Source organism: Salvelinus alpinus, chromosome 7 (genome assembly GCF_045679555.1).
Source record: "Salvelinus alpinus chromosome 7, SLU_Salpinus.1, whole genome shotgun sequence".
In the NCBI taxonomy this organism is placed as follows: domain Eukaryota; kingdom Metazoa; phylum Chordata; class Actinopteri; order Salmoniformes; family Salmonidae; genus Salvelinus; species Salvelinus alpinus.
The window spans coordinates 68378563-68490990 of NC_092092.1; the positions used below are offsets into that span (position 1 = coordinate 68378563).

The window sequence follows — 112428 nt, forward strand, 5'->3', positions numbered from 1 at the left end:
CTTCTTGCTCACCCCACTTTGGTGGCACCTCTGGTGCGGGGACCCTCGTCGCCGACCCCGGACTGGGGACCCTCGTCGCCGACCCCGGACTGGGGACCCTCGTTGCGGGCCCCGGACTGGGGACCCTCGCAGCTGGCCCCGGACTGGGCACCCTCGCCGCGGGCCCCGGACTGGGCACCCTCGCCGCGGGCCCCGGACTGGGGACCCTCGCCGCTGGCCCCGGACTGGGCACCCTTGCTGCGGGCCCCGGACTGGAGACCGTCGCTGAAGGCTCCGGACTGGAGACCGTCGCTGGAGGCTCCGGACTGGAGACCGTCGCTAGAGGCTCCGGACTGGAGGCCGTCGTTGGAGGCTTCGTGCCATGACTCCTCACTGGAGGCTTCGTGCCATGGATCATCACTGGAGGCTTCTTGCCATGGATCATTACTGGAGGCTTCGTGCCATGGATCATCACTGGAGGCTTCTGCCATGGATCATCACTGGAGGCTTCGTGCCATGGATCGTCACTGGAGGCTTCTTGCCATGCATCGTCACTGGAGGCTTCGTGCCATGGATCATCACTGGAGGCTTCTGCCATGGATCATCACTGGAGGCTTCGTGCCATGGATCGTCACTGGAGGCTTCTTGCCATGCATCATCACTGGAGGCTTCGTGCCATGGATCATCACTGGAGGCTTCGTGCCATGGATCATCACTGGAGGCTTCGTGCCATGGATCATCACTGGAGGCTTCTTGCCATGGATCCTCACTGGAGGCTTCGTGCCATGGATCATCACTGGAGGCTTCGTGCCATGGATCATCAATGGAGGCTTCTTGCCAACGATCATCACTGGAGGCTTCTTGCCATGGATCATCACTGGAGTGAGGAGACGTATGGGCAGCCTGGTGCGTGGAGCTGCCACAGAGCTCACCAGGCTGGGGAGACATACAGGAGGCCTGGTTCTGGCAGCAAGCACAGGACTCACCAGGCTGGGGAGACAGCCAGGACGGATGGTGCCGGCTCAGCGGAGGCTTGGTTCTTGGCGGAGGCACCGGATACACTGGGCCGTGGAGGTGCACTGGAGGTCTCCAGCGTAGAGCCTGCACAACCCGTCCTGGCTGGATGGTTATCTTTGCCCTGCAAATGCGGGGCGCTGGCACAGGACGCACTGGGCTGTGCAGATGCACCGGAGACACAGTGCCAGAGCCGGCGCAGGATATCCTGGGCCGAAGAGACGCACTGGAGACCAGGCACGCTGAGCCGGCACCATCCGTCCTGGCTGGATGCTCACCCTAGCCCGGCAGATGCGGGGAGCTGGGATGTAGCGCACCGGGCTGTGAACGCGCACTGGAGACACCGTGGGGTTTCAAGTTATCTGTATCAAGGTGCTGTTGTAGCAGTAGAGGAATGGTCCTTATCATGAGGTTTCAAGTTATCTGTATCAAGGTGCTGTTGTAGCAGTAGAGGAATGGTCCTTATCATGGGGTTTCAAGTTATCTGTATCAAGGTGCTGTTGTAGCAGTAGAGGAATGGTCCTTATCATGAGGTTTCAAGTTATCTGTATCAAGGTGCTGTTGTAGCAGTAGAGGAATGGTCCTTATCATGGGGTTTCAAGTTATCTGTATCAAGGTGCTGTTGTAGCAGTAGAGGAATGGTCCTTATCATGGGGTTTCAAGTTATCTGTATCAAGGTGCTGTTGTAGCAGTAGAGGAATGGTCCTTATCATGGAGTTTCAAGTTATCTGTATCAAGGTGCTGTTGTAGCAGTAGAGGAATGGTCCTTATCATGAGGTTTCAAGTTATCTGTATCAAGGTGCTGTTGTAGCAGTAGAGGAATGGTCCTTATCATGGAGTTTCAAGTTATCTGTATCAAGGTGCTGTTGTAGCAGTAGAGGAATGGTCCTTATCATGGAGTTTCAAGTTATCTGTATCAAGGTGCTGTTGTAGCAGTAGAGGAATGGTCCTTATCATGGAGTTTCAAGTTATCTGTATCAAGGTGCTGTTGTAGCAGTAGAGGAATGGTCTTTATCATGGGGTTTCAAGTTATCTGTTTCAAGGTGCTGTTATAGATACAGTGGGGCAAAAAAGTATTTAGTCAGCCACCAATTGTGCAAGTTCTCCCACTTAAAAAGATGAGAGAGGCCTGTAATTTTCATCATAGGTACACTTCATCTATGACAGACAAAATGAGAAGAAAAATCCAGAAAATCACATTGTAGGATTTTTTATGAATTTATTTGCAAATTATGGTGGAAAATAAGTATTTGGTCAATAACAAAAGTTTCTCAATACTTTATTATATACCCTTTGTTGGCAATGACAGAGGTCAAACGTTTTCTGTAAGTCTTCACAAGGTTTTCACACACTGTTGCTGGTATTTTGGCCCATTCCTCCATGCAGATCTCCTCTAGAGCAGTGATGTTTTGGGGCTGTTGCTGGGCAACACGGACTTTCAACTCCCTCCAAAGATTTTCTATGGGGTTGAGATCTAGAGACTGGCTAGGCCACTTCAGGACCTTGAAATGCTTCTTACGAAGCCACTCCTTCGTTGCCCGGGCGGTGTGTTTGGGATCATTGTCATGCTGAAAGACCCAGCCACGTTTCATCCTCAATGCCCTTGCTGATGGAAGGAGGTTTTAACTCAAAATCTCACGATACATGGCCCAATTCATTCTTTCCTTTACACAGATCAGTCGTCCTGGTCCCTTTGCAGAAAACAGCCCCAAAGCATGACGTTTCCACCCCAATGCTTCACAGTAGGTATGGTGTTCTTTGGATGCAACTCAGCATTCTTTGTCCTCCAAACACGACGTGTTGAGTTTTTAGCAAAAAGTTATATTTTGGTTTCATCTGACCATATGACATTCTCCCAATCTTCTTCTGGGTCATCCAAATGCTCTCTAGCAAACTTCAGACGGGCCTGGACATGTACTGGCTTAAGCAGGGGGACACGTCTGGCACTGCAGGATTTGAGTCCCTGGCGGCGTAGTGTGTTACTGATGGTAGGCTTTGTTACTTTTGTCCTAGCTCTCTGCAGGTCATTCACTAGGTCCCCCCGTGTGGTTCTGGGATTTTTGCTCACCGTTCTTGTGATCATTTTGACCCCACGGGGTGAGATCTTGCGTGGAGCCCCAGATCGAGGGAGATTATCAGTGGTCTTGTATGTCTTCCATTTCCTAATAATTGCTCCCACAGTTGATTCCTTCAACCAAGCTGCTTACCTCTTGCAGATTCAGTCTTCCCAGCCTGGTGCAGGTCTACAATTTTGTTTCTGGTGTCCTTTGACAGCTCTTTGGTCTTTGCCATAGTGGAGTTTGGAGTGTGACTGTTTGAGGTTGTGGACAGGTGTCTTTTATACTGATAACAAGTTCAAACAGGTGCCATTAATACAGGTAACGAGTGGAGGACAGAGGAGCCTCTTAAAGAAGAAGTTACAGGTCTGTGAGAGCCAGAAATCTTGCTTGTTTGTAGGTGACCAAATACTTATTTTCCACCATAATTTGCAAATAAATTCATTAAAAATCCTACAATGTGATTTTCTGGATTTTTTTTCTCTCATTTTGTCTGTCATAGTTGAAGTGTACCTATGATGAAAATTACAGGCCTCTCATCTTTTGATGAGGGTTGGGATGTGGAACTGGAGACATGTGGGAGTGGAGTTGCTGGACAGAGGATAGAATAACAGAAAGATAAAAGTCAAAATAAACAAAGAAAGAGTTTGAATGACACTGAGGTGCAACACACTTACATTTAATGCCGTGCAGGTGTTTGTTCACGTGTAAACATGCATATACACACACCTGTATTCAAACGCACATGGACGCACACACACATACACGGATGTAAATAGTGCCACACATGCACTCAAACGTATACAGTTGGCCTTTGTTGTCCTTGATGTCTTTTGTTTTTACATTGTTGTTTTCCTTTGTTTCTCTCTTGTTCGTTTTGTTGGTTGTTGTTGCATTGGGAGAGGTTTTTTTTGGGGGGGGGGGTCTCGTATGGTTGAGGGGCAGCTCTCGGGGAACTGTGGAAGGGGATCTTGGATGGTTGTTGGCCTGGCAGTTAGGCGCTTGGGTCAGTGGCCGATAGGTCGATGGTTCAGGTTGGAGATCTATCAACACGCCCTTGGGCGGGGCGCTTGACCCTGATTGCTCCTGTGGGTCGCTCTGGATGGGAGTCTGTTAGTTGACTGAATGTAATGTAAATGTTGAGCGGCTTCACTACAGGTAAATTGTATGTTTTAATATTCAATATTCAACAAAAAAAATGTGGTATTAAAATGTTGTTCTGTTGGATTCTGGCTCATACAGGAGTTAATGGAAATAATATAGTAGATATAATAGCAAAAAGAGCTGAGAAAAATAATATTGTGGATATACAGGTGGAGTTGGGTTAGATTTCTGGCAGCGACAATGGGATGAAAGTAGTAAGGGCAGACATTTTTATAGTACTAGGAAATCTGTATGGGAGATAATGTCATATAATGGGAACAGAAGGGAGGAAGTTATGTTGTGTAGGATGAGATTAGGGCATACAGAATTGAATTCCTCTTTGAAATTGATAGGGAAACATGGTACTGGAATCTGTAATGGCTGTTTGGTAGAGGAAACGGTTGAACATTTATTATTATTTTGTGAAATGTATGATGTGGAACGGTAGAGGTTGTTTGACAGGGTCAGAGAAGTTGGACAGGAATGGTGAGTGGATGGGAGTAGTGAGGTTTGTAGGGAATGCTTTTATTCAATTAGAAATTCTGGGTTAGTTAAGAGAATATAGAGGTATAGATAGGTTGTGACCGGCCTCACACTCCAGTACAGTAGGTGGTGTATGCAACAGTCATTTGGTTGTGATTCGCCCAAAAAACGTAAAGAAGAAGAAGTGAAGCCCCAGTGGGGTGCAGAAGGAGCAGGCGGCCGTGGGAGCAGGTCGAAAATGGAGGCGAGTAGTGCGGACTAAATGGACAAAATGGAGAAAAAGTTGGTGAAGCAACAGCTGTGCTGGAATGAGAACAATATGGGTGTCAGTTCTGATGGTATGGAGCGGGAGAACGAGGGTCAATGACCGGAATGGTCAGTAGTGGAAAGACGTAGGAAGAAGAGAGATCATGAGACAGAAAGCAGTGGAGCGTCTAGTAAAGAAAGCATAAAGAGGGCCAAGGTAAGAAGCAGGAGTGGTGATGTGTTGGAGTGGAAAGTGGTGAAAGTGTTTGATGAGACCACAGGGCCTCACTTACACCCTATCCAACTAACTAATGCTTTAGAGAAAGAGGTAGGTGAAGTGAAATTAGCTCGGTTCATTGGAAATGGTAGATTGTTAATATTGTGTGGTAGCCAGGCTCAGCAAGGGAAGATTTTGAAAATGGAAAAACTTAATGGGAAGAAGATTAAAAGCCATGTACCTGGTGCTTATGCTAGATTGAGGGGAGTCATCACCGGGGTCCCAATATCTATGTCCATAGATGATATTAAAGAAAATGTGAAGGGAGGCAGAGTGATTGAGGCCAAAAGGTTGATCAGTAGGAAAGAGGATCAAAGAAGTGAAAGCTTATCAGTGATGGAGAGGTTTGAGAAAGTCTTGCCGGAAAAAGAACAGAAATGATTCCTTAATTTCAATGTTAGAGAATTTGTCCCATATGCACTGCAGTGTTTTAAATGGCAAAGAATGGGACATGTAGCTGCTCAGTGTAAAGGAAAGAAAAGTGTGGAGGTGCACATGATTACGGTGGTTGTGGGAGCAATGTCAAGGTTAAGTGCTGTAATTGTGGGGGAGAACACAGTGCTGCATTTGGTGAATTTCAGGTACAGAGAGAGGTTAGAGATATAGGATCAGTCATAATTTATCATATGCAGAGGCCGTAAAACAGATTGGTAGAACTACAGTGCGGGCTGATGGAGCGTACATAAATGTACCTGTAAGTGGACCTACTGTCAGGGTTGGTGCTTCTGATGGTCCTGGCATGGTTTCGAGGCCTGTTCAGAAATCTTGTGCTCAAGGTTATCAATAAGACTCGGGTTGAAGGTTATTGTGGAGACGGCAAAAGAGATATTGGGGGTAACATATGTTACTGTTGAAACGGTTGTTGACATGCTGAACAATCCTAAGGGTGGAGTGTTTCAGCGTGATATAGAGCAAGTTTAATGGGGTAGGGGGGTTGGGGAGGGGTTTTGGGGGAGGGGTTAGGGAGGGGTTTTGCGGGAAGGTGAGGGGGATGGTGTGGTACAAGTTAGTAGGGATTTCTTTGGGTTTTATTTTATGTTCATGGTAGTAAAGAATTGGGCAGATCACGATTGATCGTACATTCAGCACAGTAGGTGGCGGCATGCACTTAAACGATTGTTTGCGGACCGCCATGATATCATAGAAGAAGAAGAAAAAAAAGAAGAAAAGAAGAAGCCCAGAGCTGGGCATGCTGGACTGGGACACGTTTTAATACAATAAAAGCCTCTCATTTTACAGTGGGACTGCCGTGGTTCTGTGTAGCCTAGTTATGCTAATATATTTGAGACCAGTGTATTGCAGTTCATTTCATATTTTACTTAATAAGTCAAATATATTGCAGTAGTAAACAGGAAAACAACTAGTCCCAGACAGTTCTCAATAGAACATACCAGAGGGGCATCGTTTACTAGGCTATCTAAATTATTGGGATCATAGGTTACCACAAGTCTTGGAATACATTGAGTTTGTTGACATAACAGACCATGGGACGCCTTTTCACACGGATATTTATTTGTCAAAGGTCCGTGGTGGGTCTGTGTAAATAAACTATGCGATTATATTGGAGACAGGTTTATTGCGGTGAATGTCATCTGTTAATTTACTGTTATAGTATTTCTAAGTAACAGCCATATCAGCCAGGGAAAATAATGGTTCTCACTATATGATAGAACATTCAGATGTTCTCCCTGACTGTGGCGCTCTTTACCTGAATTGTTAGGATTTTCTTGTGATCACAACAAAATACTTATTTTGCTCAAATAGAGATAATTAGTTTTCTTTGAAAAGATGGTCCTGATTGAGAATCTAACATTTCGTTTTCTGCCTGAATGTGGCGCTGTTTGCCATAATTCTCTGGATTATTTTGTGACCAGAACAAATCTTCTTATTTTACTCAACTACAGATTTAATTAAATGGTGTTTCTTTGAAAAGGTGGGCCTGGCTGACATGAAAATACATTAAGGGGTCTCCTGAGGGGCACAGCGTTCTAAGGCACTGCATCGCAGTGCTTGAGGCGTCACTACAGACCTGGGTTCGATCCCAGGCTGTGTCACAACCGGCCGTGACCGGGTGTCCCATAGGGTGGCGCACAGTTGGTCCAGCATCGCCGGGTTAGGGGAGGCTTTGGCCGGGGGGCTTTATTTGACTCATCGTGCTCTAGCACCTCCTTGTGGCAGGCCGGGCACCTGCAGGCTGACCTCAGTCGTCAGTTGAACAGTGTTTCCTCCAACACATTGGTGCGGCTGGCTTCCGGGTTAAGCGGGTTTGGCGGGTCATGTTTCCGAGGACACGATCTTCACCTCTCCCAAGCCCATTGGGGAGTTGCAGTGATGAGACAAGATTGTAATTGGATTGCAATTGGATATCACTAAATTGGGGAGAAAAGCGGGTAAAACACATATATATATACGTATATATATTTTTAAAGACATTAAGGGGAAAGGATCCAGAGTCTTATTATCATTCTGCACATCTCTTTATTTACAATGCTGGCTGCCATGGTTAACACAAACGCAGGACATTGAATGCTACCTGAATTGACTCAACAAGGTCAAACAGGTGTGTGTCTGTGTTAGTCAGATTATCCAGTGTCCATAGCAACACTATTGATTATTCTCTACCCCCAGTGTATGTAGTGTACTATGGTGTTAGTCATGTTCTCACTAACCGTCATCTATAATCTTTCTCTGTCTCCCCTTCCGGAGGGCCTGAGGCTCTTGGACCGCGACTGAGGACACCCTGGCCTGACACCTGGACGTGCCTGGCCCTATCCCACCTGGCCCCGCTCTACCTGCCTGTTACTTTAAAGTCCATAATTAACATGTACAGATCTGGATCCATTGTCTTACCTAGTACTGCAACATCTTGTGTCAATCATTTGACCTTTTATAGAATATTATTTTTTACTAATGACTCCAAGGTGTGTGACTATCAACATTGGCTGCATATCCATTGTCCTTCTTCCAAAGTGTGGACTTGCACATTTCTTCTCATCTCAGGGATTTAACAATGATGTAAAGTAGCTGAAGCTAATGTTTACACCTATCCAATGCTTGGATATCCATGAGGAGAGGGATGGACAATTGGTATGCAGCCATTGATTTCAGGTGGCTTCATCAACAGATGGGATGTGTACCAAATGGCACCCTATTCTGTATATGCAGTGCATTCGGAATGTATTCAGATCCTTTCCCTTTTTTCACATTTAGTTACGTTACCGCCTTGTTTTAAAATGGATTAAATACATTTCCTCATCAATCTACACATAATACCAAATAATGACAAAGCGAAAACAGTTTTTAGAATAAAAAATATATATATACCTTATTTAAATAAGTATTCAGACCCTTTGCTATGAGACTCGAAATTGAACTCAGGTGCAGCGACGCTCCCCATCTGTCAGGTTAAATCCTCGTGGATTGATGAGGAATTGAAAAATTGTATGGTTGAGAGGGATAAGGCAAAAGGAATGGCAAATAAGTCTGGCTGCCCAACTGATTGGCAAACATCCTGCAAATTGACAAATCATGTGACTAAACTGAATAAAAAGAAGAAGAAACTACACTATGAAACAAAGATAAATTACATAAAGAATGAAAGTAAAAAGCCTTGGAGCACCTTAAATTACATTTTGGGCAAAAAGGCAAACATCTCCATCGTTCAATGAATCAGATGGCTCATTCATCACAAAACCCACTGATATTGGCAACTACTTTAATGATTGTTTCATTGGCAACATTAGCCAATTTAGGCATGATATGCCAGCAATAAACGCTGACACTACACATCCAAGTATATCTGACCAAATTATGAAAGACAAGCATTGTCATTTTGAATTCCGTAAAGTGAGTGTGGAAGAGGTGAAATAAATATTGCTGTCTATCAACAATGACAAGCCACCAGGGTCTGACAACTTGGATGGAAAATTACTGAGGATAATAGACGACGATATTATCACTCCTATTTGCCATATCTTCAATTTAAGCCTACTAGAAAGTGTGTGCCCTCGGGCCTGGAGGGAAGAAAAAGTAATTCAGCTACATAATAGTAAAGCCCACCTTTACTGGCTCAAATAGCCGACCAATCAGCCTGTTACCAACCCTTAGTAAACTTTTAGAAAAAAATTGTGTTTGACCAGATACAATGCTATTTTACAGTAAACAAATTGACAACAGACTTGCAGCACGCTTATAGGGAAAGACATTCCACAAGCACAGCTCTTACACAAATGACTGATGATTGGCTTAGATAAATTGATAATAAAAAGATTGTGGGGACTGTTTTGTTAGACTTCAGTCCGGCTTTTCACATTATTAATCATGGACTGCTGTTTGAAAAATGTATGTGTTATGGCTTTACACCCCCTGCTATATTGTGGATAAAGAGTTACCTGTCTAACAGAACCAGAGGGTGTTCTTTAATGGAAGCCTCTCCAACATAATCCAGGTAGAATCAGGAATTCTCCACGGCAGCTGTCTAGGCCCCTTACTTTTTCAATCTTTACTAACAACATGCCACATGCCAGTGTGTCTATGTACAGTGGGGAGAACAAGTATTTGATACACTGCCGATTTTGCAGGTTTTCCTACTTACAAAGCATGTAGAGGTCTGTCATTTTTATCATAGGTACACTTCAACTGTGAGAGACGGAATCTAAAACAAAAATCCAGAAAATCACATTGTATGATTTTTAAATAATTAATTTGCATTTTATTGCATGACATAAGTATTTGATCACCTACCAACCAGTAAGAATTCCGGCTCTCACAGACCTGTTAGTTTTTCTTTAAGAAGCCCTCCTGTTCTCCACTCATTACCTGTATTAACTGCACCTGTTTGAACTCGTTACCTGTATAAAAGACACCTGTCCACACACTCAATCAAACAGATTCCAACCTCTCCACAATGGCCAAGACCAGAGAGCTGTGTAAGGACATCAGGGATAAAATTGTAGACCTGCACAAGGCTGGGATGGGCTACAGGACAATAGGCAAGCAGCTTGGTGAGAAGGAAACAACTGTTGGCGCAATTATTAGAAAATGGAAGAAGTTCAAGATGACGGTCAATCACACTCGGTCTGGGGCTCCATGCAAGATTTCACCTCGTGGGGCATCAATGATCATGAGGAAGGTGAGGGATCAGCCCAGAACTACACGGCAGGACCTGGTCAATGACCTGAAGAGAGCTGGGACCACAGTCTCAAAGAAAACCATTAGTAACACACTACGCCGTCATGGATTAAAATCCTGCAGCGCACGCAAGGTCCCCCTGCTTAAGCCAGTGCATGTCCAGGCCTGTCTGAAGTTTGCCAATGACCATCTGGATGATCCAGAGGAGGAATGGGAGAAGGTCATGTGGTCTGATGAGACAAAAATAGAGCTTTTTGGTCTAACTCCACTCGCCGTGTTTGGAGGAAGAAGAAGTATGAGTACAACCCCAAGAACACCATCCCAACCGTGAAGCATGGAGGTGGAAACATCATTCTTTGGGGATGCTTTTCTGCAAAGGGGACAGGACGACTGCACCGTATTGAGGGGAGGATGGATGGGGCCATGTATCGCGAGATCTTGGCCAACAACCTCCTTCCCTCCAGTAAGAGCATTGAAGATGGGTCGTGGCTGGGTCTTCCAGCATGACAACGACACGAAACACACAGCCATGGCAACTAAGGAGTGGCTCCGTAAGAAGCATCTCAAGGTCCTGGAGTGGCCTAGCCAGTCTCCAGACCTGAACCCAATAGAAAATCTTTGGAGGGAGCTGAAAGTCCGTATTGCCCAGCGACAGCCCCGAAACCTGAAGGATCTGGAGAAGATCTGTAGGGAGGAGTGGGCCAAAATCCCTGCTGCAGTGTGTGCAAACCTAGTCAAGAACTACAGGAAACGTATGATCTCTGTAATTGCAAACAAAGGTTTCTGTACCAAATATTAAGTTCTGCTTTTCTGATGTATCAAATACTTATGTCATGCAATAAAATGCAAATTAATTACTTAAAAATCATACAATGTGATTTTCTGGATTTTTGTTTTAGATTCCGTCTCTCACAGTTGAAGTGTACCTATGATAAAAATTACAGACCTCTACATGCTTTGTAAGTAGGAAAACCTGCAAAATTGTCAGTGTATCAAATACTTGTTCTCCCCACTGTATGTGGATGACTCAACACTATACATGTCAGCTACGACAGCATGCACCCATTCTCATCGACGGGGCTGTAGTGGAGCAGGTTGAGAGCTTCAAGTTCCTTGGTGTCCACATCACCAACAAACTAACATGGTCCAAGCACACCAAGACAGTCGTGAAGAGGGCACGACAAAACCTATTCCCCCTCAGGAGACTGAAAAGATTTGGCATGGGTCCTCAGATCCTCAAAAGGTTCTACAGCTGCACCATCGAGAGCATCCTGACGGGTTGCATCACTGCCTGGTATGGCAACTGCTTGGCCTCTGACCGCAAGGAACTACAGAGGGTAGTGTGTACGGCCCAGTACATCACTGGGGCAAAGCTTCCGGCCATTCAGGATCTCTATACTAGGCGGTGTCAGAGGAAGGCCCTAAAAATTGTCAAAGACTCCAGCCACCCTAGTCATAGACTGTTCTCACTGCTACCGCATGGCAAGTGGTTGCATTGCGCCCCCCCCCCCCTCTTTTACACTGCTTCTACTCTCTGTTATTATCTATGCATAGTCACTTTAATAACTCTACCTACAGTACATGTACATATTACCTCAAGTACCTCGACTAACCGGTGCCCCAGCACACTGACTCTGTACCGGTACCCCCTGTATATAGCCTCGCTATTGTTATTTTACTGCTGCTCTTTAATTATTTGTTACTTTTATTTCTTATTCTTCTTTTTTAAAGGTATTTGTTAAACTGCATTGTTGGTTAGGACTTGTAAGTAAGCATTTCACTGTAAGGTTTACACCTGTTGTATTCAGCGCATGTGACAAATAAAATTTGATTTGACTATACACGTACACATGGATTTTAGTTGTAGATATGAGGTAGTAAAGTAGGGGCCTGAGGGCACACACTTAATGTGTTGTGAAATGTGTTGTGAATATATTGTAATGTTTTTTAAATTGTTTAACTGCCTTAATTTTGCTGGACTCCGGGAAGAGTAGCTGCTGCCTTGGCAGGAACTAATGGGGATCCATAATAAATACAAATACACCACATGCACTGGGGATAGAGAATAATCAATAGGGTTGCTATGGACACTGGATAATCTGACTAACACAGACACACACCTGTTTGACCTCGCTGAGTCAATTTGGGCAGCATTCAATGTCCTGTGTTTGTGTAAACCATGGCAGCATTGTAAATAAAAAGAGGTGCAAAACGATAATCAGCCTCTGGATACTTTCCCCTTAATGTATTATTCGTGTCAGCCCACCTTTTAAAAGAAACACAATTTCATTAAATCTCTAGCTGAGTAAAATAAGTGGTTTTGTTCTGTTCACTAGACAACCCAGAAAATAACGGTAAACAGCGCCTCAATCAGGCAGAAAACGGAATGTTATATTCTCAGCCAGGCCCATCTTCTCAAAAACACAATGTAATTATATCTCTTATTTGAGCAAAATAAGTATTTTTGTTGTGATCACATGAAAATCCTAACAATTCAGGTAAAGAGCGCCACAGTCAGGCAGAAAATCTGAATGTTCTATCATAAAGTGAGAACCATTATTTTCCCTTGCTGACATGGCTGTTACTTAGAAATGCTATATGAGTAAAGGAATAGATGACATGCACTGCTATAAACCTGTCTCAAATATAATCGTATAGTTTACACAGACCCACCGCGGACCTTTGACAAATACATCTTCGTGAGAAAAAGCGTCCCATGGTCTGTGTTGTCAACTAACTCAATGTATTCCAAACACAAATACTCCAGGTATATCTCTGGTCACCCCCAAAACCAATTCCTCCTTTGGCCGAACTACAAAAATCTCTGAAACTGGAAACACTTATCTCCCTCACTAGCTTTAAGCACCAGCTGTCAGAGCAGCTCACAGATTACTGCACCTGTACATAGTCCATCTATAATTTAGCCCAAACAACTACCTCTTCCCCTACTGTATTTATTTATTTTGCTCCTTTGCACCCCATTATTTCTATTTCTACTTTGCACATTCTTCCACTGCAAATCTACCATTCCAGTGTTTTACTTGCTATATTGTATTTACTTCGCCACCATGGCCTTTTTTTGCCTTTTACCTCCCTTATCTCACCTCATTTGCTCACATTGTATATAGACTTATTTTTCTACTGTATTATTGACTGTATGTTTGTTTTACTCCATGTGTAACTCTGTGTTGTTGTATGTGTCTAACTGCTTTGCTTTATCTTGGCCAGGTCGCAATTGTAAATGAGAACTTGTTCTCAACTTGCCTACCTGGTTAAATAAAGGTGAAATAAAATACAAATAAATTAAAAACTGGTGGTAAACAGATGATCCCAATAATTTAGGTAGCCTAGTAAATGATGCCCCTCTGGTATTTTCTATTGTGAACTGCCTGGGACTCGTTGTTGTTTCCCTGTTTACTACTGAAATATATTTTTACTTAACTCAAAGACGAAATTAAATGCAATACACTGATCTCAACTAGGCTACACATGACCATTGCGGACCCATGGTAAAATGACAAGCTTAAAAAAAACGTGTCCCAATCCAACGTGCCCAGCTCTGCCCACCGGGGCTGCTGCTGCATTTTCTCATTCTATGAAGGGGGGGCGTGTGGATACGATCCGCCAACCCAACCCCAAAGAAGAAGAAGCGTTTCCGGTTGTATTTGGTTAGCAGGCTGCAGGAGAGAGGAAGTTGATTTTCAAAAAGTGATTGAAAAGGTATGTACCCCATTTTAAACCAGGACTATTTATAATTTGATACATCTAGCTGTCACCAGTCACTCACCCAAATGTTGAATGTTTTTGTTAACGTTAGGTAAAGCTGACTCAGGTTGTAAGCCTATTTTACAAGGAGGTAGAGTTTGCATAGGAGCGTGTTAGCGTTACTAGCTAAATTAGCTATCTTTGCTTTGTTCGTTAGCTAAAATGTTAATTCTCGCTACTATAGCTCGTCTTTTCATTATCCACTGCATTTGTGATAACCAGATACTTTAGCTAGTTGTTTAGACACATGTCATGCTTAATAAACCGTGTTAATGACCATGTTCTCGGGATAAGCCTACGCTTGATGAACTGCCCTGCTCAGACCCAACTAATATGCAAGCTAACCTCATTAGCTAGCTAACCAGTGGTTTTTGTTATCACAGCAACTAAACCACACAACAATTGGTTACTTATAATGTTTGTGGATAAACGTAGCTAGTATCTAAACTCACCTTCTTTCTCTAAGCAGAGAAGCACAGAGACTGAGATGGATTGTGGTGCTGTTTGGTTTTATTAGCTAGCTAATGTTAATAGGTTTCTATTTTTCAACAACAACAAAAACTAAATATTGTAAAGGCTCATGCCTAGTGTGTGTTGTGTTTATCAGATGTGACTGCTTGTTTTGTAACGTCATTGGTTTATTTTATTTCCCCAGATTACTCTTAAATTGGTCTCAAGAGCTTGAGTTGGAACAGATGTAGATTTTTCAGCGTGTACTATATTTTACCGATTTTCATCCACACCTTTCCCATCACAACATGAGCAGTACAGTAAGTTCTCACCTTTACATCCCTCTCATTTTTTTAGGCACAGAGAAAATGTCAGTTCTGTTTGTGAAAATTCCTTGCAACTTTCAGTGTGCGTTTACTGTGTACACTGAGGCTGTACCTGCTGAGGCTATTTGATCATAATGTAGGCCTACCAGAGTGGCCTAACGTCAAAAACGACAGAGAAAATGCATCCCATAACATTTTTAACATGTAAATGGCTGTTCTAGCATTCAGCCTACGGTAGCAGGCAATGTGTAGTGTTTGTTGTAGGCCTACATTCCTGCCACATGATAACCCTCCAAAAGTTTCATTTTCACTTAAGCAAAGTGGTCTGGTTACTAAGAAGCAGTACTTTGTCACAGACACAGAGGAAGAGAAGGACTGGAGCCCCTTCAAGTTCCAGACGCACAGCCAAGAGTAGCAGAGTCACCACCACTGTGCCACTTCGTGCAGCAGCCGCTGCTGAGACCATTGCTGTGCTGGAGAGCAGTAGGACTAGCAGTGAGTACCAAATGCTTTATGCCTTTCTCTCTTGTTGATTATGGATATGTTTCAAACCCTTCTTTTGGCTGTGCAGGTGAGGAGGTGGTGGACTTGACATGTGAAGGTTCTGAGTCAACCGTGGTTGACTTGACCAACAATGATTCTGTGGTGGTGAGTTTGGGAGCTCTCTCTATTTAAATAATGATGTATGCATTAGCTGTTTTAAATGTATTGATAACAATAAGCTTTTGTCACTGTTTAAAGACTGAAATGTTGACATTTTATGTTTCTATTTTATTATTTTCCACCACTTTATGATTGCGAATGGGGAGACCAGGTTGTCGATGAAGGTAATTCATTGTTTTCCTTAATCACAGAGATTTATATTTAGATTAACTATACGTTTTGACCCTCAAGTAATCATTCATCACTACATCAGACAAACTCAGTTAGAAAAATGCATGTTTATCTGCTAAATGGCACATCAGGGCTTCGGGGCAGACGTGGACTTGGCGGTGAGAGTTACGTGCTGAGCAGTGATGAGGAGGGGGATGCCAATGGGAGCCTCAGTGCTGACCTCCTATCTTCTCTACAAGCCAGCAGTAGAGCCAGGTACTAACTAACAACCTCTCTGACCATGATAATCTTATCAGGTGACATATAAAATTGTTTTTTTTAAACAATTTTACTAGAATATTTGCATTAGGGCACATAAAAGCATCAATCTCATCCATCCATTTATCCACTCATAATATTGGCATGTGACCACTGAAATCATGACCTTGAGTTGCGGTAGATCCTGATTGTCTGTTGTTCTCCACAGGTCTACGCCAGGTACAGTCAGCTGCCCAGTGTGTATGGACTCCTATGCTGAGGTAAGAGAAACATACTTCATTGTGTGTGTGAAGGTGACTATGCCAAACTGTTTCTGTAATTGCTGTGTAGCTACCAGAATGTGAAGTTGTCTCTTCAACTAAGATCCTGTTTTCCTCTTCCTCTAGATCATTGAAAGTGGCAGACTAGTGGTCTCCACAAAATGTGGTCACCTTTTCTGCAGTCAGTGCCTCCGCGACTCGCTGTCGAGATCCCACACTTGTCCAACCTGCAGAAAGAAACTGACCCACAAGCAATACCACCCCATATACATCTAAAGCCAAACACCCATGACTCATCCACTGGTTTCACCCTCTCCAAACCTGCGACACTTTGAGTCATAGCCGACTATCACTGCTCCCTACTGGACAAGCATACCTTTTCGTTTACATACACATTCAACCGATGTTTCTTCTACAATGACTCACTCTTATGCCAGCAGACATTCACCTACATTTAAAAAAAAAAATGTATTCCATCTATTCTCTTACTGCTGGTCATTCATTTCATAGTAATCAGATCGTTGTGGATCTGCATCACCAGTGACCACAACCAAGAAAAAACTAAGCTCAGAAGCTATATTACCTTTGATCAGATACTGTTTTTATGAAATGCCACATTTTAGAATTTTATTTTCATTTAGCAACTTGCTCTTTTTATTTTTATCTTAAGGTGCCACATGTTGTGTCGATGGCAATAGCACATGTGAATGGCACTTAAGTTTCACTATGCAGAAATCCCGCCACCATTTCCTGGTTGCTAAAACTCTTAATAGTTAGCCTAATATGAGTTTATATAACAAAATAAGCTAGTATAGTGTAGAGAATCATTGTACATCTAAACCATTGAAATCTATTTTCCATAGCCAAACATATTGTTTCAGCTTTTTTAAGCGTGTGTACAAAACTGAACGTAAGACTCAAAAACAAAACTTAAGCATAGAACAGATATACCGCTTCTTAGACTTGCTTTAAAGTAGAATAATAGATCTATAACCCAAATTTCTGTGCGAATTTGGTCGGGTTGCCCAAAAAGTTACATGTTGCCACAGGAGACCCAACTCTAGCTCCAGTAGAAACATCTGATTATTGCTGCGTGGATGTCTGAATGGTGGGTGTTGCTTGAATTTGGTCATCACCGTTGTTGTAAATAATTTTGTGTATGTGTGGATAGAGATAGATAAAGGATACGTTAATTTAAGGTTCAATAAAAATGTTGATTTGAAAGTATTGTTTCAGGTATCTTTGTGACAGAAACTGAGAAGAGACCCCGAGGTAGGAGAGTGCATTGTTGAGCACTCATGCTAACCTGAGTTTGGATGTACCTACTCATTCAATGGTTTTTCTTTATTTTTACTATTTTCTACATTGTAGAATAATAGGGAAGACATCAAAACTATGAAATAACACATATGGCATCATGTAGTAACTGAAAGTGTTAAACATATAATATATATTTTAGATTCTTCAAAGTAGCCACCCTTTGCCTTTATGACAGCTTTGCGTTCTTTCAACCAGCTTCACCTGGAATGCTTTTCCAACAGTCTTGAAGGAGTTCCCACATATGCTGAGCACTTGTTGGCTGCTTTTCCTTCACTCTGGTCCAACTCATCCCAAACCATCTCAATTGGGTTGAGGTCTGGTGATTGTGGAGGCCAAGTCATCTGACGCAGCACTCCATCACTCCTAGGTATAATACTGTGGTAGCCATGCTTGTTAAGGGTGCCTTGAATTCTGAATAAATCACAGACTGTGTCACCAGCAAAGCACCATCACACCTCCACCATACTTCACTGTGGGAACCACACAGGCGGAGTTCATCTGTTCACCTACTCTGCGTCTCACAAAGACACTGGTTGGAACCAAAAATCTCAAATCTCAAAGCAAGTCTCTTCTTATTGGTGTCCTTTAGTAGTGGTTTCTTTGCAGCAATTTGACCATGAAGGCCTGATTCACGCAGTCTCCTCTGAACAGTTGATGTTGAGATGTGTCTGTTACTTGAACTCTGGAGCATTTATTTGGGCTGCAATTTCTGAGGCTGGTAACTCTAATGAACTTATCCTCTGCAGCAGAGGTAACTCTGAGTCTTCCTTTCATGTGTTGTCCTCATGAGAGCCAGTTTCACCATAGCGCTTGATGGATTTTGCAACTGCACTTGAAGAAACTTTTAAAGTTCTTGAAATGTTCCGTATTGACTGACCTTCATGTATAAAAGTAATGGTGGACTGTCATTTCTAAGCCTATTTGAGCTGTTCTTGCCAAAATATGGACTTATTTGGTAAAATACCATCTTCTGTATACCATCCTATACCATGTCACAACATAACTGATTGGCTCAAACACGTTAAGAAGGAAATAAATTCCGCAAATCAACTTTTAACAAGGCACACCTGTTAAGGAATTCTCTGTAGATCTCCGAGACAGGATTGTGGAGAAGTTACTTCGGGATGCTGGCCTAGGCAGAGTTGCAAAGAAAAATCCATATCTCAGACTGGCCAATAAAAGATTAAGATGGGCAAAAGAACACAGACACTGGACAGAGGAACTCTGCCTCGAAGGTCGGCATCCCAGTCGCCTCTTCACTATTGAAGTTGAGACTGGTGTTTTGCGGGTTCTATTTAATGAAGCTGCCAGTTGAGGACTTGTGAGGTGTCTGTTTCTCAAACTAGACACTCTAATGTACTTGTCCTCTTGCTCAGTTATTTACTGGGGCCTCCCACTCTTTCTATTCTGGTTATAGTTGGTTTGAGCTGTTCTGTGAAGGGAGTAGTACACAGCGTTGTACGAGATCTTCAGTTTCTTGGCAATTTCTCGCATGGAATAGCCTTCATTTCTCAGAACAAGAATAGACTGATGAGTTTCAGAAGGAAGTTCTTTGTTTCTGGCCATTTTGAGCCTGTAATCGAAACCACAAATGCTGATGCTCCAGACAATCAACTAGTCTAAAGAAGTTTTATTGCTTCTTTAATTAGCACAACAGTTTCAGCTGTGCTAACATAATTGCACAAGGGTTTTCTTATGATCAATTAGCCTTTTAAAAATATAAACTTGGATTAGCTAACACAACGTGCCATTGGAACACAGGAGTGATGGTTGCTGATAATGGGCCTGTGTAGGCCTATGTAGATATTCCATTAAAAATCTGCCTTTTCCAGCTACAATAGTAATTTACAACATTAACATTGTCTACACTGTATTTCTGATCAATTTCATGTTATTTTAATGGACAAAAAAATGTGCTTTTCTTTCAAAAACAAGGAAATATGTAAGTGACCCCAAACTTTTGAACGGTAATTTGTAACTTTTTAAGTATTTAAATATGTTGTACTACCAGCTACTGTTGGCTGACTCATTTGTGGCATGCATTCCCTCAAATCTCCACTAAGGGTCACTATCTTTTTGCACATGCTCTCAGTTGTCCAAGAATCCATAGGATAAACACAAAAGCAGCCTACCAAGGTCATTAAGACATTTACCTGTTTATGTAATTAAAGCATATAAATAGCATAATATCATTGAATTCTTACCCATTTTATTTATCAGGATTTCTTTTTTATATACAGGCCATTTGGAAAGTATTTAGACCCCCTTGACTTTTTCCACATTTTGTTACGTTACTGCCTCATTCTAAAATGGATGAAATAAAAAATAGCAATTAATCTACACACAATACCCCATAATGACAAAGTAAAAACAGGTTTTTAGAAATTTTGGCAAGTGTATTAATTAAAAAACAGAAATGCCTTATTTACATAAGTATTCAGACCCTTTGCTATGAGACTCGAAATTGAGCTCAGGCGCATCCTGTTTCCATTGATCATCCTTGAGATGTTTCTACAACTTGATGGAGTCAACCTGTGGATAATTCAATTGAATGGAAATTATTTGGAAAGGCACACCTGTCTATATAAGGTTTCACAGTTGACAGTGCGTTTCAGAATAAAACCAAAGCCATGAGGTCGAAGGAATTTTCTGTGGAACTCCGAGACAGGATTGTGTCGAGGCACAGATCTGGGGAAGGGTACCAAAAAAATGTCTGCAGCACTGAAGGTCCCCAAGAACACAGTGGCCTCCATCATTCTTAAATGGAAGAAGTTTGGAACCACCAATACTCTTCCTAGAGCTGGCTGCCCAGCCGAACTGAGCAATCAGGGAGGAAGGGAGGTGGCCAAGAACAAAATGGTCTTTCTGACAGAGCACTAGAGTTCCTCTGTGGAGATGGGAGAACCTTCCAGAAGGACAAACATCTCTGCAGCACTCTACCAATCAGGCCTTTATGGTAGAGTTGCCAGACGGAAGCCGCTTCTCGGTAAAAGGCACATGACAGCCCACTTGGAGTTTGCCAAAAGGCATCTAAAGACTTTCAGACCATGAGAAACAACATTCTCTGTTCTGATGAAACCAAGATTGAACTCTTTGGCCTGAATGCCAAGTGTCACGTCTAGAAGAAACCTGGCACCATCCCTACGGTGAAGCATGGTGGTGGCGGCAGCATGCTGTGGGGATGTTTTACAGTGGCAGGGACTGAGAGACTAGTCCGGATTGAGGGAAAGATGAACGGAGCAAAGTACAGAGATCCTCGATGAAAACCTGGTCCAGAGTGCTCAGGACCTCCGACTGGGGCGAAGGTTCACCTTCCAATAGGACACCGATCCTAAGCACACAGCCAAGACAATGCAGGAGTGGCTTCGGGACAAGTCTCTGAGGTTCCTTGAGTGGCTCAGCCATAGTCGGTCTTGAACCTGATCAATCATCTCTGAGCAGCAATGCTCCATATCCATCCTGACAGAGCTTGAGATGATCTGCAGAGAAGAATGGGAGAAACTCCCCAAATATAGGTGTGCCAAGCTTGTAGCGTCATACCCAAGAAGACTCAAGGCTGTAATCGCTGCCAAAGGTACTTCAACAAAGTACTGAGTAAAGTGTCTGAATACTTAAATGTGATATTTCAGATTTTTATTTTGGATTAAATAACAAAGGTCCACATCTATCTACACACAATACCCCATAATGACAAAGTGAAAACAGGTTTTTTGAAATTTTTGTAAATGTATTAAATAAAAAACAGAAATACCATATTTACATAAGTATTCAGACCCTTTGCTATGAGACTCTAAATTGAGCTCAGTGTCACGCCTTGACCATAGAGAGCTGTTTATTCTCTATGTTGGTTAGGTCGGGGTGTGATTAAGGGTGGGTTATCTAGGGGAATTGTATGTCTATGTTGGCCTGGTGTGGTTCCCAATCAGAGGCAGCTGTTTATCGTTGTCTCTGATTGGGGATCATATTTAGGTAGCCATTTCCCCAGGAACGTGACACTCAGGTGCATCCTGTTTTCATTGATCATCCTTCAGATGTTTCTACAATTAAATAAATTCAATTGAATGGACATGATTGGAAAAAGCACACACCTTTCTATATAAGATCCCACAGTTGACAGTGCATGTCAGAGCAAAAACGAATGTACTTGTCCTCTTGCTCAGTTGCACATTTTGGGGTGTTGTGTGTAGATTGATGGGGGGGAACAATTTAATCAATTTTAGACTAAGGCCGTAACGTAACAAAATGTGGGAAAAATCAGATTATTTTCCGAGTGCACTGTAAGCTTGAGGGCTAAACAATATACAGTATATTATAATATATATTGATAATATAGCAGCTGCTCTATGTCAATGGATTCAACTTTTATTTGAGGGCAACTATTGAACTTTGTCTGTGTAACAATCCCCTTCAGTTGTTTCCTGTGCTTTAAAGTTTGAGAGCAAAGAAGCAAACATTGTTTTGACTACAAGTCCCTTCATTCAAGTAGGATCAATGATAATTGATATATTGGTGACAAGGTCCTCTCCTCCAGTGAGGTTCTCAACCTGGGTGCGATATTTGACAGTCCGCTCTCGTTTGAGGCGTACATCAAAAGTGTGACCAAACTTGAATTTTTCCATCTACAGAACATTGCCAGGTTACGACCTATGCTTTCACAACATGCAGCTGAATGACTCATCCACGTCTGTATCTTGCTCTGCCTGGACTATTGAATAGCTCTGTTTGTTGGTGCGTATGCCATGTGTCTAAACAGGCTACAATATGTCCAGAACTGTGCTGCACGTGTCCTCACCTACACCTCCCTCCGTGAGCACATCACTCCAGTGCTGTTCAACATCCACTGGCTCCCCATATGCTCATGCATTGACTTTAAAATCCTGATTCACACCTACCAAGCTATCCACAACTCTGACCCAAGTACCTGTCTGACATCCTACCATCCTGCAGCCTTCACTCCTCCAGGTCCATCTCCCTTCAGCATCCCGACATCAGACTAAAAACTATGGGTGACAGGGCTGTCAGTTGTGCAGCTCCTCGGCTATGGAACGCACTTCCAGTCACTGTCAGGGCTGCAGAGTCTCTGGCCTCATTTAAGGAACAGCTAAAGACAGAGCTCTTCAGAAAAGCTTTCAAAGACCTCTGTTAATTCAGTTCTCCTGCCCACCGAATCTGACAACACCTGTATATAGCTTTGATTGTTGTCTGCTTACAATCGTCTGTGTTTTGGATTGTTTTTATTATTATTTGTACTACATTTGTTATTTTCTTCAGCACCTTGGGTGTGAGAAGCGCCTTACAAATTAAATTAATTATTGTTATGCAGGTTCATCTAATGTTCCTTCTCAGTGCATCGGTGTGTTACTTGATGAATTTATTAGGAACCACATGGGGCCGATTTCCTGGACGCAGATTTAACCTAGTCCAGGAGTAAATTCTCAATGGAGATTTTACATGGAGCTTGTTTTCATCCAGGATAATGCTTCATCTGGGTCTGATAAAATGACACTGTCATATTACATTTTTTCTTTAAATGACAATTTTCTCTTATGAATGTTTTTGACCAATTTTCTAATGCTAGCCAAGTGTGTATTTTTAACACCCAAACCATACCATTTCATTAATTAATCAATCTGTCTGATTACATAGTGGGAATAGAAATTCAATTGAATATTAACTATCATATGTATTATTATAATGTAGTCCATGTTTTCAGCAGAACTGCCCTAAGTGTAGGCTAATACGAAAGAGTTAATTCTTAAAATTTGTTGAGTAGCTGTGACTAGGGCTACACTGTGATTGGGCAAAAGTTCTGAGCTGGGATGGACCGCCTTTCCCTCGGCTGTTTGTTTGCCTGTGGTCGATTACTGGATGGCAAGGTCTGTTAGCTCAATTATTGCAAAAAGATATTTGGATGCAAATGAAAATTGCGATAAAAAATTAATTAACAGGTTAGGCCTACAGGGTCTCTTCCGAAATTCATAAGGGTAGGAGTTAACTGTAGCCTACCGCGAGCAGAGGACTTTTATTTATTTAGTTTTTACGCACGCGTTCTGTCCGGTGTGGTGGTCTCGCACGAGCGTTATGTGATGACTGTCATTCAAAAAACTAACTAGATTTGATCTCTCGAATGTTTGATATTGACGTTCAATAGTGTTCTTTGTATTGGAGGGTACAATTGTTTTCAATAACTGAGCCACAGGTACTTGAGCGACAGTGCGTGCAGTTCAACATTTAGTGGATATTGATTTGTTGATTATTTGGATTAGATCACCTTTGATGCAAATGTAAAGGCAATAAGAATGATAGACTTGCCGTTAGTGGGAAACCGATTCAATACAAATCATTGCTGCAGGACATTTCAGGTAAGTCACTACTTACTAACTTGTATTATTTTAAGATGTGTTATTGGCCCTGGTTACAATGTGATTATTTTTAAGCAGCTGATTTTAGAAGGATGCATGTTTGTTTTAGAAAATGCATAAGTAGACAACTGTTAATTGCTACTACAGATTATTACTAATGTTTTACTAATAGGGCAGTACACAGCTGTATTGCATAAATCAAAATGTTTGTGTTCATCATACATTATAGTTAGTCTATATTACCTTATAAAAGCTATTATTTGTTGTCCACTTTTGAGTGTAGAATGTTGTCATGCCACTGATTCACCATGTCTCACTGATCTAGAGCGGAATGTAGCCTAGTGGTTCGCGAGTTGGGTCAGTAACCGAAAGGTAGTTCCAAACTTCCGAGTCGACTCTGTGAAAAATCTGTTGAGCAAGGCACTTAACCCTAATTGCTCCAGGGGTGCTGGACAATGATGACCCTGGCCTCGACCCAACTCACATAGGACATGTTTATTTTATGATCTATGTGGATGGTTCATTAGCAGGTAGATTAACTTTAGTTTATACATCAGCATCTATAACCAATTCTAATACAATGAGTTAGGAGGACATGTCTAGTTCCCCAATAGCAGATGCTTTAATATAACAGTCAATGTTATGTTATGTTGATAATTCTTATCAAAGATTACATTCAAAACTCTAAAGGATGTTCATAATTTCAAATGACTTACAATTTGATGTACAAAGTGGCAGAAAGAATAACTCCTCTATCCAGAAACAGAGGGTCATATGAACAGAATAAGAGCTGCTCGTTTGAATGAAGATCATAAATAAAAAGCCTAAATTGCTTTTCCAGAAACACATTTTCTAGTGTTGGGAACAGAAGTCTTGTATTTTCCAGTTAAATGATTAACAACTTGTTTTAATGTCACTAGTTACACGACTGTAAGTCTGTTATATTTACTCAATGCCTTGACTCTCCCACTTCCAAAGAAACGTTTTTGAGATAATATTGTTGTTGTAAAACCGTATCCAGTAGCTTAGAGATGATGTGGATAAAACCAGTATGTGTTGTCGCACCTCGTCTCACTGTGAATTGTCTTGTTTTCTCCTTATCCCAGATTTAAAGTGCTGAAACCTGCGATCCAGAAAGAATGGGGCATTTATGGATTTGCCTGCTCATTTGTGAAATAATCCTGTTGTCGGACTGTGCACGGGGTAAGTAGTAACTTAGTAGGAAGCAACAATAACAACTGAAAGTGTTTTAATTAAAACTTTTTTTGATGGAAAACCAGATGTTTAAGGCTAAGTTATAGTGAGACACCTGAGTTCTGGTCTTCGTTTTGACAGTTCATTGCAAAAGTGATATATTTTGGTCTTTTAGTAGTAAATCTAGCTCTTTCCTCCTAGCGGTTCAACTCTACCATTGAACTTTTGTGATGTAGAGGCACCTTGAGAAGGTTCCTCTACGTCCTCTCAAGGGAGGGGTTCGGTGTGAAATACACTCCCTTCTAGATGTGCTGGGTGGTACCACCTCAAGGGAGGGGTTCAGTATGAAATACACTCCCTTCTAGATGTGCTGGGTGGTACCACCGCAAGGCTTACTATAAAAGCAGGTGACAGCGGGCCTTATTTGCCAATGGTCTTGGTAAGTGGAGTGTGCCAATATATTTTGCACGATGATTCCTTGAATAGACTACTGACGTTACACAACATTCTAAAAGGCAGTAGGGCACATTTCCACATATGACCAAATACAACGTTTTTGCTTACCATTTCATACATATCTATGGGCTTTTACTAAGGAAAAAAAACATGTAAACTATGAGGATTATATGTTTCTATTCGTAGCTACATCCATCGTAACAAGAAATGGATGACAATGGTGGTCGTGTCAACTCATTGTATTTTTTCCTAACCGCTATGACTGGTGGTGCAGGCTGCTAAGACTGTTGGCTCATAGTTCAATGGTTGAGATTTGTAATACCACATGGGGCAGGTATACATTTGTCTTATCCTTTATTGACAACATTCATCTCATGCCGACACACTTTTTAATTCTGAAAAGTGAAAGCATACCTGTGAGAGTAGTCACCCTAGTAGTAGGTTTTTATACAGTACCCAAGACGGATCTATGAGATAATTTGACTATTGGGAAAAAGAGCTACTCCGTAAATACGGCAATGCGGGTTGTATTGAATTGAGCCCCTAATCTTAATTTTCAAGGTGTGTATTACACTTTTCTTTCCAAAACAATACCTCAATAAATGTAAGTCCACGTTTCAAATGTTTTCTTTGCACCCCATGGGGAAAAGAATTTACACTGCAAGTGGTAATAGATAGCAGGAACTCAGCGCCTTACCACTGTACGCTAACTGTCTAGAGCCGTATTTGCTCGCAATGCACATCATTTTATTATCAGAGCTTTCCAGTGGACTTCTGGTAAGTATGCTTTAGTGAAAAAGTGTTGGGATCAGATACAATTAGTTTACAAAAATGAATATTTATGAGCAATTCCCTCTACCCACAACCTTTCACCTGAAGTAGATCTGTAGGCAACAATCTTCAAAAAGTGCCTCACCACAGTGAGGACTGATGATATCTACGGCAAGCAGCTGATTCACAACTTTGTATTTTTCTGTACACAATTGTGGTTGTGTAACTCAAGTTAGTGATATAGTCCATTCGGGCTTAGGGCCTACCCTCCATTTTCTAACGGACCTTGCCTAGATCACACAGCTTTTGGCACCCTCTGTTTTCTAATGGACCCTGCCTAAATCACACCTATTGACTGCAGCGCAGTGTGCAGATAGTGTACTCCTCACCCTCCTGCTGCCCAAACACCTCACCCCTCCTGCTGCCCAAACACCTCACCCCTCCTGCTGCCCAAACACCTCACCCCTCCTGCTGCCCAAACACCTCACCCCTCCTGCTGCCTGCTCTGGCCTGCCTTTCTGTATGTCTGCCTCTCTGTCTGTCTGTTTGTGGGGAAAGCAAGGGGACATGGGGAGCCAAACGCACAGCGCTCAGGCAGATAGGATCAGTGAGTCACACAGCCAAGCAGTCACGGAGACGCTTAAGCAAAAGTCAACAGAGACCCATAGAGAGCAATGCGATTAGATTAGGCAATTTATGTTTGTTTGCTGTGCAATGCCACAGCGTTTCTGATCGTGAATGGAGCAAGGCGGCAAAGATAGCTGTGGGCTTAAAGGTAGAAGAGACAAACTTACTGGTCTTCCTGGTGATGATATCGGAGGGGGTTCCTCACTGGGGTTAGCCTAGTTAGCGTCTCACTGGAGTTAGCCTAGCTAACGCCTCACTGGGGTTAGCCTAGCTAGCGCCTCACTGGGTACACAGAGGGAGAGATAGACGATGGCATGCGGATATTAGAGAAACAAACTTCTTCCTTTCTTCATGAAGTCTGATATGACAGGTTTGATAAGACTGAAACAAGCATGGTGGTTGTACAGAAAACAAAATAGCTCAGAGATACTAAAACCGAATCAGAGATTATTTTCCACGTGATCTGAGATACTTTGCACTCCATTTGACCCAATGCTGGGCTTTGGACATACTGTGGGCGTTCAACAATGACAACTCAACATACAGTAGAACATTTTGAGTCCACATCAAAACATATGCTGACATTCTATAATTATTTTGTGACCTTAGTTTCATACCTTCAGATGGGAACTTCAGGAGTAGAAAAGGAACATACTTTCAAAACTACAGGACACGTAACAACACTTTTCTTAGAGTTCAGGTTGATTGCTATGATGTGGAGTAGGGAATGCATTTTGAAAGGTTGCTGGTTCGAATCCCCAAGACGACTAGGTGAAAAATCTGTCTGTGCACTTGAGCAAGGCCATTAACCCTAATTGCTCCAGGGGTGCTGGACAATGATGACCCTGGCCTCGAGCCAACTCTGGATAAGAGCGTCTGCTAAATGACTAACATGTCATTCCAAAGGAACAACAATAACCCATGACCCCATTTGAGTTCTCCCCTCCTAAATAAGAGTTTGCTGGTCCTGTGTGTCCTTGGTGCACGGGGAATGCAGAACATCACGTCAGATGACAAATATTTTCCGCTACATGCGGAAGCACAGTTTGGGCCCAGCTGCCAGAGAGGCATATGAACTGTATAAGCTTATGCAATGATTCAGGGTCTGCATGGTCGAGAGAGAGACCATTAATGCCGAAATGTGGGTATTAACATCTGTGCCAACTAAATGGGGAAACAAGTAAGTCATGGGATAGTTACCATAACAGTTAAAAAAAACTAAATTATGATCACAAATGAAATTGAACTGCATTCAATTTGGTATCGTTGTCTTGTTTAGTAAAGTCCGACTCATTATGACGTACAGGATCGTGGTGCAGAAAAGGTAGACTAAATACTACCAGCATTGCATTTAGTCAATGGAGACGGGCAGCCATATGGACACGTGGAGATGTGGGGGCTTTTGGAGGTGGAGCTGTTTGGTTTGTAGGGGCCTGCTGTGCTGTTTGTACAAACTAGGACCACCGTGCGGCTACATGCTGGTGTGTCAATGAGAGGCAGACCTCCAGGATTCATGATTGAGCATCTGGACACATCTTTATAGAGTAAACCACCAAATGGGCTGATGCTCTAAACGTATACAATGAACATAAATACAGTCTGCTTATCTAACTATCTTGTATTCCTCTGAGCCTTCTAAAAGTCAATAGAAATATAGATGAGGTTGAGTCCCTCTCTCTCCTTCCATCTCTCCTTCCCTCCCTCCATCTCACCCTCTTTCCGTCCATCTCTCCCTCAGTCCCTCCCTCCATCTCTCCCTTCCCACCTCACACTCCTCCCACTGCAGCAGTTTATGGCTAGCTCTAAGCCAGAGGGAATGTGTGAAGTTAATTTAGAGTGTTGGAGAAACATAGCTGAGCCACTGGGTAGCCTTTGGTCCCTTCACAGCTCTGTAGAATATCCACAGAGCCTGGAGTGTGGGTTAAGCAAACAGTAGTTACATTTAGAATAGGGATTGATGCATATGTCTTGATTAAAGTCAATGTTATTAACAATGACAAAGTGTGTGTATTGAGACAAATGTGTCATAAAATGTAAATACTATATTGCACTGTTATAATAAATTCCTATTGGCATTTCCAGGAAATGATGCACACAAAACCATCAGGCAAAGCTCAGACATAAGCCGTCTTCCAGACATGACAAACAGAGCTGAGTGTGAGTGAGGAATGAGAGATCTGCTCCAGTTCATGTCAATGAGGAGTATAGATCCATAAAGCAAGGCTTCTGTCAGACTACAGGCCATAAAGTGATTATTAGCATGTCAGATGGTGTTTACACAGCAACCATCTTTCTCTCGCTTCTCCTTATTAGCACCGGGCTGCTAATCACATTCCCCAGTAATGAAGCTGTGTTACCCAGGAGGTCGTAAATTGATTTAAGACTGGGAACAGCATGTTGCTGAGTTGAGGATGTGGTGATTAGGAAACAAAGTCTGGCTTCAAAAGGAACTGAATTAAACAGGAGCTATAAAGTCAATGTTAGTTTAGCACGTCTGGTGTTTGTGTTTTAATGTGTCCATCAAGACACCTCAGGGGTAGGTTGATGGTTTTTAAATCCCACAATGGCAGAGGGTGGTATGGGGACACCCTGCACTAGTCCTCCTGGTACAGAATCATGGTGTTCAATGCGACTGGGATAGGTGCCCTGTGTAGGAATGAGGAGAAACAGCTCAATTAGAATAGAGGAGTGAAAGATGGAGAGTTCTCCTGCAGTCCAACTGGCCTACTGTTTTCACCAGTCCTCCCTGCAGTCCTCCAATCTTGTCTGACATGACTTCCATTAGGCTAGCCAGAAGCATCTACCCCAGTCTGCGTCAATCAATGTTGCAAACACATTAGCCACTGAAGGCAACATCTTTATATTGTTGCGGATGTATTGGAATTATGCCACACCCACACTGACATACTTTCCAGCCTGAAATAGCCACAACATAGACAGGCAGACTAGAGGTCTGTTGAGTCTAGGTCAGACACAGCTTTGGCTGGGCAGCAGGAGGGTGAGGAGGCTGGGTGGCAGGAGGGTGAGGAGGCTGGGTAGCAGGAGGGTGAGGAGGCTGGGCAGCACGAGGGTGAGGAGGCTGGGCAGCACATACTCTCACAGACAGTGCATTGTGTCGTACAGTGGTGAAACAATAGTTTATTGTTGGTGGCTGGAGCCTGTGTTTGGTCATTGCTACAGGTCAGAGGGCAGCAGGGAGTGTGCATGCCTGACCTTTCACCAGGGGCTTACAATAACACACCAGTCCTCCTGCAGATTCTGCTTTTTCTCCTCTTTGTGTGCCTTCAGAGAGTATTCACACCCCGGTACTTTTTCCACATTTTGTTGGGTTACAAAGTGGAATTAAAATGGATTTGATTGTCTTTTCTTTGTCAATAATCTGCTCAAAATACTGTCAAATTTGTACTGTCAAATTTGAAGAAAAATTATAAAATTAATTTCAAAAAAAAAAATGAAAAATTGAACACTTTCTTGAATAGATACTGTACAGTGCTGTGAAAAAGTATTTGCACCCTTTCTGATTTTCTTGCTATTATTTTTATACTGAATGTTATCAGATCTTCAACCAAAACCTAAAATTAGATAAAGGGAGCCTGAGTTTACAAATAACGAATAACAATTATACTTATTTATTTAATTAAACAAAGTTATGCAACACCCAATGCCCCTGTGTGAAAAAGTAATTGCCCTCTTACACTCAATAACTGGTTGTACCACCTTTAGCTGCAATGACTCCAACCAAACACTTCCTGTAGTTGTTGATCAGTCTCTCACGTCGCTGTGGAGGAATTGCTTTCACTCAGCAACATTTGGGGGTTTTCAAGCATGAACTGCTTGTCTCAAGTCCTGCAACAACATCCCAATCGGTATTAGGTCTGGACTTTGACTAGGCCATTCCAAAACTTTTTAACCATTTTCATGTAAAGTGCATTCAGAAAGTATTCAGACCCCATGACTTTTTCCACATTTTGTAATGTTCTGCTTTATTCTAAAATGGATTAAATGACATTTTTTGCTCATCAATCTACACACAATACCCCATAATGACAAAGCGAAAACAGGTTTTTAGAAACTTTAGCAAAATTGTTTAATTTTTTAAAAGAATAATAAGTATTCAGACCCTTTGCTATGAGACTCAAAATTGAGCTCTAGGTTCATCCTGTTTCCATTGATCATCTTTGAGATGTTTCTACAACTTGATTGGAGTCCACCTGTGGTAAATTCAATTGAATGGACATGATTTGGAAAGGCACACACCTGTCTATATTAGGTCCCACAGTTGACCGTGCATGTCAAAGCAAAAACGAAGCCATGGGGTCGAAGGAATTGTGCGTAGATCTTCGAGACAGGATTGTGTCGAGGCACAGATCTGGGGAAGGCTTCCAAACAATTTCTTCAGCATTGAATGCCCCCAACAACACATTAGCCTCCGTCATTCTTAAATGGAAGAAGTTTGGAACCACCAAGACTTTTCCTAGAGCTGGCTGCCCGGCCAAACTGAGTATTCAGGGGAGTGTCACTCTGACACTTTTTCAATGGCAGGGACTGGGAGACTAGTCAGGTTTGAAGGGAAGATGAACGGAGCAAAGTACAGAGAGATCCTTGATGAAAACCTGCTCCAGAGCATTCAGGACCTCAGAGTGGGGTGAAGGTTCACCTTCCAACAGGACACCGACCCTAAGCACACAGCCAAGACAGCGCAGGAGTGACTTCGGGACACGTTTCTGAATGTCCTTGAGTGACTCAACCAGAGCCCGGACTTGAACCCGATCGAACATCTCTGGAGAGACCTGAAAATAGCTGTGCAGCGTCGCCCCCCCTTCCGACCTGACAGAGCTTGAGAGGATCTGCAGAGAAGAATGGGAGAAACTCCCCAAATACAGGTGTGCCAAGCTTGTAGCGTCATATCCAAGAAGACTCGAGGCTGTAATTGCTGTCTAAGGTGCTTAAACAAAGCACTGAGTAAAGGGTCTGAATACTTATGTAAATGTGATATTTTTTTTATACATTGGCAAAAATTCCTAAAAAACTGTTTTTGCTTTGTAATTATGGGGTATTGTGTGCGGAAAAAAACAATGTTTTAATCAATTTTAGAATAAGGCTGTAACGTAACAAAACGTGGAAAAAGTCAAGGGGTCTGAATAATTTACGAATGCACTGTAGACTTGATTGTGTGTTTTGGATCATTGTCTTGCTGTATGACCCAGCTGTGCTTCAGCTTCAGCTCACAGACGCATGGTCTGACATTCTCCTGTAGAATTCTCTGATACAGAGCAGAATTCATAGTTCCTTCTATTAAGGCAAGTCATCCAGGTCCTGAAGCAGTAAAGCTTCACCAAAGCATCATATTACCATCACCATGCCTGACCGTTGGAATAAGGTTCTTAATGTGGTATGCAGTGTTTGGTAACATTATGTCTGGCAAAAACAAATGTCATCCAAAAAGTTGACTCAAGTTTTTTTTTAAAGCACCTGGATGATCATCAAGACTCTTCTTTGTGAGGCACTCCCTGGTCTTTGTGGTTGAATTTGTACTTGAAATTGACTACTCTGGGCCTCCCGAGTGGCTCAGAGATCTTAACTTCTTACTGCTGAAATCCCGTTAACGGGATCGTTATGACAACAGCCAGTGAAAGTGCAGGGCTCCAAATTCAAACAACAGAAATCTCATAATTAAAATTCCTCAAACATACAAGTATTATACACCATTTTAAAGATACACTTGTTGTTAATCCCACCACAGTGTCCGATTTCAAAAAGGCTTTACGACAAAAACATACCATAAGATTATGTTAGGTCAGCACCTAGTCACAGAAAAACACATCAATTTTTCCAGCCAAAGAGAGGAGTCACAAAAAGCATAAATAGAGATAAAATGAATCACTAACCTTTGATGATCTTCATCAGATGACACTCATAGGACTTCATGTTACACAATACATGTATGTTTTGTTCGATAAAGTTCATATTTATATCCAAAAATCTCAGTTTACGTTGGCACGTTATGTTCAGTAATGTTTTGCTTCCAAAACATCCGGTGATTTTGCAGAGAGCCACATCAATTTACAGAAATACTCATAATAAAAATTGATAAAGGATACAAGTGTTATGCATGGAATTATAGATAAACTTCTCCTTAATGCAACTGCTGTGTCAGATTTCAAAAAAGCTTTACGGAAAAAGCACACCATGCAATAATCTGAGTACAGCGCTCAGAGACCAAAACAAGCCATACAGATACCCGCCATGTTGTGGAGTCAACAGAAGTCAGAAATAGCATTATAAATATTCACTTACCTTTGATGATCTTCATCAGAATGCACTCCCAGGAATCCCAGTTCCACAATAAATGTTTGTTTTGTTCGATAAAGTCCATCATTTATGTCCAAATACCTCCTTTTTGTTTGCGCGTTTAGTTCACAAATCCAAATTCATAAGGCGCGAGCACTAGGAAAGACTTGAAAACCTACAAACCTCAGATTTCCCACTTCCTGGTTGGATTTTCTCCCAGGTTATTGCCTGCCATATGAGTTCTGTTTTACTCACAGACATCATTCAAACAGTTTTAGAAACTTCAGAGTGTTTTCTATCCTAATCTACTAATAATATGCATATCTTAGCTTCTGGGCCTGAGTAGCAGGCAGTTTACTCTGGGCACCTTATTCATCCAAGCTACTCAATACTGCCCCCCAGCCATAAGAAGTTAAGGCACTGCGTCACAGTGCTTGAGGTGTCACTACAGACCCGGGTTTGATCCCAGGCTGTATCACAACGGCTGTGACCGGGAGTCCCATAGGGAGGCGCACAATTGTCTCAGCGTCGTCCGGGTTAGGGGAGGGTGTTAATTAAGAAGCGCGGTTTGACGGGTCATGTTTCGGACGACGCATGACTCGACCTTCGCCTCTCCCGTGCCCATTGGGGAGTTGCAGCGATGAGACAAGATGGTAATTGGATATCAGGAAAAATAATAATAATAAAATACCTTGACTACTTGATTGAGGGGCTTTACAGATAATTGTAAATGTGGGCTACAGAGATGAGGTAGTCATAAAAAAAATCATGTTAAACACTAGTATTGCACACAGAGTGAGTCCATGCAACTTATTATGTGACTTGTTAAGCACATTTTTTGTCCTGAACTTATTTAAGGTTGCCATAACAAAGGGGTTGAATACCTTTTCATTTTTTATTCATGTCACGGCCGTCAACAGAAGTAGACCAAGGTGCAGCGTGGTGAGCGTACATATTCCTTTATTTATATGACGCCGACAAAAACAATAAACAATCCAAAACAACCGTGAAGCTAAAGGGCTAATGCCACAAACAGAGTTAACCTCCCACCAAGACAGGTGGGAAAAAGGGCTACCTAAGTATGGTTCTCAATCAGAGACAATGATAGACAGCTGTCCCTGATTGAGAACCCTACCCGGCCAAAACATAGAAATACAAATAATAGAACTAAAGAACATAGAATACCCACCCCAAATCACACCCTGACCAAACCAAATAGACATAAAAAGGATCAGGGCATGACAATTCAATTGTAAAAATATAAATAAATTATTATTCCACTTTGACATATGGAGTATTGTGTGTAGGCCAGTGACACAAAAATCGAAACCTTAATCCATTTTAAATTCAGGCTGTAACACAACATTATTTTGAAAAAGGCAAGGGGTGTGAATACTTTCTGAAGGCACTGTATATATGTATGCATGTACTTCCCTCCTCCCCCACCTTCCCAGCTGTTCTCCTGGTCGCATTACAAATGAGATGTTGAAAAGCAATCCTGGGACCGGAGACAGCTCTCCTTGTTTTCTTTTGGATTTTCTGTGTCAGTTTGTGTTGGGGCCTGCACCCCTAAGCAGGTGTGTGTGTGTGTGTGTGTGTGTGTGTGTGAGACTGTAAGGAAGGATGAGACAGAGAGAGAGAGAGACCCCCGCAAGCATTCTGGGACCTAAACTGAGCATTAACGTGATTGACGGATGGCAGTCATACTGTGTCCACTAGTGGTTTTCTAACCTCTCCTTGTGTACCCCCAGACATTTCACAATTTTGTTGTAATACTGAACTAGCTCACCTAATCCACCTATTCAAGGTCTTGCTGATTAGTTGACAATTTGAATTAGGTGTGCTAGCTCTGGAATAGTTCAACTACATGGAACGGCTTGGGGTCCCAGAGGAGAGGTTTGGAAACCCCTGCTCTACACTACATTACATTTACATTTTAGTCATTTAGCAGACGCTCTTATCCAGAGCGACTTACAGTAGAGTGCATACATTTTTATAACATATTTTTTTCTTTTTCTACTTTTCTAAGTGTCCCAAATGGCACCCTATTCCCTACATAGTGCAATGCTTTTGACCAGAGCCCTATGTTGTGCACTATATAGGGAATAGGGTACCATTTGGGACACAGCCATAGACTAAGTCAGTCTCTCTCTTCGCTGCATACCGCTGGTTTGTTCAGTGTGTGGGACTAACCCAGTGCCCCCTGCGCTCTTTCTAAACAACCTGAACCAATCAGCCTCCAAAGGCATTTCCTTTGGTGCTAGGGTGAAAGGTCAGCTGTATTACCCCCCAAAAAACAGCCACTTAATGTCTGAGAGGTTTGAGGTATGTCTGAATGACATCACAGAGCCCCCCATAAGACCAGCTGATGTATGTCTGAATGACATCACAGAGCCATCCATAAGCCCAGCTGATGTATGTCTGAATGACATCACAGATTCCCCCATAAGCCCAGGTGATATGTCTGAATGACATCATAGAGCCCCTAATAAGCCCAGGTGATGTATTTCTGAATGACATCTGAGAGCCCCCCTCCGAAAGCCCAGCTGATGTATGTCTGAATGACCTCACAGAGCCCCCCCCCCTCCCCCGCAAGCCCAGGTGATGTATGTCTGATTGACATCACAGAGCCCCCTCCCCCCGTAAGCCCAGGTGATGTATGTCTGAATGACATCACAGAGCCCAGGTTGTTGTCTCCTTAAATCAGGAAATATGTCACTCACACCAGAGGTTGTTTCATAGTTGTGTGGTTCTTGTTGGACAGCACCAGAGTGAACTGACAATGGATCTGTAGTGTTCTTGCCCGTAGCCACATGGATTTCGGTCTCACGTCGGCAGAGAATCAAAAGCATAGCACACACACACACACACACACACACACACATGGCTTGTTCATTACGCCAGCTGTCGGAGTGGAATCCACACTGCTGTTGGAATGTATAAGGAGTGTGGGAGTTGTGGGGTGGTTTGAAAGTTGGGAATTTGAAGGCTTTAGCAACTGAGGAGCTTGTGTTGCTTGGGCTGTTAGGTGCAGTGTTGTGGGTTTTTCAAGGATGCAGTCGGGACACAGACCCAGCCAAACCCATAGGCTCCAACCAGGAAATCTGAACCACCTGGCTGACTGGTCCGAATTCAGTGGAGGAGCTTTTGGGTGTCAGGGTGGCTGTCTGGAGTGAATAGGCTTGCACCTGTGGGATTTCTCATCTGTTGCTGCCTCTTATATCTCTCCCCCAGTCCCATGGTGGATCAGGCCTGATAAAAGGACCATGTGATATGACCGTGGCTCACTATGAGCAGCTGTCTCTTCCCCCAGTTTTAAATCCGTTGTCTGCTGGAGGTCTCGCTATTTCACGGTGTTGTTCTCACAGTTGGTTTGTCTTTAAGCTTAGGGCAACGCCATCTATTGTCTCCCCCAGTCTTCCTCAAAAGGATTTGAATGGGCCTGAGAAATGTGTGTTTCTCAAAGACCGTGAAGTGAGAGACGTAAGCAGATCCTCTACAAGGTATTTAAACTCTGCACATTTGATGTCGTCCCCCATTTCCTCTCTCTGTGTCTGTCTTTCTGTCTCTTCAGTATGGAATTCCACCACCATCACCCTCAGGTTGTGCAGATGGCAAAACTTGAGTGCTAGCCATGATTATTTTCTGTGCACAAAGTTACACGAGCACAATGTTGAAGTCCTCTATTAACCATATATAATCCTCATATTCTGGCTCAGAGTTGTCACCTATTATCACACTGAGATTTATGTCAGAGTCTAAAATAGCTCTATTCTTCAGGGTCCATATTTCAAAATACTCTATATTAGCAGGACCTTTAAGTCTTTTTTCTGGCCAGCTGCCCTGGGTTTTAAGACTTTAACTTTGAGAAGGGGAGAGGAGGGGCTTGGGGAGGCGCGGTCGTCGTCTCTGTGAGTGTGACCCCTGAGTGACAGCAGCCGAGGGGGAAACGAACCTGAGGCCGTGGTGAACAGATCGACGGGCCGTGATGAACAGAGTACCACTCCGCCAGGGCCGCGGTGAACATCACTCCGTCGGGGACGTAACGCCACTCCTCTGGGGATGAAACTCAGCCTCCACTGACAGGTACAAGTGGCAAGATGACTGATTCATTTGAGACGATATTCTGGAACTGTTTGCACCGTGAGTGCCTCGGCGTGTCAATGGTCACTTTGTGGGCCTCTACCTGGCTCAGCCCCTGCCTCTGACTCATGGCATTCATGTCTAGTTGTGCCAATCCACACTGGCCCTCAACACACAGTCACACACCAAGGACAGCATCGTTGGTGGGGTGTGCGCCAAGTACTGCCGTCATCTCATATGATGAGCTCAACTATTACAAATGTTTGTGAGCTCATATTGTGTACATCACTTCTCTGGCTTAACCTCTTTTCTTAAAAAAAAACATGTTGTCAATGCTTTCTATGTCGATTTGAGCTGGCTGCTAGTTTGTATGTATGCCTCATTAAGATGTCAGTGATGAGTGCAAGATGAGAAAGGGAGATACCCCTCAGTGCTTGTCTCTGTCTGTAGGTACACATCATTTTAATGTTTCCCTGAGGAACAGAGTTAGCCTCATTGTCAGGGCCAGGTTGCCCGGCACTCAATTGACTGTGAAGATTTTGGATGAAACCTCTTCTAACAGAGACCTGCGCATAACAAATGTAGTTAGTCATGTCTGAGAGGAGGTGAGGAATGTGTGAGAGAGGTAGGGGTCTGGGGTACATATGGGCGTGGGGGGGTGAGGTGTGTGTGTGTGAGGGGGAGACTGGGGTCTGGGGTACATATGGGCGTGGGGGTGAGGTGTGTGTGTGTGGGGGGGAATGCTGTCAGACAAGGAACCCAGTGGAGCAGAAACATGGAGGAGGATAAGGAGGAGGAGGACATGTGGGAGAGAGAATAGGAAGCACGTCTCCAAAGCCTTACCAAATTACAACATCTATTTTATTGTGCATTTGAATTTTAAGCATTTGAAGTCATTTTTGGTGTAATAATTCACACATGAAAACACAACTATTTGAAATATAACAAATTTTAATGTAAGAGTATCCATATCTCTGGCTTTATGAACTCAGACCTTTCTTCTGTCTTTATGGTGGCCAACGTGCAATCACTGGAGAGTAAACTGGATGAGCTCGGTTCGAGACTATCCTACCAACGGAACAACGGAGTCGACACGGATAATATACAGTTGGCCGGGTTATACGTGCATCAGCTGGACAGAACAGCTGCATCCGGTAAGACAAGGGGGGGGGGGGGGGGGGCGTGTGTATTTGTCAATCACAGCTGCTGCACTGTGTCTAATATTAAGGAAGTCTCGAGGTATTGCTCGCTTGAGGTAGAGTACCTCATGATAAGCTGTAGACCACATTATCTACCAAGAGAGTTTTCATCTATGTTTTTCGTAGCCGTCTATTTACCACCACGAACCGACACTGGCACTAAGACCGCACTAAACAAACTGTATAGGACCATAATTAAACAATAAAAATGCTCATCCAGAAGTGGTGCTCCTAGTGGCCGGGGACTTTAATTCAGGCAAATTTAAATCCGTTTTAACTCATTTCTACCAGCATGTCACATGTGCAATCAGAGGGGAAAATATCGAGACCACCTTTACTCCACACACAGAGACACGTACAAAGTTCTCCCTCGCCCTCCATTTGGCAGATCTGACCATAATTCTATCCTACTGATTACTGCTTACAAGCAAAAACTAAAGCTGGAAGTACCAGTGACTCGCTCAATACGGAAGTGGTCAGTGGTACCCCCCCCCCCCCCCGTAGCACTCACGTCAGTAGCCATGAAGTGCTTTGAAAGGCTGGGCATAGCTCACATCAACACCATCATCCCGGAAAACCTAGACCAATTCACATACTGCCCCAACAGATCCACAGATGACGCAATCTCAATCGCAATCCACACTGCCCTTTCCCACCTGGAAAAAAGTAATGCTTACAGTTGAAGTCGGAAGTTTACATACACCTTAGCCAAATACATTTAAACTCAGTTTTTCACAATTCCTGACATTTAATCCTCGAGAAATTACCTAAAACAGTTAGGATCACAACTTTATTTTAAGAATGTGAAATGTCAGAGTAATAGTTGAGAGAATTATTTATTTCAGCTTTTATTTCTTTCATCACATTCCGAGTGGGTCAGAAGTTTACATACACTCAATTAGTATTTGGTAGCATTGCCTTTAAATTGTTTAACTTGGGTCAAACGTTTCGGGTAGCCTTCCACAAGCTTCCCACAATAAGTTGGGTGAATTTTGGCCCATTCCTCCTGACAGAGCTGGTGTAACTGAGTCAGGTTTGTAGGCCTCCTTGCTCGCACACGCTTTTTCAGTTCTGCCCACAAATTTTCTATAGGATTGAGGTCAGGGCTTTGTGATGGCCACTCCAATACCTTGACTTTGTTGTCCTTAAGCCATTTTGCCACAATTTTGGAAGTATGCTTGGGGTCATTGTCCATTTGGAAGACCCATTTGCGACCAAGCTTTAACTTCCTGACTGATGTCTTGAGATGTTGCTTCAATATATCCACATAATTTTCCTTCCCTGATGATGCCATCTATTTTGTGAAGTGCACCAGTCCCTTCTGCAACAAAGCACCCCCACAACATGATGCTGCCACCCCCATGCTTCACAGTATGGATGGTGTTCTTTGACTTGCAAGCCTCCCCCTTTTTCCTCCAAACATAACGATGGTCATTATGGCCAAACAGTTCTATATTTGTTTCATCAGACCAGAGGACATTTCTCCAAAAAGTACGATCTTTGTCCCCATGTGCAGTTGCAAACCGTAGTCTGGCTTTTTTTATGGTGGTTTTGGAGCAGTGGCTTCTTCCTTGCGGAGCGGCCTTTCAGGTTATGTCGATATAGGACTCGTTTTACTGTGGATATAGATACTTTGTGTACCTGTTTCCTCCAGCATCTTCACAAGGTCCTTTGCTGTTGTTCCGGGATTGATTTACACTTTTCGCACCAGAGTACGTGGTTCTGGGACAGAACCACTCCTTCCTGAGTGGTTTGACGGCTGCGTGGTCTCATGGTGTTAATACTTGTATACTATTGTTTGTACAGATGAATGTGGTACCTTCAGGCGTTTGGAAATTGCTCCCAAGGATGAATCAGACATGTGGAGGTCTACAAATTTTTCAGTGTTTTTACACTGCTGCTTCTCGCTGTTTATTGTCTATGCATAGTCACTTTACCCCACTTTACCCCTTCCTACATGTACAAATGATCTTGACTAACCTGTACCCCCGCACATTGACTCGGTACCAGTACACCCCTGTATATAGCCTCGTTATTGTTATTTTATGTTGTTATATTGTTACTTTTTATTTAAAAAAATAATTTAGTTTATTGAGTAAATATTTTCTTAACTGCATTGTTGGTTAAGGGCTTGTCAGTTTGCATTTCACTGTAAGGTCTACACATCTATTCGGCTCATGTGACAAATCAAATTTGATTTGATTTTGATTCATGAACTCAGACCTCTCTCCTGTCTTTAAGATGGCAAATGCAAAGCTCCTCTAGTCTAGTTGTCTAGACCTAATTCAGATATTGACGTGTGTGTGTTGGTGGGTGGGTGGGCGGGTGGGTGGAACTCTCCTCAGAATATATGCCCACTACTCCTGGTCTACCTTCCATGTGCCTCTGCATGCTAGGCTGAGGCTGGAGAAGCAGAATACTTGAATTATTTGTATCCTATTCTCAGCACAGTTACTCTTTGTGTCCTGTGAAGTCCTGCTGCCTTAGCAAAATCAAACAGGTACAGGCCAAAAAGTAAAGGTTGGATGTGGTGAAGTGATGCATTAATTTATCTCAGTCCTCAGACTTTCTACTGTTGATTTCTTTCTCACTCTCTCTCTCTCTTACAGCTGTCTTTCTCAATTCAATTCAAAGTCCTTTATTGGCATGGGGAAATGTTTTACATTTCCAAAGCAAGTGAAATAGATAATAAACAAAAGTGAAAAAAACAATAAAAATGAACAGTAAACATTACACTCACAAAAGTTCCAAAGGAATTTAAAATGTCATATTATGTCTATATACAGTGTTGTAACGATGTGCAAATAGTTAAAGTACAAAAGGGGAAATAAATAAACATAAATTTGGGTTGTATTTACAATGGTGTTTGTTCTTCACTGGTTGCCCGTTTCTTGCGGCAACAGGTCACAAATTTTGCTGCTGTGATTGCAAACTGGTATTTCACACAATAGGTATCGGAGTTTATCAAAATTGGATTTGTTTTTCGAATTCTTTGTGTAATCTGTGGGAAATATGTGTCTCTAATATGGTCATATATTTGGCAGGAGGTTAAGAAGTGCAGCTTAGTTTCCACCTCATTTTGTGGGCAGTGTGCACATAGCCTGTCTTCTCTTGAGAGCCAGGTCTGCCTACCGTGGCGTTTCTCAATAGCAAGTCTATGTGCTCACTGAGTCTGTATGTACATAGTCAAAGCTTTCCTTCATTTTGGGTCAGTCACAGTGGTCAGGTATTCTCTCTCGCTCTCTGTTTCGCTCTCTGTCTGTCTGTCAGTCACTGGACCCAGTGCTGGAGGGGGGATGGGCTGCTACTCATGGAGGGTCATTTTTAGCCACCCCCAGTGAAATACTGTGTAAAGCTCCATAGTGGCAGTGTAATAGTAGTTGTAGCCTTTAACACAGTTGCGGCCAGCTTCTTTCCCTCCTAAACCCAGGTCACAGGCCTGGGAATTATCTGTAAACTTTACTTTTTTTTATCACTCCTTTCGCTTCCAATACATCTGGATACTTGTCATTCAGGCCCAAGTTTTCTTCCACTAGATTCCTTTTTGATTGAACTCTTCTTCGGGTTCTTGCCTTTTTGGTTACTCTTTTAAAATGCTTCTGAGACTATTTTTTTCCACCCACTGTATGTTCAGCGCATGTTCCAGGTCTGATGGCAACATTTCTTCATTTGTTGATCTGTTCACTTGAAAAACGACAGGTGTGTTTGTAGATTTTATACAAAACAAGTGGAAATTGGGGGGTCTGGATTACTTCCAGTACTCAGATCACTTACTGCCATTACTCAGAGCAAGGACAATGGAGTTCACACTGTGGTATTGAGAAAGACCTGTAAGTGTCTGGGTGAAGTCCTGCTGCTTGTGGGTCTCATGATGACATGGTCAGGCTTTTGTCCCTCTGAATCCCATGGACACATGACATCTTCTTTAAATCAAAATCAAATTATATTTGTCACATGCTTCTTAAACAACAGGTGTAGACTAACAGTGAAATGCTTACTTACGGGTCATTCCCAACAACGCAGAGGAAAAAAAAAAGAGAAATAGTAGAAAAAGAATAACACAAGGAATGCAGGGATACGAGGTAGTTGAGTTAGATATGTACATATAGGTAGGGATAAAGTGACTAGGCAACAGGATAGATAATAAACAGTAACAGCCGCGTATGTGATGAGTCTAAAGAGTTAGCCTATTTCCAAACCAGGCAGTTAGAGTGTTCTTACTCAGGCAGAACAATGATGCATCGCTCAAACATCATTTCAGGAAAAAAGTGTTGGAGGGCTGCGTCACAGGAGCACTGATGTTTAATTTTGCCTGCCTGACACGCTCACACGGACCTCCGATCTGCCCTGCTCCTGAAAACAGCAAGTGGAACTTTAAAGACTGTGCGCAATTTGCTGACTGGTCGGTGTGGAAACAGGATCTGCTCAGTGCCCACACCCCTCAGCTTTCCCAGAACCCTATGATGCTAACACTGAGGCCCTCCACCAGCCCAGAATTGCAGGGCTCCTGGAGGGAGAAGGAGACACAGGCTGGATCAGTGTCTCTCCCTTTCTTTCTCTCTCCCCATCTCTCTCTACCCTCTCTCTCTCTCTCTCGCTCTCGCTCTCTCTCTCTCTCTCGCTCTCTCTCTCTCTCTCTCTCCCCTCCGCTCTCATTTAACAAATATGAAGAGGACCAGAAGGCACTGTAGTAACTACACCATGTTTGTTGATTAGAACTCTTTATTACTATTAATCTGTATTTCAGGAGGGTCTCTTAAAAATTCCTTTCAGATGAGTCAGTTCAGTAAAGGTGTGACTAGTCTTACTCTGAGGAAAGTATGGCTACTATTTAAGTTCACAGTCTTTAATGTAAACATAACCACCTCCCAACCCCGGGCCAGTGTTAACTGTCATGCTTTACCAATTGGGAGCAATTGACAGCTGTAGAAATGATCACCCTTTACCTGTGAAAAGGATAGGTGGTGCAGTCTGTCTACCTGTGTAGTCATCCCTCTGCACCCAGGGCTATAGGGAAAGAGAGAGCAGAGGGAGATGGGGCTCTCAGATGGTCTTCAGATAGCTATGGGTGTGTAGAATAGAGAATGTGCGTATTGGTTTTCCTATGAGCCGACTATTGTGATGGGCCCTTCTGTTGGGAAACTAAATGTCTGAAATGTATTGTCCCACCATCGTTCCCTGGCCTTTATCTTGGCTTCATGCCAAATGGTGCCCAATTCCCTAAATAGTGAACTACAGCCCTGGGCCCTGGTCAAAAGTAGTGCACTCTATTGGAAATAGGGTGCCATTTGGGATGCAGACCACGAGAGCCTGCTCTAATGAGAGGAAGGTTAAGAGACCAAACAGACCCAATATGTTGATGTTGGCTCTGCAGAGACCAGGGTGGCAACATGAGAACCCACCAGGGCCCAGGGTGGCAACATGAGAACCCACCAGAGCCCAGGGTGGCAACATGAGAACCCACCAGAGCCCAGGGTGGCAACATGAGAACCCACCAGAGCCCAGGGTGGCAACATGAGAACCCACCAGAGCCCAGGGTGGCAGCATGAGAACCCACCAGAGCCCAGGGTGGCAACATGAGAACCCACCAGAGCCCAGGGTGGCAACATGAGAACCCACCAGAGCCCAGGGTGGCAACATGAGAACCCACCAGAGCCCAGGGTGGCAACATGAGAACCCACCAGAGCCCAGGGTGGCAACATGAGAACCCACCAGAGCCCAGGGTGGCAGTATGAGAACCCACCCGCCCCTCATTCCTCCCCGCTTAAGGGGAGGTTAGGGTTAGAGACTTCGCCCCTCTGTCGGCTTCTCTCTGCTTTCTCGGCCCACTTCAGACAGTCACTATAATCTGGAAGCTCAAGGACTGGGCCTAAGGACTAAGGAGTTTACATGTTAAGCATTGTGCCAGTGTTTCAAAGTATGCGTGTGTATTTATGAATAGTGGAAATTCTGGTGACTTAGAGATGGATTGAAAGTGAACAGGCTGATCTATCCCTTGAGAAGGAGTGCTGTGCCATTGCCTAGGATACAAGCACTATTTTGCATCCTATGTCTACAGTCACCTAACACCATCACATGTCTACAGCACCTAACACCATCACATGTCTACAGTCACCTAACACCATCACATGTCTACAGTCACCTAACACCATCACATGTCTACAGTCACCTAACACCATCACATGTCTACAGTCACCTAACACCATCACATGTCTACAGCACCTAACACCATCACATGTCTACAGTCACCTAACACCATCACATGTCTACAGTCACCTAACACCATCACATGTCTACAGTCACCTAACACCATCACATGTCTACAGTCACCTAACAACATCAAGTTGTTGGTGAAATCATCTCACGACCAGGTCCAACCCAGTATGTAGGCCTATGTCCTTCTTTTCCGTACCACACACTGATCTTAAATAATGGATTCATTTTATAAATGTATTGCTGTGTTCAACAACATATTTTCATCATATTGGTGTTAATGTCTATAGGGTTGGTGTTAATCTCTATAGACTTGGTGTTAATGTCTATAGAATAGACTTGGTGTTATTGTCTATAGACTACACTTGGTGTTAATGTCTATAGGCCTGATGTTGATGTCTATAGACTTGGTGTTGATGTCTACAGAATAGACTTGGTGTTATTGTCTATAGACTAGACTTGGTGTTATTGTCTATAGACTAGACTTGGTGTTAATGTATATAGACTAGACTTGGTGTTAATGTCTATAGGCTTGGTATTTATGTCTAGGGTTTGTGTTAATGTCTAGACTGGCCTTGGTGTTAATGCCTGTAGACTAGACTTGGTGTTACTGTCTATAGACTAGGCTTGGTGTTAATGTCTATAGGGTTGGTGTTCATTTTTATAGGGTTTGTGTTAATGTCTATAGACTAGGCTTGGTGTTAATGCCTATAGACTAGGCTTGGTTTTATTGTCTATAGGGTTTGTGTTAATGTCTACAGACTAGGCTTGGTGTTAATGCCTATAGACTAGGCTTGGTGTTAATGCCTATAGACTAGGCTTGGTGTTAATGCCTGTAGACTAGGCTTGGTGTTAATGTCTATAGACTAGGCTTGGTGTTAATGTCTATATACTAGGCTTGGTGTTAATGTCTATAGACTAGGCTTGGTGTTAATACATATAGACTAGGCTTGGTGTTATTGTATATAGACTAGACTATGTTCTAGGATGATGTGGTAGGGTTAACCTATGTTCTAGGATGATGTGGTAGGATTAACCTATGTTTTATGATGATGTGGTAGGGTTAACCTATGGTCTGGGATGGTTTGGTAGGGTTAACTTATGATCTGGGATGGTTTGGTAGGGTTAACCTATGGTCTGGGATGGTGTGGTAGGGTTAACCTGTGGTCTGGTATGGTGTGGTAGGGTTAACCTATATTCTAGGATGATGTGGTAGGGTTAACCTATATTCTAGGATGATGTGGTAGGGTTAACCTATGGGGATGGTAGGGTTAACCTATGGTCTGGGATGATGTGGTAGGGTTAACCTATGGGGATGGTAGGGTTATCCTGTGGTCTGGGATGATGTGGTAGGGTTAGCCTATGGGGATGGTAGGGTTATCCTGTGGTCTGGGATGATGTGGTAGGGTTAACCTATGGGGATGGTAGGGTTATCCTGTGGTCTGGGATGATGTGGTAGGGTTAACCTATGGGGATGGTAGGGTTATCCTGTGGTCTGGGATGATGTGGTAGGGTTAACCTATGGGGATGGTAGGGTTATTCTGTGTCTGGGATGATGTGGTAGGGTTAACCTATGGGGATGGTAGGGTTATCCTGTGGTCTGGGATGATGTGGTAGGGTTAACCTATGGGGATGGTAGGGTTATCCTGTGGTCTGGGATGATGTGGTAGGGTTAACCTATGGGGATGGTAGGGTTATTCTGTGTCTGGGATGATGTGGTAGGGTTAGCCTATGGGGATGGTAGGGTTATCCTGTGGTCTGGGATGATGTGGTAGGGTTAACCTATGGGGATGGTAGGGTTATCCTGTGGTCTGGGATGATGTGGTAGGGTTAACCTATGGGGATGGTAGGGTTATCCTGTGGTCTGGGATGATGTGGTAGGGTTAACCTATGGGGATGGTAGGGTTATCCTGTGGTCTGGGATGATGTGGTAGGGTTAACCTATGGGGATGGTAGGGTTATCCTGTGGTCTGGGATGATGTGGTAGGGTTAGCCTATGGGGATGGTAGGGTTATCCTGTGGTCTTGGTGTGGTAGGACTATCAGTTTTCACCAGGCTCACCCTGACCTCCTGAAGGCAAAGACTCTGGCACAGAGAACACATTAGACCTAAGTCCTGCTTAAGAGTTCATAATCAAAAACATTCCACAGATCCCAACTCCCTTTCTCCAAGCTCAGAGTACAGGCGCATGCCAACAGCTTTGTTGTGCATTGGACTCTTCGACAGACCAAATGCCCCTACCGGACTCACTGGCCAATAGACAGTGTATCTGCTGTGGAATTCTTCCTCTTCCTTACAGTCTATGATCAGAGCCCAGACTCTCCAGGATACAAGGACAGTCACACCTCATTGACAATGTTAATCACCGCTGGTCAGCGGACGGAGCCGAGGCCGAGAGAGAGAGAGTATTACTGGAAGGAATTATACTTTTGTTGGCCCTACTTGGAATTCTGGACTTCACTTTCTTTCCTTTCATTAGTAGGCATTCCAGACATGCATGTTGACTCTCTCCGTACCTTAAGCCAGTATGTTGACTCCCTCCGTACCTTAAGCCAGTATGTTGACTCCCGTTGTACCTTAAGCCAGTATGTTGGCTCCCTCCGTACCTTATGCCAGTGTGTTGACTCCCTCTATAGCTTAAGCCAGTATATTTACTCCCTCCGTACCTTAAGCCAGTTTGCTGTAAAAGGGAATAAAGATAAATGGATTATGCGGCTGGAAGAGAGATCCATAGAGATGAGGGATATAAAAACAGACTACCTCTTTAAGCTACACTATATATATATATATAACAAAAAAGTATGTGGACAGTCCTTCAAATTAGTGGATTTGGCTATTTCAACCACACGTGTTGCTGACAGGTGTATAAAATTGAGCACACAACCATGCATTCTCCATAGACAAACGTTGACAGTAGAATTGCCTTACTGAAGAGCTCAGTGACTTTCAACGTGGCGCGGTCATAGGATGCTACCTTTCCAACAAGTCCGTTTGTCAAATTTCTGCTCTGCTAGAGTTTCCCCGGTCAACTGTAAGTGCTGTTATTATGAAGTGGAAATGTCTAGGAGAAAAAACAGCTCAGCCACGAAGTGGTAGGCCACACAAGCTCACAGAATAGGACTGCCGAGTGCTGTCCTCAGTTGCAAAACTCACTACCGAGTTCAAACTGCCTCTGGAATCAACGTCAGCACAGAACTGTTCGTCGGGAACTTCATGAAATGGGTTTCCATAGCCGAGCAGCCGCACACAAGCCTAAGATCACCATGCGCAATGCCAAGCATCTGCTGGATTGGTGTAAAGTAAGCTGCCATTGGAATCTGGAGCAGTGGAAACCGGTTCTCTGGAGTGATGAATCACGCTTCACCATCTGACAGTCTGACTGACTAATCTGGGTTTGGCGGATGCCAGGAGAACTCTACCTGCCTGAATGCGTAGTGCCAATTGTAAAGTTTGGTGGAGGAGGAATAGTGGCCTAGGGCTGTTTTTCATGGTTCGGGCTAGGCCCCTTAGTTTCAGTGAAGGGAAACCTTAACGCTACAGCACACAATGACATTCTAGACGATTCTGTTCTTCCAACTTTGTGGCAACAGTTTGGGGAAGGCCCTTTCCTGTTTCAGCATGACAATGCTCCTGTGCACAAAGCGAGGTCCATAAAGAAGTGGTTTGTCAAGATCGGTATGGAATAACTTGACTGGCCTGGAAAGAGCCCTGAACTCAACCCCATCGAACTCCTTTGGGATGAATTGGAATGCAGACTGCGAGCCAGGCCTAATCGCCCAACATCAGTGCCCGACCTCACTAATGCTCTTGTGGCTGTATGGAAGCAAGTGCCCGCAGCAATGTTCCAACATCTAGTGGAAAGACTTCCCAGAAGAGTGGAGGCTGTTATAGCAGCAAAAGGGGTACCAACTCCATATTAATGCCCATGATTTTGAAATTAGATGTTCGACGAGCCGGTGTCCACATATTTTTGGCCATTTTGCATACTTTTTGGCCACTTTAGATCCCCCAAGTGGAGCCAGCAGCAGCAGCATAGGGTAAGGCATTTAGGTTTAAATGGACAAAACAGATTGTGTTTTAAAAGGTCCAGCCTGCAATTTCCTCTCCCCACAATTCCCTATCATCCCCTCACACAACTCTTTCTCTCTTTCCCTTTCCCGCTCTCTCGCTCTCTCACCCTCGCGCTCCCCCCCCCCCCCCCCCTCTCTGATGTATACACACACACAAAGCAACCCTGACCTGCAATCACACTGACAGACAATCTCATGAAAAATATGTTTTTTGGTAGTTTCTATTTAATTCCCCCAGAGAGAGGTTAAACGGTATGTGGACTCAACTCCCTCCATACCTTAACAGTATGTTGACTCCCTCTATACCTTAAGCCAGTATGTTGACTCCCTCTATACTTTAAGCCAGTATGTTGACTCCCTCTATACTTTAAGCCAGTATGTTGACTCCCTCTATACTTTAAGCCAGTATGTTGACTCCCTCTGTACTTTAAGCCAGTATGTTGACTCCCTCTATACTTTAAGCCAGTATGTTGACTCCCTCTATACTTTAAGCCAGTATGTTGACTCCCTCTGTACTTTAAGCAAGTATGTTGACTCCCTCTGTACTTTAAGCCAGTATGTTGACTCCCTCTGTACTTTAAGCAAGTATGTTGACTCCCTCTGTACTTTAAGCAAGTATGTTGACTCCCTCTGTACTTTAAGCAAGTATGTTGACTCCCTCTGTACTTTAAGCCAGTATGTTGACTCCCTCTGTACTTTAAGCAAGTATGTTGACTCCCTCTGTACTTTAAGCCAGTATGTTGACTCCCTCTGTACTTTAAGCCAGTATGTTGACTCCCTCTGTACTTTAAGCAAGTATGTTGACTCCCTCTGTACTTTAAGCCAGTATGTTGACTCCCTCTGTACTTTAAGCAAGTATGTTGGCTCCCTCTGTACTTTGAGCAAGTATGTTGACTCCCTCTGTACTTTAAGCCAGTATGTTGACTCTCTCTGTACTTTAAGCAAGTATGTTGACTCCCTCTGTACTTTAAGCAAGTATGTTGACTCCCTCTGTACTTTAAGCCAGTATGTTGACTCCCTCTGTACTTTAAGCAAGTATGTTGACTCCCTCTGTACTTTAAGCCAGTATGTTGACTCCCTCTGTACTTTAAGCAAGTATGTTGACTCCCTCTGTACTTTAAGCCAGTATGTTGACTCCCTCTGTACTTTAAGCCAGTATGTTGACTCCCTCTGTACTTTAAGCCAGTATGTTGACTCCCTCTGTACTTTAAGCCAGTATGTTGACTCCCTCCTAACCTTAACCCAGTGGTTCTTAACCTTGTTGGAGGTACTGAACCCCACCAGTTTCATATGCGCATTCACCGAACCCTTCTTAATTGGAAAAATAAAATATGATTTTTTCAAATTCAAAACATAGGTATATATTTTACTGGTGCACAAAATGAACCGTGCATCAACATCAACACCGTGTGTTCAAAGAACAAAATCATCAAAACATGATTTTCATACAAAAACAAAAACATAATAATGAATATTTACTGCAAATCAGTGTGACTTCTGCTGTTGCCTTTCAGAGACCAGTTCAGAAATGCGCGGCTTCACCTTGGCAAGTGCCACTCTCATGTCATTTTCGCAACAAAGTCTGTTCCTTTTCTTCGTTTTTATGTCCAGCATCCTCGAAAAGGATTGCTCGCAAAGATATGTTGTAACAAACGGTATGAAAATCTCCAGAGCTTTCTTAGCAATAACAGGGTACGTTACCATTTGTTGACACCAAAACGTTGAAAGCGTTGTTGTTCTGAAGAGTTGCTGTTGAACCTGGCTCTGCTGAATTTCAATGATTTCATCGAGGTATTCATCATTGACATCTGTTGTCTCAACACTAAACGTGAACGGCTGTCTCACCCATGCTGGATATGACTCTCTTGTAGGGAAGTATCCGTCGAGAGACTTTGCAAGCTCATCTAAGTGCGTGGCAATTGCTTGCTTCAGTTCTGCGGGTACAGAAATGTCTCCGATTCCAGATACATCTTCGATCTTACTTTACACAGTCGTCCAGCAGGGGAAAGTTTGCGAAGTTATCGTTCTCTGTTCGCCGTTTTCATAACGGTAGCTTTTTTTGAAAAGCCTTCAGGTTTTCCTCCGCTTCGATGATTTTGACTCCACCGCCCTGCATCTTTTGATTGAGATGATTGAGAGCTGCGAAGATATCAGCCATGTACGCTAAAATGAGAATGAACTCAGAATTTTTGAAGCAATCTGCATGACAATGTTGGTGCTCTTGCAAAAACAGGGCTAATTCCACACGCACGGCAAAAACACGATTCAGCACCTGTCCCCGGGATAACCACCGAACGTTAGAATGGTACAGAAGTACCTCGAATTCAGAGCCCATTTCTTTACACAGCTCACTGAAGATGCGGTGCCTCAGAGCACTAGTTCGCACATAGTTCACGCATTCCACTACAATTTTTAATACTTCTGCCAGTTTTGGAGGCAAGGTTTTTGTTGCCAACGCATGCCTGTGCAGAATACAATGCGTAACAATGATGTGTGGTGCATCGGCTTTCACTAGCGCACCAAAACCAGACTTTCCTCCCAGCATGACTGGAGCTCCGTCCGAACAAACTGCAGAAACCATATCCCACGAAAGATTGTTGTCTTTGAAGAAGTCATCCACAAGTTTCTTCACATCGGCTGCCTTAGTTGTTGTTGTACAAAATAAAAAATCTTCCTTTATCACGTCGTCTTTCACATAGAGCATGAATACAGCAAGATGGCTTAGATTGGAAACGTCTGTGGTCTCGTCGAGTTGAAGGCTAAATTTTGCCGGGCTTGAAATCAGATCTGCAACTACTTGAGCCAAGATGTCTTTGCTCATGTCCTCTTCTGTCGCTGATGGTGTCATTTGAAAGAGGAATTTGGGATAACTTAACTTCAGCCTCTTTTCCCAGCATGATATTCGCCATCTTCAACACAGCTGGTTTTATGAGTGTTTCACCAATGGTGTGTGGTTTGCCCTGCTTTGCGATCAGGTAAGCAACTTCGTACGATGCTGTGAGGATCGGTTTGTTGATGGGTACAAAGCCGAGAACAGGCAGAGTAGCCTTTTCATCGAATCTGGCTCTCTTCACCTTGAATTCAGCGAGCGTTGTGTTCTTGTATTTTCCATCTCCATGCAGCTTAAGGAAGTGTTCTCTTAGTTTTGCCGGTGCTAGACTAGAATTGCTCAACTTGGCAGTGCAAATCATGCAGTTAGGACGCTGACTCCCATCACGTTCCGTTATACATGTGAATCCATATTGTACATATTCGTCCGACCACTTTCTTTTTTTGCTCGACATAGTAATAAGTATGAAGGGATTAAAATATTAAGAAAGAAATCACAAGACGTACCATCACGACAGTCACAAGTCGACTACTGAGCGCACCAAATTCCCTGCAGCACAGATAGGCCAAGCGATGTAGCGTGATCACCTGCAGCCAATGATGGCCAAGCGGGGCGTGTCACCTCGAATCATATGAGTCGGATGTGTGTCTTGACCTCCGCCGAACCCCTGAGACTGACTCACCGAACCCCTGAGGTTCGATCGAACCCAGGTTAAGAACCACTGCCTTAACCCTTGTGTTGTTTTAAGAGTCAAAAATGACCCGCCACTATGTTTAACAGCAGAGAATATGTATGACTTTTCCTAGTGACCCCAACATTAGAAAAAGTTAAACATCGCCTTTGTTCATATTTCCATGAAAGCTGTACACTACCAGGGTACAAAGATTGTCTTAGGGTCATTTTTGACCCGGCAGTTATAAAATAATTTACACACCACAAAAAACACACACACACACACACACACACACACACACACACACACACAATGAGAAATTGAAATTGTGTGCTACTGATTAAACACAGACAAAACTAAAACTTTCTTGTGCATGTGCAGCATCTCCCCTCCACGACCCCTCCACGACCCCACACATGACTCAAGTTCACAGACAAAATAAACACAATTTCAGACAAAATAAACAAAATTTCAGACAAAATAAACGTTTCTTGAAAGCATTGTTTACTAATGGGGAATGCAGTCAGAGGCTATAAAGGTGTTGCAGATGGTAGTCCCCCCAGTTCTCTCTTTGCTGAATCCATGAATGCACGTTTCAGTGCCCAACAGGTCCAGGAGGAACAAGAGAACAGTGATTTAAAAGAGGAGGAGGTGTCTGAAGAAGAAGATGGGGAAGAATATAACCCAGAGTATGATGCATCATCTTCAGATGAAAAGGAAATCCCCCAAGCTGAAAGAGAGACATTTTTGTCAAAGAGCAGCAAAATAACATTGTCCTTGTCACCATATGACAACCAGGGCAGGATGGCAGCACAAGATGTCATAAGGATGACCCCAGGGCCCACAAAACATGCAGTTGCCCAGGACATCGCCTCAACATTCTACATGTTCATCACACCAGCCATCAAAAAAATAATCCTGGAGATGACACATTTGGAGTATTTCCATAAATATGGAGACTACTGGAAAAGGATTGATGAGATTGATGGAAAGGATTGATGAGATGGACCTGCGTGCCTACATAGGGCTGCTGATCTTAGCGGGTGTGTATAGGTCCCGAGGCGAGTCTACATGTAATCTCTGGGATGCAGCAAGTGGAAGAGCGGTTTTCCGTGCCACGATGCCACTGAAAGTCTTTCACACTTTCTCAAGAATGCTAATATTTGATTACCGTGAGTCAAGACCTGCAAGAAATGTGAGAGACAAACTGGTGGCCATAAGAGAGGTCTGGGAGAAGTGGGTGGAGCGTCTGCCATACCTCTACAACCCTGGGCCTGAAGTAACAGTGGATGAGCAACTGTAATGTAAGTGATTTTCACTGTTAATTTTATTATGTGTCTGTAATATCTGTAATATCATTGATTTATGTTTTGATTTATCTGTGACACTGATACTAATTACTGATAGTAATCTCTTTTGTCAAAAGGTCGCTGTCCTTTCCGGCAATATATGCCCAGCAAGCCAGCAAAGTATGGCATCAAGATATGGGTGGCCTGTGACGCACAATCCAGCTATGCTTGGAAGATGCAAGTCTACACAGGGAAGCCGACCAGTGGAGGCCCGGAGAAGAACCAGGGGATGCGGGTTATGCTTGATGTGACAGATGGACTGAGGGGGCACAATGTCACGTGACAATTTCTTCACCTCTTATGAACTCAGCCAGCAGCTCCTGAAGAGGAAGATCACCATGGTTGGCACAGTTAGAAAGAACAAGCCCACCACCACTCTAGTTTCAGACGTCCCAAAGAAGAACAAGAATGTGGTCCTCCTGAGCACACTGCACAAAACGGCTGAGATCAGTGATCGTGAGGACAGGAAGCAAGCCATCATTCTGGACGACAACCACAACAAAGGAGGCATGGACAACCTGGACAAGGTGATTGGAACTTACAGCTGCAGGAGGATGACTGCCCGCTGGCCCCTGGTCATCTTCCATAACATCATTGATGTGTCCTCATACAATGCCTTCGTGATATGGAACAAGATAATCCCTACCTGGATGCCCGATCAGCGGAACAAGAGGAGGGTGTTCCTGGAGCAGCTGGGAAAGGCACTTGTAACCCCACTCATTCAAAGAAGGGAGCACCTCCCCCGCACAGCAGCCTCTAAAGCGCTTGTGAAAGCTGTTCAGGGGGCTGAATCTTGTCCTGATCCACCTAAGGCTGCAGCTGGGGCAGGCAAGAGGACGAGATGCCAATTCTGCCCCCCAAAGAAGGACTGTAAAACAAATACTATGTGCTGCACATGTGAGAAATGTATCTGCAAAGTCCATGCACACACACTTGCATACTGTCCTACGTGTGCTAATTCGAGTTGATTGATTTATGTTCTTCACATTTTTGTTTTGTATCTATTCTTTTATTATTATTTATTGTTGTTGTTTATACACCTTGTGGGTGGGGGCTAGGGTTGCAAAGAGTCGGAAACATTTCGGTAAATGTCCGGAATTTTTCCATGGGAAGTTAAGCCCAGGAATTTTGCAGGAAAATGCCACGGGCACTATCTGATGTGTGGAGACATTTCACTGCAGCTAATGTAGAAGGAAAAGCTGTGTACATTTGCAAATACTGTGCCAAATCATATGTGAAGAATGCAACAAAGATGCAGAATCATCTGGCCAAGTGCATAAAGTTCCCTCAGCGCTCACAACAAGAAACCTCTGACAAAAGTCCCTCTACTTCTATTCGAGGTGAAAATTATGAATCAGACACCTTATCGATAGCAACAGGTCATGGTCATCCTTTTTTGACTCAATGGAGGAACGTAGTCAGAGAAATGCTGATTAATGTCTTGCTCGAGCTGTGTATGCAACTGGTTCACCTCTGATGCTCACAGGCAATGGGTATTGGAAGAGATTTCTGAATGTTCTTCGCCCAGCATACACCCCTCCAACCAGACATGCTTTATCTACTAATTTGCTGGATGCAGAGTTCAACAGATGTCAAGTGAAGGTCAAGAAAATCATAGAGAAAGTAGACTGTATTGCAATCATCTCGAATAGTCGAATGTTCGTGGGCAAGGAATAATTAACTACATCATCTCCACCCCTCAACCAGTATTCTACAAGAGCACAGACACAAGGGACAACAGACACACCGGTCTCTACATTGCAGATGAGCTGAAGGCAGTCATCAATGACCTTGGACCACAGAAGGTATTTGCACTGGTGACAGACAATGCTGCGAACATGAAGGCTGCTTGGTCTAAAGTGGTGGAGTCCTACCCTCACATCACACCCATTGGCTGTGCTGCTCATGCATTGAATCTGCTCCTCAAGGACATCATGGCACTGAAAACAATGGATACACTCTACAAGAGAGCCAAGGAAATGGTTAGGTATGTGAAGGGTCATCAAGTTATAGCAGCAATCTACCTCACCAAGCAAAGTGAGAAGAATAAGAGCACCACATTGAAGCTGCCCAGCAACACCCGTTGGGGTGGTGTTGTCATCATGTTTGACAGTCTCCTGGAGGGGAAGGAGTCTCTCCAAGAAGTGGCCATATCACAGTCTGCCGATATGGAAAGCCCCATCAAGAGGATCCTCCTGGATGATGTATTTTGGGAGAGAGTGGTAAGCAGCCTGAAACTCCTGAAACCTATAGCAGTAGCCATTGCACGGATTGAGGGAGACAATGCCATCCTGTCTGATGTTCAGACTTTGCTTGCAGATGTAAGAGAAGAAATCCGTACTGCCCTGCACACTCCACTGTTGCTTGAGTCAGAGGAAACTGCAGTTCTGAAATACATCAAAAAGCGTGAAGACTTCTGCCTGATGCCCATACACGCCGCAGCGTACATGTTGGACCCCAAGTATGCTGGCAAGAGCATCCTGTCTGGTGCAGAGATCAACAAGGCCTATGGTGTCATCACTACCGTGTCTCGCCACCTTGGCCTGGATGAGGGCAAGGTTCTTGACAGTCTGGCAAAGTACACTTCCAAGCAAGGGCTTTGGGATGGAAATGCAATATGACAGTCGTGCCAACATATCTCATCAGCCACCTGGTGGAAGGGACTTTGTGAATCTGAGGCTCTTTCCCCTGTTGCCTCCATCGTCCTCCAAATCCCACCAACATCAGCCGTCCTCAGAGCGCAACTGGTCCATGATGGGGAACACACACACCAAAGCACGCAACAGGCTGACCAATACAAGGATTGAAAAATTGATGTCCATCCAGGCAAATTTGAGGCTTTGTGAGCCTGACCACGAGCCATCCTCAACAAGGTTGGAAAGTGACAGTGAAGATGAGAACTCAGAGTCGGATGTTCAAGAGTTGGACATCGATCCAGGGAGAAGACATGGAAGCCTGAGAGGAAGACAACCAAAGCTTTAGTTTCTGGACTATCGTTTTACAGATGTATGTTGAAAACTTTTTGGGGAGATGCGATGGATCATTGGGGATCATTCAGTATTCCCTTTCTTTTGTTGTTCAGTAAAATCATCCCGTGTGAAGAGTCAACTCATTTAATTAAAGTTCAATTCGTAACAATTTTTTTATTTTTTATTTCTATTGGAAGGATGTAATCATTTGCAATTATGTCAACTTATGATAAGGTAAAAGGTTTATGTTTCTGTCTCCATATGATATGGTAAATATATCCAATGCAAAAAACATTACAATTAAATGGTATTAATATTAATTTCCACATATTTCCGTTAATTCTCATATATTCTCGTTAATTCCCATATATTCCTGTTAATTCCCACGGAAAGTTTGCACTTCCTGAATATTCCCCAAAATGTGCAACCCTAGTGGGGGCAATGGTTAAAAAAATGGGAGAAGACTAGTATTTTGTAGTTGAATTCCTCATTGTACAATATATGAGAATATATCACTATGTTGCCAAAAACGTTGAAGACAGTTGTTGTTTCCCTTCAAAAAAATGCATTCAAAACTACTTTCTGCACAAAGTCCCTCTTTGCCATGCAAATGAACTGAATCCCAAAACAAAATTTCCACTGCATTTCAGCCCTACCACAAAAGGACCAGCTGACATCATGTCAGTGATTCTCTCGTTAACACAGGTGTGAGTGTTGACGAGGACAAGGCTGGCAATCACTCTGTCATGCTGATTGAGTTCGAATAACAGACTGGAAGCTTCAAAAGAGGGTGGTGCTTGGAATCATTGTTCTTCCTCTGTCAACCATGGTTACCTGCAAGGAAACACGTGCCGTCATCATTGCTTTGCACAAAAAGGGCTTCACAGGCAAGGATATTGCTGCCAGCACCTAAATCAACTATTTATCAGATCATCAAGAACTTCAAGGAGAGCGGTTCAATTGTTGTGAAGAAGGCTTCAGGGCGCCCAAGAAAGTCCAGCAAGCGCCAGGACTATCTCCTAAAGTTGATTCAGCTGCGGGATCGGGGCACCACCAGTACAGAGCTTGCTCAGGAATGGCAGCAGGCAGGTGTGAGTGCATCTGCACGCACAGTGAGGCGAAGACTTTTGGAGGATGGCCTAGTGTCAAGAAGGGCAGCAAAGAAGCCACTTCTCTACAGGAAAAACATCAGGGACAGACTGATATTCTGCAAAAGGTACAGGGATTGGACTGCTGAGGACTGGGGTAAAGTCATTTTCTCTGATGAGTCCCCTTTCCGATTGTTTGGGGCATCCGGAAAAAAGCTTGTCCGGAGAAGACAAGGTGAGCGCTACCATCAGTCCTGTGTCATGCCAACAGTAAAGCATCATGAGAGCATTCATGTGTGGGGTTGCTTCTCAGCCAAGGGAATGGGCTCACTCACAATTTTGCCTAAGAACACAACCATGAATAAAAAATGGTACCAACACATCCTCCGAGAGCAACTTCTCCCAACCATCCAGGAACAGTTTGGTGACGAACAATGCCTTTTCCAGCATGATGGAGCACCTTGCCATTAGGCAAAAGTGATAACTAAGTGGCTCGGGGAACAAAACATCGATATTTTGGGTCTATGGCCAGGAAACTCCCCAGACCTTAATCCCATTGAGAACTTGTGGTCAATCCTCAAGAGGCGGGTGGACAAACAAAACCCCACAAATTCTGACAAACTCCAAGCATTGATTATGCAGGAATGGGCTGCCATCAGTCAGGATGTGAAGCCTTTGACACTTATGAAATGCTTGTAATTATACTTCAGTATTCCATAGTAACATCTGACAAAAATATCTAAAGACACTGAAGCAGCAAACTTTGTGGAAATGAATATTTGTGTCATTCTCAAAACTTTTGGCCACGACTGTTTGCAGTACCTTTAGCAATAATAATAATAGTAATAGACCTCTACTTTAGTAAAGAAAATAATTATGACGTGTTGTAATAAAAACGAGTGGTGTCCAATGATTAAATGCAGTCTTTCTGCATTGTGAAGAGGGAAACCAAAGATATTCACAAAGTTTGTGATGAATGACAGGTTGCTTCTTCATGCAAAATATATTTGTGGTTTAAAATTCAATTAAGCTACTTTATTTTAGGGGTTTAGTGAAGGCGAGTCATTTTTTACCTGTAGGACAAGGGGAGTATATAGAATGTTTAGACTACACAAGGGTTAAGCCAGTATGTTGACTCCCTTCGTACCTTAAATCAGTAGGTTGACTCCCTCCGTACCTTAAATCAGTAGGTTGACTCCCTCCGTACCTTAAATCAGTAGGTTGACTCCCTCCGTACTTTAAGCCAGTATGTTGTCCCTCTATACTTTAAGCCAGTATGTTGGCTCCCTCCGTACTTTAAGCGAGCATGTTGACTCCCTCTGTACTTTAAGCCAGTATGTTGACTCCCTCCGTACCTTAAGCCAGTATGTTGACTCCCTCTATACCATAAGCCAGTATGTTGACTACCTCCATACTTTAAGCCAGTATGTTGACTCCCTCTATACTTTAAGCCAGTATGTTGACTCCCTCTGTACTTTAAGCCAGTATGTTGACTCCCTCTATAGCTTAAGCCAGTATGTTGACTCCCTCTGTACTTTAAGCCAGTATGTTGACTCCCTCTATAGCTTAAGCCAGTATGTTGACTCCCTCTATAGCTTAAGCCAGTATGTTGACTCCCTCTATAGCTTAAGCCAGTATGTTGACTCCCTCTGTACTTTAAGCCAGTATGTTGACTCCCTCTATAGCTTAAGCCAGTATGTTGACTCCCTCTATAGCTTAAGCCAGTATGTTGACTCCCTCTACTTTAAGCCAGTATGTTGACTCCCTCTATAGCTTAAGCCAGTATATTTACTCCCTCCGTACCTTAAGCCAGTTTGCTGTAAAAGGGAATAAAGATAAATGGATTATGCAGCTGGAAGAGAGATCCATAGAGATGAGGGATATAAAAACAGGCTACCTCTTTAAGCTACACTATATATAAATAACAAAAAAGTATGTGGACAATCCTTCAAATTTGTAGATTCGGCTATTTCAACCACACGTGTTGCTGACAGGTGTATAAAATCAAGCACACAGCCATGCAATCTCCATAGACAAATGTTGGCACTAGAATTGCCTTACTGAAGAGCTCAGTGACTTTCAACGTGGCACGGTCATAAGATGCTACCTTTCCAACAAGTCAGTTTGTCATATTTCTGCCCTGCTAGAGCTTCCCCGGACAACTGTAAGTGCTGTTATTATGAAGTGGAAATGTCTAGGAGCAACATCGGCTCAGCCACGATGTGGTATGCCACACAAGCTCACAGAATGGGACTGCCGAGTGCTGAAGCGCTCTGGAAGCAACGTCCACACAAGAACTGTTCGTTGAGAATTTCATGAAATGGGTTTCCATAGCCAAGCAGCCACACACAAGCCTAAGATCACCATGCGCACTGCCAAGCGTTGGCTGGAGTCATGTAAATCTCACCGCCATTGGACTCTGGAGCAGTGGAAACGCGTTCTCTGGAGTGATGAATAACGCTTCACCATCTGACAGTCTGACGGACTAATCTGGGTTTGGCGGATGCCAGGAGAACGCTACCTGCCCGAATGCATAGTGGTGGAGGAGGAATAATGATCTCGCTATAGCATCGTTCCAACATCTAGTGGAAAGCCTTCCCAGAAGAGTGGCGGCTGTTATAGCAGCAAAAGGGGGACCAACTCCATATTAATGCCCATGATTTTGGGATGAGATGTTCGACGAGCCGGCCATGTAGTGTACTTTAGATCCCCCAAGTGGAGCTAGCGGCGGCAGCATAGGGTAAGGCATTTAGGTTTAAATGGACAAAACAGATTGTGTTTTAAAAGGTCCAGCCTGCAATATCCTCTCCCCACAATTCCCTCTGCTCTCCTCACACAACTCTCTCTCTCTCCCTTTCCCTCTCGCCTGCTCGCTCTCTCTCTGATGCACAGACACACAGACACACACACACACACACACACACACACACACACACACACATAAACACTTACGCACACACACAAAGCAACAGTGACCTGCATTCACACTGACAGATAATCTCATGAAAACGACAGTTTTTTTTGGTCGTTTCTGTTTAATTCCCCCAGAGAGAGGTTAAACACTATTGGACTCCAGGCCAGTCGTCCCTCCAACGTCAAGGAAAGCTCCTCAGAGAGGTGTCTGTTGTATGTTCAATTCATCACTCTGGCCAAAAGAGAAGGGCAGAGGAGTGAAAAGCAGGTTAACTGGTGAAAGTGTGTGGGGGGTGCAGTCTTGTGTCGTGCTCCTGTGATCTCTGGGAGGTGCGGTGGTGTGGTGCGGTTCTTTGGACCCCTGAGCCTTTCAATGTGAGGAGTAGTTATGGGACCTGAATCCTGGGCTTTCTCTCAAACAGAAGGCACAGAGCAGTACAGCTGTAAATCAACACGGAGAGAGAGAAGGAGAGGTAGAGAGAGAGCAGGATTTTAGATCTACAGGCTTCCAGAGAGAATGAGATTCCAATCTGTGAGAAAGTCTGACCAGGAAGGATTTACTAGCGGTTTCTGCTCCTGTTGAGAAAGTCTGACCAGGAAGGATTTACTAGAGGTTCCTGCTCCTGATGAGAAAGTCTGACCAGGAAGGTTTTACTAGAGGTTTTCTGCTCCTGTTGAGAAAGTCTGACCAGGAAGGATTTACTAGAGGTTTCTGCTCCTGTTGAGAAAGTCTGACCAGGAAGGATTTACTAGAGGTTCCTGCTCCTGATGAGAAAGTCTGACCAGGAAGGTTTTACTAGAGGTTTCTGCTCCTGATGAGAAAGTCTGACCAGGAAGGTTTTACTAGAGGTTTCTGCTCCTGATGAGAAAGTCTGACCAGGAAGGTTTTACTAGAGGTTTCTGCTCCTGATGAGAAAGTCTGACCAGGAAGGTTTTACTAGAGGTTTCTGCTCCTGATGAGAAAGTCTGACCAGGAAGGTTTTACTAGAGGTTTCTGCTCCTGATGAGAAAGTCTGACCAGGAAGGTTTTACTAGAGGTTTCTGCTCCTGATGAGAAAGTCTGACCAGGAAGGTTTTACTAGAGGTTTCTGCTCCTGATGAGAAAGTCTGACCAGGAAGGTTTTACTAGAGGTTTCTGCTCCTGATGAGAAAGTCTGACCAGGAAGGTTTTACTAGAGATTTCTGCTCCTGATGAGAAAGTCTGACCAGGAAGGTTTTACTAGAGGTTTCTGCTCCTGAGGAGAAATCTGACCAGGAAGGTTTTACTAGAGGTTTCTGCTCCTGATGAGAAAGTCTGACCAGGAAGGTTTTACTAGAGGTTTCTGCTCCTGATGAGAAAGTCTGACCAGGAAGGTTTTACTAGAGGTTTCTGCTCCTGATGAGAAAGTCTAACCAGGAAGGTTTTACTAGAGGTTTCTGCTCCTGATGAGAAAGTCTGACCAGGAACGTTTTACTAGAGGTTCCTGCTCCTGATGAGAAAGTCTGACCAGGAAGGTTTTACTAGAGGTTTCTGCTCCTGAGGAGAAAGTCTGACCAGGAAGGTTTTACTAGAGGTTTCTGCTCCTGATGAGTCAACCAGTAACATGAAGTGGGAGGATAAAGACGAGTCCAGTGAATTCCTCACTGTGACTAATTTCTTTTCACATTTTCAACCTCCATCCATTTAAATGTTGGTTCTTGCGTTCTCCTGTGAAAACAGTGATGTGCCACCATCTTGGTAAGACTGCCCCTCTAAACATCTTCCCCATTGGGTACAGATGTCTATTCCACGTTGGTTTAATGTCATTTCATTAAAATGTGGAAACAACGTTGATTCATCCAGTGGGTACATACTGCTCTCTAGAATTATTCACCATGATTCCCATCTCTGTAAAATTATTGGCTAAAACAGATTAGAGGATGAATGGACATGATAGAAGGATGTGACAGTTAAAGCCATTGTTTGAGTGAGAACGGCAAAACTTTTCAACTACAAGACAAAAATGCTTCTCTAACGACCCACCAAATACAATTCATGCCAACCTCTGAACTGCTGTGTATCTCTGTTTCTCATCACAGGCTCCATCGAACTACATTTCATGCAAGTCATATTAATCAAATCTGGAATTAGCTTTACGCTAACGGGCATTAGCATGACTCACAGCATGGTGGAGGGAAGGATTTCTGTCTGGTGTTACTCAGGTGGGCACCTAAGTTTTAACCCTGTAATAATGACTAACCAAGGAGCACATTGTAGTGATACTGACACACACACACACACACAGTAGTAAGACCAGCACACAAACAACCCAGTGAATCTGTCTAGCCACAGCCCGGGAGCTGAAGAGTAAGGAGGAACATGTGGCCAGCTGACAAGGGACGGTGGTTACCATTTCCCACAGACATAAAAAGTGAAACTATCACACTGCCTGCAGACTAGACTGCCTCCAGACTGCTTCCAGGGAGTGTGCCATGTACGGGTGGGTTGTGTGTGTGGGTTGGAAAAGCTAGCACTAAAGCCTCGCTCAACACATCACTGCACACCACTATGAATGGCTAACACTAAACACATGAAGCACTAGTTGTACTGTAGTCAGGAATTTGGCATTTTTAGCATTTTTACTCACACATCACTTTGGCAATTGGAAGGGCTGACTTTGTACAATGGGTTGAAGATGTGCACGTTACAAGGCAGTAATGACGTGTTGACCTCTGGTGCCCAGGGACTGAACCCGGTGGAAATGTGATTTATTCAGAAAGACTGTTCTAGACGTGCTGCTCACGGGGGACTGTTCTAGACGTGCTGCTCACAGGGGACTGTTCTAGACGTGCTGCTCACAGGGGACTGATCTAGACGTGCTGCTCACAGGCGACTGATCTAGACGTGCTGATCACAGGGGACTGATCTTGACGTGCTGCTCACAGGGGAGTGTTCTAGACGTGCTGCTCACAGGCGACTGATCTAGACGTGCTGCTCACAGGCGACTGATCTAGACGTGCTGCTCACAGGGGACTGATCTAGACGTGCTGCTCACAGGGGACTGATCTAGACGTGCTGCTCACAGGGGACTGTTCTAGACGTGCTGCTCACAGGGGACTGATCTAGACGTGCTGCTCACAGGCGACTGATCTAGACGTGCTTTTCACAGGGGACTGATCTAGACGTGCTGATCACAGGCGACTGATCTAGACGTGCTGCTCACAGGCGACTGATCTAGACGTGCTGCTCACAGGGGACTGATCTAGACGTGCTGCTCACAGGGGACTGATCTAGACGTGCTGCTCACAGGGGACTGATCTAGACGTGCTGCTCACAGGCGACTGATCTAGTCGTGCTGCTCACAGGGGACTGATCTAGACGTGCTGCTCACAGGCGACTGATCTAGACGTGCTGCTCACAGGCGACTGATCTAGACGTGCTGCTCACAGGCGACTGATCTAGACGTGCTGCTCACAGGCGACTGATCTAGACGTGCTGCTCACAGGCGACTGATCTAGACGTGCTGCTCACAGGCGACTGATCTAGACGTGCTGCTCACAGGCGACTGATCTAGACGTGCTGCTCACAGGCGACTGATCTAGACGTGCTGCTCACAGGCGACTGATCTAGACGTGCTGCTCACAGGGGACTGATCTAGACGTGCTGCTCACAGGGGACTGTTCTAGACGTGCTGCTCACAGGGGACTGATCTAGACGTGCTGCTCACAGTGGACTGTTCTAGACGTGCTGCTCACAGGGGACTGATCTAGACGTGCTGCTCACAAGGGACTGATCTAGACGTGCTGCTCACAGGGGACTGTTCTAGACGTGCTGCTCACAGGCGACTGATCTAGACGTGCTGCTCACAGGCGACTGATCTAGACGTGCTGCTCACAGGGGACTGATCTAGACGTGCTGCTCACAGGGGACTGTTCTAGACGTGCTGCTCACAGGCGACGGATCTAGACGTGCTGCTCACAGGGGACTGTTCTAGACGTGCTGCTCACAGGCGACTGATCTAGACGTGCTGCTCACAGGCGACTGATCTAGACGTGCTGCTCACAGGCGACGGATCTAGACGTGCTGCTCACAGGGGACTGTTCTAGACGTGCTGCTCACAGGCGACTGATCTAGACGTGCTGCTCACAGGCGACTGATCTAGACGTGCTGCTCACAGGCGACTGATCTAGACGTGCTGCTCACAGGCGACTGATCTAGACGTGCTGCTCACAGGCGACTGATCTAGACGTGCTGCTCACAGGCGACTGATCTAGTCGTGCTGCTCACAGGCGACTGATCTAGACGTGCTGCTCACAGGCGACTGATCTAGACGTGCTGCTCACAGGCGACTGATCTAGACGTGCTGCTCACAGGCGACTGATCTAGACTGCTGGTCTCCACATCCAACATGTATTTAAGAGGAGAGGATGGAGATGGAACAGAAGATAACAGATCCTTGCTGTGTTTTATTTCTCTGCCTTTCTCCCGCTCTCCTACGCATTTTATTATCTCTCCCTCGTTAAATCACCCCCTCAAATTCCCCCTCTACACTCTACCCTTTATTTAATCTTAATATCTCCTCACAGACATTGTTTTTCTAATCCTCAGATCAGAGCACATCAGCTTCTGTTTAATGTTGATGTAAGGTTGATCTCAGTTCAGATTATAGTCAGTACCAGGCTCAGCATTGTTCTGTTCTGTATGGCAGCCCATATTTACCTGAAGTAGCAAACATTGTAGCTGCATATTACTGATTGATTCAGTTGTCTGTAATCTACTGTAGGTCCCATTATAACACTGTTACGTCTCCCTCTCTTGTCCCAGGCCCTCCCCACGTGGCAGAGAAGATCGCCCACCGGCAGACGGTGCGGATCGGGCGCACCATGAAGCTGCAGTGCCCCGTGGAGGGGGACCCTCCACCCCTCATCATGTGGGCAAAGGATGGCCGCAACATCCACAGTGGCTGGATGCGCTTCCGGGTGCTGCGGCAGGCACTGCGCATCAAAGAGGTGGAGGCCGAAGACGCAGGCACCTTCATCTGCAAGGCCACCAATGGCTTCGGCAGCGTCAACATCAACTACACCCTCATCGTTGTCGGTGAGTCTCCTCCCCCCTCCCATCCACCTTGCCCGGGTCCCAGATCTGTTTACTGTCTTGGGGTGTTACAATGACCAAGACAGCACGAACAGACCTGAAACCAAGCTATGCACTACTACACAGTCAGTACAGTATCTCCTCCTCTACCTCGACGGGAGCCAAGTGAATCTAATATGTTTTATGATTTCACACGGCTGCTCTGCCACTGGTTAGTGGTTCTCCTCATATCATTCTTATCAGTGGAATGGCTCCTCGTCCTCACAGACAGCAACATTCATTCATGTTGTTAGAGAATCACCACCACCACCCTGACGCCAGGCCAGAAACCAGTGAAATTGGACTATAAGACACAGAAATAATAACCCTACTACTCTCCTCCTCCTTGGTTCTCTGTGCCCCCCCCCCCCCCCCCCCAGCCCTGTCTATGAGTGGTGCCTGCCTGTGTTCAGGTGGGATGGTTATAAGCCATGTCATGTCTGAGGCTGTCTGCCTAATGAATCAGGGCCTAATTTGGCAGGGTGTCCTGGGGAGAGACGGACGCTGGGATGGAGGGGGGTCATCCATCCATGGGCTGGTCTTGTGATTGCCCTCCCTCCTTCCAAACCCCAACTATTTAAGGACTTGAACCCTCATGCCACAGATGAGTGTGTGTGTGTGTGTGTGTGTGTGTGTGTGTGTGTGTGTGTGTGTGTGTGTGTGTGTGTGTGTGTGTGTGTGTGTGTGTGTGTGTGTGTGTGTGTGTGTGTGTGTGTGTGTGTGTGTGTGTGTGTGTGTGTGTGAGTGAGTGAGTGAGTGAGTGAGTGAGTGAGCTTTTCCTATTCAGATTGTTTTGGTTGAACGTGTGTGCTTGCATATGAGTGAGTTTGACTGTGTGTGACTTTGTGTGTTCGAGGCCAGTGTGGAGCGTGCTCATTCCCAATGCCAGGGTTTTATCTTGAGAGGTTGTTTTCTTTAGCTGGTCATTATTCATAGTCTGACTAGTGTCCTAACAACTCAGGGAATTGTTGGAATGAACATGCTCAGACAGATGTCTGTAGACACTTAACTGATATTGTAAAAAAGCCAAACTGGCAACAATTATTGCCGTCTTTGGGTACACAAACAAGTTCTCCATCAGTCTAAACAGAACCAGTGTTTAAACAGCAGGAACTGGGCTTCAGCGTATGTGGCCCCTGGCTGCGTGGCCAGAATGGCTGCCATTGGGACAAAGGAAGGATGGTAATTAACTCCACTGGTGGTAAATCAGACTCAAAAAGGAGGGAAGCCATTACCACTGACCCACCCTCAGCCTCATATTGGCTACATTCCAAATGGCACCCTATTCCCTATATAGTGCAAAAGTAGTGCACTATATATGGAATTAGGGTGCCTTTTGGGCTATGTTCACTACCACAGTACTAACGGACCCTCACATTGGCTCTGTTCACTACCACAGTACTAACGGACCCTCACATTGGGTCTGTTCACTACCACAGTACTAACGGACCCTCACATTGGGTCTGTTCACTACCACAGTACTAACGGACCCTCACATTGGGTCTGTTCACTACCACAGTACTAACGGACCCTCACATTGGGTCTGTTCACTACCACAGTACTAACGGACCCTCACACTGGGTCTGTTCACTACCACAGTACTAACGGACCCTCACATTGGGTCTGTTCACTACCACAGTACTAACGGATCCTCACATTGGGTCTGTTCACTACCACAGTACTAACGGACCCTCACATTGGGTCTGTTCACTACCACAGTACTAACGGACCCTCACATTGGGTCTGTTCACTAACACAGTACTAACGGACCCTCACACTGGGTCTGTTCACTACCACAGTACTAACGGACCCTCACATTGGGTCTGTTCACTACCACAGTACTAACGGACCCTCACACTGGGTCTGTTCACTACCACAGTACTAACGGACCCTCACACTGGGACTGTTCAGTACTAACGGACCCTCACATTGGCTCTGTTCACTATAAATCAACCACAGTGCTAACCGCAGGAGGTTGGTGGCACCTTAATTGGGGAGAACAGGCTTGTGGTAATGACTGGAGCGAAATCAGTGGAATGGTACCAAAAATCTACTGGCCCGAACAGAATTTCTACTGGCCCGGACATGGTATAGTTTCTAAATGCATTGGGGTCATGCAGGGCCTATAGGTTGACATGCTTTCTCTCTATATGCAGCTATTAATGAGGCTATATTTATAATAAATAAATAAAATATTTTTGCATATCCAAGCTCCCCTTTATCAACCTTTGGAGAGTGGGGTCACGGCCAGGGTCTACCATTATTAGGGTTAAGTGCCTTGGAGATTTTTCACCTTGTCGGCTTGTGGATTCGAACAAGTAACCTTTTGGTTACTGGTCCAATGCTCTAACCGCTAGGCTACCTGCCGCCTCTTTTGTTTATTATGATGTATTAAAAACCTGTTTAATAGAATTTAGCAATGCAAGTCATTACTCTATTCTTAAGAATTGCATTGTATTAATTGCATTCATTATAGTTTCTAAAGTATGTCACTTTGAGAATATTCTTTTTCATCTCAAAATAGGACGCTGCACCTTTAAGAGAACTCTGGTTCCAAAAGAAATATCAAGCTGGCTACAGTAGGCTAGCCAAGACAGATGCTATAGTGTATTTTTGTAGCTTTTTTTGTAGACTATCAACAGTAGCCAGTATATTGATAGTATGTTCACTATTGAAAGTTTACTTTTGTAAATCACTTTCCCTAAAATAAATAACACAGCGAGTAGATTGATGGACGCTTCTTTTTGCTCAGGATCGCTTGCTTGTGCTGTGTGAACGTGTCAACTTCTGGATTGGTCGAGAAGTTGTGACTTGTGGAGCGTAGTTGTGCTTGAATAAACGACCAATCAGATCACTCAAATACAAATGGCACGACTGAAGAGAGAGAGAGTAAGAGAAAATCAAATGAGTTTTTATTTGTCACATGCGCCAAATACAACTGTTGTTGACTTTACCGTGAAAGGATTGCTTACGACCCCTTCCCAACGATGCAGAGTAAAAAAAATTATAATAATTGTAACACAAGAGGGAAGAGAGAGTGAGAGAGAGAGTCTGAATGGAGAATAGGTCTGCCGTAGTTATTTGAAGTGTGGAGCGGGAGGCCGGGCTACAATGATGGCTGGCTGGGCCCCAGTGTTGGCTGGCTGGGCCTGTGAGGTGTGGAAAGAGGCAGCTGCCCAGATGACCTCAGCAGCAGCTGCTCCTCCTTCCCTCCCCCTGCCTGTGCCAGGGTGCTCTGGGTGCCAGCCCGTGTTTGAAGCGCCGACACGGGTCTGGAGATGCCGTTTAGTCAGGTTTCTTAAACTTGTTCTTGTTTTATTTGTTGGCTTGCCTCCTCTCGCCTCCACAACGGCATGTTGTTTACGTGGCACGAATAAGGAGCGTTCAAAGGAGGCCGCCAATTTTACTTCCATGTATGTTGCAGTCAGGGAACGTACACGTTAACTAGGGCAGGGTCACATAATTGTGCAGATGCAGAATTAGACTTCAGTGCCTCCTGCCGTGTTGGCTTTGAAGGAGAGCGTCATGAATCGTGGATTTGACCCCAGAAGACGGTAGGTCATGTAATAGGAGCATTAAGCTATGAGATCCCCACTGAGGTCCACTTAGTATGGAAACAGGCAAGTGTATTTTCATTAGCCCAACCAGTCTGCTTGGTGAACTCTGAATCAAACATGGGAACATAGATGAATCCATGCTTCTCTTGTGTGGTCCCAAAAATGATTTGGTGTGGTTGGAAAGGCAAGGTCTAACCCACACCGGGACTGACACCTTTTTAAAATCTAACCCACACCAGAACTAAAGTCTAACCCACACCAGGACTAAAGTCTAACCCACACCGGGACTAAAGTCGAACCCACACCGGGACTAAAGTCTAACCCACACCGGGACTAAAAGAGCCTTGATGTTTTTTTCAAGAGTTTAACTCACTAAAGTATTGACACCTTTTTCCCATTAAGGCTTGTCTCTGGCTGCCTTGCCAACTGCTGCTTCATGGACCACATTTCATTTGTATAAATATTTTCATAGTTTTCGTTTTCCACTTTATTGTATATGATCGCACAAAAGATTTACTGTTCGATCCGGTTAGAGAAGCCAGTCAAGAGAGTTCCATGACGACACTTGTTCACAATTTTAGGGAAATTAAAAGATTCCTTTAGCATTTTTTTCTCGTTGCATATCTGTTACTACGTTGAAGATATCCGTGCACTGGCCAATGGGATCACGGGGAACCAAAGCCTCACTGATTGTATGCAGGCGTCAGCCACTGGGACCCAGCAAGGCTCAGAGGTGAAGCAAGGCTGATTATAGACTTTTATGACTATAGGGCTCAAGTATCTCTAGCTTGCTATTATGCCCCAGTATTCATTCAAATTTTGTATCAAATTTGATCAATTGCATTTGTGTGAAGTGTATGTATTGTGCATGAGTTCTGTATGGAGTATTGTGAATGAATGGTGTATGGGTTTATTATACAGAGTGAGCTGGTTGATGGACCACAGGAGCAGTCAGTTGCAGCAGACTGAGTTGGCTTCAAATCAAATTTTATTTGTCACATGCGGCAAATACAACAGGTGTAGATCTTACAGTGAAATGCTTACTTTCAAGACCTTAACCAACAATGCAGTTTTAAGAAAAATAAGAGTTAAGAAAATATTTACAAAATAAAGTATTTTTTAAGACTAAAAATAAAATAACAATAACGAGGCTATAAACAGTGGGTATCAGTATCAAATCAAATGTATTTATATAGCCCTTCTTACATCAGCTGATATCTCAAAGTGCTGTACAGAAACCTAGCCTAAAACCCCAAACAGCAAGCAATGCAGGTGTAGAAGCACGGTGGCTAGGAAAAACTCCCTAGAAAGGCCAAAACATAGGAGGAAACCTAGAGAGGAACCAGGCTATGAGGGGTGGCCAGTCCTCTTCTGGCTGTGCCGGGTGGAGATTATAACAGAACATGGCCAAGCTGTTCAAATGTTCATAAATGACCAGCATGGTCAAATAATAATAATCACAGTAGTTGTCGAGGGTGCAGCAAGTCAGCACCTCAGGAGTAAATGTCAGTTGGCTTTTCATAGCCGATCATTAAGAGTATCTCTACCGCTCCTGCGGTCTCTAGAGAGTTGAAAACAGCAGGTCTGGGACAGGTAGCACGTCCGGTGAACAGGTCAGGGTTCCATAGCCGCAGGCAGAACAGTTGAAACTGGAGCAGCAGCACGGCCAGGTGGACTGGGGACAGCAAGGAGTCATCATGCCAGGTCCTGAAACTAATGCAGTATAAATACTGGAGGCTGAGACAGGAGGGGTCAGGAGACACTGTGGCCCCATCTGATGATACCCCCGGACAGGGCCAAACAGGAAGGATATAACCCCACCCACTTTGCCAAAGCACAGCCCCCACACCACTAGAGGGATATCTTCAACCACCAACTTACCATCCTGAGACAAGGCCGAGTATAGCCCACAAAGATCTCCGCCACGGCACAACCCAAAGGGGGGCGCCAACTCAGACAGGAAGAACACGTCAGTGACTCAACCCACTCAAGTGACGCACCCCTCCTAGGGACGGCATGAAAGAGCACCAGTAAGCCAGTGACTCAGCACCTGTAATAGCGTTAGAGGCAGAGAATCCCAGTGGAGAGAGGGGAACCGGCCAGGCAGAGACAGCAAGGGCGGTTCGTTGCTCCAGAGCCTTTCCGTTCACCTTCACACTCCTGGGCCAGACTACACTCAATCATATGACCCACTGAAGAGATGAGTCTTCAGTAAAGACTTAAAAGTTGAGACCGAGTCTGCGTCTCTCACATGGGTAGGCAGACCATTCCATAAAAATGGAGATCTATAGGAGAAAGCCCTGCCTCCAGCTGTTTGCTTAGAAATTCTAGGGACAATTAGGAGGCCTGCGTCTTGTGACCGTAGCGTACGTGTAGGTATGTACGGCAGGACCAAATCGGAAAGATAGGTAGGAGCAAGCCCATGTAATGCTTTGTAGGTTAGCAGTAAAACCTTGAAATCAGCCCTTGCCTTAACAGGAAGCCAGTCTAGGGAGGCTAGCACTGGAGTAATATGATAAAAAAAATTGGTTCTAGTCAGGATTCTAGCAGCCGTATTTAGCACTAACTGAAGTTTATTTAGTGCTTTATCCGGGTAGCCGGAAAGTAGAGCATTGCAGTAGTCTAACCTAGAACTAACAAAAGCATGGATTAATTTTTCTGCATCATTTTTGGACAGAAAGTTTCTGATTTTTGCAATGTTACGTAGATGGAAAAAAGCTGTCCTTGAAACAGTCTTGATATGTTCGTCAAAAGAGAGATCAGGGTCCAGAGTAACGCCGAGGTCCTTCACAGTTTTATTTGAGACGACTTTACAACCATCAAGATTAATTGTCAGATTCAACAGAAGATCTCTTTGTTTCTTGGGACCTAGAACAAGCATCTCTGTTTTGTCCGAGTTTAAAAGTAGAAAGTTTTCAGCCATCCACTTCCTTATGTCTGATACACAGGCTTCTAGCGAGGGCAATTTTGGGGCTTCACCATGTTTCATTGAAATGTACAGCTGTGTGTCATCCGCATAGCAGTGAAAGTTAACATTATGTTTTCCAATGACATCCCCAAGTGGTAAAATATATAGTGAAAACAATAGTGGTCCTAAAACGGAACCTTGAGGAACACCGAAATGTACTGAGCTGACTACACTGACTGTGCTAGTGGCAGACTCCACTAAGCTGGCAGGCTGGGTAACAGCCTGCTGCCTGGCCTGCACCCTATTTCATTGTGGATCTAGAGGAGTTAGAGCCCTGTCTATGTTGGTAGATAAGATGAGAGCACCCCTCCAGCTAGGATGAAGTCCGTCACTCCTCAGCAGGCCAGGCTTGGTCCTGTTTGTGGGTGACTCCCAGAAAGAGGGCCGATTATCTACAAATTCTATCTTTTGGGAGGGGCAGAAAACAGTTTTCAACCAGCGATTGAGTTGTGAGACTCTGCTGTAGAGCTCATCACTCCCCCTAACTGGGAGGGGGCCAGAGACAATTACTCGATGCCGACACATCTTTCTAGCTGATTTACACGCTGAAGCTATGTTGCGCTTGGTGACCTCTGACTGTTTCATCCTAACATCGTTGGTGCCGATGTGGATAACAATATCTCTATACTCTCTACACTCGCCAGTTTTAGCTTGAGCCAGCACCATCTTCAGATTAGCCTTAACGTCGGTAGCCCTGCCCCCTGGTAAACAGTGTATGATCGCTGGATGATTCGTTTTAAGTCTAATACTGCGGGTAATGGAGTCGCCAATGACTAGGGTTTCCAACTTGTCAGAGCTAATGGTGGGAAGCTTCGGCGTCTCAGACCCCGTAAAGGGAGGAGTAGAGACAAGAGAAGGCTCGGCCTCAGACTCTGACCCGCTGCTTAATGGAGAAAACCAGTTGAAAGTTTCTGTCGGCTGAATGAGCGACACCGGTTGAGCATTCCTACAGCATTTCCCTCCAGAAGCCATGAGAAAGTTGTCCAGCTGCGGGGACTGTGCGAGGGGATTTATACTACTATCTGTACTTACTGGTGGCACAGACGCTGTTTCATCCTTTCCTACACTGAAATTACCCTTGCCTAACGATTGCGTCTGAAGCTGGGCTTGCAGCACAGCTATCCTCGCCGTAAGGCGATCGTTCTTCTGTATATTATGAGTACAGCGACTGCAATTAGAAGGCATCATACCGAGTTAATGTGCGGGGGTACAGGTTAGTCAAGGTAATTGAGGTAATATGTACATGTAGGTAGGGGTAAAGTGACTATGCATTGATAATGAACAGCGAGTAGCAGCAGTGTATAAAAAAAATAGAAAAGTGGGAGGGGGGGTGGTCAATGCAAGTAGTCCGGTTAAACATTTGATTAGCTATTCAGTAGTCTAATGGCTTGGAGGTAGAAGCTGTTAAGAAGCCTTTTGGACCTTGGCGCTCTAGACTTGGCGCTCTGGTACCGCTTGCCGTGCGGTAGCAGAGAGAACAGTCTATGACTAGAGTGTTTGGAGTCTTTGGCAATTTTTAGATCCTTCCTCTGTATAGAGGTCCTGGATGGCAGGAAGCTTGGCCCCAGTGATGTGCTGGGTCGTACGCACTACCCTCTATAGCACCTTGCGGTCGGAGGCCGAGCAGTTGCCATACCAGTCAGTGATGCAACCAGTCAGGATGCTCTCGACGGTGCAGGTGTATAACTTTTTGACGATCTTGGAACCCATGCCAGATCTTTTCAGTATCCTGAGGGGGGAAATGCGTTGTCGTGCCCTCTTCACGAATGTCTTGGTGTGTTTTGACCATGATAGTTTGTTGGTGATGTGGACACCAAGGAACTTGAAACTCTTGACCCGCTCCACTACTGCCCTGTCGATGTGAATGGGGGCGTGTTTGGCCCTTATTTTCCTATAGCCCACAATCATCTTCTTTGTCTTGCTCATTTTGAGAGAGAGGTTGTTGTCCTGACACCACACTGCCTGGTCTCTGACCTCTCTCTAGGCTGTCTCATCATTGTCGGTGATCAGCTGTACCACCGTTTTATTCTCAGAAAACTAAATGATGGTGTTGGAGTCGTGCTTGGCCACGCAGTCGTGAGTGAACAGGGAGTACAGGAGGGGACTAAGCACACACACAGGTCCCCTGTGTTGAGGATCAGTGGGGGCCCCTCAGGATGGTTGTCCTTTTGGAAGGTTCTCCCATCTCCACAGAGGAACTCTGGAGCTCTGTAAGAGTGACCATCAGGTTCTTGGTCACCTCCCTGACCAAGGCCCTTCTCTCCCGATTGCTCAGTTTGGCCAGGCGGACAGCTCTGTGAAGAGTCTTGGTGACTGCAGACATTTTTTGGTACCCTTCCCCAGATCTGTGCATCAACATAATCCTGTCTCGTAGCTCTATGGACAATTCCTTCGACCTCATGGCTTGGTTTTTGCTCGAACATGCACTGTCAACTGTGGGACCTTATATAGACAGGTGTGTACCTATCCAAATCATGTCCAATCAATTGAATTTACCACAGGTGGACTCCAATGAAATTGTAGAAACATCTCAAGGATAATCAATAGAAACAGGATGCACCTGAACCCAATTTCGAGTCTCAAAGGGTCTGAATAGTTATGTAAAGAAGGTATTTCTGTTTGTTTTTTTGCAAACATTTCTAAAAACCTGTTTTCACATTGTCATTATGGGGTATTGTGTGTTGATTGATGAGAAAAAAATTACTTTAATCAATTTTAGAATAAGTCTGTAACACAACAAAATGTGGAAAAAGTCAAGGGGTCTGAATACTTTCCAAATGCACTGTATGATGCTCATTTCCGACCGTTGCATTTGGCTCAGTCTTTCAACCATTGTGGGACCACGGTTGGTCCGTCTTGAAATGAGTGGGAGGTTGTACATACTGTAATCTCCCCACCCCAGCAGCGTTATTTCAGTGTTATCCTAGTGTTGATGACTGACCGGTGATGAGAGGAGTCTGTTGGAACCCTTCGTCCATCCAGCTGGTAGTCATTGATATTGAATGTGTATATAGACGGGTTGGTTGTTTAGCAACAAAACCGATGCGTGCGCCACTATAGGGCAAAACAGACTGGGTTGGCTTCGATTGTTGACAACGTGTAAACTATATTTAGTCTCAAATGTTTATTGAAAAAATAAATACATTTTCCCAATGAATACATTGTTACAGTTGTTTGTTAACTAGCAAGCAAATTGTTTCCCATATTAGCATTGACATGAAATCAGTCAAAACACCTCAAAACAAGACATGATATCAAGAAAAAGGTTAAACTAGCTGAAACGAGTCCACTACGACTCCCCACATTGCAATTTCTTGTCATTGTTGGTAGCTACAGTATCTGCCCATCCAGAATCACAACTCAGACTTCTGCCCCATTCAAGCGTGTGCATCGTTTTCGTGACGTTGTCAGCTAACCCATCTATTATGAAATATAACCCAACTTTATGATTTTTTAAAATACATTATGTATCTGTGCAATCAAGACAAAGCACTTTAAACAAGAACAAACAAAAAAGAAAAAGGACGCAAGGATCTAGGAAAAGGAGGCACCAAGCGTTACCGCAAAAACACAAGTAAAGGCATCGCTGTTCATCCGTCAGTGGCAGGCCGTGTCCTCCCTCCCTTTTTCCCCTCCCTCCCTCCCACCTGCTGCATCCCCTTCACTTACTCATATGTGAATTCATTTACAACTACTACACTGCAGGCTGCCATGATGACAGATTTATTTTTCCTCTTGCCACACGAGCATCCCAGTTTGTTTACTAATGCCTGCTGCCTCTGGCATCCAATTGTTTTGTCTGGGGGTTTGATCAGTTTTGAGGATTGGGCTCACGTAATAGGAGCACATGTTGATCTGGACTTCTATCACCAAGCTCAGAGTGTTCTAGCAGGCCTGGCTAAAGGGGGGCCTGAGTGAAAGTTCCTCAACACTAGAAAAGGGGGTTCTGAGTGAAAGAGTTTGAGAACCACTGATGTAGAGGAACAAAGTGAGATGGAGAATGGCTTCATGATGGGACCCACAGCTTGTACTGTACTCACAAAGCTACTTCTCATATTTATAAAGTTGTATACTGCACCATCGTGAATGACACTACCGGATTTATTAATGTGATGACAACACAAGCGTGACTAGAAAGGAGTGTTGGATAGAGATGTGTGTGTGTAGGGAGCTGGTTGGAAGTGACACAATGTGATTTATGGTGATTTTTGCAGCTTACTCTGGCGCTAGAAGCTCAGACTGAGCCAACATCTGGGACTGATCCTAGACCAGGAGGAATAGACAGGCAGATATACTGATCCTAGACCAGGAGGAATAGACAGGCAGATAGACTGATCCTGGACCAGGAGGGATAGACAGGCAGACTGTATCTATTTCTTTATGCACTTGGTTCTCTTACCATTAACACAGGGTTTCACTGTACTCTAAAGGTTATGGGAAAAATGTGTAGCTGTACCAACTCGTGTACAGTACGGTTCAGTAACCTGACTGTACTATTTATGATGGTTCTGTTGTCCTCACATGCTGCCAGTGGGATGGGGTGTAGACATACTGTACGGATAGTGCAGAAGTGATAACCTCTACCAGCAGCAACATTTAGTTTTCCTTTTCAGGAGTTGAACAGGATAGGCTTCCTGGGTGTATGTCAGGGTGTCAATACAGGAACACAGTTAACTCTGAAGGTCACATTTTGTGTCCAAATAGGGATGTGCCTGACTGATATCGAGGCATGTTTTTTACTAGTAACAGTAGTTAAAATAAACACTTTTTTCACTGGATCAGTCTGGTTAATCTGACCAGAATGTGACTGCTGCTGGTTAGAGTGCATGACTGCCTGGTGAGTTGTGTTTACGCTGGTGATTGTTGGAGTGAGAGGTCAATGTCACTCTCTCTGCCCTCTATATATGTCCGTCCTCCATGTGCACAACTGTGATAGGCTCTGGAACGGTCTGTTATTCCTTGTAAGAATATTGCTGTAAGAACTCTGAATGTGTGGTACAAGAGACACTAATCTTAATTGCAAGTTAATAACACACTATTGGTCATGTGTCTTACATCTGTTGAGGTGTAACGATTACCTAATATGGTAGAGGATCCCGCAATTGTAATTCTCCTAATGTTTTTTTCTTTACAGGCAGGCACACTGTATCCATGTTCCACACACACAGACCTTGAGTCTGTACTGAAAAAACACACCGAGAAAGAAATGTTACGAGAAGGTAAATGAACTGGGAACAAACTCTCTGGACCTGCCTGTTCCCCTTAATCTCTTTCTCTCTCTCTCTCTCGCTCTCTCTCGCTCCGCACCATGACGCAAGTGTCAAATTCCACAGCTCTCTCCGTGCAGAACCTAAGAAAACAGATCATATTACCACCAATATCACAACCTTCATGGGTGCTCTCCACGATATCCCATTAGATGTTGAATAAATTGAAAAGTGCTCGGAGGCATTGACTCGAGTTACTGCAGTTTTATTGAGAAATCTGGTGTCTCATCAGACAGGGAGAAGAAAGAAACCAAAGTGTAGGGCCTCAAACAGCGGCTGTCCCTCCCTCCCTCACACACAGAGGGTTGAATGCTGAAGGCTGTTCCATGGTCTGCACTCAGATCCTGTGGTCAAGTTACAAAGGGCTTTTACTGTAATTCGCTGATTTTGACTTCATGTGGAAGGGAAAATATTTATTTGAAATGAATAGTTGGTGATTTAATTTAGATATATGTTTATACCTGGAATCTGGCATCTTTGTAGTGTTTTCACATCTGTTTTCAGCTTCTTAATTATTGAACTTCTAGCCACGCTACCATTGCAAGAGGTGGACAGGAAGGGGGAGGATAGGATTGGCGGTTTTTCTTTAGTTCTTGGTTCAGAGAGCTGGGCGTTGGGGTAGTGTTGGTAGCTGGGAAGCTGCTCTCTGATGTTGACCCCCCCGCTTGCCTCCCCTTCATGTGCTAACGAGGCCTTTGTGACGTGTGGCTGGGTAAATTTGTCTTCACTTGTGCTCCACTAATCCTCACTGGCCATGTGTCCACAGGCCTGCCTGCCATGATGGTGGGGTGGTATGAGCGAATGGGTGGTCAGGAACCAGGGGTTGACTGGCAGTCTGTAGTAGGGAAGGATCAGGAAGGGGAACAGTGTTACAGAGCATGCTTCCCTAATGGCACCCTATTCCCTATAAAGTGCCCTATCGACCCTGGTCAAAAGGAGTGCACTAGAAATGGATAGGGTGCCATTTGGGACAGAAAGGGGAACAGGGTTACAGGGTGTGGCAGAGCTGTAGAAATCAGAGTTGACAGACAGAGCTTCTGCTCTCCCTCATGTTAGAATTCACAAACCTGTTTCTCACATCGTAAAAGTTAGAAATGCCGTGTGTTGAGGGAGTAGTATACATGCAGTAAGCTACACACATTTCTAAGATCTTTTTAGTGTAACTTCAGCATTAGGTACAGTCCATGCCAGTTCATTAAAAAGCACTATTCTCTGCAGCCATAGCCACAGATAGACCATAGTGATATCATATAGTGTTTAGTTTAGTTGAGCCAGATTGTTGTGCCTACAATGTTAACTAGACCAGTGCTATCCTATCCCCCCAGCTGATAACATTGCCTCCCTATCACATTGTTAGAGAACCTACTCCCCCTGGAAACAACACAGCGGAAATGAAGAAAACAACACAAATATCAACATAGCAGTCCAGAGGGGTTGCCATGCCACAGGTGGGAGTGGGGCTTTGGGTTTCAAAGCTATTTGCAAGCAGTTATTCAAAGAGCCGGAAAGGAAACAGCAACAGACCTGTGAGGCAGGGACAGAGCCCCCCCCTTCCCCCCCAAGCACAGGGGCATGGGGGTCCAGACTTCCATTTCACGCCTGCCTGTTCCTGTGGGCTGGAGAGGAGGCTGCACTGTCATGGGCCCACATCACGGTCCTGGATCAATTCACCAACCACAGATAAACGGAAACAAGATTGAGAGAATGGATGAGAACTATGCAGGCAGACATCAGAAAATATTAGCTCAATGTCTTTAGATGGACCAATGCTGTTCACAGTATCAGGGCGGCAGGTAGTCTAGTGGTTAGAGCGTTGGACTAGTAACCGCAAGGTTGTAAGGTTGAATCCCCGAGCTGTCAAGGTAAAAATCTGTCGTTCTTCCCCTGAACAAGGCAGTTAACCCACTGTTCCTAGGCTGTCATTGAAAATAAGAATTTGTTCTTAACTGACTTGCCTAGTAAAATAAAAAAAACAGTACGCTTTGAAACACTTACTTTTATTACAGGAATGTTCTCTAGAATAAAGAGAGTTGATGCATCTTCAAAGCTGATCTGGCTAGTGGGCTTATTCATTTGTAGCGCTTAATTGTCACCTCATCCCTGAAGTGGCTGGTCGTTTGTCTCCCCATTGGGGGCTCATGCGGCTCCACTGGGAGCTTAAATGGAACATGGAGTCTTGGAACCAAAATCTTTCATTTGGTCCGGCCACAGAGCAGCTCTCCCTAAGCCGATTAGCTGTCGTTCTGTTTTAATGGATTCCTCATCCAGCCCTCTCCCTTTCCCTCGCTGACCCGTCGCTCAAAGGGAAGAAAGGTTCCCTGGCAGAGCGCTACATGCTTCAGCTGGAAGTCTTCTTTCTCTCAGGAGTTGAATTGGTTTCAGGTCTATTGTTTTCTTCTGTATGTCTTCATGCTCTGTTTGAGGTTAGGGGCCGTGTTGTATGGGTTAACCCTTTACACTCTTACCCGTATACGGGTTGAAAAGATCAGATTTGAACACTGATAAACACCTTAATTGGAATGCAGTGGCTGTACAGTAACATGCTATACATGAAGCCGGAGCTCAGGCTCTGCGGTTGACAGCTCTGTATGGGTTTTGACTGACAGCCGCTCTGAACTTGAGCACCGTGTGACAAGAAGTTGCCCCCATCCCTCCTGGTAATTGGGCAACTTTATCAAATGTTCTGCTGTCTGAGGGAAATGCTGTAAATTACGAGGACTCAATGTATTTTGAAAGATGAGACGTTGGTGATTCTAATAAATACCGCTTTGATGTCATACAAGCAAGCCAAACACCTATGATTCCAAATGTGCACTTCACATTTCCATATAATAAAACTCAAGTAATATATAGTGTCAACGTTTCTGATCACTATGTTTAATGTGCAGTTTGACATGGGGTTATACCCTGGGTTGTATTGTGAAGAAAATGTTAAGTGGACCACGCATGACGCCATTCTATGCGCACCAAAATTACGATCTGCTTCTCTGAATTGCCTTGTGAAAGCCTAACACTGTAAGATCCTATTTTATAGCTTAGCTAGTCATGTTGGCAATAGAACAAGCTTTCAAATTATGCCCACCTGACCCAGATTGTTATATTTAATGGATCGTTGGACCGTTTTTGGATTGCGTAAACAACAAAAGTAATTGTGTAAAGGCGGGGATGCAGGGTTTTGTTCCAAAGAAAACAACTGTGCTTGCTCTAGTTCCTCAACGGCACAGCTGGGAGAGCTTAAAAAAAAAACTTATAGTTGAAGACTCTTCTTTGAGTCATGAAAGTACATTGAAATGACTTAGGAACTGTGCACACTTTGGAGAGGTGTGTGGCCACTTGGAAACACTAGTTAGTCCTCTCACTCAAACCATTGTCATTTTTTTGTCTTACGTTGCACCTACCCCAAATTTTCCAGGAATATTCTTATCATACTACTGAATGTATTAAACCTCCTGTGTTCCGGTCGATTTGGACCGATTTACAAGTTTTCTCTCTGAAAAATGTAGTTCATTTAATCTGATTGTCATAAGTGACTTTGTCCACACTGAGCATCTGAACACACAAAATACATTCTGATGATTTCATTACATTTTGGGTGTTTTATTTAACTTTTGTACACCTGTGGTGTTCCCGGTCAAAAATGACCGGTCATTAGAAATGAATGGGTGAGACTACAATTAGTGTATAAAATTGAGTTCAGGCACATGCCCATTCATTAGATGGACCATGTGTGTTTGAGCACACACACACACACAAACACCTCACTCCCCTTCTTGGCTTCCATGGCAACCCCCACAGGAACCTTTCCCCAATATAATCTTTCCACACCTGTTGGCATTCTCACAAACAATCGCAACATTGTTTCAATAATATATTGAAGTTTTCTCACAGCTCTGGTATATAATGCTTTTTTGAGGCCATGCTCACAATTAATTCTGTGGCAGCACAATGACCAAATTATATAGTGTATGTGAGGGTCTTGATCATATCTTTGATCATGACACTGGTGAGGAGGAGAGAGTCCTTGTTAAACTTTGACACAAATTAGTCTGTGGTAAATAGCACAATATGTTTCATCTGAGTATGTGTTATAGTCAAAATAATCCATACATTAGGCTTTTTTTACTCTACAACAAGTTGTATGAGCTCAGGTCAATGAGGCCCACAGGCCATAAATAGCCAACAGAAGTGCAAAACATGTTATGTTCACAAGACCTTAAGTTGATTAAAAGATCTAACACAACATGCGGACGCCTTAAGTCAAGCTCTGTTTTAGGCTAGAGGCGGTGTTGTATGTGTTAAACTGTGGGCCAGAGTAAGTCAAGCTCGCACAAATGCTCCCTAATGGAACTTAAGTAGCCAACCCACAGTTTTGACTAAAATTCTCAATGAAAGCTTTAACATTTCTCATGCAGTTAGCATGCTATGTCTTTTTCGTTCTTAATAAGTCATTCTGAACATGTGTAGCGGCTCGCTGGGAATAATGAGGGAACGAGATTGGTGATTTGTCCACTCGTAGACCACATCTCCAACATGGGCCTTCCTCACCAACATGATAGCACAGTGAGAATCTCACATCAACAAAAAGCCTCTCAACATCTAAGCAGATGCCGACCCATCAAAACATGGAAAGCATCTCAACAAGAGCCATCCAATGCAACGAGAAATGAGGTCCCATCCATCCATTCTCACGGGTCGTCCAGCACTCAAACTTCATCAACACTTAAAAACGGAGCGAGTGACGAGGGTTAGCTGAGAGGTGCAGGAAAGAACAAGGTTTTCAGGCCTGTGAATGGGACAAGGGCATTTGTCTGTGATTAGAGCGGTAAGCAGGGAGACATTTCTGTGCTGAAAGGAAAGCTTACAGCTCATTATGTGGTACTGGGGATTAAGATTGTCCACTATTGTTCCCTGAGGGCTTGGCCCACAGAGGGAGGGACTTGTCCTCCTTTGAGTCAGCAGCCACACACTACCCTGAGTTCCCCCACTTTAAAAGGCCCATAATAGGTTCTCTGCAGCGGCTAGGTTGTATGATGAAGGAATCTTTTCTCATTAGAAGTATTTTTTGTTTCCTCTGCTTGGTTTCCTTTGTGATTCCGCAGGGTGATTATCATCCCAACCTCTGCAGTGGTCCAACCTGAATAGAAAAGAAAGAAGTGGAGTGTGGATGGGGGGGAATAGGCATAGCAAAGTAGAGTGTGGATGGGGGGAATAGGCATAGCAAAGTAGAGTGTGGATGGGAATAGACATAGCAAGTGTGGATGGGGGGCAATAGGCATATTATGTGGAGTGTGGATGGGGGGAATTGGCATAGTAAGTGTGGATGGGGGGGAGTTGGCATAGTAAGTGTGGATGGGGGGGAATACGCATAGTAAGTGTGGATGGGGGGGAATACGCATAGTAAGTGTGGATGGGGGGGAATACGCATAGTAAGTGTGGATGGGGGGGAATACGCATAGTAAGTGTGGATGGGGGGGAATACGCATAGTAAGTGTGGATGGGGGGGAACAGGCATAGTAAGTGTGGATGGGGGGGAATACGCATAGTAAGTGTGGATGGGGGGGAATACGCATAGTAAGTGTGGATGGGGGGGAATACGCATAGTAAGTGTGGATGGGGGGGAATACGCATAGTAAGTGTGGATGGGGGGGAATACGCATTGTAAGTGTGGATGGGGGGGAATACGCATAGTAAGTGTGGATGGGGGGGAATACGCATAGTAAGTGTGGATGGGGGGGAATACGCATAGTAAGTGTGGATGGGGGGAATACGCATAGTAAGTGTGGATGGGGGGGAACAGGCATAGTAAGTGTGGATGGGGGGGAATACGCATAGTAAGTGTGGATGGGGGGGAATACGCATAGTAAGTGTGGATGGGGGGGAATACGCATAGTAAGTGTGGATGGGGGGGAATACGCATAGTAAGTGTGGATGGGGGGGAATACGCATAGTAAGTGTGGATGGGGGGGAATTGGCATAGTAAGTGTGGATGGGGGGGAATACGCATAGTAAGTGTGGATGGGGGGGAATACGCATAGTAAGTGTGGATGGGGGGGAATACGCATAGTAAGTGTGGATGGGGGGGAATACGCATAGTAAGTGTGGATGGGGGGGAATACGCATAGTAAGTGTGGATGGGGGGGAATACGCATAGTAAGTGTGGATGGGGGGGAATACGCATTGTAAGTGTGGATGGGGGGGAATACGCATAGTAAGTGTGGATGGGGGGGAATACGCATAGTAAGTGTGGATGGGGGGAATACGCATAGTAAGTGTGGATGGGGGGGAACAGGCATAGTAAGTGTGGATGGGGGGGAATACGCATAGTAAGTGTGGATGGGGGGGAATACGCATAGTAAGTGTGGATGGGGGGAATACGCATAGTAAGTGTGGATGGGGGGGAATACGCATAGTAAGTGTGGATGGGGGGGAATACGCATAGTAAGTGTGGATGGGGGGGAATTGGCATAGTAAGTGTGGATGGGGGGGAATACGCATAGTAAGTGTGGATGGGGGGGAATACGCATAGTAAGTGTGGATGGGGGGGAATACGCATAGTAAGTGTGGATGGGGGGGAATACGCATAGTAAGTGTGGATGGGGGGGAATACGCATAGTAAGTGTGGATGGGGGGGAATACGCATAGTAAATGTGGATGGGGGGGAATACGCATAGTAAGTGTGGATGGGGGGGGAACAGGCATAGTAAGTGTGGATGGGGGGGAATACGCATAGTAAGTGTGGATGGGGGGGAATACGCATAGTAAGTGTGGATGGGGGGGAATACGCATAGTAAGTGTGGATGGGGGGGAATTGGCATAGTAAGTGTGGATGGGGGGGAATACGCATAGTAAGTGTGGATGTGGGGGAATACGCATAGTAAGTGTGGATGGGGGGTAATACGCATAGTAAGTGTGGATGGGGGGGAATACGCATAGTAAGTGTGGATGGGGGGGAACAGGCATAGTAAGTGTGGATGGGGGGGAACAGGCATAGTAAGTGTGGATGGGGGGGAACAGGCATAGTAAGTGTGGATGGGGGGGAATACGCATAGTAAGTGTGGATGGGGGGGAATTGGCATAGTAAGTGTGGATGGGGGGGAATACGCATAGTAAGTGTGGATGGGGGGGAATACGCATAGTAAGTGTGGATGGGGGGGAATACGCATAGTAAGTGTGGATGGGGGGGAATACGCATAGTAAGTGTGGATGGGGGGGAATACGCATAGTAAGTGTGGATGGGGGGGAATACGCATAGTAAGTGTGGATGGGGGGGAATACGCATAGTAAGTGTGGATGGGGGGGAATACGCATAGTAAGTGTGGATGGGGGGGAATACGCATAGTAAGTGTGGATGGGGGGGAATACGCATAGTAAGTGTGGATGGGGGGGAATACGCATAGTAAGTGTGGATGGGGGGGAATACGCATAGTAAGTGTGGATGGGGGGGAATACGTATAGTAAGTGTGGATGGGGGGGAATACGCATAGTAAGTGTGGATGGGGGGGAATACGCATAGTAAGTGTGGATGGGGGGGAATACGCATAGTAAGTGTGGATGGGGGGGAATACGCATAGTAAGTGTGGATGGGGGGGAATACGCATAGTAAGTGTGGATGGGGGGGAATACGCATAGTAAGTGTGGATGGGGGGGAACAGGCATAGTAAGTGTGGATGGGGGGGAACAGGCGTAGTAAGTGTGGATGGGGGGGAATACGCGTAGTAAGTGTGGATGGGGGGGAATACGCGTAGTAAGTGTGGATGGGGGGGAATACGCGTAGTAAGTGTGGATGGGGGGGAATACGCGTAGTAAGTGTGGATGGGGGGGAATACGCATAGTAAGTGTGGATGGGGGGGAATACGCATAGTAAGTGTGGATGGGGGGGAACAGGCATAGTAAGTGTGGATGGGGGGGAATACGCATAGTAAGTGTGGATGGGGGGGAATACGCATAGTAAGTGTGGATGGGGGGAATACGCATAGTAAGTGTGGATGGGGGGGAATACGCATAGTAAGTGTGGATGGGGGGGAATACGCATAGTAAGTGTGGATGGGGGGGAATACGCATAGTAAGTGTGGATGGGGGGGAATACGCATAGTAAGTGTGGATGGGGGGGAATACGCATAGTAAGTGTGGATGGGGGGGAATACGCATAGTAAGTGTGGATGGGGGGGAATACGCATAGTAAGTGTGGATGGGGGGGAATACGCATAGTAAGTGTGGATGGGGGGGAATACGCATAGTAAGTGTGGATGGGGGGGAATACGCATAGTAAGTGTGGATGGGGGGGAACACGCATAGTAAGTGTGGATGGGGGGGAACAGGCATAGTAAGTGTGGATGGGGGGGAATACGCATAGTAAGTGTGGATGGGGGGGAATACGCATAGTAAGTGTGGATGGGGGGGAATACGCATAGTAAGTGTGGATGGGGGGGAATACGCATAGTAAGTGTGGATGGGGGGGAATACGCATAGTAAGTGTGGATGGGGGGGAATACGCATAGTAAGTGTGGATGGGGGGGAATACGCATAGTAAGTGTGGATGGGGGGGAACAGGCATAGTAAGTGTGGATGGGGGGGAATACGCATAGTAAGTGTGGATGGGGGGGAATAGGCATAGTAAGTGTGGATGGGGGGGAACAGGCATAGTAAGTGTGGATGGGGGGGAATACGCATAGTAAGTGTGGATGGGGGGGAATACGCATAGCAAGTGGAGTGTGGATGGGGGGAATTGGCATAGCAAGTGTGGATGGGGGGGAATACGCATAGTAAGTGTGGATGGGGGGGAATACGCATAGTAAGTGTGGATGGGGGGGAACAGGCATAGTAAGTGTGGATGGGGGGGAATACGCATAGTAAGTGTGGATGGGGGGGAATAGGCATAGTAAGTGTGGATGGGGGGGAATACGCATAGTAAGTGTGGATGGGGGGAATACGCATAGTAAGTGTGGATGGGGGGGAATAGGCATAGCAAGTGGAGTGTGGATGGGGGAATAGGCATAGCAAGTGGAGTGTGGATGGGGGGAATAGTTATAGCAAATGGAGTGTGCATAGGGGGCAACAGGCATAGCAAGTGGAGTGTGGAGGGGTGGACTAGGCAGAGCAAGTGTGCATGGGGGCAATAGGTGTAGCAAGTTTAGTGTGGATGGGGACAATAGGCATAGCAAGTGGAGTGTGGATGGGGGGACTAGGCAGAGCAAGTGTGCATGGGGGCAATAGGTGTAGCAAGTTTAGTGTGGATGGGGACAATAGGCATAGCAAGTGGAGTGTGGAGGGGTGGACTAGGCAGAGCAAGTGTGCATGGGGACAATAGGTGTAGCAAGTTTAGTGTGGATGGGGACAATAGGCATAGCAAGTGGAGTGTGGAGGGGTGGAATAGGCAGAGCAAGTTTAGTGTGGATGGGGTTAGTAGGCATAGCATGTGGAGTGTGGATGGGGGGAATAGGCATAGCAAGTGTGGATGGAGGGAATAGGTGTAGCAAGTGGAGTGTGGAGGGGGGAGAATGGGCATAGCAAGTGTGGATAGGGGGGAACAGGCATAGTAAGTGTGGATGGGGGGGAATACGCATAGTAAGTGTGGATGGGGGGGAATACGCATAGTAAGTGTGGATGGGGGGGAATACGCATAGTAAGTGTGGATGGGGGGGAATACGCATAGTAAGTGTGGATGGGGGGGAATACGCATAGTAAGTGTGGATGGGGGGGAATACGCATAGTAAGTGTGGATGGGGGGGAATACGCATAGTAAGTGTGGATGGGGGGGAATACGCATAGTAAGTGTGGATGGGGGGGAATACGCATAGTAAGTGTGGATGGGGGGGAATACGCATAGTAAGTGTGGATGGGGGGGAATACGCATAGTAAGTGTGGATGGGGGGGGAACAGGCATAGTAAGTGTGGATGGGGGGGAATACGCATAGTAAGTGTGGATGGGGGGGAATAGGCATAGTAAGTGTGGATGGGGGGGAACAGGCATAGTAAGTGTGGATGGGGGGGAATACGCATAGTAAGTGTGGATGGGGGGGAATAGGCATAGCAAGTGGAGTGTGGATGGGGGGAATTGGCATAGCAAGTGTGGATGGGGGGGAATACGCATAGTAAGTGTGGATGGGGGGGAATACGCATAGTAAGTGTGGATGGGGGGGAACAGGCATAGAAGTGTGGATGGGGGGGAATACGCATAGTAAGTGTGGATGGGGGGGAATAGGCATAGTAAGTGTGGATGGGGGGGAATACGCATAGTAAGTGTGGATGGGGGGAATACGCATAGTAAGTGTGGATGGGGGGGAATAGGCATAGCAAGTGGAGTGTGGATGGGGGGAATAGTTATAGCAAATGGAGTGTGCATAGGGGGCAACAGGCATAGCAAGTGGAGTGTGGAGGGGTGGACTAGGCAGAGCAAGTGTGCATGGGGGCAATAGGTGTAGCAAGTTTAGTGTGGATGGGGACAATAGGCATAGCAAGTGGAGTGTGGATGGGGGGACTAGGCAGAGCAAGTGTGCATGGGGGCAATAGGTGTAGCAAGTTTAGTGTGGATGGGGACAATAGGCATAGCAAGTGGAGTGTGGAGGGGTGGACTAGGCAGAGCAAGTGTGCATGGGGACAATAGGTGTAGCAAGTTTAGTGTGGATGGGGACAATAGGCATAGCAAGTGGAGTGTGGAGGGGTGGAATAGGCAGAGCAAGTTTAGTGTGGATGGGGTTAGTAGGCATAGCATGTGGAGTGTGGATGGGGGGAATAGGCATGGCAAGTGTGGATGGAGGGAATAGGTGTAGCAAGTGGAGTGTGGAGGGGGGAGAATGGGCATAGCAAGTGTGGATAGGGGGCAATCATTATAGCAAGTGTGGAGGGGGGGCAATAGGCATAGCAAGTGGAGTGTGTATGGGGGGAAATAGGCATAGCTAGTGGAGTGTGGATGGGAGGAATAGGCATTGCAAGTGTGGATGGGGGAATAGGTATAGCAAATGGAGTGTGGATGGGGGGAATAGACATAGCAAGTGGAGTGTGGATAGGGGGAATAGGCATAGCAAGTGTGGATGGGGGGAAATAGGCAGAGCAAGTAGAGTGTGGATGGGGGCAATAGGCAGAGCAAGTGTGGATGGGGGGAATAGGCATAGCAAGTGAAGTGTGGATGGGGGGAATAGGCAGAGCAAGTGTGGATGGGGGGAATAGGCATAGCAAGTGAAGTGTGGATGGGGGGAATAGGCATAGCAAGTGGAGTGTGGATGGGGGGAATAGGCAGAGCAAGTGTGGATGGGGGGAATAGGCATAGCAAGTGAAGTGTGGATGGGGGGAATAGGCAGAGCTAGTGTGGATGGGGGGAATAGGCATAGCAAGTGAAGTGTGGATGGGGGGAATAGGCATAGCAAGTGGAGTGTGGATGGGGGGAATAGGCAGAGCAAGTGTGGATGGGGGGAATAGGCATAGCAAGTGGAGTGTGGATGGGGGGAATAGACATAGCAAGTGGAGTGTGGATGGGAGGAATAGGCATAGCAAGTGTGGATGGGGGGAATAGGTATAGCAAGTGGAGTGGGGGTGGGTGGAATAGGTATAGCATTTGTGGATGGGGGGAATAGGCAGAGCAAATGGAGTGTGGATGGTGGAATAGACATAGCAAGTGAAGTGTGGATGGGGGGAATAGGCATAGCAAGTAGAGTGTGGATGGGGGGAATAGGCAGAGCAAGTGTGGATGGGGGGAATAGGCATAGCAAGTGGAGTGTGGATGGGGGGAATAGACATAGCAAGTGGAGTGTGGATGGGAGGAATAGGCATAGCAAGTGTGGATGGGGGGAATAGGCATAGCAAGTGGAGTGTGGATGGGGGGAATAGGCATAGCAAGTGGAGTGTGGATGGGGGGAATAGGCATAGCATTTGTGGATGGGGGGAATAGGTATAGCAAATGGAGTGTGGATGGTGGAATACGCATAGTAAGTGGAGTGTGGATGGGGGGAATAGACATAGCAAGTGGAGTGTGGATGGGGGGAATAGGTATAGCAAGTGTGAATGGGGGAATAGGCATAGCAAGTGGAGTGTGGATGGGGGGAATAGGCATAGCAAGTGGAGTGTGGATGGGGGGAATAGGCATAGCAAGTGTAGTGTGGATGGGGGGAATAGGCATAGCAAGTGGAGTGTGGATGGGGGGAATAGGCATAGCAAGTGGAGTGTGGATGGGGGGAATAGCCTAGCAAGTGGAGTGTGGATGGGGGGAATAGGCATAGCAAGTGTAGTGTGGATCGTAAAGACATGTTTGAAGAAAGAGTACGTTGCAAACAAAATATTAATTTTGAAGTTTCACAAGCCTTTGTCCAGCAGTTCTGCATAATGTTCATTTTTGGTACTCCTGTGTTTTTGAGAAATGTTTGTCCCTCTAGAATTGCCCAAGAACCACGAGCATCACTTTGATCAGTAATGAGGACGTGACAATGAAGTGTCTGACTTTCCTCTTGTCTGCTATTGTTCATGTGCAGATTCTCCCGATAAATTAATCTTTTAATCTTTTCAATCTTTTTGTCTCCTTTATAAGAGAAGAGAGACTTAAAACAACGATCACGTTCCATTAGAAGGCCAAACAAGATGGAAAACTTGTTTCAGTTAATATGAACTTGTTTCAGTTAATCAGCATGATTTCAGAATTCAGCTACTTTTTATTTCTAATGTTGATATAATGGTCTCCCTTTACCAGGCCGTATCTGGGTATGAGTATAGCTTTGCAATTACCCCTTTTAGTTAGTTTGTTACACAAACATAGGAATCATTCCCCGGCGCCTTGGCTATCAGGCGTCAGTTTGATCAGCAGGACGCTGTGTTGAAAGTGATAGCTTGTGTCAACGGGGATGAAGGCTTGTTTTTACATTCTTCTGACCTGAGCGCATTTCAAAACGTTCTCTATACCCACGTACCATTCACTGTAATCATTCTCAATTCATTTCAACTGCAGACGTTTGCGTTCTTCAGAGATTTACCATAGTTTATGAGGGTATGTCAGCCAGCGTGGCAAAGACATTCTCCTTGAGTGGAAACTCTGTGTTGATGTGGTTTGTAGCTTCCACTGTGTGATTTGTAAGATCTAAGTGATACTCCTTCAGGATGTGCTATACATGTCTGTGAGAGGGATGAAAGCTGTCATATGGTGGAAAGTCAATTAGTTAGGCTTTATAAACATGTTGTACCAAGTCAAGCACAAACCACAAAGTAGAGTTCACTCAGCCCTCATCTCCTCCTCTTAATAATGTATGGAATAGTCGAATGATGTAGAACAGTAAAAAGTATAAGTTAGTGTTTTGCTGTAAACGTTTATTTGTCAAAGGGACACTGTCAGCAGGAACCTCGACACAGTGAAAGATGACAGGTTTTTTTAACCTAAGGCTTCAGTTTTTGGCTGACTGTTGACTTTGTAGTATGGGTTGCATAAGGTAGTCTCACATTCCACAAAGGGTTTTATAGTACAGTGTAGTACAGACTGTTTATCTGTGTTTTGTCCATGCACATAAAATAAGTGTAAACAATCTGTAAAAGTGTTTTGGCAGTGTTTTGGGCTTTTGTTTGTTGTTTGGCAGGCTGCAGTTTGTATCAATATGATTTGTAATAATATCCATGTCCTGTATATTACCCATCTTCTTAACCTTATGTTAGATGTAGGGCGATGTCAATATATGTTCCCTGCTTTTCTGAATTAACTTTCATTTCTCCGTAACAGGAACCTCAAACCTGAACCCCATTGCTTTTACGGAGCCTTTATATGTTGAAATGATTTGGACGGAACTGGAGAGAGGGAGTTCAAAGTGCAAGAGCGGGAGTGTCGGTTTCAAAGGGAGCGTGGGGCGATCAATATGTGAGATATGTTAATTCTGTAAAGCCCCGTCCTGGCCTTGATGTTTGCTAGAGTTACACTGAAGCAGCTGGGATGATGAGCGGGAGAATGGAAGAGAAGAGACAGAGACACACGTCGCAGGCAGCGACCACCTCCGAAGACAACTGTGAATCTCCTAATTTCACTTCCCCTCAGATATGTCTTAGGAGGGCTGCTCTTACAACTCAGAGAATAAAAAGTTAAACTGAACAAAAGCATAGCTAGAGACTAAATGAAATCGAGATAGACCTGTGTGGACATAAGTGTGTCCCTTCCCCATGTGCACTGTCCTCTTTGGTGTTAGTGAGAGGCTCCTGTAAGACAGACAGACAGGCATGTGAGGTGGAATCCAGTCGGTTCCCTCCTTGAAGTGAATCCATGTGGGACCTGCCTGGACAGATCATCCTAATGTGAGGGGGTTGGATCAGTCCATCATCCTAATGTGAGGGGGTTGGATCAGTCCATCATCCTAATGTGAGGGGGTTGGATCAGTCCATCATCCTAATGTGAGGGGGTTGGATCAGTCCATCATCCTAATGTGAGGGGGTTGGATCAGTCCATCATCCTAATGTGAGGGGGTTGGATCAGTCCATCATCCTAATGTGAGGGGGTTGGATCAGTCCATCATCCTAATGTGAGGGGGTTGGATCAGTCCATCATCCTAATTTGGGGGGGTTCAGCGTTCCATTGTATCTTCTCCAGTCCACCCATAAACCCATTTTAGGCAAATATTTGGCTTTCATACGTGACCCTGAGTAAATGAAGTGTTAACATGATATGAAGCAGCCCCTGCACACAGGCATGAGGGAAATGTGCTTTCCAAGTGAGGCAGAAACCAAGGTTTGAACAGTGAACAAAAAAAGTCATTTTAGTACGGATATACACAGAACATGATACTAACTGCAGGTTTCAGAACTTATAAAATGCATCGCACTTGACATTTATGAGCAACTGGATGGACCACTTGTACTCAGATATGTTATTTTAGCGAATGTTGACATTATATTTGTACTTAGTAATGTTCATGCTCCAAGGATCTGTTCTTTATATTCATTTTCAAAATGTTCATCTCAACAATCAACCGCACCATCAATTCCAAATTGTTCAGCAGAGTACGATAGCGTTCCATTACCATTTAAAGATACATTAAAGTAATAGATAGAGAAACTTAACAGTAACCCTGGTATAGCACATTTCAATAGTGAATAGGAATCGGTTTGCAATGTTTCATGACAAAAGATCCATCACATTAAACATTAATCATACTGTGTATTTGAACTATGATAAAGAATAAATCCATCCAAAACCACAAATTCCTATAATTTGGAGTGTTAAATATGTGCAAATAATATTTTTTGTCATTATAATAAGGTTGGTAGCAACATTGTGGAAATCAGTTGCAGCTCAAGTTGACCACAAAAGCCACAATGCAATACCCTCTCTATGGGCTGGCTAGCTAGCTAGCAAACTATCAAACGTAGCTACACAAAATAATACCAAAGTCAATATCAGCATGTGAAGTAGCTAGCTAGCTGTAAAATGGCCTAAACAAACTGCACTATCAGTTTAGGAGTCTACAATCTCACCATGGTCAACCTGCAGATCTATGTGCCTCGCAGAATGGAGTCTGACATTCGCAACGGCCATGCAATGCACCCTGGACTGAAAAGGCAGACGAATAGGAGAAATGTGGTAGACCCTCTGTTAAATTACAAATTTATCTAGGTAGGAGTATAGCAAAAAATATGATCAATGGCTCATTCGAGAGAAGTCAACCTCCCGCGTTATGACATCGGCCAGTATTGACACCTGACATGTATGATAGACGTTTTCGCGATCTAAAATCGTATTCTTATTAACTTCAAGTGTAGTGAGAGCAGCTTTATCGCAATGCAAATACCAGACGAAACTGGAAAGTGTTTAGCCATCTTAACCAGTGGTTCCCTACCTTTATCAGTTACTGTACAACCAACTGAATGTTGCTCTGCCCGGAGTACCACTGAAGTACCCCCTTGTGCATTTTACCAGTAGGTCTATGGTCTCATGAGTCTTCTCAAGTACTCCCTGTGGATAGGCCATGTATCCCCCAGGGGTCCTAGTACGCCTGGTTGGAACCGCTGATCTACACTACTATAGGTGGATTTCTTCCTCTCACTAATACCAGGAGACTGAATGATGCCTAATCAGACATTACCTCCCCCTAGTGGTTATACCTGCTGCTTCTCTCTTCCACACACAGAGCAACCCTCCAACACTGCCAGGTATAGAAACCACAAGCCCAAAGTGGTTCTGACAGGGTATGTCAGGGAGACACTGACCAGTGGCCTAGTTTTACAGAGTATGCACGGCACACCAAAAACAGCTTCCATTCTCTTACCATAAGTGGAACAACAAAAGGATATTTTTCTCCAGAGAATGACAGTCAAGGACAGTGTGTGTGTGCGTCCCAGCTGTGTGTGCTGAACACGGCGGCCCACGGGACTCTGTACACACTGGAACCTGAGGTGCAGCAGGTCCTCTTTCCTTCCCCTCACACAGGTGACCACAGTTAGACTACAGAGCCCGTTGATGGCAGGAGATCAAACCGACGTGAGGAAGTACAGAGCTCTGCTTGGAGTTACAAACACACACACACGTAAGCTGTGTTTTTCTTTTGTCTGAAAGATCGCAGTAGAAATCACTGAAATACTTGTCTGTTAGTGTTGACTTTGAACATAGAGAGCTGAATCTGTTGCTGAACTGCTCGGTTTGTTTCTGAATTTAGAAGGGACATATACTGTGGTGTTTTAGGGGGTTCGAATGACTTCTTATAATAGCAGGTGTTTATCTTGGGGTCCCTAACAGTCTGAGTAAGGAAAAGTGTTAGCTATTGCTTAAGTTCCCATTCCTGACTGAACCACTGCCATGTTGAACTAGACTGGCTCTCAGAATGTTTCTCCAGATACTGATGTAGGTACATCTATGCTTTTTAAATACATTGCATTCTGGACAATGGACTTATCATACGAACATTGCGCTATTTCTTGCTAGTGCTGTAGCTGTTCATTTGTTGACAAACCCCTTAGACATCGACCTACGTGTCAGTTGGCAGCTCCTGGCTGTTGCAGGGGAGCTTCAGAGCAGCTGGGTCCAGACTCATAGGACAGTGGTACTGGGTCCAGACTCATATGACAGTGGTACTGGGTCCAGACTCATAGGACAGTGGTACTGGGTCCAGACTCATAGGACAGTGGTACTGGGTCCAGACTCATATAGAATAGTGGGTCCAGAACAGATAGACCAGGAGTCAGACCAGAAGGCCAGATTGTGGCTAGTTTTGACCCTCGGACTCTCCTGGTGCTGAGGTTCCAGAGAACCCTGGACTGAGGCAGGAAGTCGCGTGGTCCAAGTCGTTCCCCCCTCTGTGCCGGTAATCCCTAAAAGAGAAGAGGAAATGCTTAATGCCGGGTCAGTCCTCTGCTCGACAGAATAAGGCCTCCCTAAATCTGCCCTGCAATTCCTCACCGTGGACCCCTGCCAGAGAGCAAGGCATCCTGGGTAATCGGCACATGCAGATGGATTACCTTATGGAATGGTCTGAAAGCTGGAAACTATTCACAGAACAATTCACAGTTTAAGCATGTTCATATTTGTTCATATAGCTCAGAAATTGCAATGCGTAATCACATTTAGTAAATAGTATTAGTCATAAACGTTGTTGCCTTGGCTCAGTCTAAAATAACTTTCAAAGGAGCAACTATTAGGTGGACAGCTTAGTGAAAAAGAATGTTTAAAAAGATTCACTCTAGTTTCATGTCTCTTTCATGTTGAAGACACTCGCTCTACAAAAAGGGAGATGAAAAGGATTTGTGGAGGGCCTCTGCGAATTGAGTTCTTAGGCAATGCAAGCCAAGCATACATAGTCTGGCCATTAAAACCAATTAAAACTCACCCACTCAGGAAATGTTGTGAAATGTCAACATCTTAATAGCGCCGAATCAGTAATGTTTAATGAACTTTGAAAATGTTAAAAATGTTTGACTGTAAATATCCTCAACAGGTTAATCTGTCGGCCTCTCTGTGTTATTCATTCCTTTGTACGGGTGCAGTGGCACTAGGTAATGTAGTAACGCCACTGCTCGTAAATCTCCCCCTCCGTTTAGAGACAGTCGTTAATACAGACCTGTGTAACAGCACCAAATGGTAATGGTTTCCATAAGCTAGGCCCTGGAATTGTGTAAATCAGATTCTCAAGAGAGCTGGGGGTGAAGGCTGTAGCTAGCATTGCACACTGTCAATCCTCTGGAGCTAAGTCTTTGTGTGTGGAGCTGGAATAACAGTCCCTCTCGGGTTTCACACACTAGTTGCTGCTCAAAAAGCAGAGAAGATGACAGAGTAATTAGCGTGGTTTTGGGGGAAATATTATTTGTTTAGATCTGGGTGTTTAGTTTGGGGTAATATTCTGTCCAACCATTTTATTATCTGGCCTTGTACATCAATCTAAAACATGTTGTTCTGAGGGGTTCAAGCCACAATTGAACTGTGAAGAGTTAGGCTTGGCCAGTGAATAAGAGAGGACAGTAGACACTGACCCACCCACCCTCTCGCTACCAGACTAGACTGTCCAGACTGAGATCCAATGTCTCTGAATAAAAATGACTGAAGGACATGACCCTGTTGGAAAACAGAGGCCTACACTAACACTGGACTCAGGGATTCATATTTCGGAGGACTGAGCACCGGGCCCTCCAGAGCTGCCGCCTAGCTACTCTGCAGACATTAAAACAAATACACTGTGGGGTTACACAAACAGGCCTGTCACAGGGCACCCAGTCAGTGAATGTGTGAAATGTAGCACTCTGTTGTGCCATTTTCCCCAGAAGAAAGGGGAAAGGGAGTTTGTTTTATTGAGAAACCTGACTCCCCTTATACTGCATGTCTTTGTTTGACTTTCTATGAATCAGGAAGAGTTTTTGATGGGCGGGCCGCAACGGGTGAAGGCTGATTTTCTGCAGCCATGCTGTTTGGATATACTGTATATCAGAAGGCTAATGGAGGGTATATTACTGTAATTACTGTAGGACATGGAGGGTATATTACTGTTGTGCATGGAGGGTATATTCATGTACTTACTGTCGAACATGGACTGTATATTACTGTAATTACTGTAGAACATGTTGGGTATATTACTGCAGGACATGGAGGGTATATTGCTGTAATTACTGTAGAACATGGAGGATATTTTACTGTAATTACTGTAGGACATGGAGGGTATTATGGTAATTACTGTAGGACATGTTGGGTATATTATTGTAGGACATGGAGGGTATATTACTGTAGGACATGGAGGGTATATTGCTATAATTACTGTAGAACATGGAGAATATTTTACTGTAATTACTGTAGGACATGGAGGGCATATTACTGTAGGACATGGAGGGTATACTACTGTAATTACTGTAGGATGTGGAGGGTATATTACTGTAATTACTGTAGGACATGGAGGATATATTACTGTAATTACTGTAGGACATGGAGGGTATACTACTGTAATTACTGTAGGATGTGGAGGGTATATTACTGTAATTACTGTCGGACATGGAGTGTATATTACTGTAATTAGCAGTGGCTTCTTCCTTGCTGAGCGGCCTTTGAGGTTATGTCGATATAGGACTCGTTTTACTGTGGATATAGATACTTTTGTACCTGTTTCCTCCGGCATCTTCACAAGATCATTTGCTGTTGTTCTGGGATTGATTTGCACTTTTCGCACCAAAGTACGTTCATCTCTAGGAGACAGAATGCGTCTCCTTCCTGAGCGGTATGACGGCTGCGTGGTCCCATGGTGTTTATACTTGTATATGGGTGTGGTTCTCAATCAGAAGCAGCTGTCTATCGTTGTCTCTGATTGAGAACCATACTTAGGTAGCCTTTTCCCACCTGTGTTTTGTGGGTAGTTGTTTTCTGTCTTTGCGTCTGTACCAGACAGGACTGTTTCATTTCGTTCATTCTCTTTGTTATTTTGTTTAGTGTTCTGTTTTAATAAATTAACATGAACACTTACCACGCTGCGCTTTGGTCCGATGATTCCTCATCTTCAGACGACGAACGTTACAGAACTACCCACCACCAACGGACCAAGCAGAGTGGTATGGAGGAGCAGAGGGTTCAGGACTCCTGGACTTGGGAGGAGATATTGGACGGTAAGGGACCCTGGAGACAGGCTGGGGAATATCACTGCCCAAAAGAAGAACTGGAGGCGGCGAAAGCTGAGCGCGGCGATATGAGGCAAGGCAGCGCAGCAGGCACGAGAGGCAGCCGTGTGCCCGTGTGCCAAATTGTTTGGGGGGGGGGCACACGGGGAGATTGGCAGAGTCAGGCGATAGACCTGAGCCAACTCCCCATGCTTACCAAAAGCAGCGTGATACTGGTCAGGCACCGTGTTATGCGGTTAAGCGCACGGTGTCTCCAGTGTGCGCTCATAGCCCGGAGTGCTATATGCCAGTCCCCCGCAAGTGCCATGCGAGAGTGGGCATCCAACCAGGGCGGATTGTGCCAGCTCAGCGCGTTTGGTCTCCGGTGCGCCGTTTCGGCCCAGGGTATCCTGCGCCGGCTCTGAGTACTGTGTCTCCGGGGCGCTGGGAGGGTGCAGTTCGTTCTATGCCTGCGCTTCGCCCGTGCCGGGCGAAAGTGGGCATTGAGCCTAAGGGAGAGGTGTGAGTGTTAAGCACCAGATCTCCAGTGCTCCCCCACAGCCCGGTTCATCCGGTGCCTCCTCTACGCACCAGGCCTCCTGTAGGTCTCCCCAGCCTGGTGGGCCCTGTGGCAGCCCCACGCACCAGGCTGTCTCTGCGTCTCCTCCCTCCAGAGTCGCTCTCCAGTCCGGACCCTCCAGCGACGCCCTTCAGTCCGGACCCTCCAGCGACGCCCTCCTGTCCGGAGCCGCCAGAGTCGCCCTCCTGTCCGGAGCCGCCAGAGTCGCCCTCCTGTCCGGAGCCGCCAGAGTCGCCCTCCTGTCCGGAGCCGCCAGAGTCGCCCTCCTGTCCGGAGCCGCCAGAGTCGCCCTCCTGTCCGGAGCCGCCAGAGTCGCCCTCCTGTCCGGAGCCGCCAGAGTCGCCCTCCTGTCCGGAGCCGCCAGAGTCGCCCTCCTGTCCGGAGCCGCCAGAGTCGCCCTCCTGTCCGGAGCCGCCAGAGTCGCCCTCCTGTCCGGAGCCGCCAGAGTCGCCCTCCTGTCCGGAGCCGCCAGAGTCGCCCTCCTGTCCGGAGCCGCCAGAGTCGCCCTCCTGTCCGGAGCCGCCAGAGTCGCCCCCCTGTCCGGAGCCGCCAGAGTCGCCCCCCTGTCCGGGGCCTGCTGCGAGGGTCCCCAGTCTGGGGTCGGCGGCGAGGGTCCCCGCTCCAGAGGCGCCACCTAAGTGGGCCAAGCCTAAGGTGGAGCGGGGTCCACGTCCCGCACCAGAGCCGCCACCACGGATAGATGCCCACCCAGACCCTCCCCTGTAGGTTTAGGTTTTGCGGCCGGAGTCCGCACCTTTGGGGGGGGGTACTGTCACGCCCTGACCTTAGAGATCCTTTTTATGTCTCTATTTTGGTTTGGTCAGGGCGTGAGTTGGGGTGGGCATTCTATGTTTTGTGTTCTATGTTTTCTATTTCTGTGTGTTTGGCCGGGTGTGGTTCTCAATCAGAGGCAGCTGTCTATCGTTGTCTCTGATTGAGAACCATACTTAGGTAGCCTTTTCCCACCTGTGTTTTGTGGGTAGTTGTTTTGTGTCTGTACCAGACAGGACTGTTTCGTTTCGTTCATTCTCTTTGTTATTTTGTTTAGTGTTCTGTTTTAATAAATTAACAGGAACACTTACCACGCTGCGCTTTGGTCCGATGATTCCTCATCTTCAGACGACGAACGTTACACTCCCCCTCTTTCTCTTTCCTCTTCCTCTCATTTCCTATATTCTCTTCTCTTCCTCTCTCTTCCTATCCTCTTCCTCTCTCCTCTTCCTCTCATAACCTATTTTCTCTTCCTCTCTCTTCCTCTCTTCTTCCTCTCTCCTCGTCCTCTTTCTCTCCTTTCTTCTCTTCCTCCTCCTCTTCCTCTCTACTTTTCCTCTCCTCTCTTCTCCCCTTCCTCTCTCCTCTTTCTCCCTTCTTTCCCTCTCTTCCTCCACTCCCCTCCTCTCTTCTATTCCCCACACCTTTTCACCTCTTCCTCTCCCCTCCTCTCCTCTCTTTTGGAGGCCCAGTACTGTAAGAGTGCTTAACCATGTATTCTTTGAGATCAAACTGTCCTGCCGCCGGCTTCAAAGAACTGCCAGCTCTGAACATGCCGGTCATGTGTTGGAGTTGGAGGGAGGAGCAGGGGAGAGCGTGGTGTAAGCAGAATACCATCCAGCAACTCAGGTTACCAGTTCGTCAGATACAACCATCCAGCACTGCACAAAAAGAGCCAACAGGATGCTGTCTTCATTTTCTTCTATTTGCATTTAAAATATATTCTCAGTCCAAATGGCTGAATTCAAAGACGTTGGCTCCAAATCAATGCATGTGGCACCCGCAGGTGGTCCAAGACTGTTCTTGGCTCGCTCTTTTCACAAGCATCAGATTTTTCTTCAGCGCAGGCCAGCCAGGCCAATATTAGCACATATAGCCACTGAGAATAGATCAGTCACTTATCAGTTTTGACAAGTTGGCATTGGTTTACCCAGTCCTACCTGATGTAACGTCTGATTCTTGCATCTCTGATGAACGGCTCCTCAGAATATGTCCACATCTTGAAGTGGTTTCATGACGTTCAGTATGGCCGATCTGTTTAGCATTGACTCATCATTGTTAGTCCATCACTCTGTGTCTCCTGGAGTGAGGAGGGGGGTGGCAGAACAAAGCCTTGAGCAGGACCAGTCACAGAGATGATCTGTGGTCTTCATCATCCCATGTTACTTCAGGCTGGATTCTGGTTCTGGCCTAATCCCACTACTACATCCACAGAGACATTAGAGCATATTGGATCACTGCTAGAGCTGTGAATTATAAAACTGTTTTATCACTGGGAGGATGTTATTTCCCACTGACACTGATGCTATGCTAACTCTATCTGTCTGTCTGTCTCTCTCTTTCTGTAGAGGACGCCAGCACTGGGAGGGACGGAGCAGGAACAGCAGGAGACCCAGAATACCCCACTGACCTCTCAGGGAAACTGGGTAAGACACTGAGCACTGTCTCCCTCTCTCTGACGTTTATCTCTGGTTTCATCTGACCCTAGATCATTTAGAAAACAGGGCATTGTCTTAGTGATGGGTATGGTGTGGCCCAGTCTCTAGAGGGGGGGGGGTGTAGTTCTAGTGTGTCTGGCCACACCTGGCACCACTCTGCCCTGTGTGTGCTGCCCTGCCCCCCCCCCCCCCCCCCCCCCCCTCACCAGCAGGGTGCTGTTTGCTTGGGTAATTACCTCTGTCAGGCCAGAGAGCAGGCTATTTGAATGAAGTGTGATTGGGGAAATATTCCATCCTCTCCCCTCTGTCTCTGTTGGCTGCCCCCTTTGACCAGTCGTATCAAACTGGAGTCCACTATTGTATTTTCTTTTCTCATGTTGACCCTGCCTCGACACAGTTCAGATACAACTGCTGAGTGAAACTTTAAAGGGGAAAGTGTTGGTTTTGTCAACGTGACCCTTGGCGGGTTATGTTATGCTGAATAGTGCCGCCACACTAGAAATACTGTTTGACCCCAAATGGAAGCCCCACAACATACCCTTAATATTTATTTGTTCAGTGTTAGAAAAATAACGTTGTCAAACAAACATACTCAACCTTAATTATTTTCAAAGTCCTCCAGCCTGATTCATTGCGATATTTAATAGCTGTCTGGTGTGCATTGTGCATACCATTATAAACTGATCCTGTGAAGTTTATCCTTTTTCTCAACAACACTATTTCGTAAACAACCCTTTCTTTGATCGCAGTCCGACCACGCTTCACGCAGCCAGCCAAGATGAGGAAGCGCGTAATCGCCCGGCCGGTGGGCAGCTCAGTACGGCTGAAGTGCACGGCCAGTGGGAACCCTCGTCCGGACATCATGTGGCTGAAGGACAACAAGCCGCTGACCCCTGAGGAGGTGGGCGAGGGCCGTAAGAAGAAGTGGACCCTGAGTCTGAAGAATCTGACCCCTGAGAACAGCGGGAAGTACACCTGCCATGTCTCCAACCGGGCTGGAGAGATCAACGCCACATACAAAGTGGAAGTTATCCGTAAGTTTGGTCACTTACTTACAGTATAGATGTATTGTTTTTTGGTTGATTTATAAGCTTGGGTCATTGTTGAAGTTTGATTAGCATTGAGGGTAAGGGGGATACCTAGTCAGTTGTACAACTGAATGCCTTCAACTGAAATGTGTCTTCTGCTTTTAACCCAACCCCTCTGAATCAGAGAGGCTGCCTCAATCGACATCCACATCTTCAGCGCCCGGGGAACAGTGGGTTAACTGCCTTGCTCAGGGGCAGAATGACAGATTTTTACCTTGTCAGCTCGGGGATTCGATCCAGCAACCTTTCGGTTACTGGCCCAACACTCTAACCACTAGGCTACCATCTAGGGTTAGAGTAGGGTATTAATACAGGGGGTTGAGTTTGAAGGTTGGGTACTAACTCTAGTTTACTGGTCAGATTGGTTTATAGTTGAGTTTTGAGGATGGGTTTTGGGTTTAGGTAGGTAATGGTTGGTTGAGTGTTGTGAGGTTGGGTTAATCCTGGGCTGATGTGGTATGGTGAGCCTCAGCCTCCCTCTCTCTCTCCTCTTGACCATCTGCTTAGCATTATATCCCAGCTGTGTGCTGACTACAAAAACACATGTTTCTACCAAACCCAGAAGCGGAGAGGAGGAAGCGAATAAAACTTGTGCTTGCTTGTGTCAAATGTGGCATTTTCTCCCTCAACCTCAGCCTATTCTAGCCGCAGCACAGAGAACGAGAGGAAAGTGCTGAACATGGCAATAACTTTTCTGTTAATTTGAATAGTATGAATACGCTCTATAAATTTTTTCCCCGTTATAGAGCGGACAAATTCCAAGCCTATCCTGACCGGCACCCATCCGGTGAACACCACGGTGGACTACGGCGGTACCACCTCATTCCAGTGTAAGGTCCGCAGTGACGTCAAGCCGGTGATTCAGTGGCTGAAGAGGGTGGAGCCGGGGGACGAGAACAAGTACAACTCCACCATCGAGGTGGGCGACCATGGCTTCGTGGTGCTGCCCACGGGAGAGGTGTGGTCCAGGCCAGACGGCTCCTACCTCAACAAGCTGCTCATCACCCGGGCCAAGGAGGAGGACGCTGGGATGTACATCTGTCTGGGTGCCAACACCATGGGTTACAGCTTCCGCAGTGCTTACCTCACTGTCCTGCCAGGTGAGTGGAACACCCTGTTACAACTATATAACACCGTGCTTAACCATAACATCCGGTTACAACCATATTATAACACCCTGTTTAACCATAACACCCTGTTACAACTATATTATAACACCCTGTTTAACCATAACACCCTGTTACAACTATATAACACCGTGCTTAACCATAACATCCGGTTACAACCATATTATAACACCCTGTTTAACCATAACACCCTGTTACAACCATATTATAACACCCTGTTTAACCATAACACCATGTTACCACCATATTATAACACCCTGTTTACCCATAACACCATGTTACCACCATATTATAACACCCTGTTTAACCATAACACCATGTTACCACCATATTATAACACCCTGTTTACCCATAACACCATGTTACCACCATATTATAACACCCTGTTTACCCATAACACCATGTTACAACCATATTATAACACCCTGTTTAACCATAACACCCTGTTACAACCATATTATAACACCCTGTTTAACCATAACACCATGTTACCACCATATTATAACACCCTGTTTAACCATAACACCCTGTTACAACCATATTATAACACCCTGTTTAACCATAACACCATGTTACCACCATATTATAACACCCTGTTTACCCATAACACCATGTTACCACCATATTATAACATCCTGTTACATTCTCAACCAAACAACATGTGATGCACCCATCATCCACAACTGTTAAACTGAAGTTGTTTTAATAATGGTTATATTTTCTACTGTATGTATTCTCCATCAGGTTTTAATAGTGACTTTTGACCAAGCTGCTCATAACTCCCCATATTTCCTCTTCTCTCCCCTCCAGACCCAAAGCCTCACCACACTCCCATCCCCACAGCTACCTCCCCCAGCCTGCCCTGGCCTGTGATCATCGGCCTCCCAGCCGGGTTGGTGTTCATCCTGGGTACTGTCCTGCTGTGGTTCTGTCAGTCCAAACGCCACTGCTCCTCTGGAGGTGTGGTCACCACTCAGGCCCTGACCGCCTCACAGCGCCCGCCCCCCCGGGTACCAGCCTGCCCACCCAGCGGGGACAAAGACTGCCTGAGCTACTACATGACCCAGCAGCAGCAGCTCCTCCTGGCCCAGGGAGGCAGCGGTCTGGCGGTCCCTAAAGTCTACCCAAAGATCTACACAGACATCCACACACACACCCACTCACACATGGATGGGAAAGTGCACCAACACCAGCATATCCACTACCAATGTTAGCTGCCACTGTCCCGACAGGCCCTCATGTCTGCAGTGTTGGGTCAGCTCCCACCACCTCCCCTCCACATGCCCAGTCCTGCTTTCCTCCTAAAGACCCAGCCAAACAGTCTGAGCTGGGGTGCTGCACACAAACCCTCTTACTGCTAAATAATGTACTGTAGTGAAGGCCCTGGGGAACATGGACATAGTCAGGACAGATAGCACCCTCCATGAGGTACAGAATAAGGGACATGGAAATGCCGTTCAGGAATCCCACATGAACTAATGTGAGTCCAAATGGAGCAATATTTCACACAGAACCCCACTCTGCAGAGAGATGGCAACATTTGTTTCTCTAGTCTGGTTCAATCTGCACAAACTCACAGTGACTGAAATTAGTGAATGTATAGAGTTAGCTCTGTCTCATTTGAGAGTCTTTACTCTGTAGGAAAATAACAGCATTTCCTGCAACACCTCTCTGGCCTTCATGTGCAGTGACTGTGGAAGGGTCTAAGAGGATTATGTATATTAGCTCCACATTTTTGTCAGATGCACAGCCTCAGCAAGCACCAAAAGGAATACGGTGCAATGTAAAATGTTCACAGATTTTCTGGATTGCCGTTGGATTGAATCAGAATCCAAATGTGCCTTCACATCCTGAGAAGGTCAGAAGCAGGTCAACCAACAGAGACACAGCGGATTGAGTCAACAAAGATTGCATGTATTTTGTTTCTCAAAAAGGTTTTGTTCAAGGAAAAGGACCTGCAAAGCATTACAGTCTTTTGTCTGTTGTATGTGTACGTGAATGGAAAATTATTTATGGGTAATAGGAAATGGTATGAAATCGTGTAAAGAACGTTAGAATTCCTAAGGCCGATCATATTGTCACTATCCTAAAAAAGATCCTAGATACTGAAATATTCAGAATTACAGCAACGCATACAATACTGTGTTCTTCTCGTTATTACTTGGGTTTTACAGGTCACTGACATGTGGGCGTCATGGTCAGTGGTACTGTTGGGCTGATCCAAACCGCAGGGGCACCCAATCACAAAAGGACTTGTTCAACTTTTGAATTCTCAGGTGGCCATCTTTCTTTTTGTCTCTTGTTCTTTGGGTGTGTATAGGGTATAACTCTGACCACTAAATTAAACTGTGGAATATGTCTTTGACTGCTCATGTAATGGAACCCTTTTCAAGCTTTGAGAAGAGAAACGGAAAGCTTCCCAAAAACCAAAATAGAGTATGATTGCAGCATTGTCTGTGAAAAGTGTCCTCAAACTGATTGTTCAGTTCTGTGTTTTACCCCAGTATTTGTTGTGTCAAAGCTAATGGACTGCCAGATTAAGAATTCATGCACTTATTCCAAGTATGTTGATCAAAGTAGTGTTAAAGTTCATCTATTACTTTCAGCCTTTTGGGGGGAATCTAGAATCATGGAATATCCCCTGTTGAATTGACCTACAAATTGAAATCCTAAGTAATTGTCTAGACTCAAAAAAATATATATATATTTATACACAGTGCATTCTGAAAGTATTCAGAGCCCTTGACTTTTTCCACAATTTGTTACATTACAGTATTTGTCTAAAAATTTATTCGTTTTTCCCCTCAATCTACGCACAATACCCCATAATGACATAGCAAAAACAGGTTTTAAACATTATTGCACATGTATACTTTATCATTTTTAATATCACATTTACATAAGTATTCAGACCCTTTACTCAGTACTTTGTTGAAGCACCTTTGGCAGTGATTACAGCCTTGAGTGTTCTTGGGTGTGACGCTACAAGCTTGGCACACCTGTATTTGGGGAGTTTCTCCCATTCTTCTCTGCAGATCCTCTCAAACTCTGTCAGGTTTAATGGGGAGCGTTGCTGCACAGCTATTTTCAGGTCTCTCCAGAGATGTTCAAACGGGTTCAAGTCTGGGCTCTGGCTGGCTGTGTGCTTAGGTTTGTTGCCCTGTTGGAAGCGGAACCTTCACCGAATGATCTCTCTGTACTTTGCTCAGTTCATCTTTCCCTCGATCCTGACTAGTCTTCCAGTCCCTGCCGCTGAAAAACATCCCCACAGCATGGTGCTGCCACCACCGTGCTTCACAGTAGGGATGGTGCCAGGTTTCCTCCAAACGTGACACTTGGGATTCAGGCTAAAGAGTTCAATCTTGGTTTCATCAGACCAGAGAATCTTGTTTCTCATGGTCTGAGAGTCCTTTAAGTGCCTGTTGGCAAACTCCAAGCGGGCTGTCATGTGCCTTTTACTGAGGAGTGGTTTCTGTCTGGCCATTACCATAAAGGCCTGATTGGTGGAATGCTGCAGAGATGGTTGTCCTTCTGGAAGGTTATCCCATCTCCACAGAGGAACTCTGGAGCTCTGTCAGAGTGACCATCAGGTTCTTGGTCACCTCCCTGACCAAGGACCTTCTCCCCTGTTTGCTCAGTTTTGCCAGGCGGCCATCTCTAGGAATAATCTTGGTGGTTCCAAACTTCTTCCATTTAAAAATGATGGAGGCCACTGTGTTCTTGGGGACCTTCAATGATGCATTTTTTGGTACCCTTCCCCAGATCTGTGCCTTGACACAATCCTGTCTCAGAGCTACGGAGAATTTATTCGACCTCATGGCTTGGTTTTTGCTCTGACATGCACTGTCAACTGTGGGACCTTATATAGACAGGTGTGTGCCTTTCCAAATCATGTCCAATCAATTGAATTTACCACAGGTGGACACCAATCAAGTTGTAGAAACATCTCAAGGATGGTCAATGGAAAACGGATGCACCTTAGCTCAATTTAGAGTCTCATATCAAAGGTTCTGAACACTTATGTAAATAAGGTATTTCTGTGTTTTGTTTTTAATAAATTTGCAAAAATTTCTAGAAACCTGTTTTCGCTTTGTCATTATGGGTTATTGTGTGTAGATTGATGAGGGAAAAAATGTATTTAATCCATTTTAGAATAAGGCTGTAACATAACAAAATGTGGAAAAGGTCAAGGGGTTTGAATACCTTCCGAATGCATATACACAGTTCTGTGAAAAAGTTTCCCCCCCCCTCTCTAATTTTCTCTACTTTTTCATATTTTTGATACTGAATGTTATCAGATCTTCAACCAAATCCTCATGTTAGATAAAGGAAACCTGAGTGAACAAATAACACAACAATGACTTATTTATAAACAAAGTTATGCAACACCCAATGCCCCTGTGTGAAAAAGTAATTGCCCTCTTACATTCAATAACTGGTTGTACCACCTTTAGCTGCAATGACCACAACCAAACACTTCCTGTAGTTGTTGATCAGTCTCTCACGTCACTGTGGAGGAATTTTGTCCCACTCTTCCATGCAGAACTGCTTTAACTCAGCGACATTTCTGGGTTTTCAGGCATGAACTGCTCGTTTCAAGTCCTGCGACAACATCTCAATTGGGATTAGGTCTGGACTTTGACTAGGCCATTTCAAAACTTTTTGGACATTTTCATGTAGACTTGATTGTGTGTTTTGGATCATTGTCTTGCTGCATGACCCAGCTGTGCTTCAGCTCACAGACGAATGGCCTGACATTCACCTGTAGAATTCTCTGAAACAGAGCAGAATTGGCGGTTCCTTATATTAAGGTACTTGCCTTACCGTCAATCCAGGCCCTGTGGCAACAAAGCATCCCAAACTATCACGCTACCACCACCATGCTTGGCTGTTGGTATAAGGTTCTTACTGTGGAATGCAGTGTTTGGTTTTCGCCAGGCATAATGGGACCCAGGTCGTTCACGAAATTATACTTTTGACTCATCTGTCCATAGAACATTCTTCCAAGAGTCTTGATGATCATCCAGGGGCTTTTTGGCAAACTTGAATCAACCTTTTGGACGAGATGGGTGTCATTATATCCGGCGAAAACCAACCACAATCAAGTGTACATGAAAATGGTTTAAAAGCAACAAATTTGAAGTTTTTGAATAGCCTAGTCAAAGTCCAGACAAATTCCAATTGAGATGTCTCAGGACTTGAAACGAGCAGTTCATGCTTGAAAAACCATCAATGTTGCTGAGTTAAACCAGTTCTGCATGCTAGAGTGGGCCAAAATTCCTCCACAGCAATATGAGAGATTGATCAACAACTACAGGAAGCATTTGGTGGCAGTCATTGCAGGTAAAGGTCGCACAACCAGTTATTAAGTGTAAGGGGGCAATTCATTTTTCACACAGGTGAATTTGGGGAGGCAGGTAGCCTGCTGGTTAGAGCGTTGGGCCAGTAACCTGAAAGGTTGCTGGATCGAAACCCTGAGCTGACAAGGTAAAAATCTGTCGTTCTGCCCCTGCACAAGGCAGTTAGCCCACTGTTCCCCAGTAGGCTGTCATTGTAAATAAGAAATTGTTCTTAACTGACTTATGTAGTTAAAATAAAAAATGTAGTGTTGCAATACTTTGTTAAATAGATCAAATAAGTGTCAATTTTTTTGGTATTTGTAAACTCAGGTTCCCTATTAGGTTTTGAAATCTGATTCAGTATTGAAAATATGCAAAAATAGAGAAAATCAGAAAGGGGGCAAATATATATACACACACACACACACACAGTATATCAAAAGTCAAAAGTTTGGACACACCTACTCATTCAAGGGTTTTTCTTCATGTTTACTATTTTATACATTTTAAAATAATAGTGAAGACATCAAAACTATAAATAACACATATGGAATCATCTAGTAACCAATAGAGTGTTAAACAAATCAAAATATGTTTTAGATTTTAGATTCTTCAAAGTAGCCACCCTTTGCCTTGATGACAGCTTTGCACACTCTTGGCAGTCTCAACCAGCTTCCCCTGGAATGCTTTTCCAACACTCTTGAAGGAGTTCCCACATATGCTGAGAACTTGTTGGCTGCTTTTCCTTCACTCTGCAGTCCAACTCATCCCAAACCATCTCAATTGGGTTGAGGTCGGGTGACTATGGAAACCAGGTCATCTGATGCAGCACTCCATCACTCTCCTTCTTGGTCAATTAGCCCTTACACAGCCTGGAGGTGTGTTGGGTCATTGTCCTGTTGAAAAACAAATGATAGTCGCACTAAGCACAAACCAGATGGGATGGTGTATCGCTGCAGAATGCTGCTGTGGTAGCCATGCTGGTCAAGTTGCCTTGAATTCTAAATTAATCACCAACAGTGTCACCAGCAAAGCAACATCACACCACCTCCTCCATGCTTCACGGTGGGAACCACACATGCAGAGATCATCCGTTCACCTACTCTGCGTCTCACAAAGACACGGCTGTTAGAACCAAAAATCTCATATTTGGACTCATCAGACCAAAGGACATATTTCCACTCGTCTAATATCCATTTACCCCTTTTTTCTACCCAATTTTGTGGTATCCAATTGGTATTTACAGTCTTGTCTCATCGCTGCAACTCCCATACGGACTCGGGTGAGGCGACGGTCAAGAGCCATGCGTCCTCCGAAACACAACCCAACCAAGCCACACTGCTTCTTGACACAATGCCCACTTAACCCGGAAGCCAGCCACACCAATGTTTCTGAGGAAACACCGTACACCTGGCGACCGTGTCAGAGTGCACTGTGCCCGGCCCGCCACAGGAGTTGCTAGTGCGGGATGGGACCAGGACATCCCTGCCGGCCAAACCCTTCCCTAACCCGGACGACGCTGGGCCAATTGTGCGCCTCCCCATGAGTCTCCCGGTCGCAGCAAGCTGCAAAAGAACCTGGACTCGAACCCAGAATCTCTAGTGGCACAGCTAGCACTGCGATGCAGTGCCTTAGACCACTGTGCCACACGGGAGGCCCCTTTGCTCATATTTCTTGGCCCAAGCAAGTCTCTTCTTCGTATTGGTGTCCTTTAGCAGTGGTTTCTTTGCAGCAATTTGACCATGAAGGCCTGACTCACACAGTCTCCTCTGAACAGTTGATGTTGAGATGTGTCTGTTACTTGAACTCTGTGAAGCATTTTTTTGGGCTACAATTTCTGCTAATGAACTTATCCTCTGCAGCAGAGGTAACTCTGGGTCTTCTTTTCCTGTGGCGGTCCTCATGAGTGCCAGTTTCATCATAGCGTTTGATGGTTTTTGCAGCTGCACTTGAAGAAACTTTAAAAGTTCTTGAAATGTTCCATATTGACTGACCTTCACGTGTTAAAGTAATGATGGACTGTCATGTCTCTTTGCTTATTTGAGCTGTTCTTGCTGTAATATGGACTTGGTCTTTTACCAAATAGGGCTATCTTCTGTATACCAACAATACTTGTCACAACACAACTGATTGTCTCAAAAGCAGAAATGTACTTTTAACAAGGCACACCTGTTAGTTGAAATGCATTCCAGGTGACTACCTCATGAAGCTGGTTGAGAGAATGCCAAGAGTGTGCAAAGCTGTCATCAAGGCAACGGGTTGCTTCTTTGAAGAATTTCAATAATAAAATATATTTAGATTTGTTGAAAAAAATGTTGGTTACTACATGATTCCATATGTGTTATTTAATAGTTTTGATGTCTTCACTATTATTCTACAATGTAGAAAATAGTACAAATAAATAACCCTTGAATGAGTAGGTGTGTTCAAACTTTTGACTGGTACTGTATATCAATGTCTACTTTAATTTAATTTCATAAACAATAATTATAATTTTTTTCTTTGCAATTGGGCATTATGTAAAATTTTTAATTAAATAGTACCTCATCAGTGGATGACATTTTGTCTTATAGTTACAGTGTAAGCTATGTAGCAAACGTGTCAAGTGTAAAATATTTATATGTGCCATTCAGATATTCAAAACATTATTGGTAAAGTTTCTATAGGCAATCTTGTACAGTCTATTGTCTTTTAGGTTCAATATGATTTTTGTCACATGGAAACATTTTAATCATTTTATCAACGTCATTAAAATGGTAGTTAATCTTTGCAATTTGTGTTTTATATGAAGCTGTGCAATGAATAGTGCTGTTTATGTGTACAATTCATGCATGCATGTCAAGTGACTTGTGTTGTATAAAAATAATAGAGAACATCATAAAATCAGTCATCAACAAATAGTCTAGAGGGACAGGCCACAGACAGCCAAGAGGGACAGGCCACAGACAGACAAGAGGGACAGGCAACAGACAGTCAAGAGGGACAGGCCACAAACAGCCTAGAGGGACAGGCCACAGACAGCCTAGAGGGATATGCCACCGACAGCCTAGAGGGATATGCCACCGACAGCCTAGAGGGACAGGCCACAGACAGCCTAGAGGGACAGGCCACAGACAGCCAAGAGGGACAGGCCACAGACAGCCAAGAGGGACAGGCCACAAACAGCCTAGAGGGACAGGCCACAGACAGCCTAGAGGGACAGGCCACAGACAGCCTAGAGGGATATGCCACCGACAGCCAAGAGGGACAGGCCACAGACAGCCAAGAGGGATATGCCACAGACAGCCTAGAGGGACAGGCCACAGACAGCCTAGAGGGACAGGCCACAGACAGCCAAGAGGGACAGGCCACCGACAGCCAAGAGGGACAGGCCACAGACAGCCTAGAGGGACAGGCCACCGACAGCCAAGAGGGACAGGCCACAGACAGCCTAGATGGACAGGCCACAGACAGCCAAGAGGGACAGGCCACAAACAGCCTAGAGGGACAGGCCACAGACAGCCTAGAGGGACAGGCCACCGACAGCCAAGAGGGACAGGCCACAGACAGCCTAGAGGGACAGGCCACCGACAGCCAAGAGGGACAGGCCACAGACAGCCAAGAGGGACAGGCCACAGACAGCCTAGAGGGACAGGCCACCGACAGCCAAGAGGGACAGGCCACCGACAGCCAAGAGGGACAGGGCACAGACAGCCAAGAGGGACAGGCCACAGACAGCCAATAGGGACAGGCCACAGACAGCCTAGAGGGACAGGCCACAGACAGCTTAGACGAAAGGGACAGGCCACAGACAGCCTGGACTAGAGGGACAGGCCACAGACAGCCTAGAGGGACAGGCCACCGACAGCCAAGAGGGACAGGCCACAGACAGCCTAGAGGGACAGGCCACCAACAGCCAAGAGGGACAGGCCACCGACAGCCAAGAGGGATTGGCCACAGACAGCCTAGAGGGACAGGCCACAGACAGCTTAGACGAAAGGGACAGGCCACAGACAGCCTGGACTAGAGGGACAGGCCACCGACAGCCAAGAGGGACAGGCCACAGACAGCCTGGACTAGAGGGACAGGCCACCGACAGCCAAGAGGGACAGGCCACAGACAGCCAAGAAGGACAGGCCACAGACAGCCAAGAGGGACAGGCCACAGACAGCTTAGACGAAAGGGACAGGCCACAGACAGCCTGGACTAGAGGGACAGGCCACAGACAGCCAATAGGGACAGGCCACAGACAGCCTAGAGGGACAGGCCACAGACAGCCTAGAGGGACAGGCCACAGATAGCCGGAGCAGACATATAACACATATTAGGAGATTAGAAACAAATAACTCTTAAGTA

General features: G+C 45.0%; 2 protein-coding genes across 6 annotated transcripts; both read left to right on the forward strand.

Moving 5' to 3' along the window:
• The first annotated feature begins 13911 nt into the window (after window positions 1-13911).
• LOC139581511 (E3 ubiquitin-protein ligase RNF4-like) lies at window positions 13912-17446 on the forward strand. Of its 3 annotated transcripts, none has more exons than XM_071411340.1 (8): window positions 13912-14049; window positions 14750-14864; window positions 15227-15365; window positions 15442-15518; window positions 15685-15697; window positions 15836-15959; window positions 16171-16222; window positions 16349-17446. In XM_071411340.1, the coding sequence occupies exons 2-8, from the start codon at window positions 14853-14855 to the stop codon at window positions 16496-16498; spliced, it is 567 nt and encodes a 188-aa protein (XP_071267441.1). In that variant the 5' UTR covers window positions 13912-14049; window positions 14750-14852; the 3' UTR covers window positions 16499-17446. The 3 variants fall into 3 exon arrangements, with proteins under 3 accessions (XP_071267441.1, XP_071267442.1, XP_071267443.1); XM_071411341.1 differs by lacking the exon at window positions 13912-14049 and adding an exon at window positions 14062-14146; XM_071411342.1 differs by lacking the exon at window positions 13912-14049 and adding an exon at window positions 14166-14185.
• Window positions 17447-23336: 5890 nt separating this feature from the next.
• On the forward strand, window positions 23337-110862 carry LOC139581513 (fibroblast growth factor receptor-like 1). 3 transcript variants are annotated; one of them, XM_071411343.1, is made up of 8 exons: window positions 23374-23904; window positions 25011-25107; window positions 62689-62811; window positions 65414-65686; window positions 100450-100527; window positions 101289-101573; window positions 102374-102727; window positions 103565-110862. In XM_071411343.1, the coding sequence occupies exons 2-8, from the start codon at window positions 25044-25046 to the stop codon at window positions 103966-103968; spliced, it is 1581 nt and encodes a 526-aa protein (XP_071267444.1). In that variant the 5' UTR covers window positions 23374-23904; window positions 25011-25043; the 3' UTR covers window positions 103969-110862. The 3 variants fall into 3 exon arrangements, with proteins under 3 accessions (XP_071267447.1, XP_071267444.1, XP_071267445.1); XM_071411346.1 differs by lacking the exon at window positions 62689-62811 and having other exon boundaries at window positions 23337-23904; XM_071411344.1 differs by lacking the exons at window positions 23374-23904; window positions 25011-25107; window positions 62689-62811 and adding an exon at window positions 38049-38480.
• Window positions 110863-112428: the final 1566 nt, after the last annotated feature.

Bases quoted from the DNA above. Each gene is read 5' to 3' on its own strand.
- LOC139581513 (XM_071411343.1), top strand. From the start codon at position 25,044: ATGGGGCATTTATGGATTTGCCTGCTCATTTGTGAAATAATCCTGTTG. The intron at 65,687-100,449 runs GTGAGTCTCCTC...CTCTTTCTGTAG, and splicing joins CTACACCCTCATCGTTGTCG to AGGACGCCAGCACTGGGAGG. The intron at 102,728-103,564 runs GTGAGTGGAACA...TCTCCCCTCCAG, and splicing joins TTACCTCACTGTCCTGCCAG to ACCCAAAGCCTCACCACACT.
- LOC139581511 (XM_071411340.1), top strand. The intron at 15,960-16,170 runs GTACTAACTAAC...TGTTCTCCACAG, and splicing joins CAAGCCAGCAGTAGAGCCAG to GTCTACGCCAGGTACAGTCA. The intron at 16,223-16,348 runs GTAAGAGAAACA...CTCTTCCTCTAG, and splicing joins GTATGGACTCCTATGCTGAG to ATCATTGAAAGTGGCAGACT.